Here is a 121,896-nt window from a genome sequence, read left to right on the forward strand (position 1 = left end):
GCAAACACTCCATAAGAACAGCCCGAAGGCTGATGTACCTTTGAATTATACCCTCATCGTGAAGTACACTTGAAGTGATTACTCGAAACCGACTCGGTTTTTTTCCTCAAATCCTAGCCGGTTGGAGGACCTGCCACACAGAAGATGCATCTGAATAAGGCGCAATAGATGACAACGATAAGCCTACTGTTGGTGCAAGGGTGCATTGAAGTGTCTTCCTGCTAGCAAACCACCGTTCTGTTCATTAGATCCAGACGGAAAACGATCGATATACATTGTCAAGGCTGTCTGTCTGGGTACGAGTAGGATTATGTGGTCGGGTGTGGCGTGCTAAATTACGATTCCAGGCTCATCCAGAACAGGGGAAAAAAACAAGTCAACATCATAAAAAACCAACTTCCACCTATCGGAGAACCTCCTCGGGGGGTAACGACGGTTTCGTGACTATCGTGTGCAATGCAGACCTCGCCAAAAAACACGAAGGAACGGCAAGCACAATTTGGTCATGCAAGAAAAAGGCTTGCCCAGGGAAGCACCAGCGTTCGTGCTGGTTGTTGGCAAAAAAGTAAACCCAAACACGGTGCTATTCAGACGCTCCCAAGACCATAAACCTTCAACCTGAACTCTGCTGCCCATTGGGGCGTGGTAGTGGTGTAGTGGCCCATTGGCCGTACATTGGTTTGCAGATAGGTGTACCATATTTTTGACAGCTCCATGTGACGGCCACGGGAAGCTTATTATTAGTGAACGTGGTGCGCATGCTCCGGGATTAGAGGGTATTGCCTATCGATGAGCGGATTATTATCCTGCTAGGTGGACGAAATCCTACGGCGAGGTGAGCAATCTGCGAGAGTCTTCGGAAATATTGGGTTGTTCTCTTTTATGCGTCTTTGTTTTCCACTTCAGGCCCTTGTTGAGGAAGAGATGGGAGTAGTTTGTTTATTATCAAACAGTTTAGTTGAAGGGTGCTATAATAGATTTTTCAAATTGGCTAGTGGATTGAAAGGCTTAGTCATCTAACAGGAAAATCAAACAAATTTACAAAAATTATATACTTTCCCATTAGATATGCTATTAGAAATAAAAGGGAAACTTTCAAGTCAGCAGAAATTTAACTATGAATTAAAAAATCAGCCTCTGATGGCCAGATGGTGTTCTGAAATTAGCATTATGTCATACAAATAACGGCACTTTGCCCTCTCACAAACCTCCTACCTTTTGTGGGTCGGTTATTGCATCTCCTTTTACGCCCAACTGTCCGTTCTGTCGGCCAACACAAACCGATCGCAAGAACAGCTGACCGGTACGCGGGTTTATATTTTCCACATTCTAACGCATAAAAGGCCCCCCTCATTTAAATATAGGGATCCGGTTTGATGAATTCTAAGCGTCCTGCCACCCGATGAATTACCAGCGCCCACCAACGTTCGTGTTCGCAAAAGCGTTTTAAGCACTTTTCCAACGGGCGCATTTGGTAGGGGTTGGTGAAAAACCAAATTCACCCCTCGCACCGGGCCGAGGCAAAGAAGGGGGAGAAAAATCGTTTCTCTTTTCATCCGTTATCCTTTCCGCTTGATGCGTTATCCTTTTTGCTGTCGTATTGGGGTGAGTGTAGGGGAAACGAAAAGTGTTTTTTTGTCTATACTCCCCTTCTCTTTCCGACAGCTGTTGCCTTGTGAATTTTCTCACTTTTCATCTTGCTTTCATGGTTGTTGTTTCTGTTTTTCTCTATTTTCTCTTCCCTATTGCCCTCCTATCTTTCGCCGTATCCTCTCGCGCGTTTGAGAGTAACAACGAAAGTCATTGCAACGCGGTAGGATGCAATTTCGATATTGCACACACGTCCAGGGGTAGGAAAAAGATAGACAGCCTGAGTGAGAGGCAAATAGAATGGAAAATACGAAGAGCATTGAATGACCGCCGTTGGCGTGAAAAAGCAAAACGAGAAAAAGAAAGAGACATAGCGAGAGAGCGTGCATGGCATGCGTTCTCCGGATCTCGGTGAAGATGGTTGCTATACGCATTCAGCGCTCAGTAGAAGATTTTCTTCCGTACTCGCGCGACGCGACGAGGAAAAGCGGCCTTTTTTCCCAGCGCTCGCGAGTGAGAGAGTGTCGAGGCCACTGGCATGGGCCATGGATTTTTCCACGCGATTTTCTTCGTGAATCACGGCGAAGCCCGGCTATCGATCGAGCGGTGTGAGTCGGCATAAGTTCTTTTGCTTGTTTTTGATTTGCCCAACTGCATTCGTGACTAGGTGGGATGCATTTTATCGTGTGCAACGGTGCCGGGTGTTCGTGATAAGGAAGTGCCATGAAAAGGATTCGTTTAGAAAGGCACAGCATGTCCTTCATACTCGGCAAATAGATGGTGGAACTATTGAAGAAGGTAAAGTTCAATATCAACGAGAAAAATTGTAATTGTGAAAATCGGAGCAGATACTTGAAATGGAAATGGTTCTTAGAATAATCACAAATTAATGACCATTAATAAAAAATGATAGAATATTGATTAAGTTTCTCAAACTAGACAAAAGTGAAGGAAAATCATTCTGAAAGTGCAATAACCAAGTTGAATGTATACTGAAAATATGTGCAGTGTTCCACAAAGAAGTGAAATCGTTAACCTTATCGGGCGTGTTCCACAACCCATACGGTAAGGTCACTTTCCGGATGAATAGTTCTTCTTTTCGAAAATGAAAACAAGAAAACTATCACAAATGAAAACCAGAAGAAATCAGTATGTGCCGCTCCCTGTTGTTGAAGAAAACTTTGTGGAATCGGGGAAAAAAATGCCCCACCAACCTTCCGGCACCGGTTGTCCGATTGCGGGATGCACGCGTAGTACGCATGCGACCAAAACCGGGAACCAGGGATAGCAGGCTCCCTTACGATATGACCAGCCCCTCGAACAGTGTTGCATATGCAATCGTGGTTCGGAGACCGAGCTGTTGTATCTGGTTTTCTGTACTGCAGTGGCCAAACCTCTAAAATGTCACTCAAGTGTATCGAAGTGTTATTACTGGAACGTCGGAAACTGTCGAGAACGTTTTCCTCCAACGTTCCGACTTGAGTGGAATAGAAATATTGAAGCAAACAAAAACACTCGAACACTTGAAATTTGTATCGATTCCAGCAGGGAAGCCTAAGCAGATTACAGTGCCTCTCCGCCAGATGGCCTTAACCGACGATTTCGGGGCCGATGGCCGATAGGTGAAATTCGAAGCCAGGATCAACACGAACTGGAGAAGTAGGGACGCTCGGCATGAAAGTGCCAACGTTAGAAGGGTCAGGGTTTTAGTTGCGTAGGATGGAAACCGGTGCATTTGTCGTCGTGCATTCTCTCCCTCGACCGTACTCAGCTGACTGCCGACCGGAGGTGGAAACAAACGATGGAGGTTCCGTTGTTGCCAGTATGCGGGTTTGCTCGTAGAATTGACCGGGCGTTTCCGAAAACCACCCGGATGACAGGCGCACACCATGGAAAACAACTGCCTAATCACGGGAGCAATAGTTAATGTGTTTCATTACAAGGCTCATTTTACTTTAATAGCCCCGGCTGCACCCTGGCCACACACACACACACACACACCCACACCCACCTCATTCGCCTTTCGTCGGAGGGCAATAAAAATACGACCAACCTAATCTGTAAAAGTGCCAAAAGTGTTGTTCTGCTTCAGGCAATAAAAGCTGTTTCCAACGGGGGTGTGGATCAACGCCGGTAATGAAAAGTTGCCGCAATAATTTTCCCTCCGCCCGTTGACCCGACAAGACCATAAAGGCAACGGAAACAGAACGGAGGAGAACAACAAAAAACCACACGCATCCTCAAACGAAATTCCACTAAAATAAATCTCATTTGCAGGTTATATAGCCGGTTTGGTACTCTTGACAAATTTATAGATGAAAGTCCAACGCCTTCCCGGGGTCACAGGATGGAGATAAACTTGGTTTTATCGATAGACGTCCTATGGGCTGAACATTGACCGCCCACGTTGATGGTAAGGTGAAGAGAACCGGACCGGAAGACCTTCGTTCGATAGGATGTAACCTTAATTCAAGATGGGAAACTTTTTAATCCAACCCTGCTATGGAGGATATGGTCGCTCGAAAAACTTCCGGAGTTTACTTAGCGTAAACTATCGGCCACTACTTCTGGGTTACATCCGTCGGAGCTTCCGGTTGCATCATGTTGAGTCAACTGCTTCTCTTTAGTAGGAAAATTTAGATTGCCATGATTTTCTCGTCAGTACTTAGATCAGATTGGGGTATTTTTAAACCATTTAGAGACAGATTCCTCCATTAAAGAGTTGTCTGTTCCGTAGATCCCAACGAACCGCGAGAGAAGGAACCAACATTCATCCGCTACACGACAAATAGTCCTCCCGCTGAGCAGCACTATTCCGCGTTCCACCGCTCTAGCTAACCGTAATTTATGGCGATTATCGGAGAAAACTCGTTGCACCGAAGGAACAAATGTCGAAATGATTGAATTAATTACTCCCGGTGACTGCGACTACGTCGGGATGCTTCCAACCGTTCCGATTCCCCGCTCGTGCGTCAAAGGCCACTCCTTTCGTGCAATCGTGCGCTAACACACTTCCCCAGCCACACCGACACGAACAAGAACTGATCGATACAGGGTGTAATTTGTTTCGCCTTCGCGGTGCATTAGTTTCGCAATGTTTAATGCCTGGCGCGCCGCCACAAGCGCGGCGGTCAGAACGAAACCCCGGCGAGGGGTTAATGTTCCCCGAGGAACTCTGCTGGTTCCTTCCGAGCAGCGGGCGACCGGTGCGCCCCAACCAACCAGTCCCAGGTGGTTTAGCCTGGGAAAACGGTTAGGTCGCATCTGTCCACACGGTGCCATACACAAACCGGGCCCCGGGAGGATAGGGAATGCTTAATTCGTTCGTGTTTTGACTGGTCCTTTTTGCTTCCACTCATTCTTTCCACCTACCCCGTACGGCCTACCGTTGGCGAGAGAGGTTTGGGTTTATTTATTTATTTACCTCTAGGAAAACATCCATTCCGTACAGCGCACGATTTTTCTCTTCACATGTACGTCGTATTCGGTCCATTCAACGTCCACAATTCATCTCAATTAGGCCGAAGAAACCGCTCGGATCGGTATAAAAAGAGATAGTTAATCAATCCGAAAAGTTGCAAGAAACGAGAAAAATTTGTAATCCAAAGTTAGTTAAATGATTTGATAAAACAAAAAGGAAAGGTTTAAGTTTCGTGTGTTTTAAAAATGGTATAAATAGCCAATGTTCAGATAGCGTTTGCGAAACATGATCGATGAACAGCATTGGCCACGCGCGCATCGAATGCTCACAAACGATGGGTGTGATGAATTTTCCACCCTCTCGGGCCTCTTCTCGGGCCGAGTTTTCTGCATCGAAAGGCGGCGTTTCCATGCGGTGTTGTTGTTCGACAAAACTGTGTACAGCGTGCGTGCGCACGGAACGGGTAATTACTTTCACAGAACGCCCGCCGTAACGCATCAGCACCCGGGCAAACGTCCTCCTTCTCTCATCACCGTCTCATCACGGGGCAGCATCGATGCATGCTTGATCGGCGTGTCTCGCACTCGGACAGACCCCGGGGCGAGAGTGGGCACCACCGTCGTAGAAGCACGGGTTGTACATCTTCTACAGCGGACGGCTTCATCTTCACTCGGGGGGAGTGGAAGCGACGATTTGCGGCCGGGGGTGAGGGACTCGAACCACGAAATCTAAACATTGTCTTCTCGCTGCCTTCCGGCCGGCCGCGACCACCAAGGTGGGAAGATACACCTAGCGTGGATGGATGCTTTATTTGTTTAACGATTCATTCTGGCGGTCGAAGATTTCCCCCGAGGGTTTTTTGGTAGGTTTGAGACGACGTGGGCGTAAAAATGGGTTGCAGGAACAGCGTTTTGTGGCGAACACCGGTGGGGACTCAGTTTCACGTATTCATTTAAACTCCGTCGGGAATGCTGTTGCAAAACCGGTAAGCGAACGTACGTGACGCAAATTGTCCAGAATTTCGGTGCAACCGTTTAAAGTGAACCAAAAAGATTCCTTAGCCTCCAACCGGAATCCGGACCCGAAGAACGATCGGAGTGCATATTAATGTGAACCGTGCCCAGTGACACGATCTAAATGGTGCCCTTTAGGAAGAGTTATTAGAGACGACGGTGCACAAATCTCGATCAGCACGCAATCGCCATTCTCAACCCCGCTGCACTCATTCCAGTACAGCACAACATGTCGTTGCTGGAGTCGACGCATTCGAGTCAGCTAACTTGCAGTAAATTTATGGTCATTTTTATGACACATTCATTTGGCTGGCGCATTGAAACGCGCCAGAGAGTTTGAATTTCATTTGCGGCTGTTAACCCTTCCCTCGGTAACCTCCGACTTCGCGCTATGGACGACAGCTGCCGATGTCGCAATGTTGCAGTTTACTAAATAATGCACACGAACAATGTAAGAAAGCGAAATTTGATGAACAAGATACTATTCTTATGCAAATCCTACCGGACCGGGGACTTAAAAACTAGTTTCAGCGCGCTACCTTCATTTGCGTAGGCATAAGCGTCAGACGCTTTCGCCGATCGGCGAGACCATCTCCATTCTTGCCCAGAATATCGCCGTCCTCATGAGTCGTGAAACCCTGAAATGAATCTACCCGTGGGTCCCGTGGGATCGTATTGGTCGGTGCCATGTAACGCATGCGAGAACGCAACGCAGAACCGGACTCCGTAGACGATATAACTGGACCGGCCCACATATTCGGGTGGACCCCGTGGGCACCGGCCTGGGATGCTTGGGGATGCTTTTACCCGTCTGCAAAGGTTTCCCAAACCGAAACCTACGTAGAGATGCCAAGCGTTCAAGTAATACCCAGAAGAGAAAAGAACAGCGAAGACTCTCGCACCTCGGGCTTGGGTTGACCAGCTTTAAGCGGAGCCCAGGTAAGAGACTCGCGGTCACACGTTGGAGTTCGACATTCTGGCTAGACACTCGTGACTCGTGACACTCTGATCGCACCCGGTAACGCGATCGCACCGTTTCACCGACTCTGCTGGTCCCCAAAGTTACCATAGTGCCCCATAACAATTGGAAGTCCGAATCATCCGCAGATCCTATCATCCAATTGAGCCCAATTGAAAACGGTTCTAACGCGGCCAGTGCAACGATTGTGGACTTACGTTTCTCTCAGTTCGCTGCCGGGTGGTCAGCTTGCGGCGCACAATGGTGTAACTCGCTCGAGTATTCCCTCAATTTAAGATCGCGAATCCGCGTTTATGGTGCAATGAAGTGGAGAATTCATTCCAGGCGCCATTCGCCAAATCTGATCCCGTAAATCAACACTCGTGCACTCTCCTCGTCGTCGCAACGTCACCGTTCGGCGTCCTTGCCCGGGCGCAAATCTGGACCATCGCTGATCGATCGCCACACTGATACATTATTTCTGGCCTTTTGCTTACTTCATTCCAGAGAGCTCCACGGCGCACGAAGAGTCAACAGCTCCCCAAGGTTTCCCAGGAAGTGCGGCGATTGCGATCGGAAACAAGGGTGAGACCTTCGCGATCATTGCAGGATCAAACCGCCCGCGCAGTGAAGTGAAATCTGGCGTTTGTTTGTTGTGTTTGTATCGCAGTGTAAGCTGGCCTCTTGCCTCTGGGCTGGTTCACGTGCAAAAGGAAGAAGTGCAAGAATCAGTGAAACCTACATGCAAAAGAAAAGCGCAAGGCGTGCGCCCGCAATGAGGAAAGCGCAACATCAAGTGTGAAAGGAAGAAATTAAAATAATCAAATTGATTATCCCGCGCGCAAAAGTGTTGCACAAGTGCTCGGCCCGGGCCGGTGCTAGTTTTCTGGAGGCCCAGCCGTACCAGATTTCTCGTGAACCGGCAAGTGAAGTTGCGATCATGCTCATCAGTGAATCATCGGCGATGGGGTGCGGCAGCGGCGGGAAGTGAAGTTTTTTTTGGCCTGACCCAAAATTTACCTCATTTAGTGCGCCGGTGCGCATGGTCATGTTTGTGTCCCGGGGCGGCAGTGTGTACATGGGAGTGTTAATGTAGCTAATTTCAAAAAACGCCCAAAGCCGATGAGTCGTCGTAGTTCGCTCGTCTGAGGGTGGCCGGGTGGAAAAAAGGGGTGCTGTTTGGCGCGTCAAATTGCTCGTGGGCAAGCCCTCGGCGGTTAGTGGCCATAGTGGGTTTTAGCGATACGCCGATGCACACTATACGCTGGAGCCGCAGATGGTAGCGTGAGTCAGGGTAGTGTTTCTTACGACACAACGCTCGCGAGCCGGGTGTCAAATCGCCGGCCCATCCATCTACATTGTTATCGGATATCAGACCGTCTGTTTTTTTTTGCTCGTAGTGGACGCTTTTTCCGCGAAACGCAGTCGGCTCATAGGGCGGCTTCAAGGCACGCGCCCGTATCGACGGCGGCCAGAAAGGGCGATCGCTAGCTCGGACTCGGAAGGAAACTCGGGGAAGGTGAGTGTACAAAATTCGATACGGATTGTTTACCTGGCCCGGGCACCTTGATGGTGAAATTTGATGGTTTCGGTTTTACGACCAGTAGGACGGTGGCTCGGAGATGCACACCGGCAAATGAAGGCCGGCAGCTTGGTTCGCTTCTCCCGGCCAGAAACCGGCCACCACTGCGCCAGTCGCCGCCAATTGAGGCCAGTAGTATCGTCTAAAGGAGCTCGTTGAAGAAGAGCCGGTTCGGTGGCGGTGGGTTTTGCCAAAAGATTAAGCTATGCTGATGCTGCTGATGATGATGATGCTGTTGAATGAATTAGTGAAAGAAGTGCAATGTAGGAAAAAACAGTTCGTACACCCTTTTATGTGAAGGTGAAACACCTGAAAACACGTGTAGAGGAAGCGCAAGATGAAGAGTCGGGCTGGGAGAATCGTGGCCGGAGGCGGCGGAGAGAGATTCGGAGGAAAATGAAAAACCGATGAAGGCAATCGAGAGAAAAAGAAACGAACATTTTTCTTGTGGTGCGTATAATAGCCTTTCGGTTCGGCACTAAGTACTAACAGCTATTACTACGGAAGCCGTTCAAGTGCTACCTACCGGTCACTCTTTTCTCCGGTAGGATTTGTATATACACTCCGAAATGCAGACACAAACACACATCATACACGTGTGTTTCATGTGCGATCCCGATCGAACAAGTGAATGGGCTTGTTTTCCCCCCAGGGCCTTCTCTTTTCAGGGGGGGAAAAGGAGAAAGTGATCTTTTATGATCGAATATTGAGGATGATAAACCGATTGGCGGGCGGCAATTCGAGTGCGCAAAAACAGAACGCCGACTCGGAGGCCGATAAAAGGCCGCGAAAGTAACAATTCGCAAAATTGTGGCCTTGTTTTTCGCCTCCAGTGTTTCGCCTTCATGTGGTATGTTTTTTTTTCTTTTTGCATGATTTTATTGCATTCCACGATGCGCAGTGAATTGCACTCGAGACAGCGTGGTTGTGATTAAATAATAATGATTGATTGCTAATAACGGCGTCCGCGGCATGTGCGATACTGGGGATTCACTTTTATTTTACAAACAGTCGGTAATTAGTTTCTGCAACGATACCCAAGGCCAGATGAATTAGGGAAAAAGTGCTCAATCAGTTGGAAAAAGTTTGTGTGGTTATGTGTCTGTGTGTTAAGATTGAAAAAATAAAAATAAAAATGATGGATACGTTTTATCAGATTATCATGGAGAGGTTGCAAACACTCAGCATTACACAAATTATAACTGACGATACCTATTTAAAGGTTCCCTACCATCGGGTGAAATCGAATATCTTCGATGACACACCAGACGTTTGTTCTCACCCGCTCAGCTCAATATTCCCGTATTCTAAACAAACTCCATGCTTTTATTTCTGCCCTTATTCTTCTAACATTCCCATCCGCTCCCTAATGAGAGGCAAGTGTAAACAGTTTTTGTATGCGGACACGAAATGATTTCGGGCCGGAGAAAGCAGGTGTGGCAAGGGATTTGTGGAGGGTCCTAAACCCCGATTCGACAAATTCATCTGCATTTCCCGCTTCGCAACTCATACTTTTGTCCTATTGCTTCGAACCACTCCAATTTGAAAAGTAATTTCGATTGATCATTAGAAAAAATCGGATCAACGATGAATTCAACTTTTCAACTTCTTTTTTGTATCAACTTTTTTTTGTATTTTTGATGTTATATTTTAAAGGTAAATTCATCGGTAATAGTTTTGCATGAAGATTTTATGAGCTGAATTTTATTTTAAATATATTTTGGTTAAAAACAAACATCAATATTTCGAGCATTCTGAAGCCAACAACAAATTACGTTCGTTACCTGGTGCATAATACCCCAACATCTCTTAGGTGCAGCGCGTTTTGCATACTTCATGGCGCTGTTAATGATTTACGGCGTAATGCCACAGACAGCAGCAAGGGTTGCCCGTGCGAAGTTGATAGGCCAGTATTGCAGTATTCTGTTTTACGATACTTTGAATGAGTCAGATATTCATTTTCCGCTAGCTTTGGTGTGGGAGCCTTGTTTGGCGAAGAAGCCAACTGGATCCCCTTATCCTCCAGTTGAAAAGGGCAGACGGCAAAAACAGCCAAAGCTGGGGTTGCATATGTTTGCTGTTGGTTTCGTTTAGGAGGGATCTGAACTGAACTCATCCAAACCCCAGTACAACTCATTCCAAAGGTAATACCGAACGTGGAACGAAACCTTTCCCGTACCCCAATATGTCTGCCATTTTTACGTTAATCTACGATTTACCTCCCAGCAGGTGGGTTGATTTTGGAGACACCTTCGAGCACCGGACATGGGAGGGGAAAAGATTATTCTTCCTTACACCGAACTGTCCCTGTTGGCAATGGCATTGTGCGGGGTGATGATAAATGTTGCCGGGAAAGTTAATTTCTCTCTTAACTGTGGCGTATTTTATGGGGGTTTCTTTTATCAAATGGCCCTTATTTATGCCATTTTTCGTTTTAAAGTACCCGATTATTTCGTCCTTTTTTATACAGATAAATTTGTACGCCACATGCGTACGAAACGCGATTTGGGCGGTCGAGGTTTTTATTATTGATGTTTTCTTCCTACGACGTTTATGGCGAAATCGCAACCACCACAGTCGCCTTTCGTAAAACATACTCCCGATCGAGCGAGGGACAGCCAAATACACCCTGCCCAATTCTGTTCTGCGATTTTGTTTACAATATATTAAGATTTTTACGTACGTCTGTATTGCATAAATACATGCAATGGATGCAGTATGTTTATGCACGTGGGAAGTAACACCAAAATGAAGCGAGAACCATCTTCCATTGCAATCAGCTTCGGGTTTGTTCGAATGCAGTTTTCTTTAAGACGCACTTCCCATGAAGCATTCTTTAATTTCCATTCGAACGCTCGGAAAACAACACTAAGGCCAAAAAGAGGCCATATAGAGGCAAAAGTTGTATCGAAACCCGAGGGATCATAGAGTTTTGTTTGTTTACTTGAACCAAAAGCTGGATTGTGTTAAGCGTGCTCTTTGAACCGGCACAGCATGTTTGTGTGATGCTAAGCTGCCTCAGGGTTTGGATGTGGGAAGTTTGATACAAATGCGCAAAATAAAAAGAACACAAGGGTTAGTATCAACAAATCTACCATCGATCTAAAGCAAACACATTGCAGTATAGATACCAAGAGTTGACCCAAAAACGATCGATGCGGAAAATACTGCTTCATTTCCTTATTCCATTTTCATTTCGATCAAGTCAGTTCCTCTTGTATTTCACTGTACTTCTCTTTCCTACATCAGTTCCTCACTCAAACGTACCTTTTTTACTCTTCTCTACATCATGTTTCGGCCCTCAGAGAATCTCCTCTTAGGGGTTTCAATCGGCAGTTTGTCTACATCTATATCCCGGAGGCACGTGCCCGTTGTGTTTCCTTCTTTCCACATTCGGAACAGCTGTTCCGAAGACGTCACCCAGCGCCGAGACCCTTTTATGCTTTTGTGAGTCATATGTGTTTGCGCAGCATAGCGTCCTCTGGATAAACTCCTGAACGTATGCTTGAACGCGCACACCCGGGGACATTAAACAAATTGGATTACAATACGAATGGCGCACGGGCAGACGGCGCCCAGGAGGGCTAGATTACGCATATTGTCTGCGCCGAGGCTTTGGGGTCAATTTTATGTCTCGTAAGCCGGTTAGAGAACTGCCGCTGATGGCGAGAGAGGGACCCTTTCACGCGACTGGATTAAAGATGTCTAGAAATGGTGACAATAAATTACATACAATGAGGTATATAAATAATAAATGGGGCATATTGCCGTACGGTGAGAACTGGAAAACTAATTCCAGCTCTATTTGGTTTCATAAGGCAATAGAAAAATCTGATACGTTCGAAGGTATACTGGGATATTTTATTAAAACGGTACACTCCAAAGTGAGTGTAAAGTAAAGCGTTTTATAACCTGAAATTAAATGGTTGTCAATTTTAATAATACACGCCAACATTGAATAAACCATCTAGCGTTAAATATAAACCATCTAGGGCAGCCGTAGGCGTTTGTAAAGCATTGAAAACCCCTTAGGGGTGATTTTTAATCCTCTTGCCACTAACCCAAATTTTTGTTGACGAACCAAGTCGATGTCATTCACCCTTTTAAAAAGAAAAACAAATTGTATGCAGAGCATTTCATACGGCGCAAACAGAAAAAAATGGATTGTGAAAAAGAGTTTTCACACAAACTTTACTCTTTCGCACAGGGACTAACCAAGGGACCAAGGGGATGTAGGAAATTTCCACTTGGAGAATGAGGGAGGATTTTGTTTTACCGTCGGGCATTGACTTTTGGTAGATTGAAAGCATGTTCCTTCTCCGGTGCTCGTAATCTCACAGATTGGTGATGGTGGGGCTTTTTGTTCCAACGGTGATCCAGATCAGCTCAGACTGACGTTTATGCTCTCGTCAGCACCTGGAAAAACATACTGAAATGGGTTAGAATGCTCTCAGTGCGTGTGCATGTAGGAGCTACTGTATGTATGTGCAGTGTTTGATCAATCCATTACACGTACCCGTTCCCGGTGAGCTGTGAAAAAGTCAAAACGTTGAGTGAACCGTCGACACCATACGATGAAGCATGGATGGCACAAAGGATTCCCCATTTTTCTCCACCACAAAAGAAATGTATTTCCACGGGAGGGAAATAGTTCACAAAATAATAAAGTCGAATAGAATGAGAAGCAAAAATGCTTTGTGGTCCGCTGCGTAATTGTCACCGTTCACTTATTACTTTCAACATTTTTTTCCTTAGCGGAAAATATGTCGCTGCCAATTCGAATGAAAAAGCGTAGTTCTGTTCCTTCGAGTCCTGTTAACAGACACGTGCTCCCCCTCCCCTCCCCCTTAAACCCCGGTGCAGGAAACGGTGTGTTTGGCACGTGCACTTGCAATGGAATGGGAGATGAAAAGAACGCTTTCCATCCATTTCCAGCTTCTCATCGGAAGCAGCAGCATCACCAGTAAGGATAATTGACGTACAGCGCCGCCGGTTTTTGCGCTTCACCGAAGCAAACAATTGCCTGCTCCAGATGAGAGCTGCAGTGCCGAGTCGGCACTCCGTTCGCGATGCATTAGATGCAGAATGTGCCAATGTGCCCTCTCGTAAGAGCGACCCATCGAGACGCACCAAAAATGGTCACGTCTGGCGGAATGTTCTGAAGGTCCTTGATGGCTGCGAACAAGCGCCTCAGGGCCTGCGATGGAAGGAAATGGGAAAAAGGGTGGCAATGTTGTGTTCGTTCTTTTTCAACAGCCTGCTTCGTTGATGAAAGATAACGGGCGACGCTGCAAAACTGCGTCGAAAATAAGCGTTTTCATATTCGCTTCATACACTCGCTAGTGAAAGGGGAAAAAGAAGGAGACGTTAAAATCGAGGAAAGTGTTTAAATATGAAAAAAGCAGCCCGAGCCGGCAAGTCAGTTTTGTCATCGTTCTTTCCGCAACCGCATCCCGTTGACAAGATCTTCCGACGTCGCGCTGGCTGCTGTGTTAATCAACTAATTTGACAAGCCATGTTGTGTGCGCCGTTCTTTCGGGGACATTTAGCGCCGTTGCGTTGCGTGGTGGATTTTTCTTTTTCCATTTTTATCTTGTGTAAGAACCAGTAGACACATGTGCGATGTTTATCTCATTAAGACGGGCGCACATCGATGCAGCTTGGTTTGTTTTCTACTTCACTCCATTTAAGTTTTACCCAAAATATCGAGGATCTGGTAGTGGTGAAAACGCTTCTCAAAATTTTATGTATCAAACGGTGTTTTTTAAGCAAAACTTCATAAGCCACAAAACGGTAGGTGAGGTTAGGTAGTCGGTTCCGTTCCAACGAGATGCAAAATTGGCCAGAGTCTCACTTCCGGTGCGAGAACCAGGAGGAAGAAGGCCAATGTCGAGGCCAAAAAATGAAACCATGTTTTCACCACGCGTGTCAACGGCCAAACGAGAAGCTAGTTGGGAAAGTTACGGAAACGGCCTGACGAAAACGAAAAGGCAACAATGATGTTAAAAAAAAAAAACTTCACAATATATTGAAAATCCTCCACCGAAGTGAAAACCCCAACCTGCCACCGAGTAGACGGTGACAAACGGGAGGTTAGATGGAGAGGTTATTTATGGAAGTGTCCATAAATCGTTCTCCCCACAAGGAGGGCGGGCGTGTGTGTATGTGTTGGGATCGGCCGAAGAAAGAGGAGGGTTTCCTCTTTCTTCCCTCGAACATGATCGCGTCGAGTGCGTTCCGGACGCCATGCCGATCGGTCACCGGGGGTTATTGGAAACTCATAATCCCCCCTAACCGAACCAGTTCCCGCAAGATTCCAGCCCGTGATGAATGAACTCGAACACGCCGTGAACGAGCTAGATGAATGAATGAAGGAAAATTGTTTCCAGGCGGGTAGGGCGAGGAACAGAGGTGGACGTACGAAATCGATTGAAATTAGTGTGCCCATCTGTGGTCATTGATCTGAAGCCATCGGGTGATGGAAACCCGGGAAAAGGTTCCCCCGAGCGAGCGGGCGACTTTGTGAGAACGAAAGTGCAAGCACTCTTAGCAGATGGATCCACTCTCCATCGGACAGAAACTGCATCCGTCTGCGTTTTGAAGTGACTAAATATAGCCATTTATTTCAGTTCTGAGGGCAGCGTCACCAGAGTTCGGCGGGTCGTGCTGTATCCACCCGAGAAAAACTGTCGCTAGCAGCGTGTGATGCATTCTAACACGGCTCGAGAACACTAAACGCAAGCTAGACGAGTGGTTTTCTGATAGAAAATAAAAAAAAGAAGCAACAACGATACATTTACAAAACCGCCCACCAGCTTCCATGACCCTGAAGACCCCAAGTTCGAAACCCATCATCATTTCCCGTTCCATTAACAATCGCGAGGAATGATGACAGCCAAAATAGAACCGTGGAAAAGTTCTGGGAATGCTGTAATACTGGCTACACGCCATCGTTTTGTATGTTTACCATGTGGTTCTAATTTACAGTGACAAACTTTCCACGGATATGCGGGGCCTGTGCGGGAGGCAAAAGGGTGAAGACCTGGGCAACATAACGTAATGGGCGGAACCCTCCACCTGGCACCTGTCACTTTGCGACACGCGTAGGATGAGGGTTCCAATTTTTTGTAGCGATTGAAAGTGTAGTGTGTTTGGAAATAAATCATTCATCGATATGTTATGCTACGCTTATATGGCACAAAGAATTAATTGTCGTGAAGTCACGTTTGGAAAACATCTATTTATGTAGGAAGAACAAATAACACAAAAGTTCTATGTTGAGATACCAAAAACATGGAAATGTACGATAACCACAACCTTATAATATGTTTAAATAGAATTTTTCGAACACATTAAATAGATGTCATTACAAAAGATGCGTAAATGTTTTGTAGATAGAATCAATTGTAGTAAAAACAAATGAAACACAAGAGTGAACAATACATATGCATAATTCGTTGAAGAATTTTTGTATTAATTGTTAGAAAAAATTGTTTGTCAACACGTTTTCCAAAATTATTATTTAAGGATTTTATGAAAAAGATAGGATGTTGTAATATAAAAAAATATATCCATGCATACAAAACGCCAGACTGCTTTGAAGAACATCTTTAGCAAAGAATCGAAATCGCTTTCATTAGAATTGTTTGTCTACGAAAAAAAAAGAAACACACAACAAAGTCTTTTGAAAGCGTTTCAGACGGGCGATTTCTTTGCTTCCACCGCACACCCACGTAGGAGGAAAAGAAGATCAGTTTCATTTTACGTTCTGGAGCACGCGACAAACGCTCCAGGGCAAGGCGGCTCATCTTCGGAACAAACCGTTTGTTCGCGCGTATGCTCCAAATGCAACACTTTTCTCGCGCTCGGTGCTGCTCGGAGTTGAGCTCCCCGGGAATCGCACATTCTCAAGACGGCACACGACGGGGAGACACATTCGCGGTTCCTGCTCGCGACGTTCTTCTGCTCTCGGGGAGTTTGGCGCCGAAAACGGGTTTGTTCTTCTCACGCCATATTTGCATCTCCAAACCATTTGTCGCTTGTTGCTGTGTGTAGGATGCCATAGCTCTGATAAGTGCGGTCCCCGTGATGATCGGGTTTCTCTCCTTGTCAAACACGACCCCCGCGCGCGACCGGATGCTGGCCCCAACGACATGGGGGGACACACACTAACACACACACACACACTGAATGTGGTCGGGATAGTGTACGCACGCACGCGGTCGCATAGGAGCTGGCAGAACGAAGCGTTCACGTGGACGTGTTGTTCTGCTCCGGGAAAAACGGGCCGGTCGAGAGCGTGGACCAACAGTGTACGCCTTACTCTCGTCCGGTGCGAACCGTCAAAATACCGAAAAATGCAAATTTTGCCGCGTCACGAGTAAGTAATCGATCCGGTTTTATTGCACCAGAGAACTCGAAAGCGTCTGGAAAACACCCAAGCGATAGCTATGAGTCAGAAGTTGTTATTTTGTGGTGAAGTGAAACAGCGTACGAAATTCTAACAACCATTCTAGATATTTCTAATCGCGTTGCAAACAAAGTTTGATAACTAAATACGGCAGTGATGGTTCATACAAGTTCTCTAGAGTGAATGGCGTGTTATCGGACGATGTGTAACCACTGCGAAACTAATTACACCCAACGCTGGGGGAAAATATCCATTAATTTCAATCCTTCCCGAGCATGTCGTCTCTTCGAAGCCGTCGGAGATGCTGCAGGCACTCCCATCCTCGGCGTAATAAGATTTTAAAATTTATTTTTATGTGTTTCTGGATCCCTACGAGTGCATCTTCACGTGCAACCGCGTCGCTTTCAATCGCTCCAGCAAAAACTGGATGGCTCTGGAATGACACAACTTCTGTAAGAACCGTGTATCGACAACAAAAAAAGTAGAACCCTACCATCATCGTGAAGAGAAAAACCACGCAGTGTGTGTTTGGCCAACAGGCATCGGTGAAGAGAGTGTGCGACGCGGGGACAACTCATCGGGTTGCCCTATTGCGCATGCCGACCAAATCTGGAAATGTCAAATTCTAGTATTTACCATCTCCAGCAGCTCGAAGCGAAAGAAACCCGCTCCGGCGTGTCCCTAAGGGCGCCTTCTGATTTTATGGTTCGATTGTTGCCGTTGGCAGAAATTCAATTTTCCCTTCCACCTTCCGGCTACGATCTTCGATCGCTGCCGTTCGGTTCGCCATGTCGCGAGTCTTCCCGGCTCTTGCCGTCGGCTCTCTTACGGTTGACAAGTTGCCCATCATCTGCCGAAGGGTCTGGCAAATGGCGCTAGAGGCGTTGCATCATCGACATCAGCGGAAAAGAATGGAGTGAATTTCAATCGTGATTTCGATCCAATTACTGATATTTGGTTAAGTTTTTGGGATTCGCACAAGATCTCCTATTTTTGGGGAAGAACAAACAATGGAATAACTTTTGTGGTTCACAAGAAGCATGATGTTTTCTGTGCCTCTCCCGCGGTAACAGTTCCGTGATACCACATCTGTAAGGTACTCCGGAATTTTTTATCCACACGCCTCAACTCCACAAAGGTCGTGACAACCCTCCAAACGTCAGCCAGAACTGCGAGCCATCCAATTTGCGCCTCCGACATTCAAATATGGACCACCTTCGTGCGATTGGGCCACCTCACGTTTCACCTGGGATATCAAAAATCTGGCACTCCGCAAGTAATGGCATAAATTGCAAGTTCACGCCAACCACGGCCGAGTAATGTCATCGTTCCGCAGCATAAACTGCTCCCCGTGGGTGGCCATCGCAATCATCTGGCACCATCTTCCGGTGCCTTTGGGCGATACTTTCGAAGCGGAGAAGATTTTGAGTAGCACGTTTGCAATTACTGGGTCCACGGGAAGTGGGTGCCAGGGAGAAGAATACACTTTTAAATGTATTATGGAAAAGAAAAAGATACCCGGATGGACGCCTCACAGGATATTTCATACTTCATATTCGCGTGTAATGGTCTCAAGAATTGAGCTCATGAGATTTATTTGAATGTCTCCCCACCGTCATTCTCACCTCACCCGGAAGAAAATGAATCGGTGAACGATGTTATTTTCATTCCAAACAAAACGTGGACCAGAAAATACACTTCAGAAAGATTCCCCTCACCGACGAGCGATAGCTTCCAGTTACAGAAAACACGAACAACATTGTCCGGATCATCTCCGGTCGGAACTGGGATGCGACACAGTCACCAGAGTGTTTCGCTGGCGGAGGCAACACGCTAGGACCATAAAACCTACGGTTTATTGGTACGCCTACGTCATTTTACGCCTGCCGAGTTCGTCGAGCCGAACGTCTGAGAACTTAATCTGCGCCAAGAGGATGCTGCGAGACACGATGAGACTGGGATTTATTCCATACCGGTCTTACCCAGGCAGCCTTCGTAGCTGGACACTGTGTGATTGCTTGGCATCGATTCTCCATTGAACCGTGCATGCCACCGTTTAACCGTCCCGGGTGTTTATGATATGTGGACTGTTGCGAACAGTTGCAAATGTTACTGCTCGGGCAGCCCGAGGACGATAAAGTTGACACGCAATGCGTCTTTCGCTCAATGTTGGCCTTCTTCTTGGCCATTGTTTTCCATCTCGCCCCTTTCTAGCGGACTCCCTGGACCACATCCACAAGCGGCCCGGAAGCGAGTGAAACGAGAGGATCGAGTAAATTGGCAAACGCAACCGCACAAGCCCGGCCAGTTGGCGCTTTCGCAGACATTACGACCCAAAGGGGGAGGCAAATTTGTAACGCATTTGAATCCCGTCACGGATCGATTCGCACCAAACGAAGCGTTTCGGCTGCTGCGGTAGACGTTGGAGAGGATGTCGACGGAGGCTTCTTTTTCTCTTGCCTCATATTCCTGTTGCTTTTCCATTCTTGCCCAAGCCACAGGCCACAGTTTCAAGCTTAGTAGCAAACCGCATCCGCATACCGCAGCATACCGAGTCGACGACTCCGAGGTGCACCAAACGGTGGCGCAATTGACGCAATTTACAATTTATCATCCAAACCGGTAAACACCGACAAACGAGGAGGAAGCATGAATGGAGGTGCATTCGAAGGGCCGGAGGTGGCCAATTTTTTCAACAACCTTATGCGACGAGATAAGCCTCCTTTGAATTGGGACACGCGCAATCACGCAGACATTCGAAGTGGTATTTCTTCGACCTCGAATGCCTCAAAACTGATTCGTCCATAATCGTAACTTATCCTCTGCCGGTGTTCCTTCTCCCCCACGAAGACTCTCCCGGAGGTGCAGTTAAAAAAAATCAAGGATACACGCCCCGGAACGCTCCCTGGGATTGTGTAAGTCTACGATCTATTGTTTTACAACAGGCGGAGTGTTCAACGCCGGCCCACCTACGATCGGTTAATTTGTTTTACTTGCCCCCTTCGATTAACCCCGATGGGCGCGATGTAACGAAAACCGCCCGCGATGACGACGAACGCCCGATGCAGCGGCTGTCTATTTTCGCTGCATTTGCATATTTATCCCCGATGACCCGTGTCCATCCCAACGGAGACACATGAACACACACGGGTCGGATTCGTCTCGGCATCTAATAGTCGACGCTAGTCAACCCGTTGAAATGGTTTACAATCAGCAATCCCACCTCCCGAGGTCTCGATTTCGCTGAGGCCATTTTCATAAATTTATGTTTCAATAAAGACGCGACGTCGACTTTGGCTCGCTGGGTGGGAAGGCTGCAAAAAAAAAAGGTTTCAAGTTTTAATTGCACAAACAAATGACTGTTACATTTGAACTCGCGCGAAAAGGTGGCCACTAATGGTGTTCCGAGTCGGACGAGTGAACATTTCAAAACGACGAAATCCGCAGAATTATTTGCGCGTTAGGTGTAGCATCTTATTTAATGGATTTAAAGCACACACGCCATCAGTTTGAGTGTTGTTACAGGCTTGTCTTCGATAATCTTAACTTCTTAACCTAAACTATTCGAAGAAAGTATAAACTGTTTTCCTATATCTAGTAGTATTGATTTCCTAGAAAGACTATATCGAATTTAGTAGCGAGCTCTAACATTGTAAAAATATCGAAAGAAACTGTTCCTCGGGCCCCTCCTTGACACTGTCGTTTAGACTGCGTACAGTTGAACAAACATTTACACGCCATCGTACATTTATGAATGACGAAAGATTGTTCGAGAGCTTTAGAACACAGCCAAGGGTTCATGAAGGTTTAATTAACCACGTTTTTGTTATTCGGTAACAATATAAGGATATATTGAACTTTATATTTACTGCTCTAGAACATTTTTCCAAATATGTTTAATGTTTAATCGTAGGTAAATTACTTGCAATAACTAGGGGCAGTAGACTTGATTGGAAAAAGCAGTAAGATTATCGTCTACAGACACCCTCCCAAATAGGCTCGTAACCTTAACCGTCAAATGGATCTCCATGGCGGGCGTTCAAACCAGACATCGTAAACAAAAGCCCAAATTTTCATTATCATCCGACAATGACACACTCATTGCATGGAACATCATTTCGACTTCACGTCTCCGTGCGACATTGGGAAGCTATCTAGAGACTTTCGAGTGCAATGTCGCCCAAAATCGGCCGTGGCATGAACGAAGGTAACGATAGTAGCTGTGTGTATCGTTTAGGGAAACATTTCGGAAACTAGAAAACCGATCGGGCGGCTAGACGCTTATGATGTAGAAGGAGAAAAAGGTCCCCAGTAAGGCGCGAGTGCCTTTGCTTTGAAGAAAACGCAACACACGTTTCGGCGGCAACCAGCCGCTTCTATGTTCATGTACTACTGCCCAATTTCTCCTCGATCGTACCGACCGCTTGGGATTCGACTTAAACAAAACATTGGTGTCAACAGCCGTGGATGTTGTTGATGTCAAATCGGGGCAAGTGAAACAAACACAGCACTTGGCGGCGGCAAGCAAATTGTCAACACAACTTTTCCCTCGCCGGTTTGTACGTTCGCTTCCCAACTCTTCCATTTTCCCCCGCCATGTTTTGGGCAACTGATTTGTATGACATTCACGGTCAACGGGTGGCGCGCGGTGGAATAAATCAATTTCCAATACACAAAACAAACGTCGCGATCGAACCGGCAACAGTTACACTTTCGCTGCGCCGTCAGTCGCCATTAATATTCGGCTTTCCATGAGGGAGGGGTTAACGCTGGTACGGGTTGGCCGAATTGGCCGATGATTTACATCCCTTCCGAAGCCGGCGCGCGGACGGCTTAGGGGGTTTTTAGGTTTAATCGATATCGACTGCAGTCGTGAGTCAAGTGACACGGTTCTTCTTTCACTTCGGGGCCCTTTTTCGGATCCTTAGCCTTCCCCAACTCCCTTTTTTTATTGCTTCCTCCCTCCTCTCCCGGGGAAATGAAACGCTCCAGGGTCCGGCCAGTGACACGGTGCCCCAGAGTAGTGGCCGCAATCACCGCAAGATCGGTGGTTTCGATCGGAAAATCGGGGTGTGGCGGTGGCGATGGATCATAAATCAATGAACCACTTAATTGCCACTAAAAGATGTCAGCGGTGGAGAGAGTGTGTGTGTGCGCCACTCGTGCACGTGTGTCCGAGGCCCGCAAGCGCGATTAGCTGATCATGATTTATGCTCCACACGGTGCGCAGATCGGAGAAACTGTTCCCGAGAAGTGCCACGAAATACACTTGTTTCGTTTCGTCAAACATCGGATCGTTCCGGATGGCTTCGAAATGTTTTTTGGTGTTGAGTGAGAGTTATCTATTTTTAGATTTGTATGTAATCTCTATTTTACATGATTTGGATTCAAATAATCTTGTTCGATAGAAATATCGATGGAAAAATTATTTCATTCCACATTGTTCTTAATTTCGACTGGAAGAAAGTCCAATCCACATATATTAAAACAATGTAGCAATCACTTAACCAAGTCGTAATTTATTGTCATATGGTTCATTTAAGAATTGATGACGCAACTGAGGAAGCTGAGGAACATGAACCTACACGATCCACATAAACGCTAAATATGGCACGGAAACATAAAAATATCAAATGATACATCGATGAGTTCACCTCACTTTGGTGGTTCAACCAAAGACAAATCGGCCGATGGGAGAAGCTGGAGAAGCAGCAACGGGAAACCGTCGAGTAGACATGAAAAATCACACTACACCGACACAAAGTGCAGAACCCCTCCCGAACGGAAAACTGATGCAGTGTGTCGTTACAATGGTCCGTTACTTGAAACTGTCTGAGGATTGTCTTACTTGCGAGGAGGAAAAGAATATGATAGATGCCCCGCCGCGTTCCATGTGAGGATGCTCCACATCAGCCCACCCCACCATTCAATGCTGCTGCGGTTGCTTTTTGGTTTCTTATGTTTATTATTTTTATAATGTACGGGCATCGGGCTCGGTTTATGATGTTCTGATTTGTCTTGTTGCCTCTTTTCTACTCCAAAGGGCTCGCGATTCCATTGGACCCGAGTTGTGCTATATTTTCATTTTTTTTCTCTCTTTTGTTTTATTTTATTCGTGGCATGATTTCCTTGCTTTTTCCAACATCCCCACTCCCCTTTTAATCCGCGCCAATGTAGAACGGGAAAACGCAGAGGTGCACGCTCGTCGCGAGCATAATTCCGAAATGTCACGTTCCATTGCCATCGCGGGTTGCATCGGTGCATTGAATGCATTCTCCCGGCACCATTTGGCGAAACGTTGGGGTAGGTGTTTTTTTTTTCGATGTTTCTCTTTTGTTTCCCGGCGGCCTGGCCTCGCGCCGAAGTTATCAGGGAGCCAAAGGGGAACGAATCAGGTTGATGTGACGGCCAGCAAATACCGCAAGCTCATTTTATGACGGATAAGGGGTGGATGGAGACGGGAGAGGGACAGAGAGAGGAGTTGAAGGTTGGAGTGGATTAGATAAAATGCCAAAAAGAAGAAAAAAAAGGGCACAATATGGGTGAACTGCTCGCGAAACGGTGGATGATCCTAATGGAACAAATTACGGAACGTTGCGTCTGGCACGGATTTCATTCATTTTCATTCCGAAAAGGTGATCGCATAGCGGGGTTCGTTCGGGAGCGTAATCAAACAGCACACAACAGACGATCGTTAGGAGGTTCGGGAGCTCCGTTAACGAAGCATAAATGTAACGATGCACAGAATGTTTAAAAATAAACGCTGTTATCGAATAATCTTAAATTTTATCCAGCTTGTTAATTCTAAGTTTCTTTTTATCTGTTCATATTTACAGAAAAATCAGTTTCACCTAAATGCCGAAACCGAGACCAAGTAACTTCACCAACGGGGACGAATGTGGGTGTGGTCTTACTTAGTCGTTGGCAACATAACGAACGCAACAGTTGACGACTATTAAATGCATCCAACCTGCGGATTGAATCCGCGAGCAAGTGAGTGACATGAGAACCAGTGATAAAAAGGTGATCAATTAGGCATGTGATAGGAGATAAACAGTGATCAAAGGGTGATTTTTGTGGTGTTTGTAAATGACGTTGTGCATGTTGACGAAAATAAGTGTTTGTTTAAAAGCAATTAATTATAACATAACTACGCTGAAACCCCCAATTTGCGTCACCGTGAGCTAGGGTACATCGAGACCATAAGGATTCCGAAAAACTAAAGGTAAGTGAAATGTTTAAACCAGCCACTAAATTACCTCATCGTGATGTCAAATGCCAATGTGTTGTTTTCTGTAGGCCCAAACCTATATCGGGTATATTTATGAATGATAAAATAAAAGCTAAACCATTTAATCCCATGAAAATCCGGGTAGGAAGCGCATAAAATACATGCCAGAGGGAAAAAGTCCACCGTCACTCCACCGTTACATAAACCGTATCGCATTTCGCACTCGTCCCGCCCGCGTGACTTCTGTTCGCGCGAAGTGCGATGTGGGATCGAGCATAATTACTAATGCAAAAAAAGAGTCAAACTTAAAACCCCATCGAAATTAATCTCCGATTCGAGCGCCACGGAGACAGCGCCACGAGGTGAGAGCGCAATATAAATACATCAATCGGTGACCCGATCGTGCGTTTGTATTATAATTTTCCGGATTAGGTTTTCACCATTCGGATCGGATATGTTTTTTTGTCGCGTTTGTGTTGCCGCAGCCTCCATGGAGCCATTAGGGGACATCAAATCCTTGCGGAGAAATGTGTTAAATCATCATCTAGATGATCCGTTTTGCTTTCTGTGACCGATCGCGCGGTCGTAAAAAAGTGTGGCCGATCGGCACCTTTCCAAATCACCACCGGACATCCTGCTGCGTTGCTTTTACAGGAGGGTTTTACAATAAAAAGAAACGTGCCTTTAATATTTTTTCGGAGTTAATATTTTCATAACCAAAAAGAAATTGACATACAAAAATTTGAATGAAGCTTTTGCCAACTGTGAAGCCCTTTTTGGGAACAAGAACATAAACAAACTCACCATCCAATTTTGAAACTCATGAAGACACAAAATACAAGATTGTTTTTGAGGCAATTTGAAATTTACGAGTTTGCGAAGCACAATATAGATTTAAACATCCCCTTTGGTATGGTATCGAACAAAGAATGTCCCAATACTTCAACCTTCTATCTATGTAAGTTTGGAGAAAAGGACTTGACAAAAAAGGAGACAGTTCCACCCGGCAGAGTATGTATGTTAAGCAAACCGATTCGTTGCGCGCCAACTGCCAAACGTCATCTTTACGTAATCCTCGCAGCAAATGAGAGAAAGTAGCCTGAACGTACCCCTGGTACGAGTGTCCGTCCGGCCCGTTTGCGGCACCCTCCGCCTCCAAAATAAATGCAAAAAGATAGCAGAAGAAGGCGACGAAGACGACGAAGAAAAACACACCGATTCACGCGGATCAGCGCGAACGCAGATATAAATTCCGACTTCGGGAGCATATTCGCCAAACCTCATCAAGGTGGATGGTGGGATCGGAAGCAAGGGGGAGGGGCAAGCAAACCGGCCGGGAACGAACTGGACTAAACTGGACCAGAAAATCCGCAATCTCATCCACGGGATCTGCATTTCGCTCCGATCGATGGAGCTTCGATGGAGCTGACCAGACGCTCTTTCACATACTCTCAGGTCTTCGGAAGGGGTTCAGAGGTAGAGGTGACTTTTTTCTCCGCGCGGAAAGAATGGACACGGCGGGGAGGCTGAATGACATCCATTTATCAAAATATTTACGATCGCCGCGACGCCTGAAAGCGAGCATATCTAATGCGCAGACGCGATCGGCCAATGGTGACGCGGGAAGGCAAAAAAGGAAAAGGATCGACACGAACGAGGACCTTTTAAACGATCGACCAAATTGAACTCGCCAGTTCGAGCTGACAATGAAGTTGAAACGGGGTAGGGGAGAGCGGGAGGTAAATGTTGAGGAATTTGCCCACGCACGGCCAAAACTGAATGAATTGAACTCCATCGAAGACTTGCAAAAAAAAAGAGGCACACGAACAGGACCAGAGTGGTCCAGAGGCGAAACATTGCAATCATGCGGACACACGTGGTGAGATAACGACGAGTTTGAAAGAATCGTCCCAATCCAGTCCAGTCCAGTCGGCCGTCGCGAAAGCCGGTTGTCTGGAGCAAGTGGAAATCGAAGGCAGAGTCCGCCTCCCCCGCGGTCTTCCCGTCGTTGAAAGCGAAAGTCCCCCGAGCGGGAACGGAATAGCCTGTCATAACAGTCGGGTGAGGAGAGTGGAGTGAAAAAAAAAACAACCCGAAGGATGTGAGGCAACCAGAATGTGCCCACAGCCACCTGGACCATGCTGGCCCATCGCGGCAGGTACGACGCCAACGATGTCGTGATCCGTGGAAATTAAGCGACGGGTGAGATTTATTCGTCTCGGTGTCCTTTTGGGGTGGGAGGCAAGAAACGTACAAAGCCGAAAATGTTGTTGTCAACTTTCGTTCCTTCATTGCATCGGAAAGGCGATTGTATGCGCTAGTTACAGTTATTGGCATAATGTTAAGAACAGAGAACATACGCGCATGCAAACAAGTATTCAAGATTCTGAGGATGGTCTAATCGGGATTGGAAACAACTTGATCTGGTTAGAAAAGCATCAGAACGATTCGTAATACCGGTCATTTATCGATATAAATTTAAAGTAAAGCATTTATAAATATAAATTTAAAGTAAGGCATGCGTCAGTTTTGGTTTTGATTTTCAGTTCAACCACAAAGGTTTACAATATACCTCGATATTCGCATCGATAATGTGAAATTAGACTGACAATTTGCATTTGTAATCTGCATATTTCATCTTTATGATTTCTTTTTGGTGAATTTTGATAACTGTGTTGTGTTGATTGTTGTTGTGTTTAATGTAGTTTCCTAAAATAAACGATGCATATTGTTACACAAAAATAAATGTTAGTCTACTTTGCATACTCATGTTTTTTTATAAACATTCAAAAACAAGCTGGCAAATCAAATCAACACAACGCACCTACTCTAACCCTCGCCACTGTAATGCGCCTGCTACGGTTGCACTTGACAGAAGAAAACAAAACTCAACAAAAGAAATGCTCCCATGCTTGAAGGGAGAAAGTTTTACGAATGTCCACAGATCCCCAACATGTGCGTCCCATATACGTTGGAAAAAAGGCGAACTATCCAAACCTGACGTTCGTCACGGTGCTGGGAATTCTTCCCCTTTTTCGGTGGGGATCCTACTCCCGAACTCCTTACCAGGGAGGGCCCAGCTTGGGGACATCCGTTGTACTTTTTGATCGAGTTGGGTTACCACCAGGCAGCCCGATCTGCCGTCCACACAGCGGGCTAAAGTGCAGGTGATTATTTGCAATGGGTTCGTTTCCGGCTCCAAATTTGCGGATTGAGTGGCGAAATGGAAAAAAGCCGTGGATTTAGGTTCGTGACCGATGTCATTGTTGGAGTTTTTTTTTGTCCTTTCCTTCCCAATATAGCAGGATATTTAACATGATGACGGCTCGTCAACGACTGCCGTTCAGAGTGCTACGTCTAGCTTCCTTATGGTCTTATTGGACGGCCCGATCGCGACTGGGAGCTGTCTACTCCAGAAATGGTGTGAATTGTGCATAAAAACAAAGCACCACGGAATGTTGTCGTTGTTTGTTGGCTTTACCAATTTTGAATCCACATTAGTGAATCGGAAAAAAAGGACAATCAATGCGTTCTTCCTTATCCCTTGGAAGGATTTATGCACACATCGACCGAAGGAAAAAACGAAACAGACAATGCTTCACTCAAAAGAAGTAAAACCTACGAATGGACGGTCGTATTATTAGCGAAAGTGTCCAGCACGATGGAAGCTCTTATCTTCCTCGCTTTCGGTCGCTTTTCCGCCCCTTTCAATACCATAAAACCGCCCAGAGTAATTGAATTCTCTCAAAAATATTATCATTACATCGGGTGCGCTTATTTCGGTATTATTTATCTCTCCACGCCGAATCGTTCGGGTGCTGGAATGGGATTTTTTGTTATTGCACTGCGATGTTATCCTTTTACGAGCGTGTGCAGGATGGGGTTTTCGGAGCATACTTTCGTTTCGAGGATACTTTCTATCATTAGCCCTTTCCTTTTGCCAGCTTACGAAATGGTTTACTCGTGGGTTTCGTTCGGCTTTACAACATTGTCTTTCTTCTTGATGCTGGCTGGCTGGTTCAGCTTTGTTTTTCTTTTATTTTACGATGCTATTTCCCCCATGTATCGTCTACTTTCTACCGAGCAGAATGACCGGGCGTCCCTTGGGTGACATGGGACTGGTTTATTTTCGCTTAAATGGCCATTTCTTTCTTCGTGTACAACATTAATTTAAATTTTGGCCTATCGGTCTGTGGATCGATGGGTTGAGGGAAGGTTTTAGGAAGCACCCGATTCGAAACGATGGTGACACAAAACATAATGTACCATTTCGGAAGATTGTGTGGAAATTGTGTTCATCTTGGGTGTTTGCTCGGTTGCAAGATCAACACGATCTTAGGAGCCATTTGTTTGGCCCAATTTCTTCAAAAAGGTCGCGAAGACGATGATGATAATCATCATACACGATGTTCAGTTCATTTTTTTCAATCGGAACAAATGCTTTTGTCGATTGTTTACTTCCTCAGCGAAATGATCTATTGTAACGGAATTTTGGGACCGTGGTTTTTGATGATCATTTATGTCCCCAAACGTGCTCGAAGTTCTCTTATTATGTATAGGAGAAAGTAGAGTTTCTTCTACAAAATTCGTTTGGTTTGCTTTGAAAAAGAATTGAAGCATGGTCAGCTAAATTTATTTCCACTTAAGATATGAAGAAGTCCCTCCTGTTCGAAGTGGAACACATCTCTCCATTTATTACATGAAACTATTTCATCAAACATTATCTTAATCAGTGGAAGTCGAAGAATGAACGTTGGTGGAATCTCTGAGGAAAATCTACTCGTCGGTTCCGTTTGTCCCTACTTGAAAAGGCATGGAAGAAATTAATTATTTTTCCATCGCTTCAAGCCGGTCCCCGAGACTTCACACCCCTTGCATCGCCACCCATTAACATTTCCATCGCCGACGGGCGTTTTGACGCAATCGAGCGGCGCTGGCTAACCAGCAGCATCGTGACACGATCACGATCGTGCACGGGAAGAAAGGGGACCTGAAGTGAATGAGCGATTGCGCCAAGCACTCTCGCAGACGCAGCAAGCAAGTACAAGGCGTTAACGAGTTTGTCACCAGATTGTACCAGATCCATGTCGCAGTTACCCATCAAGCGTTGCCATCCTGCGAGCGATGCTTATCAGCTTTCTTGACTAGCGTTTGCCTTCTCCGCCTCGGTTCGGCTCAGCGTTTCTGTCCGTCATCCCGGCCGGCAGTCTTGCCTAACTCTGGAAAGCCAGTGCGTTTTTCTTTCTCCTTGCTTCACATCGAAATTTCTTCGGTTCAGCTTGAGCAATCACTCTCCTTGCGGCGCATCCCATCGGTGGGAAACTGACGCTTTTCGGAAATATCGCGCAATTCCATTTGAGAAGAGTTTGTTTCTTCTTTCGCTTTGCACTTTGCCGTTCCCCACAAACACCGACACGATATTACGCATCTCTCACGGTCACCGAGTTTTGTGTTTCTTGCGCGAGGGTCGAGGATCCGATTCCGATGCAGCCGAAGTTAAAAAAAGAAAACATCCAATTAGTAACCACCGTAAATGCTCCCGCGTATGCTTCTATTTTTCGCCGGATCATAACGAAATCGGTTCAGCCGTGGATCGAGCGGATTGATATCCGAGACAGAGCCTTACCCAATGCAATGCTTAATTTGGATTCGATCGTTGCGAAGGTGACAAAAGCCGCTCGTCCGAACCCGACCGGTGCGAGTTTCATGCACATTCAATCAAATGCATCGAATGCAGCGCATACAGAAGCTGGGATTAGACGTTTGTTGTTGTACGACAAGTGGTCCAGCGTTGATTGGGAAACCTTTTGATTTTTAACTCACTTTAACTCACAGATTAATTGTTTAGATTATGATCGCGTTTGTCAATACATCGTTAGTGCGCGTTGTTGGTGAGAGATTTGATGAAAAATTTGATTCTATTGTATACAACCCGTTTTAATTAAAGGCCCCGTAATCCTTAATATTCATTGCAAAGCACAATTTTAATTTACAGAATATATTAAAACACAACTCTATTTTGCATGTTAAATCTACAGAAACACCCCGTATTTCTTAATGGATTTTGTATCATATTGTTGAGCACTATTGTTTAATTTAACTTATTCATTGCATAGCACAATTTTAATTTACAGTATATATTAAAACACAACTCTATTTTGCATGTTAAATCTACAGAAACCATAATAAACTTCTTAAAATCATAGATAATTAGAAGCAAAAATTTAAAAAATCCATGAGAACTCATTTTAACCATCTGAACCACCCTGTGCCGCTAATCCAAACCGACGCATCGTCCGATCGAATGCAATTTCCCGCATTCCAAACGAGCGCGCGTGGTGTCTGCCCCACCAGTGTGTGCATTCTTCAATCGATTTGCTGCAGTCGGGCGCAAATGCGAGTTCTCCGCGCTCTGAGTGAGTCCTCGCTGCCATGGAAACGTGAGGCGATGGGGGAGCGCGATCGTTCGCATCGTTTACAAACCGCGCTTTGCTGGCGCAGCTTCCGCGAGAGCCGCGATCTTACTCGCGATCGCGGTTCCCAGAGAATGAGTTCCCGATCAAACCCGCGACTGCGCGATCATCAACAAGCTGCCGCGCGTTCGCGTCGAACGCAGTTCACCTGTACCGGTAACAATATTCCAAACAACGTGTTCGTTTTCGAGCGAACGTAAACAGTTTTTTTCCTTCCTCTGGTTTCGAGGCAGCTCTCAAACGCACTGTTGGGGCTTCGCGACGACCGCTCCACCTTGGGATCGCACCATTCGGTCGTGATCCGTTGCGCCGTGCACAACGTCGTGGCGAGCAAGGCCTTTATTTTACCTTCTGCCAACGCTGGTTAAATTGGATCCCGCGGAATTTCCAACACCTAATCGTAGTGAAGAGTGATAAATTGCACAAAATCTAGACAAACTAGTGCTCGCGATGCAATTAAAATAAAACCCCCGTGTGGGGAAAAAGTCCAGACTTCCAATGAAAACAATGTTGGAAAACACGTTTTCTATCGCTCTAACTGGATTCGTCGTCGCGATGTGAGGAGATAATTGTTGTTCAAACTGTGCGTGTGGCCGTGTATTCTGTGTGATTTAATGATCTGCCGTTTGATGGTGAGGTTTGTTTTTGTTTACCTATAAATCGTTTCAAACACAACTCTTACTAAACACGGCGCCGTGTGGTGTTTGGGAAGGATCGATTAAATCACTGATGACACAAGTGGTTCCGGTTCTCGTGGATGGGTGCATAATTTAAAAAAATCTGCTACGAAGCTTCCCCAGTGAAATTGTGCGTAGAGCCTCAGGGAGACGCGTGTAATTTTTGCATCTATTTGCAAATTTATTCACGACGAATATCCGCATACATTGACAGCAGCGATCCAAGGGCGTATTTTCTCGGCCCGCAGTGCTTGTGGTGTGGTTTATGAAATTTAATACGAAACTTTTCGGCAGAAAGAAAGTTCGATAGGTTGTGGCCTGTGATTTACTTCCTATACGAGAGGCACACGGATCAAACGAGAGGAAGAAAAGGTTGGAAAGAAATATACAAATAATATTGCACCGAATCGAATGAAAGTAAAAGCTCCAAACCGGAGCTAATCCACGAGGCGCCTGCGCCCTGAGCCCTCCTCTCCCCGTCACCTGAAACGGGGAGGATTGAGCTGGGGACGAAAATCGAAAACCGGAATATTCAACGACGTTAACGACGAGTTTGTGTCCTCATCCGCTAGAAGGTGTTTGACGGGAGCGGCATAAGGCCGGGCTCGGGACGTCTCAGCTGATGCGCGAGGGGACCCAAAAAAGAGGCACATCCCACCAAAAACCACGCACGACCCGAACGACCGATTTGAGGAAAATCGTTTTTTATCGATAATCGATAGACTTGGGGCGTCGTCCGGAGGCCGCGTTTGGCAGGAACGGCGGTGGTTAAGTAACGAACCCGTCGCCGTATCCCAACCCAACGCGATCGGCTTCGGTGTGGTTTCGTTTCCTCTTATCGTCCGCCGCGTTTTGGTTCCAGCACGGCTCAAAAGGTTCATTGTTTAGACACCGGGCCCCAAAACACGCCACCTCTTTTCCGTGTGTCCCTTACCTTGTATATTTTCCTCTTTCTCATGTAACTCTCGTATAACGCGCACCATTTGTCACCCAGTAATGTAATGTGGCGGTGACTTAATCGATCGATGGAAAATCACACCACCGCGTGCGTGGTGCGGTGGTACCTGGTGGACGCAATTGGGAAAAATAATCACGCAAAGAACAGCGTCGTTGCAGGCGAGTTGAAATTTGCGTTTAGTTCCGCGCGCAAACACTCTACCGGGCCGTTACTGGGAGTTCGTTTCCGGAAACTGAAAAACTGTGTTGTTATGTGGATTTAAAGTTTTCCGTTTTTCGTCATTTCTTGTGTTCGATAGGTTTTAATTTAAGTTTATCCGTTTTTTTCCATCCCTTAATTTAAAAGCAAGTGTCGATCGCTGGTTCGGGTTTACAGTGATTAGTGAAAAGTGATATAATCGAAAGCGAAACCGGACGTCATACAATTTTGTGGATGGGAGTGGAAACCAAAAGGGTGTCAACTATCAGTTAGTAGAAGCAGCAACAGCAGCAAACATCAACATAATACACACCATTGAAGTTCAAGCGCCGATGAGTTTTGCATCTGCAAACAAGTGATCATCATGTGCAGTAAAAACAACTTCAATGTTATAATGGAAAAAATCAATACGGTAGGTTGAAAGAACAATTCTAAACGCAACAATTTAACACCCTTGGAAGATCTCGACAAGGAACAGTAATTTTTTACTAACGAAATGAATACAGCATTGCAAAATCAGATCATTCGCCCAAGGCTGGGAAATTTAACGGGTTCGAAAAACAATCCCGATCCGATAAAGATCCTGATCGACCTTTAAGCGAGCGCGCCCCTTCCAAGCCGACGCTAGATCTTGATCGACATTTTCGTTAACAAAAATTCAACTCGAGTGCAACAGGTTGCGCACGATGCAAATAAGGGGAACCATTACCGTCCAAGTGAGGAACGGAACGGGCTACGACCGGATCAACAATCTCCAATCGTGCCGCATTTTCAACACCATCCCCGGCCCAACCCGAAGGGAGAGACGCATACCCTGAGAGCACGATGGTTTACCCGTCACACAAAGTCGTTCGATTTACCCCACAGTGTGGGCTTTTTTTGTTTTTGAGCCTGCAGCTCAACAAGGCAGTTTCGTTGGAGCGGGAGGGGGGAGTCCCTGCGGTGGAACTGCATTAAAAGTTCACCAAGATTTCTGTCCGCAGAAATCCGTACCATCGCGCGCTCCGGTGCACGAACAAAACGAACGCTTTACCTTCCGTTGAGAATGTGTTGGCATCTCGTTTGACAACCACAACAAAAAAAACACCAATCCACTCAAAAAAAGGCTTGGAGAATTGAACCGTCATACCACCCCGGCAGAGACGACGATTGCACGTTCTTCGAGCCGAGTGGGAGAAATGCCAACTGGAACTGTCGAACCGTTGCCTTGCCTTGCCAAGGAAAAGCCCTCGCCCAACCCAAGCGGTGAGCGACCGCAATTGCACGACGGTTAGAAATAAAACCCCTGGCAAATGTGGATCACAAGCCGAAGAAAAACTATGCCCAAACCGTTGCCAGTGGGCCAGCACCGCCAAACACCTGTCAAGCGCGAGATCGCGAAAGGTTTCGCGAGGGGCTGCGAGAAAGATCGGCGTTGCCACTAGGTTTTCCAACCGAGTTTCTTTTTTAGCGTTCTTTCCAAAGCACTCAAGAGTTGAAGAGATAGAGAGAGAGAGAGAGAGAGAGAGAGAGAGAGAGCGCGAAAAAATTCATGACAAGTTGTGAGCCAGCAGCTGGCTCGAAACTGGACGCCCGAGGAATGCCTTAGAGAGATAAGAATTTCTGATAAACTTGAACCGGATTTGGCGTTACGGTTGAGTAAGATTTCCGCCCAAAGAGCGCAAGACCTTACTCGAGTCACCTGTACTTCTTTTCACGCGCTCAACATGTTTGAAATCGGTCCTACGACGTGACGAATGCAAAAGATCGTACACCATCCGTCTTTTCATTCATTCCCAGTAGACTGTAGTGCTGTTTATGCCCCAAAAAATTCAACCGAAAGCACTTTTCCACCCGGTGGGGGGTGGGTTTGTTTTGAATTTTTCATGCGCCAGCCCCGCAAGCCGAAGCCCCAAAGCTAACGGGGACCCCGACTCCAGCACAACGGAATGAGGAAGAGCCCACCCGGAGTGGCGGAGATATTTTTATCCACGGAATCTGGCCACCGAATTAAACCCGCAGCCGGCACCGTTACTAATTTACGTTACTTATTTGTTTTATCCGCACCGGTGAAAAGCGATACGGCTGGGCGGGAAGGAAAACGTTTGCTTTGTTGGTTGTTGTGTTTGTTTCATTGTATTGTTCTGTTTGGCAATACATTTTCCCGTTTTTTTTCCTCTCGCAAAGAAGTGAGGTTCTTTAACTAGTTTTTCCAACTTGACCCAGCGCTCGCCCCGTGGCTTGAGACTCGACGTGGTCATATTCGGGTCTTCATTAGGCGTAAAGTTTTCACCCCCTTTTGGAGGGAGGTAAAACTCCATTCCGTTGTTGTTGAAGTACGAACCGAAGGGCTCTCCTCCGTGTAAATGGGCACCTAATAAACATATTTTACCGAGCTTGAACCCAGACCGTTTTTGCCAATCATTTTCGGAAGCATCTTGTAAACGATGCCGATTTACATTAACATCCGTGAGTGGCTGGCGGTGCCTTTAAGGCCGGCATTGAGAATTTGCCGCAGACAACGGTACCGCGCAGTTCACCGGTGTGTTCACCTAATAAACCACGGTTTAGCCTAGTTTTGGAATTTGTGTTTTTCCTTTTTCCGATGGCCCGAAAAGTAGGACACCATTGTGCACCTGTCACCTCGGATGGATGACTTTCGTTCGAACCATACGGACCGTAATTAATGACAGTTGACACGAAGGCAGTCGTCACTTCATTAGTCGCGAGCGAAATAGATCATAGATTAATTTGACACGCTCTTCCTGACCGGAGAGGCTTCCTTTGCACGAAGACGCACAACGAATAGCTTACAAACTCCAGCACGAGGAACTGCTGTGCGATCTTCCTGTCAAAAAAAAAAGATGAACTCGATTGGTGAATGCATCAGTCCATGAACTCACCAAGTCCAGATCGCCGAACAGGTGGCAGGAAATTGTTATCGGAACCGATTCCGGTAGCACACACACACAAACACACGCACATTTCGTTTGCGTTCCGTTCGCCTGTTGGGCTTCCGGCAAATCAAAATAATTTTGGTGAACAGCGTGGAATTCGCGCATCGTTGGTTATACCGACCGTGGAGAGGGTTGACATGGTTGATCGATAAAAATTATAGTTATCCACCTTTTTTCGTTGCTTCCTAGTGAGGCGGTATTGGTAGTTTTTGATTGATTTTTTTTCCAGAAGCCATGTAGAAGCTCCGCTTCCTGAGCAAATCGGAAAATTAAAATCCTCTCAACCTTAACGTGCATGGTGAGGCGATAATTTTCCTAACATCGACAACAACTCCACTTAGGAAACACTAGGGGCACTTTCTTGGGGATGATTTTTTTTTTCAAACGATGTTCTTGTTTCAACCATGTTGCTTTCAATGTTTCGATGCTAAACAATGCGGCAGCAAAAACAAAAAGGCAAACCTGGGACCGTGCTGGGGGGTAGGGGGATCACAAATTTTAAAATCGCAACCGACGTGCAACAAGTGGAACCGCACGCAAAATCCATTACCACCACGCATACGCACCGGCCATGAAGAAGAGTAGGACGAGAAGAAAGGGGAGCTTGCCTTGAGCTCCCAACCGTTGTCGTGGGGCAAGCATAAGACGGCGAAAATGGCCTGTTCGTCTGATGTTGGCCGTTTGATTGATGTGCCGGATTGGCGTACTATTTGGCGGATTAATTTGATTAATGCCATTGCAGGCACAAACGTGTCAACAGCGTTTAGATTACTTTCCATAAGTTTGGGTAATTTTTAATTAAAGATTTCAACCCTCCTTTGTCTCGCGCGCATGATGGGGAAAGTTCTCAACTTTCGGAATGTTTTATTAGAAAACTGTTTGAGAAGGAAATTCAAATTCACATCGTCACACGCGGGCAATAGTGTTTGTGGAAAATAACCACCACAACCCAAGGGTATGTCCAATATTATGTACATGTTGCCATACGATTATCCCAATTAGGTGTAACTTAGGAAATTACATTCGCCGCAAATTTGACCCCCCCTTCCACTCCGGTGAGAAATTGAAGAAAAGCTAAAGAGCCGCGGTTCACCTTGTAATGAAAACCGTAACCAGCCTCACATTGCGTTGTGGACGAGTTCCCAACAAGCAATAATCGATCAATTAGGGCGCATTTAGCACCGGATGAGCTCGTTTTGCTGAGGAACAGCGACTTCGTCATCGGTCGGCATTACAGAGGACGATCTTTCTACCGCCGGTGTATTGTTTCCTCTCCGCCTGCGACACGTGCACTTACTTACTTACCGATGGAATATGAAACGTGGTTCACTTGTGTTTTGTACTCACCGACCGCGGTCCGTTCTGGGTTGCGTCGCACCGCGAAGGACGCAAATGATGGCGGCAAAATTGGTCGATGCAATTAGACGTTCTGGCGAAGATGAAACGCGTCGCCGAGATGCGCCGCGGTGCGATGCTTCCTTGAGAATTTCCTTCGCGGAGGAAGTAGTGTTCAATTGCGGCATCGAAATTACATCCTACAATTAGACGAGAAATTCACGGGTGACCGAAGCGGCCGATGGAGTGGAATTAAGACTTCCTTTTCATCCATGGTCCAGGGTCACGCTGATGGAATCAAGCCAATGTTGTAAGAGGCAACCTGTACGAAAATAAATTGAGTACAATTTTTGATTACTTATAAGCAATTAATTTTGTAAACCTAGAAATATCATGCAATTGAAAACTTAAACAGAATATTTAGTGTCGAAAGGCCATCACCACGAAATTAAAATAATTTATTTTTAGAATTTATATTGCAATTAAAGCTCAATTCACCAATATTAATTGCGTTAATATAATAAAGCTCGATCGACGTTCACTCTCATGCAGATCGCAGCGTGAACGTTCACTTTTTCAGGATACCGAGCAAAAAATAATTCTCAGCCCCATGTGTTTACACCTCAAAACTGCAATAGTAACCCTCGATATGATGAACGTATGAATTCTGTAAGCCATTGCAGCAGCTACTATTTAGTAGCCGGAGTAGGTAGATGGAAGAAACCAATTCAAGAAAACCGACTTCCACCCTCAAGGCCTAAGCTATCGATACGTGTACCGCAAAAGCTTCTTCCTGCGTCTCGTTTCGTCCTCGAATAAATATTGTCAAGTACGGAATGCATTATGTGTGCCGTCTCAAGCGGGCGAACCTTGTTCGATGTGTTTTTGGGGTATTATTTACCGGCCATATTGGTTCCCTTCTTTCGAACCGAGAGCCCGACGGAGGTCACATGTTGCACCGGCGGTGCGAAGGTTGGGCAGGAATTTGACAACATTCGCCGGCAGCGCAGCTCAAAAGTCGTCCACCTCGGAGCGCGCGCAACTCGCCTCGGTTGGCAACAAATTGTCGCAAGTTGAGTCCGCAAACTTGCCACCACCGACGGCCAAAAATGCAACCGACAGCAAACTGCAGCAACGAAACCGTGAGCGTACGGAAATGGAAAAGAAAACGACCCACTGAAACGCAACTTTAGAAACTTAACGCACCTGGTGCAGTGCATGGCACTTTTCCACAATTCGATGGCGTCTCTAAGGGCTTGTTGTGGTGCAAATATTTTGCAATTTAAGCAAAATCATCGGCAGAAATAATCCCATAGGACGGTTTTATTAAGGTGGAAATTCGATCTTTGTCAACATGGGACTACTATGTACTTCCTATTAAGTGACACGATCGTGAGAGTGATTTATGTTCAGCTCATGATCACTTTTTACTACAGCTGTGAAAGCTTCATCCAGTTGAACCGATTCCTTGACGTGCACATGAACCAGATGTTCCTCGGAAGTCTGCTCCGAGGTATCAAATAACAAGTATCCCAAAAACCAGTTTCGCTGCTACCGCTTGCCTAATTATCTGCACCCAATCATCAGCAGATTGTTTTGTTTCGGGCAAGTACTTGCTCTTATTTACACTACCACCATCCATCGCTTCCCCTCCCTTCCAGGCTAGTAAGCTTTAATCCTATGCCTTAATAACATTCATAATACCTGCACCATTTCGGGATGATCTATTCGGGAGCTTTCTCTCCGGGACCGTAGCCTTCGCCTTCGCAATGAGAGGTGAACACAACCCGAAGCCCCCTCGAGCAAAACAGTAATGAGCTGCGCGTAGTGAGAAACCCAACAGCACCCGGTGCTGGACCCCATATAGGGAAATGGAACAAAGCCGACTGAGGCCACGCTAAAAAGCCCCCATTTTCCTGGCCCATGTGCGCGGGGGTAAAGTTTTCTAACCGACCGAGGCGCAGTTTTTCTCGCCCGCGAAACGAAGCCTAACACAAAATAGATCGCTACACTACGCAATTTCGGGATGAAGCGGACAATAACAGGGGCACTGGATGGAGGGTGTGTTATTTTTGTTTTCTTCCGAGAAAGATGCTCACGCTCCCTGCTACCCCTCCTATCGGCTAACCTCATGCACCATGCGCCAGGCAACGCCACGTTGACCCAATTCGCTCGATGGTACGATAAAGATCATTATTTATAATAATCCTACCACACGAGAGCCAGCAGAAATGGTGCATCTGAACATCTTCTGGAACCTCCAGCATCCACCGACTCCGAGCTGGTGGAGTTTGGATGTACTTTTTTATCTCTCCCTCACGTGCATGTTTGTGTACACGCACGCGTAAGCTGATGCGGTAATTCCCGAAGGCGATAATGATGCGCAAGGGTGAAGATAATTGCTTACCACGGGTGATAACGAGCTCCCGCCAGTGTCTGGAAGTTACTTCGGGGTTCGCCCTGTTCCTTCAACGTAGCCAGACAGATGTAAGAAATGATCAAGAGTTTATCCGGAAGCAAAAACTGACTTCTGGACTTTGATCTTTACTCCAATGAAATACATTTCAGAATGTACAGTTAAATTTCGGACACATTTTGGAAACGCGGACGATGGTAACAAACAAAAAAACCACTTATTGCGTAATTGAATCAACTCAGTCTTGTAGATGCTTATCGGAGCACCACACCAGCACCGCTCCGCAATTAGCGGTCCATCGTAGCTCATCTTAGCGGGATCCGAAAGACGAGAGCCATGGCACAATGAATAAGCCACCGACGACGCAAGCTCGCCGGAGTTGTCGGAGTGGAACCCTCTAACGCTTCAGCACTCGGTGCTCTATAATTCTGTTGTTCTGTGCAGCACACTGTGGCCATTCAATTGGAAAGGGCAGGTGCGAAGTAGGAAAGTGGTTTGAAGATCGCTCTTTTCCCTCGCTCCCTCTGTGCCGGTGATGATGTCGGGGTTGGCTCGAGATGACTTCATCGACGTGGAGAAATCACTTTTACTACATTGTATGCAAAGTATCAAGCTCTCGTAGCGTCCAGAATAGCCGCACATTCAAGCGAAACCGTGAACAACGTACATGCTTAAAGTTATCCAACGTTAGTTCACGGGGTGGAAAAAATGGTACTGGTATTTCAAATCGACTTCATGCATCGCGTGAGCTGTTCTACACCTCGAGCCGTGCAAACAAGGCAACGATTTATGTCCGCCCGGCGATCCTAGACGATCGATCGGCTTCAACGCCTGCAACAGGCGGATGTCAACAGGTTCAAACCCGAGCCTATAACCTTCCTACGCTTGCGACCTGCCGCAATGTATGCACGTCAACGGGGAGTGTCTACTCAGGGAGAACTACTTCCCCGCCGTTGCCCGACAGGTTGCTGCTAATGGTGGCAACACGGAACGACGGTTTTCCAGATACTTCATCTAAGTATGTCCGGACGTCATAAATCATCGGGACGATAAAGCAAATGTGTCAACCTGGCATGGAATTGCAGAGGAATACGGCACTGCTAGGTGGTAGGTTTCTCACCGAGATGAACCGGGTACCCGATGCATCTAGTGCAAGTGCTCGCGGGATGGAATCTGAAGAGAACCTCTAATTAGCTGCAATGGACCGTTCCACATCCTATAGCACTGAGCGGAATGGTGGCAAACAAACCAATTGAGACATTTATCGCTAGCTTCTACTGCCCACGACGACTGTCTGCATTTGGTAGGGCTGACCATACTAGACTATTCCGCTCCGCAGCCTACATTCGGCTAACAACAACACTTACTGCCCTTTGCGTGGACCGTGGAGTCGCGGCAACGGCCGCTATGCAAACGACGCCGAAGGTGTCGCATTTCTCAAGTGCTGGATGTCGAGTAGACAGTTTCATTCTCACCGAAACGGTTGGGCAGATTAGCCAAGGTTCCATAGGGTCGGTGTGGGATGGTTTCTATCAAACTCACCATCTGGTTTGGAGTTTATATTCACTTCGCTATAAATCATAGAGGGTTTCGAAAGGGACAACTTTATATTCCACAATAGGTGGTAGTGGGTTACAAAAGTTAGAAAACTTGGGACGAATAATCTTGCAACGCCAGGCAAGAAATACCACCCCAGAAACACCCCAACGTAGTAGCACCCGCTCGATTGGTTGGTCATTTTTCCAAACGTCAAACGGTTGCGACATGTAGCTTTTGGCAACTAACCGTGCAACACGTGCAAACGAGTTGCAAGCGCCACTCATTTCCAATCGGTAGGTCATTTTTCTTCTCTCCAAACCATTAGGCAAAGGAGAAATCCAAAACAAGAAAAACACACAGAGATAAACAACTTCCTCCGTTAATTTACCGAATTTGGCAACAGCCTCGGCCGGTGAGGATTTTGGGTTGCTGAAGGCGGGAAGCGGTGCGAGAAAGCGCTCGTTCGCTGTCGGAAGGGAAATGTACTTACGATTGTCACATTAATCAGCCGGCCGGCACTCAAACCAACTTGAAATCTCCCGGATGGGCGGATGATGACACCCGGCGCTCGGTGGCTCACCGTGACAGTTGGTGAAAACTTTGAAGATAGCCCGCATTAACACACCCGAAGCGGCGTGGTCGAAAGTTAGTTCCATGGGAACCCGTCATTAAAATGGCAAAACTTGACCATTACACCGAGTTGGTGTGCTGATGACGGCGATGCTTAGCAGCACATCTTCACCGTGAAAAATGAACTGAACACTAGTGGAATTCGTTGGAATAAAACAAAAACTCGAACAAAAATTAGATGAATTTTTCACCCATTCACAAACACCGCCGCGAGTCCGCGGATGATTTGTTTTTTGTTGTTTTCCATTTGAGGCCCATCACCTAATCACCTTCACCTTCCCGAATGGTTTCCGTTTAATTTCACCGTTTAGTTTCACCTTTTTACTACGCCACCTTCCGTCGACCTTTTGTTCACTTTCTTTCTTTTCCGTTCTCCATCTCTCTTCTTGCAGGTAAGCGCTCGAGCTCCACTAGAAACAACAGCCTACTACGCGCTGTTCAATCTTCAAGATCTTCCACGCTTGGACAGACGTATGGAATATGTGTGTACAACATGTATTCCCTCGGGCCATTTCATGGCCGTGCTAACAAAGATAAAGTATTCCACACCTGATGCTTTCAATGATGCCCTTCGGCAACACTGATTACAGGAGGGTTAAGTAAACGAGCTTTTCCCCAAACATCGATGAAAAGTGCAACAGCGATTAAATGTAATCGAAGACAACACGTCTTTGCGGTGGGTAAGATGAAGGGAGCCTTTCTTTTCCCTATTGTCCGGTGTTGACCCTGTTACATAGATTTTCGTACGGGCGTGATCCTCTAGGCCGTGTTATTATGGTTCCTACTTGTTCACGTATAATTATCCACCATCGCCACACGTAAACAGGTGGCTTACAGCGTGTGCATACTGAATCGAAGTTCGATGGTGTGCAAATAATGATCAATGTTGAACCGGAAAGTCGATTCTTTTTCATTCCAATGGGCGAAAATGTGTAGAAGCATCGTCACACTAGACGGCAGGCAACGGGAAGCATCGCACAATTCGGCACGGTGTTTTACGCATGGAGAAAAACGGGAGAAATGTACAAATCGAAAGGCAAAACATCGAAGGCCACTGTTTGCCCACCTTTACGGGTAAATAGTTGCTGATCAATCACCCGAGTCACCTTTTCTTCAGGCTGTAGACGCACGTATTTGCACGCGTGCCGCATACCTCCAGTAGACGGAGTCTCAGACGGAAGGCAAACAGAAGGGAAGTGAGTTTCAGTCAACTTATTAACTCCGCAGAACCGCTCATGTTTGCCGACACTGTGTAGCGTGCCGTCTTAGCATCGGTTGGACCATTGGGAGTCCAGCAGAGGGTGTCTCTCATCGCTTCAGCATCGTGTAGTATGTACCCCAGTCAGGCACGTTCATTGCATTAACTACCGACTGTACTGCGTGTCGCAAAATTGAGATCCCCAATTTCCAATTTCTAACACCTCCAGGGAACGGGTCAATTCGTCAAACAGCGAGCCGCCGCGCCGAGACTTTCGGGAGCCGGTTTCATGCAGGAACGTGAGCCGGAGGTATTGCTTTTCGGCTAGACTGGACGGCCGATGACGTCCATGGCTTGGTGTGTGTTGTAGGGTTTCGAGAAAGTATTGGCAAACGACGCCGCGCTCTGAACCTTTGGTTCAAACATTGGGCATACCCGGAGGGCGGGTGTCGATTTGCCAATTCCAGGCACGAACACGGACGCGGTCGACTCCCTTCGTCAATGGGGTGGAAAGTCCCAGTGGCGGCGAAATTGGGCCTAGAGTTATGATCACTCATTGGCGTGCGATCTTCATAGGCTGTAGACTTCCGCTAGAAGGCAGTCGGTCGGTAGGTGAAGTTCACGTCGAGGCCCGCCAGGAGCACCAGCAATGTAGGTCAAACAGAAACCACACGCATCGTTGAAAGTTCGCTGCACACAATGCGCCGGTGATGAGGAGGTATCGATCGTCGGTGGTAATAGGGAAAGTACTTCTTGCTAGTATCATGTTTCACTTGGTTCAAGTTATCCAAATACCTAAAAGACAGGAAAATGTATGTTATAAACTATTTCAGGTTGTTTGAACAAAAGTAATTTTAAATTTTACTTACCACTCTCCGCAGCAAGCAGCAATTTCCTCTTTGTTTTGTGAAAGTTTTTGAAAGTCCAATCTGGTCCAGAGCGCGCTTGTGACACCTTTCGTTAATTGACATTTTCATCGACCGCCTTCAAGGGAGCGCCACAAGTGGTTGCGGCCAATCTGTACCGAACTAACAACGAACCACCAATGTTGTGATCGGTACGGTTGCTGGCGGTGGTGTAACACTTCAATCAAACACGGTGTCCCAAATTTCGTACCGGTGATCTGTTCAGACTGGTTAGTCTACTGCTTCCCTGCGTTACGAAAGTGTTACACTTTACCAAAAGGCGCCCGATGTAACTGCAGCTGCTGCATCGAAAAGCTGAAACGATTCAGAAGCAAACCCGCGGCAAAAGAATGTATATCTTATGATGTTGGACCTTGGTCCGCGAATGTCGACCGGCTAATCGAATGCCAGCGGATGGTGCGAAATCAATTTTCGATTAATTTTCAGCCCGTCAGCGGTCGGTTCGAGTTGGGCATCGAAATTAATCGGAAGAATCGCAGACTTGCTCCGTAGACACGTATCACATGAGCGTCGGGACGTGCTCTGCCACCATCAAGTTGGACTCTGATGGGCTGGTGTGAAGGACCTAACTCAATTCTTAATCGATACCGATCGGGTTCCTTTCGATCGGAAGCGCACTAAAAGAAGAAGCCATCGAAGCCAATCCGTTCTGAGAAACGGCATGAGTTAGCAATTGAACAACGGAAAGGTATTGACCGTGGTATTCATTTTTTTGTGGTACTTCCGTTTTGGGACGCTTAAGCAATGGGAAAAACAGTAAAACAATATGATCATCAGTGGCGGCACGTAGCGAACCACAAGGTTCGTGAGATCGCGATTTGCATCATGATCACTCCAAAACCAGAAACCTGACGTTCAACGATACTCTTGTGCCTTCCGGATGGGTTTCATTTAAAGCTTTCGTGTGTCATGCTTGTGTGTATGTTTAAGAGTAGTTTTTAAGATGAATTCTAAAATGCTCTTAAGTAATCCATAAGTGTAGTCATCTCGTCCACCTGGACCATGGCAATTTGATGGCCAATATCGCCCGTGACGTATCTTTTTAGGTTTTTAATGTATTCAAATCAGCCGCTTTAAGAAAGATGCTCGGGCATAGTTTTTTTGCGCCCTTTGTCGACGGCTTTTAAGTCTTGCCAAATCTCAGCTTAAGTGCACTGGAACGACGCGCGACTTGTGTTTCCGTTTTTTGCCTTATTTCCGCACAGCTTTAGTAAAAGATACTTTTAACGAGAGACGCGAGTGTCCCTCTCATGTTTCGCTATGTTTGTTTGGTAGAGGAAACACTTTAAGGGCTAGTCGGACGTTGCGAGAATGAAGGCTTCTTTGACGTACATTGTAGGATGTTTTTCGTGGGTTTATGACGCTTTGCATGCGCAACAACATAATCCTAGACTTAATTGAGTTACCAATCAAGTGCACAACGTTGGACGTAACAACGCAACAAAGCCCTGGGTAAAGCTCTTCCCGAGCGAGCAGGAAAGTTCGGACCGACGGCGTGGCAGGGTGAACTTTCGAAACATACACACATCGGATTTTGCCCTCAGTCGTTGACCTTCCAGCAACCGCCGCGCGGACGAATGTCCCAATGGTGGCGGCTGCTGCATAGGAGTATGGAATTTCTCCGCAGGCCGAGAAAAGGTGAGATCGTGCGGTGGTGATCACTCCGCAAATATTTGGCTCCCGACGGCCGGATTCGGAATCGACCGACCGAGATCGGCGAGACCTACCGCTGGCGGCGGCGGCGTGTGTTCGAATGAAAGCGAAATCAACTCCGATCGTCGCCTCCTCGACGGAACCCCGGATGACTTATCAAGCAAGCTCACGAACAAGTTTGTTCGCCCCTTTCCGATCCACACAGGAAGGCACCTTCCTCTGGGAGGCTGGTGCGTCTTGTTGTTTGGGTCGTTTTTTTTCGGTTTCGGTAGTTTATTTTTAGTTTCGCTCCGCGTCACTCCAAACTCCATGCACTCCCGCACGGACCCGGAATGGACATCGACGGAACCAGTTTTCCGGTATGTAATCCTCCCGCCCGGGGTGTTTCCAGCCACATGGCGTTGTTTGGCGTTGTGCTGTGTTGAACGCATTTAAATGGATGGCTAGTAATATTTTCGCACACGATCATTTGCCATCGTATTGCTTTATCCGTGTTCCGTAACATCAAATAAATTACGCTTTTTATCCGAGAAAAATACCCGAATTGTCGAAGCTTTCTCTTCATCAACAAAAGATATTCTTTAATATAGTTATTGAAGCGTTTAAGCTAAAACTGTTATGAGACCTCAAAGTTAAATTATCCTTTATGTAAATTGTGCATTTTACAGAAAAAAATGCCGGCCAATATTCGAGTCACATTTTTTAACGACATTTTGTATATGATTCAAAGCTCCAACTTACGGAACAAAAAACTTCGTTCACAACCTTTCACCTGAGAAATATTGCCATGTGAAATATCTTACGATTTATCTGAATAACTTTTTTGCACCCATTTCAGTATGCAAACACGCAGACAATCGGTATGATTTTTTTACCGAATCCGATACGATACGGTGTGTTTTTTTTTATAAATCCGACCCGAAGAGGTCAGCTTCCAATCAGCACGATTGGTTTCGGACCTGTTTCGCATTTCACCGTATCGGAAAGCACGGAAGGCCCGGCAGATTAAGATTCCACGCGATATCGTACAGTATCCCTCCTGGTCCAGGTGGTGGAAAAGAAAAGTATCAAAAGTCAACGGGTATACCAACAACGAAAATCTATTTACACGGTCCAGCATTCTCCCACAGCATCCTTCTGCCCGGACGAGTGACGGCGCAACGTCCGAAATCGAAAGTGAAAGGCTCCGGTGCTCGTCATCGACCGAAAAGAAGGTGCACCCAGCTGGTGAACTATAGCAAGTTCAAGCGGCGGGTTAGACCCATCTTGAGTCCACCAAACGGGCGCCTTCAAGAGTCGGTTCGGTTGGCTTTGACTTTCGAGATAAAGGCGTACGTTTTAATCATGTGGGAACACTCTCGAACAGCTGATGAACAACCGAACCGTCGAACACGGTGCGGAACCCTGAGACGCACCGGTTGGTTGGTGATCCGCGGCAAATCGGCTGCGCGATCAGCCCTTTCCGGGTAGATTTCCATCTTCGAAGAAAGACGCGCGATATCCCCAAAATCCGACAGGCTCACCAAAACATTGGATCACGGTTTGATGCCGCGGGCGACCTCTGGGCCCTGGAGGATTTCTCTAATTTAATTAGTGACTTCCAACCCCACTCATGGGGGGGAGACTGAGGCACCCGCCCGGATCTGACATTGCGTACCCTTGCGCCGGGGACTTTCAGCTTACCCATGAGTTGAAAATTTCATTTTTCAAAAGAAAACACAAGAGAACGGGGGATAGATAAAAGGGGGAGGAAATATTAATGAAAGGTTGATCCATTCGCAACGTAACGCCTCTTTTGGGGAGGAAGAAAATGAATCGTGCCTGGATGGATGAAGGTCATTTGAAGCTGATTTGGATGAAGCCACCTCGAGATCCCTGGATGGACTTTCCTTCGCTATCGAATAGCGACCGGTTTGCCGGCCTGGGAACGCCGTTTTCCCTAGCCGCAAGCAAGCCCACTCAATCGTTGCGGTCCGGGGGTTGCAACAGAAAAGCAAAGTACAGTGCGGTGTATCAAGTAAGGCAGGAAAAATCTGGCCACTAATCCGAGCAGTTGATACGCTGCCGTCGCCATGATGGGCCCTTTGTCGTTCGCGCGGGAGGTCACGAGATTTGCAGCAACCATCGCTTTCAATGCTAATCAACGCCTCGTGATAAAGTGACCACCGGATGAGAATGGCAAGCCCGTGAAGTGACAGTTCAGCCGGGCTCCCACCCGAAGAAAGCAAAAGTCGTACGACTTCACCGAACGGGGCGCGCTGGGAAATACATTGGCATCCAACATGGTCTAAATGGGATGGATATCAATTCCACCACCAGCGGGAACCACCTTCCTTGCTCGCATCAACCCCTCCCGGGGGTCCATTAGTGCGCCCATTACCCCACCCGTCAGTGCAACATTGTGAATGATACCTTTGGTCCATTAACCGCTTGTCGCTGGAGAAGTTGGCAAACGGCAGGGAAATGAGAGCCAGGATGGGTATATGAAGTGCAGGCACCCCGGGCCGTTGACTCTGAGCGGAAAAATGGCAAATCAAAAAGGCACGAGGCAACCGGGATCGGTGGACCTGGCCCAAGTGCCCCGTTCCCGGTGATTTGATTGAGTGATACACTTTTCATAATGACCATCCGGCAAGTCCTCAGCTCGCTCGGGTGGTTGTTCGGTAGGAGCCTTTTGTTCGCACAAAGTGTGGCAGGTGAAAGCTCGCCAAAGTTCGTGAAGCCCAACCCGAACGGCGAGAGCGAGAGTTCGAAGGGATACGGTTGTCTGTCTGCATCGTGCAGAGGTTCCGTCCTGGCGCACGACACATGTGTCAAACTTGTGCAACGGTACAAGTAGCAACTTCTCGGGAGGTACCACTTTGGAGATCAATGCACGACGCGACGACCAACGGAAGGAAGGAATTTTCCTCCGGCTACTTTGTACAGCGCGCGAAAGTAAGACCACAATCGAACCGAAGTGCGCCCTCTCTGATGTCTTTTGGGGGAGCACAATTGTGCCCTACAGTGAATTGCCCTTTTAATTGGTCGCGTTTTTACATCCGGTTCGTTATGCGATCGGGGGGAGATTTTGTTGCGGTTCCGATTGAATTTAATGAACCACGCAGAAAAAGGGCGGCAAGGGTGAGTTTTTGCCCAGGGAACTATAAGGGCCTTTGTTAGGATCGGCACGGGGAAAGGTGATCTGATGTAACGAATCTGCTCGAATCCGTCGTCGGAAATCAAGCCATCAAAGTACACAATGAACCGTCGGTCGAGGGCCAGCAATTGATTAATGTATTCATGGCTACTGAGTTCCCTTGTGAAGCCTAGCAACGGATGCTAACAGCAGAAGCTCACGTACCCCTTTTCTGACCATTAAACGATCCTCAGGATCAAGGACTTTGCTCTTTCCAACCGGCGAAGCCTCAGGACATAATTTTATTTTATAAAATAACCCCCATGTTTTCTTGCCTAACTTCAGGTTCTTCCTAATATAGTCAGCATGCCATTAAAATGCCACCCCGCGCCGATAACTCATTATCTAGTCCAAGGCATCCATCCGGCCGGTCTGAGAGGGTCGCTCCACTCAATGCCATCAACATTTTCGCACTGTTATTCAACCGACCTCCACAGGACGTTCGGTATTTTTTCCCCTTCATGCTTCTTCCTTTCCTTTTCCCGTCACAACGGGTGTCGACTGCCTAGAAACCGCTGACACCTGGCTCACCTCAAAGGCTTGTGCACCCATTGCACATCGCTATGGAACGCTAATTTCTTCCGACCCGATCCGATCCGATCCGATAACTTCTTTGACCGGCAATCAGCGTCTTAGATCTTAATGTGCACTTACTTTCAATTTCAAGACATCATTGGCAAGCGTCGGTCTTGTTTGTGTGTCTGTTTAAGGAGAACGAGGGACTGCTTTTTTCATGTGGATGTATGGAAACAGAGTGTCAGAGTGAACATCACAACGCCAGAGGCCATTTCTCACGTCGATGTGTTCCGATATCGTGACAAGTTTTGTGACATTGCTTGCTACTAAGCATGAGATATTTTTCTACTACGGTTTAGCTACCGTGTCCAATATTGTGACCACAGTGAAGCTATAATCTTGAAGCATTTACGACGATTTGTTGTGGGTGGCTTGCATCAACATCACTACGATAGCCAACTGCGTATGATTTCCTGATCATGAATCTGCTCCAAGCGATTGCCGCACCGGCTTGAAACCATACAGGCCGACCTGTCGGACGTTTGCTGACCTTCACCATCGCCGGTACACGCACGACCAGGTGCCGTTAGGGGACACGCTGGATTAGCATGGAAAAGTAATTAAGCACAAATTGACCACCGACCGGAGCTTATGGTATCGATAGTTATTTCATCTGATCACCCTCAACAACTTCACGCCTGACGGACTGATCGATCGCTGCCGATACTGTCGCCCGACTGACGTCCACCAGCAGGAAGTATACCACTTCGGTCGAGCTAATTGTACTCCCGAACGTCGAATATTTATTTCACCTGACGTTCCGCTAAGATATCCAACGGCAACGAAGGAATTTAGATATGGAACCTCAATTATCGTCTGCTTTTAAAACGATCGCTTCAAGATCCTAAGATATTCGCGCAGACTTCTCAAGAAATTGACACGATTAGCCCCACCATATAAGTAAGACCACGAAATATTTTAAGATCCTCTTAAAACTGACGGCGGTGGGACAGGTGAACCCCGTTCGTGCCATCGGTTCTCCAGTGTTCTTGCGGCAAAACATACCGACATAACCCAAAAAAAACCTAGTGAGTGGTTTCGCTCGTGTCAAGGATTGTCTACAGCTGTGTTGGGTTGGAATTTTGGGATCGTTCAAAACTGGATCGATGGGGAACTCGAACTCACCAAACCGGTAAGAAGACTCTGAATCTGCTCGCGGTTTTGTGGTTAGTGTATGTTCTTCTTGCTGCCAGCAGTTTCTCACGTTTTATGAGTTAATTCACTGCTTTAATACGTCATTAAGAGGATTGGGGTCTGCCGTTTTGGACGGCTCTAAACGTTGGCTTCAAAACAAATTCGCAACTTTATCCAGCTGGAAGGCTCTTTTGGCTTGATTGGTTGAAAACATTGACAGTGGCATGTGTCAACGAGGGACAATCCTTGAGCTGATAAGTTTCGTTTTGATAAATTTGCATCAAAAAACAAACATTTTGGTCTCTTTCAACATTCCCCCAACAGGTTGTGTCGCAATGTACTTATACTCGTTTCCACTCCGAGGTTTCTTCTGGGGCGGAATATCAACACTCACCATCATTAGCTCCTAACGGTGTCTTTTGCTGAATCCATGTAAACAAATGCTAACCCCTTCTTAACGGTGGGGCTTAGCACACATTGAGCCGCACACCTTAAGCCGTCGGTGACGAATGGATTATTCCCTCCCACTGTACCCTTCGTGTCATCGAACCACATTTCAAGCCCGGTGATCTTCACGACTTCCAGATGTACCGTCTTCTGGCCGTCGCGCGAAAGAAAAGCGGGCGATCACGCGAAGAAAGGGGTCTCGTTTTGTCACGATTTTGCACGATTTTGTCCCGCCTGAGCGGGTGATCACGAAGCTGGGTGCCGCCGATGCCGATTAGCTAGCGACGGAATGGCGCCTTCGCCTTATGGAAGAATTATGTTTGACTCGGAAAGAGGACGACTTGACACATTACCACCACTGGTGATGGTTTTTGTTTTTTACCGCTAGTGATTAAAAGGGAAACGGGAACTAGGTGAAGTTCAGCACTACGCTAGGGCAGGGGTGTTGCCTCACAAGTTGGTCGCGTATCTTGACGCTTCCTTGGGATTTAGCGGGACCTGGGAGATACACGTTGATGGAGTTACGTTTTTATAGCGGGCCAAATTGCACTCACCACCATATCGGTAACCCGATTAGCGCACGAACGAGTTGGAATTCGAGCTCCACATGCTGCCAACGAGATCATCATCGTTGTGCGTTTTTCACGCACATAACGATTTACGATGGCACCGTGCGTGAACCCTCATTAGCGAGCCGGATCGCTTCGTTATGTGCACGGGCCCGGGTTCCATCAATCGCTACTCCCCACAACTCCACTAACCTGCAAACGAAAGGAGGGAACGAATGAAAATGAAAAACAAAACTATGCGAAATGAGGTCGATCGCGATTTTGGTGGGTTTAATAAAATTATGATTTCACACATGTTTTACCGTAACCCATCCTCGATGTAACGAATCTGCTCGAATCCGTCGTCGGAAATCAAGCCATCAAAGTACACAATGAACCGTCGGTCGAGGGCCAGCAATTGATTAATGTATTCATGGCTACTGAGTTCCCTTGTGAAGCCTAGCAACGGATGCTAACAGCAGAAGCTCACGTACCCCTTTTCTGACCATTAAACGATCCTCAGGATCAAGGACTTTGCTCTTTCCAACCGGCGAAGCCTCAGGACATAATTTTATTTTATAAAATAACCCCCATGTTTTCTTGCCTAACTTCAGGTTCTTCCTAATATAGTCAGCATGCCATTAAAATGCCACCCCGCGCCGATAACTCATTATCTAGTCCAAGGCATCCATCCGGCCGGTCTGAGAGGGTCGCTCCACTCAATGCCATCAACATTTTCGCACTGTTATTCAACCGACCTCCACAGGACGTTCGGTATTTTTTCCCCTTCATGCTTCTTCCTTTCCTTTTCCCGTCACAACGGGTGTCGACTGCCTAGAAACCGCTGACACCTGGCTCACCTCAAAGGCTTGTGCACCCATTGCACATCGCTATGGAACGCTAATTTCTTCCGACCCGATCCGATCCGATCCGATAACTTCTTTGACCGGCAATCAGCGTCTTAGATCTTAATGTGCACTTACTTTCAATTTCAAGACATCATTGGCAAGCGTCGGTCTTGTTTGTGTGTCTGTTTAAGGAGAACGAGGGACTGCTTTTTTCATGTGGATGTATGGAAACAGAGTGTCAGAGTGAACATCACAACGCCAGAGGCCATTTCTCACGTCGATGTGTTCCGATATCGTGACAAGTTTTGTGACATTGCTTGCTACTAAGCATGAGATATTTTTCTACTACGGTTTAGCTACCGTGTCCAATATTGTGACCACAGTGAAGCTATAATCTTGAAGCATTTACGACGATTTGTTGTGGGTGGCTTGCATCAACATCACTACGATAGCCAACTGCGTATGATTTCCTGATCATGAATCTGCTCCAAGCGATTGCCGCACCGGCTTGAAACCATACAGGCCGACCTGTCGGACGTTTGCTGACCTTCACCATCGCCGGTACACGCACGACCAGGTGCCGTTAGGGGACACGCTGGATTAGCATGGAAAAGTAATTAAGCACAAATTGACCACCGACCGGAGCTTATGGTATCGATAGTTATTTCATCTGATCACCCTCAACAACTTCACGCCTGACGGACTGATCGATCGCTGCCGATACTGTCGCCCGACTGACGTCCACCAGCAGGAAGTATACCACTTCGGTCGAGCTAATTGTACTCCCGAACGTCGAATATTTATTTCACCTGACGTTCCGCTAAGATATCCAACGGCAACGAAGGAATTTAGATATGGAACCTCAATTATCGTCTGCTTTTAAAACGATCGCTTCAAGATCCTAAGATATTCGCGCAGACTTCTCAAGAAATTGACACGATTAGCCCCACCATATAAGTAAGACCACGAAATATTTTAAGATCCTCTTAAAACTGACGGCGGTGGGACAGGTGAACCCCGTTCGTGCCATCGGTTCTCCAGTGTTCTTGCGGCAAAACATACCGACATAACCCAAAAAAAACCTAGTGAGTGGTTTCGCTCGTGTCAAGGATTGTCTACAGCTGTGTTGGGTTGGAATTTTGGGATCGTTCAAAACTGGATCGATGGGGAACTCGAACTCACCAAACCGGTAAGAAGACTCTGAATCTGCTCGCGGTTTTGTGGTTAGTGTATGTTCTTCTTGCTGCCAGCAGTTTCTCACGTTTTATGAGTTAATTCACTGCTTTAATACGTCATTAAGAGGATTGGGGTCTGCCGTTTTGGACGGCTCTAAACGTTGGCTTCAAAACAAATTCGCAACTTTATCCAGCTGGAAGGCTCTTTTGGCTTGATTGGTTGAAAACATTGACAGTGGCATGTGTCAACGAGGGACAATCCTTGAGCTGATAAGTTTCGTTTTGATAAATTTGCATCAAAAAACAAACATTTTGGTCTCTTTCAACATTCCCCCAACAGGTTGTGTCGCAATGTACTTATACTCGTTTCCACTCCGAGGTTTCTTCTGGGGCGGAATATCAACACTCACCATCATTAGCTCCTAACGGTGTCTTTTGCTGAATCCATGTAAACAAATGCTAACCCCTTCTTAACGGTGGGGCTTAGCACACATTGAGCCGCACACCTTAAGCCGTCGGTGACGAATGGATTATTCCCTCCCACTGTACCCTTCGTGTCATCGAACCACATTTCAAGCCCGGTGATCTTCACGACTTCCAGATGTACCGTCTTCTGGCCGTCGCGCGAAAGAAAAGCGGGCGATCACGCGAAGAAAGGGGTCTCGTTTTGTCACGATTTTGCACGATTTTGTCCCGCCTGAGCGGGTGATCACGAAGCTGGGTGCCGCCGATGCCGATTAGCTAGCGACGGAATGGCGCCTTCGCCTTATGGAAGAATTATGTTTGACTCGGAAAGAGGACGACTTGACACATTACCACCACTGGTGATGGTTTTTGTTTTTTACCGCTAGTGATTAAAAGGGAAACGGGAACTAGGTGAAGTTCAGCACTACGCTAGGGCAGGGGTGTTGCCTCACAAGTTGGTCGCGTATCTTGACGCTTCCTTGGGATTTAGCGGGACCTGGGAGATACACGTTGATGGAGTTACGTTTTTATAGCGGGCCAAATTGCACTCACCACCATATCGGTAACCCGATTAGCGCACGAACGAGTTGGAATTCGAGCTCCACATGCTGCCAACGAGATCATCATCGTTGTGCGTTTTTCACGCACATAACGATTTACGATGGCACCGTGCGTGAACCCTCATTAGCGAGCCGGATCGCTTCGTTATGTGCACGGGCCCGGGTTCCATCAATCGCTACTCCCCACAACTCCACTAACCTGCAAACGAAAGGAGGGAACGAATGAAAATGAAAAACAAAACTAAGCGAAATGAGGTCGATCGCGATTTTGGTGGGTTTAATAAAATTATGATTTCACACATGTTTTACCGTAACCCATCCTCCACAACGCGATGGGGTGGCTTCTGAATCCACAGCCACAAGCCGTCTCCTATGCAAAATGAGAGTGTAGAGCGGACGGGCCCTAAACCTCGAGTGATGACGATGCTACCGACGATCGATCATTAGCTAACGGTTAGTGGCATCGAATTTTCGAATCGCATCGAATGGCGAATTGTGCAACCGAAGCCAATAATTGCAGGGGGGTAGTTTTCGAGCGGGATGCCGCTGCACGCTGTGTGACATCAATTAGAAGGTAAGCGGGAAACCCCCGAACGTTCGCTCGTCGCACTCCAGACCGACAGATGTAATTCTCAATTAATTTGAAATTTCCTAATCTCGGCCGAGAGTGAGCGGAGGGAAATTTTTACGTGGCACCAATTAGTGGGCGTGGAAACGGTTTTCTCGCAAATCTACGTCGCAGTGAAATTTACCAAACCGAAGAGGGACCGCGCAAGGCATTGCGCAATGCTAATCCAAACGCGTTTCGGTACGACACCTGGTAAGAGGTTGAAGTACAAAAACCAACCAGGAATACATCCAAGTGCAATGACCGCCGCAAGTTGTCTTGTGTTGCGGAAAAAAGGTGCATACCATGCTCGCGAAAATCGAACATCGGTGTGTAATCCAATTTCTTCGCCCCAAACCTTTGTATCGTCTGGCGCTTCGGTGCGATTAGGGAAAATGCACCATTTTTGTTTTTCTTTTTTTCGGGTACCAGAAGTGACGACGATTGTTGCACCGTGAGCGCGATAGTCAAATTGTGATTGTGCGGACAACGACTGCGGTCAGCAATTAGCCACAAGCCCGGAGGCACGATCGATATCGGACCGATCGAACGTGTGAAGTGGAGCCCTGGTGTAGGCTCTCGGGGAACACAGAAAAAGGCCTGTAGCGCGTGCTAAAATTGGAGCAGACAAGGTGCGCCGGTACTGCGAAATACGAGGCTGCAAAGAGTACAGGACTGCTGCTGTTTGGGTTCGAAAACATTATGTCTTTTGCTTTTGTTTCTGGTGTTGTTGTCTACGGAGCAGGGTCTTAAGCAATAGGCTAAGAATTCCATCGCCTCCATCACCTGCCCTGCATCGGGCGGGGGGTTCACACGGAACGACATCTTCGTGAGGCGGAACGGCGCGCCAAGTCGCGCCGATGTCGAAGGTGTGGCTAGTGTTGTTCGGTCCGCGATTTGGTTGTCTGTTCAACAACCTGCCGCCACCGTAGCCTCGCTCAGGGTCAATCGGCAAATTCGTGCTCGCTCTGCGTCGTTGGCGCACTGTAAGCAGCACCCAAAACATGGCCAACCCATTGTCGGTTTATCGATTGCGGTAGTCGAGTCCAAGGGGTGGAAAATAAGGGTAGTTAAAAAAAACACACATACAAGTCCACCAAATGGCGCCATACCGAGACACGGAGCGACTGCACACACCGTTCGGCGCGCGGTACGTCGCGATTCAGTGAAGCTTATGATTCCGCTTCCCGGGAGGTATGTTTTTGTTTTCAAGCCGCCAAAGTGCGCCGCTGAGAAGTAGGAAGGCACTCAGGAGTGTAATTAAAGGTGATCGATTTAGCACCGGCTCGGGGACTGTACTATTGTGTTGAAATGCGATCAGCCTCTAACAACAATCTTCACTTAAGCCCGCAACGGACGCAGGTGTATCGATGCTTAGGACAGGTTGAGATTTTAATTTAATTTCAAACCCATTTGAGCGAACTATTTTGAGCCTGCCATTTAAAACCCATTTATTCCATTTAATATCTTTATTTACTCTTTGATGTGTGGCATTTAAAAAATTGACCTCCGCTATTTTCTGGGTCTTAAAATAAAAGTAAAAAACAAAAAAGAAAGTACGTCATCAAAAAATATTCGCTATCTGGCTTCGTTTCAACGCGAGACAATGGAGTATCGCGAACCTTTCCAACCGCAGCCCGTGAGTCATGAATTAACATAAATCGATAAAATTCCTCACTTTCTTTTTTTTCTGTATCATAAATCATGCTTAACCCCTGATGCCGATGACACTAGCAGTTGGGTAGGTTTCCCGGTCGCTTCAAATTGGGGACATTCGCAAAAATTATATACAACAAAAAATGACACCCTATAGACGTACAATTCCATTTTGACACACTGGAGAAACGAGAATGAATGACTCCAATGAAATAACTTCAAAAGGAGCCAATTAACAGATTGCCACTGGTTCGTTGGATGCAGCTCGCCGAATGATGTCAAGTGTTTCCCGGTCAGTGGACTCGTTACGTAAAAGATTCGAGAATGGAACCTGACGTGCCTTGTTTCATGCTGCCACAAGCTCATCCTTCTGGTGCTTGAATGATGCAATGCGAAATTCAATCCCTTAACCACTGATCTGTTCGCGAGACATGGCGGAACCAGGTTGTGTATGGGAGTCAGTTTCATCACGCGGTGTGACGATACAACGACTAGCTCGATAGAATCTTTACTTGTGTGGACCTTGAAAATGTCCATGTAAGTAGCTTTACTTTTGAGCGCGCCATTAGAAGATTTTTAAAACCCAAACGATCGCTCAAGGATGCCAACAAAGGCACTCCAAATACCATTTTTGGTTAAATTGTGTTTTGTATTTTTTATGGCCCACAAAAACCACTCATGTGTGATCGGATGAGACAGAAGCGGAAAAGATTCCACCAGCACCAGGTGCGTGTGGCCACCGGCGACTTTTGGTCGTGTGGCTTCACTTTTATTAACCTGCTTTCCGATCGATTCCGAGAGTGAATCGATCCGACGCTGAAATTCCCTTCCCACTTCAACCGCCCGGACTTTCCGTTCGTGAATCATCGCAAATCAATTAGAACCGAGAACAGACATCGAGCTACTCAGCTCACGGGACCTCCTCCTCCTCGGTGAATGTAGCTGACCTTGGCGGAAGTTTTGTTCTGTTCGGTGAAGGTGGCGAATGCATCGCGTAGAACTCACTGGAGCGCGTCTCGAGGAGGTCTTCCTTTTTCGTTTCGCTTTTGGTGGACTTGTGATGGAACGTTCGCTGTACGCTATGCCACGCTTTCGAAAGGCAGCAAAAAAAAAACACCTGACCGGGCCACCGAAAGTCGAGAAATACACCCTTGGGAGCCCCGTTGCTGGTGGCTCCAAACCTTACGAAGGGTTTGACCTTCACTCTCGCAAGCACTAATTTCCTCGCGGTAATTTTCCATGCTTGTCTCGGATGTCTGGTTTTGTTCCCCACCCCGGTGGCAAGGCAGAGCGAAGTTAATGCTTCCTAACCCTCTATTGAAAGTGAAAACCACGGGCAGCATTAAAACGGTTCCCATGATGAGCAATAAAAACTCGAGGAGCAATCGAAATGAACGAAATTCGGAAAACTTTAAATAAGGTACCCTAAAACGCTGCTATTAAAACTAAAAACATTGCCCTGCAAACCATTTGGGGGGGGGGGGGGGCACGAGAGTAATTTTCCCTTTTGAGAAAGGGGTAATAACAAAATAACATCGATGACCAACTAGGAAAACAAAACGAAAACGAATAAATGTTTGGCAAAAATAACATTTTTGAGGAAAACTTGAGAAAAAATACAAAGTAACAGAGAACATAAAACAAAATAATAATATGAAAATACACAATATTTTGAATGAAAGTAACCCTGCATTAATGTATCGCTTAAAAGGTGAATCAAACACTGAGATTAAAGACAGATAAACTGCGGAGTGGATGAGAAAAGAAGTGCTGTGGAAACGATTTATTATAGAGCCATTAGCCGCTATACGCACCCTAAGGGCATTCGATCCGTTCCGTCCGGGGGTCTCAATTTTAAGCTCAGCGGATGCGACGCGAGCTAAATATGTATTGGCACTCGCAATGGGCCAGCTTTCCTTTCCACCAGAGCACCGGGGGAATGCATCCAGCTGGACACGGTTGACACCGGGGATGAGGCCTCGTGCGGGCAGCAATTAATCCGCCCATCGCCACGGGCCGATCGCACACTCTCCACAGTCGATAGAAGGGATGGGAAGAAATGTCTTTCTCTTTTTCTCGCCGCTTTCCACGTGGTGGTGAGACAAATCCTGGTGGCGCCTGGCCACCATTGACCGCGGCATCACCTACAGCACTGTTTAGTCTTCATTAAAAGCAAATCATTGAATCGAATGATCCGCATCCCTGCGCCAACGACACCCGGCGGCGATCGTGTCACGCAACCCTTCGAGTGCGTAGCGTGACGTTCAATGTCCCTGCAGTGCGCTGGAGATCAACTCATCAACCCTTAATAGAGGCGGCACCTCGTCGTCGCTAATGGTGGTGAAGCTAGCTCGCTACTATAAACCCTCCCGGAGGGATTATCTGGCTTCCATTGCACCGACCGGGAGCAAGCGCGATCGATTAAATGTCGATTTGCGCAGTTCGAAAAACCACGATGCAATGCACGTGTCGTTGCGATGTATTTTTTTCGGTTTCATTTCCTCGTTTTATTAGTTGCTCGATCGTGGTTGCGCGCATCAGTTGACGCTTCCTTGACGGAGCCGACGCGTAGTGATCGCATGCAAGAAAAGGGATGTTTTCGACCCCGGGCATGGTACAATGTTTACATCGGCTTTCCGATTCATGTTGTGCAACATATCAATGCAGTAGCATAACATGTTAAAACCAGTTTTTGGGCTTCGTGAAAATTTGTTTCAGCATTACTTAGTCCAGATGTATAACAACATTGAATTAAATAATCTTTTAGGCAAACATTAATACGAGGAACATGAATCGTCGTCTGTTACAAAATAGCATACGCACAATGCACTTTTTGCGTCCTCCACTAACGATACCATGACGGCGAGCAATCCCGTGGAGAAGATCGGCTTTGTTTCACAACCACCGCTTGGACATTCCCTACGGGATTCGAATATTTCCACCCAAATGACACTCGACACTCTCTTCTTCCCGGCCCTTCCTACCCTGGCTCTCGGGCGAATAAATCGGTGACGAAGGTGATAGTGATAAATTCCGTCACATTTTCCGCCACCTCCCCCCCCCCCCCCCTTCGCCCGTTAATAGCATAACAACCATACATATATCCTCCGATTGGCGCGAGCCACATTCTCTCCCGAAGGCCCCCGACGTCGTGGCTTGGCGACGGATTTTAAAGCAAGCAACATCGAAGCGAGCTGGGGCCGGGAAAAATGCGTACACAACGCGCGATACGATGTGAAGCAATAAAGTGCTATAAATTATTATCCTCCCGCATGCTACATCTTCCGCTGCCCGTCCTTAATCCCCCCCCCCCCCCCCCCCCTCTCTGGTTATCGTCCCTTCCTTACGGCACTCTCTCGATGGTGAAGAGCTTTAACATAATTTTCTCAATCGTCCCAACGGGACGACGCTGGCGATTGAAGCACACCCGGTGACACACTTTCGGGCTTGCGATCCGCACTTTTCTACCCTTCGCTTCGCGCAGCCACCCGGCCCTGGGTAATCCCTGGCGTCCCTCCGTAGAGTATCTGCCTGTGCGTGCCTAGGAAATGCAGCCGCGCACATTCGCTTACGCGACCGACTGTGCCCACTCGCGAGACGCCGTGTGATCTTGGGCCAAAAAACATGATGAAACTAATAGCCGGCAACAATTACGGCATCGCGACAATTCGCCACACCGACACAGATACACGAAGAGACGAGCCAGCTCTCGTCCTATTAAGAGGAGAAAGAAAAATCAACAAACAAACAATCGAGTAACATGATCACCCAAACAAAAAGTCCTCCACCGGAGGAAGAGGCGGCCTCCGCAAACCACGAGTGTGGACGAGTTTCCCATCGCAAAACGCTAAAAATAGACAACAAAGCGTACGCTTACCTTGCTCTTGACTCAGAGCAGGGCGCATCTCAGGGCCGCTCGTTCAGAGGATCGATCGTGGCCAATTTTAGCGTGTCAATGGCATAATTCAATCAATTTTCTTCGCCTCATAATTTACCGGTGTAGCGAAACTCGCCGCTCTCGGGAGATCGCGCTCTAACTGTGTTTGTGAAATTATTTTCAATCAGTTACCTTCGATGGAGCTTTACGCGTTTCTATTACACAAAACAAAAAAGAATGAAGAAGCAATATCGCCATCAAACGATATAATAACGCCCAGACACATTTGGCCATCTGTCGGATAGGAGGGAAAAAAAACCCACAAACGTTTCTTCCTTATCTCCAACCATTCGTTGTAACAGTTTAAGATAATATCTTTGTTTATTTCTTCGAGCCCGAGTCCGAACGAGCGAGAAACAGGTCTCGCCGGGGATCGAGATTCCGGCAGATGATATTAAATAATCACCTGCCGCCATGCCGTAGAGCGCGTGTCGTTTCGAACACTGAATCATCTTGCCATACTTCACACTAACCGGTTGCATAGGCTTGCGTACAGCTTGTTCTACAGCGGGCGTTTGTCATCATTGGCTTTGGCTTAAAATGACAAATTGAATTCAAATAAGCTTCAAGGGGGCGAAGGTGCGGAAAGGGCAGGAAAGTGATGTGCCACTGGCCTCAAAACAGCCGAGCCAAACTGTCCTCAAATGGGAAGCATTTAAACACTCGCAAGCATTGGTAAAGCATTGATTTCTCTAAGGAACGCTAGAGAAATTACGAAAGATTTCATACGATGATAGGCGACGAACCTTGCGTTATCTTCAATGTTTTGCAATATACTAAATAGTTGTATCTTTCTTTTAATTGCAGGTAAGCATTTTTCTTCGGATTATTTCGTATAACGACATTAAAATGAAAATAAAACAAATTGGTGAGTATTAAAAACAGGCACCGTTCATCGGTAAACTCTTACTTATCTTCGTGCTGCTGTCCATCTGGGGAAGTAAAAGCATCCCTACATCTAAAACAACCCTCGGGCACCGAAAAACGAAAACCCCCGTGAACCAAACACCCCGAGGGCATTTGCGGTTAGGGAAAGTAAAAGTTCACCGAACATCGAAATCTTCCTGCGCACATGCCACCGTTCCACGCATTCTTGCTCGACTGCGGGAGACGCGAGGCAGACGCGTACACGGCAGGGAACGACCGAGATTAGGTAAATTAATTACCTGCCTTAATTAATTGGTGCGTTTACAATTTATGGCATGTCGTTTGAAGCTCCCGGACAGGCGCAGGAAGTGCGGTGCTCGTGCGATAGGCTCGTAAACATTTTCATCTGCAACCGTACGGGAACGGGACGAGTTGTCTTGTGCGTTGTCGTGCGGTAAACCGTTCGCCCCGATGGCGACGCACGATAGCGCAAAGAAGAGTAGATAATTTGTAATGGACTTTCCGGTTCTGCTTTATGATATAAGGTTCGACTTTTCTATCGGTCGTCGGTTTGCTTCCATTTTTTTATGAACAAACGATCACTTGATGCTATGATAGGGCCGATCTAGCATTGCTTTCTTATGTACTTTCATGCCTTTCGAATGTTAATATCAATAAAAAAATTCCCTACGGAAGGATAAGCTGCGATTTACATTCACACAGCCTGCATCTGTCAAGCAAGGAGGGGTAAGAAAAAAGTTCAGCGATCGGATGTACAGATAGATCGTAACAAAATGATGGAAAAAAGTGTGAAGCTCTTGATGCCTGGCCGGGAGTTTTTTTTCTCCATTGCCGCCAAAGGCGTCAAAACGACAATGACGCCGGGTTAAGCATTTGCGCCTTTCTTCGCACACCGCGAGGTGCCGACGAAGGAAAGCGCAAGACGAAACATCATTCATCACTTCCATTTCAAACGCGGCCCGCAATTCCGTATTCCGTTCGCTTGTGCCCAAAGGTTGGTTTTCATTTCTCTTCCATCGGTTTGATGACCGTGGGCTGCATCGGAAAACCGGATGCGGGGATATTGAACAACAAAAAGGGGGGAAGAGGGTAGGAAAAAAACTCCACTCCACCAGCGGAAACTCACACACCAGATCGCTGGAGGTCATCATCGTATCCACCCCTCCCGTTCCCGTCGTGATTGATGAATCTATGCGCAGTGCAAGATTGCTTCATTTCCCATCATCCCGAATGCATTTGCATCTGCAACATGGAGATCTTTTTTTCCTGCCCGTCTAACGTCGTAATAAAAGTTGCCGGTGAGCTGAAGAAAATAAACCACACCAAGCAACGAACCCCCATCCCAGATAAGCGTGCACACTGAAGTGAATGCAATTATCGCTGCGAAGGACGGCTTTCTGTCATGCTGGTGCATTGTCATCATGGCCATTGGATGGAAAGTTCGTTCAACCGATTGATCCCCTGCACCGTGGCGTACGCTAGAGCGCTACGGTACGACACAGACCCGCCTGTCAACGAACGAACGGGGATGCTACACCGATGCTGAGAGGTGTTTTCAATTGACGAACTCATCTCCTCTACAGCACCAAAACAGTTGAAGGTGATCGGAACACAATCCGACACGATCACTGGATAGACAGATTTAGTACCGTGTAAATCACAACTGATTCCGACGATGATTCGAAGGCCGCTTGAGAGCTTTAAGTAAAGTTCGTTTCCAGCTTTGTTCAGGTTAAATATAAAAAATCTTCAAATTTTGTTTGAAAAGTGGGTGTGGCAACTGCAGATAAAAAAATTCAGAAAGTATAAGATTTTCATTCCTAAAAATGTAATAAAACATTTAAAAAATATAACAAGTGTTCCAAAAATCCTTGTGATGTGTACTATTTAGCTATGAAGGTTTCCTTTCAAGATGTTTTCGTTGTTTTTGTTCCGTTTTAAACCGCCCGATTGGTAGCAACAAATGGGGCTTTAATTTCCTCACCCAAAGAACAGTTTAGTGGATGATTATTTTTTACAACGTTACACATTTTTGCAAGCCCCGTTGTAGGCAACTGTAAACAAAAAACTATGACACCGTCAAAAGCGCTTCATGAAGGCCCGTATGGGTTGCTCACGATTTGCACGGTACATGGTGAAAAATGTTTGCACATTTTACGCTCATCTAATTATAACCTACAGTAACACCGGCACTTGCAACGAGCATGAGCGACAGTGTATTGGGGTGCGGAGCCTGCCAAGTGGAGTGTTTCAATGAGGGATTGCGCGAAAACGGTCGGCGGGTAACGAAATGGTGTATTTCTGGTTTTTTTGGCGCATAATATTTCAAACCATTACAGCACACATTACCGAAAACATTCTTCGATTTGAAGCGCCGCCAACATCAATCGGCAAGTGGAATTTTTAGACAGTTTTGCACCCCAAAAGCGATTCCAAAATAGCGAACCGTTACATCACACGGAGTGTGTGCGTTCAAGATTCCAATACTTGCCCCGGAGTGTCCCCGGAGAGAAAGCCTACATGTAAGCCGGCGGTCTAACATAACGGGTTCGCGGTAATAGGTCAGAAATTACCTTCCATCGTTTACCGAGCGGTGCCGGGAGTGCTAACGAGAAAATGCCGAAAACATAAGACAATCCAGAAAACAACGAAAGACATACTCTTTTTAGCTTTCCGCGATGTCCCGCAGGTGGTGAGATGTCGGGTTCGTTTGAAGAAAAGAGCGTTACCAACAAAGAACTTCAACGCACCGCGCGCAAAGCGACGAACCCCACGTCGAACGTTCGACAAATTATCCATCTCCCGAAACGGGGCGCTACCGGTAGGGAGCGAGGGCTTGCAGCTGCAAAAACGGTTGATACAGAAAGTAGTTTAAAAAATTAATGACCAGTCAGTTATGCCAGCGTCATTCTTGTCGGTCAATTGGACGGATCGTCACAACCTCGCTTTGGAACGTTAGCGATGAGAAAGAAAATACTTTCCACGGGACTCCAAAACGTAAAGTTCACCACGTTTGACCACGTCTAGAAGAAGGCCTACCGCACCACACCGGAGTTACGCAAAATGCGTTCAATAAGTTGGATTCCAAATCGCTGGTCGCTGGTCATTGCAGCTTCAGCCATCGTCGGCTGCTCGAGCTAGGGAACGATTATGTTCCCTTACGCGTAACCATGAACCAATAACTTGTAACAGTCATTAGCGCCAGGCTAGTAAACAGCAAACTATGGGTCTTGAGAAAACAACAACTTTAATCAGGTTCGTGATTTATGGACCGTGGAAGGTACGTAAATGTTCGATTAACATGAGAGTGGTCAAAAGCGATCATGTGGGGACAATTGTGCTACGAAAGGATTTTTGAAAGGAGGAAATGAACCGATACCTACTTGAATTGAAGACTTTTGAATTTTGTTTTATTCGTTACAACGTTCTTTAACTTCAAAACATTAACATGTTTTGTTGAAAAATTTAAAAATGATTCGGGAAACCAATTAAACACGTTTTGCCATACTGTTTTTAAACGATGATTAATTTTTCAAACATAAATGAAAACTGAAAGCGATGAAAATCATGATTGCATGAAGCATTGCAAAAACGACATTGTGCCCTGTGTAGCACAACCATCCATAAACATCGGCTTCACTCACGTACATTAATTTAACCACATTCATCTTCATTATACACTCCTTCACTTGGGATTTGCAAATGAATTTATGGTTTAAAATACATAAAGCACATCATATTCCCATCAACACCAAGAGTTGGCTAACATGAGACCAACGAATGCAAAAGAATGCTTAACCGATCCGTTCCATAAATAATACGCTCTTCGTCTCTTTTTCTAACAAAAATTCCTTCGTCTTGTGACAAACGATCGATTGATCGATTTTATTGCTTCTGACCCAGAAAGAACGCGCAGGTTGACGTGCCTGACACGCACCCGAGCCGTTCGATCGTTGTCCGATCCAACGGATCCGGTTGTACGTCCTGTATATCTAACTGCACCAAACGTGGCTCGCTGAAGACACCGCAATTGCAATTGCCCATTCAGAACACGTGCCCCCATTCGGGGCGGACATTTGCATACGCAACAACACCGGACGGACGTTCACCGCCGTAAAACCAAACCAACATTCCATACGGTTGCGCTTTCGATTTTCATTCGGTGTAAAATAGAAATAATAAAAACTACAACGCACTTGAACGGCGAATCAGATCCCGAAAAAGGGTGATCCTAAAACCAACGCAAACGCGGGCCCATCGCTGCGAACAGTGAAAGTAATTATTCTGGTCTCATCGGAGAAAACGGTGGCGATGGGAAAGGCAGTTTGGGAGTGAAACCATTCAGCTGCGACAAAGGAAAAAGGCAATAACTAGGTGACGGTGCCGGTGACTTTCGCCCAATTTCCAGATGCACATGTCCGATCCGAGAGCAGCTTGTCGGAACGGAGCCGTTCTACTTACGAGTTCGTCAAAGGGTGTCTTCATTTGCCGGAAGCTTTTTAGAAGGGAGCCATTGGACGGTGGACAGTTTTTATTTGAGCTACCATTACCAACAGAAAGTTTGGTGGATTATTTTTTAAACCGTAAGAAAAGTAATAAAAACAAGCGGCAGGTATTGTCATGCATGTAGGGATGTATCTTTCATAACAATATCCAAGAGAAATAACGTTTGTTTTGTGGAGGAAACACTCCCGAGAAAGTAATAGACTTCATCCATCTAATATTTCAAATAAACGAACGAAGGACCTCACCTTTGCCATCCGCAACCGACCGATCATAAATAGTGGACCACCCCCCAAGGCGGGTGTTGGGCGTAGTAAGGTTATCAATAAATCAAGTTCATTACTTCGGCGCCCAGTCGTAACCCTGCCGGTTATAAATATTCATTGGGGTTGTTCCCATGCTTTACATCCTTGGTTGCCCGACCAAGACCGGGAGGAAAGTAAAATTGCACCAAACGTGTATGTCAAAGTCCCGAGTGTCCCGCCGTTTTCTGCGACCTCCACAGGGAAGGAAACGCCTCATCCTGCGCTGCACCTCGGTTGTCTCTCCCGTTGTGGACGCAAGCACTTAATTACGTCATATTTACGAGCGGGTCCAGCTGTCACGAGGATCTAATGGAATGATTTATCGCAATTACGGTATTAGGTTCGGCTGTAGTGGATATTACTTTTACCAGCTAAGGCTGGGGAAGGGCTTGGAGGGAACTGCAAACGGTTGAGGGAAGGTGGCAGAAAAGCTAAAAATAACTTCCACACTTGTAAGACAACATGGAGCTTTTTATGATTGTATCATTTGCATCGTTATTGCAATGGAAGTTGCTAGCTAAATAATAATTTGCCAATAGCGGAGCCTTTACCTTTCATCGAACGATTATTTTTCTCCAATTCTATCGAGATGCTTGAGTTATAAGGCACTTGTGAATAATTAAAATGAGAATCCAATCAATTATTTAATATTTTTTTAATATCTCCTCTGCTACCCTTGCTTTTTTCTACCACAGTTACCAAAAATTGGGGCATAAAACCACTGCGATAAGATTAGATTTTAATCTCCCCGCTTTTGCACTAATTAGACCAGCTACCCGTAAAACATTCCGCGTTTCCAAATCACTTGTTAATTTTATTCACCATCGCATCAAAGCGGACCGGGCGGAAGAGCTAACGAACCACACGTTTTTCCCACGCCCGCAAAATCGCGTGGCGCAAAGCGGGTTGCATCTATTATTTGCAAATTTGCAATACACCATTTAGGTTGTTTTTCTTTTCACCTTTCGCTCTTCCTCCGAGCGGCGCGGCGTTGTTGGCTTGCTTCTCGTCTTTTTCAAACAAAAACGCTAGCTGCCAAACGTTTCGATTAGCCTCGCCAGCACGTTCCCACCTTGCCCGGAGCGGATCCGATCACCAACATACCATCACGATGTGTTGGGAGGATGGACACTGGAGAAAAGAAGGCCCGGAAAACAAACAAACAACTCCGACGCCGCAGCAGCTCGGACTGGTGTGTCGATGGGTGGCGCACAACACATTCCAGCTGACCGGACCGTGCGCCAATGTTTAACATTAATTTCACCGTTCGATGCTTAATTGGTCAGCATTGCGCGCTCTCCGGCTCGCTTACACCACCGCGAGCGTCGTTTGCGCTCAAGAAAGTGGGAATCGAACGGCATAAGAGTTCCCAAAAGCGGTGATGGTGTATCAACACCGAGGCGCAGGGTAAGATGGTGAAAGAATCATCACCTGCCTCTATTCGCGATCGATCGGAGGTTTTCTTCCCACCAGATGATATGCTAATGGCTCCTTGCCACACCATTCAACACTCATTGACGGAGGAAAACGCTCAATGGGAGAAAACCAAAGCAAAGCTTTCGGCTCCGTTTCTGTGGCTCATTCTGTTTTCGTGTGAATCGTATTAGTCAATTTCACACCGCTTTTCGAGAGAAGCTCGTGCCAAGAGTTCTTCTGCTCCGGGGAGGAAAGAAAACAAGTCAAAGAAAGCAAATTTGTGCAATTCCTCACGTCAATCAATTGCCATCGATTTCCTTCAGAGCGCGTGAGAATGGATTTCAATCGATTTGAGAATCTCCAATTTACGCCTAACCGCAGCCAAAAAGAAAATGTAAATCATGTTTGTAATCCATTCAATTACCCTCCCGTTATCAAACAACGAACAACATAAGCTTTCGTTTAAAATTCGCCTACTATTCGCAGTTGCGTAAAGAAAACATCCAATTTTCTTCGCGGAAACATTCTTGCACCAAATTCCATATCGACCAAGCGATAGCAAGCGCGCAAGGGAAAACAGATTGTGCAAGGTGCTGCGCGTAATAGACAGAATGATCGGGTACATTTCCCGCATCACATCACCTCAACGCGCGGCCGCGGTGGTCAGTAGGAAATGTCAAAAAAATTAATTTCACACGTCGGGTATTGGAAAAGGTTGCATTTTTATTTTTCCGCTCCACCATCCCGTTGGTTGGCGCTTGTGCCCGCGTAAACGTTGATTACCGTGGTCGGAAATGTCGAGCTCGAGTGATTCAACACACCGGGCTTTGCTGCTCACGATGTTAGATCGAGGAAGGAATTCCATGGGCAAATGCAGCGACGGCGCAACGGGTGGGGAGGGAAAGAAAGTACACCTTTTCCATCAAGTTCGTTTGTACTTGTTTTGTGCTGCTTAAGGTAAATTGAAAAACGAAAAATCAATCAGATACTAACGGTGTGTATTTACATTTATTATACTTTTTGAACTTTAAATATAAAATTATAAACTTTGTCTACCTGTTAAAGGAACATCTTTTTCATATAACATCGAAATAAATGTAGTTTGTAAAATAGTATACAAAAACAAATATATTAAATTACATAAAAAGCTATTGCATTGCACATTCTAAACTAATCGTACTGAAGGTAAGAAAACATAAGCAGAAAGTATCTGTTATTTTCTCCACAACAAACCCCAACAGGATTGAGAACACGCTCAAACAAGAGGAAAATATCACGACTCGGAGAGTAAAGGCCATTTCAGAGTCTCACTTTGTTTAAACATCCATTCGAAAGACGAAATAGATTTCACACCGCGTCTAATTGAATCCGACTCATGATTGAACTGATTTGCGCTCGTTTCGGGTTCGCCGATCCATCCCCGGGGGCAGCGAATACCTTAGGATATCTGGAAGTAGCTCGGGACGGTCCCGTGTACAAAAGAAACACCAAAGCAAAATGACGTGACATTGAGCTAACCTTTTGGAGTTCACACCCTAGAGGCCGGCAGAGGGTGAACCCTTCATTTGCGGCGCCACCAAAACGCATTTACGCAGAACAGAAGTTCAACCGGTTTAAAGTGCGCCCCGGTTATGGTGTTGGTGACTCCCGGGGACTTTTCGCTTCCGGCGTCTCGATACAAGTCTCCTGCAGCCTGCTATTAGCATTCTCAGACACTGGACTGAACCTCCAACTTCTACACCAGTGGAGGAGGGAATGTAAAGCAAAGTGGCCCTCCCTTTACCCATGCCGTTAAACTTCGTCATCGCCGTCGTCGTTATCGCCATGCTCCGGTGCACGTTCGCTACCGACCCGAATGCGGGGTGCACTTGTTAGCGATGCATTTAATTGGCGATTATCGTGATCGAGTGCAAGGCGCGCGCAGAATTAGGAAGCCAACGCGTTGCAACTGCCGTTACCACAAACAACAACACTTAAGCGCAAGAGCCGTTTGTGGTATTGGTGCTTGGTGGTCCTGGTAGTGGTTTTGCGATTTGTCCACCGTTTCACCGTTACCCGACGGCGGCTTAAGCCAGCAACGAACGGATTAATCGATTAGCGCCTGGGGCCAATAATGGCGCTTGCGCTAACTAACACTCGGCTCGGTGATTTGTGGCTAAGTGCAGCTTGGTTTGGTTTTCGCACCACCCCCATAAGGAGGGGGAGGAAAATCCAGTACGGCAAGCGGTTCATTGTTTATGAAAAACGTCAATTCAATCGTCAACTTGATGCGATAACAACAAAAGTGATTAACTATTAATTTAAATTGCTGCCTTTGCCTTTAATGATTTACTTGCAGCATTTTATTAGACTTAAGGAAGAATAACACGATCATAAAAAAGAAAAAAACGAAGATAAAAGAAGCAAAACAAGAAGAAACCACAAGAAGATGTGTTCTACTTCCTAACACAAAATCATCCCACGGTCAAGGTTTTGTAAACATCAACACCCCCGCGCGTACGCACTTGAGAAAATGAATGTACCCACAAAACTTTCTCACCTCCATTTACCCTCACCTTGAGCACAATTTTCCTTCCCACTGACGTAAAAGAGCAATTTTCCAGTGGTCGCACTTGTGCTCTTTCACTTTTGGCCGGAAATTGCACACCTCCACCCCACGGTTCCCACCGCCGGGAGGGCAAGCGGAATCGAGGAAAGCGAAAATGTTTCCGTAAAGGTCAACGAGAACGTCATCAGATTTTAAAGGTTGTTGCGGAGTGTAATGTAGTCTATAGGCATTACGAGTGGAAGGGAGGTTAACGGAAGGGTATGAATATTGTTTCCTTAAAAACCAGAATGAGAAGAAAAATATAAACAAAACAATAGAAACGAGATCTCTTACAATTGGGTAAATCGATTTCAATACAGACCTTTACAGACGGATCGAAAAGAACAGGGAAATTTTTCGCATTCGCATCAAAGCAGCCCATGAATTGACGTCTATTTAATGAAACGCACATGCTCACGACATTCGACCACCAACGTTCATACCTCTCGTGCGAGTTAGAAATGGAAAGTGCTAATTTCTTTTAGGAAAAATCGCACACTCATCGCTGCTCGAGGGAGTGGCCTCGCACGTCTTGTGGTCGAGGAAGTCGCCAGGAACAGACACCCTGAACAGCACGACGACAAGTGTGACGCACGGTACACACGCTCCCCCGGGCCATTACCTCATCAGCATACGACTCAGCCACACACACACACACACACACACGTACACACACGCTACAGTACGCACTGGTCCTCTATCATTATCGGTGAGTCAGGCGCAGTCCCCCGCAGCCAAATTCCTCCTATGGTGTCCTTTTTGTCAACGAGCGACGTCAACCTGTTGCATCGGAGAGGGCGTACACTTTGGCCAAGAAGTAGAGGAGCGTGCAGAAGGCAAGACGCCTGGCCTGTTGGCGAATCTTAAAAGGCATGATTGGATTTATTGGTTTTAATCATAGGTTTGCCGGAAGAAGGTGGCACCGAACCGGACCGTGGACCGGTCGGTTTTCGGATCGTTCCCGTCGTCGCTGGGAGGACAGGTGAAAGTTGGCGTGGCTTAAGGAGGTGTGTGCTTGTGGGAGATAACCGCCGCTGCGAACCGCTCTACGGTTTTTGGTTTATGCTTAATTAAGATTTTCGATTTCGAATTACTCGGTTCCGAAGGACCGGTTATAGCGATTGGAACAAGTTGGTCCTAAACAGGTTGGCTTCGATGGCAATAGAGTGTATCATTCTTGATCTGACGTCTTGGACAAGATTGTCGGTTGTCTCCAAGGGTCGTCATGGGGATCTTTGCATTAAGAAGATAACAGAATAATTGTGTCACAAAGCAATAACAAATTCTCCGGAATCCGCGATTCCTGACAGGAAATGAGAAACTTGAGTTATTCCAGCTTATATACGACAAATATATAACACCCTTTGCTGCGCTAAAGATCATGTTCGAGGCGTGTGAGAACCTACGCTGAAGCTTAATTTAAAAACATTCGTTATCTCCACGGTATCTCCTACCAGATTCCAGCGCTGTTTGTTGAGTCTCCGCATTTCGGTATCTAGATAATGGCACTTGGTCGCAAGCGTACCCTGGCTGGACACAACAAGTACCAACACCAACCGTTCCGGAAGGCAAACGCTAGCTGGCTAATGGCGCACAATTACCCTTCAGAAAGCGCTGCCCAGTTCAACGCTTATCGCCAACGGGATCCCCGCGTACCGGAGTCGCAAACAGGCCAATATTTGTTTTATCAACTTTCCCAACAAGCGGTGGTATCTACGGTGCGGACTTATCATGTCCCGCGACGTCACGTCACGTCGGTCCACCTTGACTTTGGCCCGCCGGGGTCAGGTGCAAAGGCGCACGAGAAAGCTGGTACATTGGCGGGACCCTGTCGACCCTTTTGGAGGGGCCGTTTTTCTCTAACTTTCCCCAACCCAAAACCGAGCGGGGGCACATGCGGTGAAAAGCGACACGTTCGGGAGTTCGGGAAAACTAAACACCAACCGGGAATTAAAAGGTGCAGTGTGCCCCTAACGGTAGCCCTCCGACGAGCGACTCTACGGTGTGTGATTTACGATGTGTTTGAACGATTGTGTTTATATAGGCAACCGGGTCACAGTCCGGATGGATGGACAACACGCTGGACCCTGCACTTTACGCTGCAGCAACCATCGTCAGCGTGTTTCCTCCTAAGCTCCTACGAACCTAACCAGTGCCTAAACCTGTCCACTCGGGAGTACTCCAAGTTGAACGGGTGACATACGACTTCATCACTTCACCGTAATGATCGGCACAATGCTGTGTGTACGTGTTCGGAATGTTTCCTCCAAGTCGTCGCAGCGAAGGTCAGTGGCGATGGCTCCACCACGAGGATGAATGTAGGTCCAACAACTTCTCTTCCGAATGTGTCTGAAGTCGAAGTCGCCTATAGAAAGGTGTGCCACCGTCACGTGTTTGGTGCAACCAGGTGAACTCATTGATCCACCGGCTCAGAGAGAGAGAAGCAGTGAAGGTCCTTCACGTTCGCTCAAAGGACGCCGAGCTGGTTGCCGGGTGCGTCGTGCTGACGTACTGATGAGTGTAACAACCTCCACCTAAGACCTTGCCGTTCGAGTGCCGGAACGTTACTGTCACGTTAGTGACATGATTAATGTGACTACCGCTCATGCGATGTATTAGATTTTTCTTCCAAGATTCCGAAGGATCTCCCGCCACTCGTCGCTTTGATCGGTAAACGGCGATAGGACCCACAACCTAATGGTTTCCTTTTTCAGCCAAGGTATTCAGAACCCCGTCGGCAGTCGGGACCGACTTCGCCCTGTCGATCTGATTTCCGATGCAAAGTGTTCCGTTTTGAATACACTCGCTTTCCGAGACGGTGCAACAAAACGGGCCGATATGTAATCATCGGTTCGATAGCGCCCTTAAGCTACACAAGGGATAGCTTTGTATGCAAAATCACACACTTTAAACGCCTTTGACGGCTACCGAACCGATCATTACACGAGCAAGCGAACACAATGTGTGCTCAGCAGCAGCAACAGCAGCATGTTGTCGATTAGGTTACCGCAAACGGCACGACAATGTACCTAGCAGTGGGCTCCAGTAGCCTCCGACTCCAATTAGAGAGCGCCAGCCAATGTCCATTTACCGTGGTTGGCGTGTGTGTTTTTTTGTCGAAACGCGTCACATTATAAACGATCGAGATGCTAATGGGATTTGAAACGCCAACATGATTTTTGAGGTGGTGAAAAATTAGTTACGTTTTTGGCATGCTCATTAAATGCCGTTGTCAAAGTTGAACCGAGGTTAAATAGGTCAAGAGTATAGTCTGATTGTTTTAAATAAGATTTATAGATGTAGATAGAATAGTTATGTAGAATAAAATAATGGGTTGCTCTAAAACTTCTTTTTGCAGAATCTAGACCAGCAATAAAACAAGATGCAATTTTTGTTTTTTAATTGCATTGTTCATAGTATGTTGTTTCGCGTCTAAATCAATGTTATCGTTTATCATTTCATTCTTAGAAATGGACTGCGATTCTCAAATGTGATCCACAGTACAGCCAACACGAAACAAATCTACTATTGATCTAAGTTTAGATTTTAAGTCGTTTAAACGAAGAAAGGAAACTGACCTTTTCTTCTTGACGCTTAGTTTGATCTCTGAAACCCAACCAGAGAAAAAGAAAATGCTAAACAAAACCAGAGTACGGAGAAATATGTGTATGTTTTTATCGCAAAATTGTTTAAACAGATTTAAATGATAATGAAATAGCACAAACTTCAGGTCAAACGTATATCGAATCTGATTGCAATTGCATATGAGGCATATTTTATTATTTTGTTTAGTTTTTTTGCACAAAAATTGATACAGGCCACCTTATCTTACGAAACTGCACGTTGCCGAAAATCCCGTCCCTAAAAGGAACATCCCCTCGGCCAAACATAATCAATCGCATTCCTCCGATTACGAAGAGTTCCCGCGTGCGTTTTCTTATTTAATCTTCGGTCAATTTATTTAACTCATTTAGGAGGTTACATCACACCTGCCAAACTCACAAGCATACACACACACACACACTGAAATGAACAAGGAGAGCCATTCAGCCACCGGCCCCAGAAGGGCACTTGGGTACCGGACAAGTGGCCAATCTCGTGATGTTTTATTTTTTCCCGTCACTCTTTCCCTTCGCTTGACGACACGGGGTGACGAGGAAAAACAAGAGACGCGGTGATGTGACCGTTTCCGAATCCGTCGGACAATCGCTGACTCATCGCGTACAATGCGGTTATCGATAGGCCAAGTGGCGGAAAGAAAGGCACCTTTCGTTCGATCTCTCGCTCCCTTTTCTTCCTAACCTACTACTAAAAAGTGGCGAAAAAAAGTCCCCAATCTAACCCAATCTCCACCCTTACCTTGAGACCCTTGCGGAAGTGTTTAACCACGGTCGTACGCCCGGCGGATCGCTTTCTTTAGAGTGCTGAAGGTAACTTCTCCTGTGGCCAAAAACAAAATCACGTTACGTTCCGGGGAACGCTGGGTCAACGGTACGCCGTGCGGGACGGTGTGCAAACCGACCAGATGACATCTCGGAGCTTGAGCGGTACTTTGCCATTTCTAATGACGAACCGCCCAAAAGGATTTAAAATCCAAGAAGCCCATGGAAAAAAGAAACAACGCACTTAAAGAATTGAGCAAAACGCGCGAAGAGATTTTAATGTCATTTTTCACATCCTTCCTCTTTTTTTCTCATCGTTGCGAACCGTACCGGCGGGCGTTACAACATGTGTCAGTGTGTTCGTTTGCATCACTCAAATTACTGTCGATTGATTCGCCGGACGGGGCGAAAGTGGTCGGTTCGGTTCGATTTTCGGTTGAAAATGAAATTTAACTAAATGGCCACAAAATTTGAAAAATGTTAGACATAAACGACACAACTGCGCCAAGAAAAGAAAAGAGCGAGGATGGTTATGACGAGGGGGGGCGGTGGGTGGTCAAAAGGTGGCAGCAACCCGATTTCGCCCTCGGGGTGCGCGCTGCACGAACGAAAGAAGGAAGAGAAAATGGCGGCTAAGAAAAGAAAAGCCGAGATTTACCTTCGGTGAAACATCGCACTCCCAAAGTGCGCGCCCCCCAGTGAGCATATACATAATTAATGGGCCATTTGACCGAAGGCTAAGATTCGCACGGACCTTTCCCTTTCGTTGGCCGCTCCCGCTCCCTGTTCCTCCTCCTTCTTCTCCTCCTCCCGGAGTTTGTTTTCTCCCGCGGGCTCGGGACATCACCTCCGCGCTTTGCATTCCTTGAGACGGAAATGGCGGATTTACTTGCCGTTAAAAAGTTTGCCTGTGTGTCTGTGTATGTTTCACTCTTTTTTGTGGGTATTTTTTCTTTCAATATTTTATCTCAACTTTTTTGGCAAACGGCCGGAGACGGTACAAATTGGGCGGTACAAAAAGCCACACAAGCCCAGATGTCTTAGAGAAAGGTGAAGATAGTTTGAAGTAGAAAAAAACACACACAGACACACAAAAGGGAAGAGAAAAGCAATACACCTGGATTATGCAAACACGTCGTGCAAGCGCGCGCACAAATTGTTATCGTTAAGTGTCCACACGCCGGACGCGTCTCTTCGTCAAAAGGAAAAGGTGCAACACGCCTAATGCGGATTTAGCCACTTCATTGGATTACCTTCGTTTTTTTTTTGTTTCATTGCTTTGCTAAAAAGAAATTTTCGTAATGACGCTCAAAGTCGGCGGTATTTTTTTTATCTTTCCAAATTGATTAAATGATTTTTAATCTCTCCGTCCAGGGTATCCCGACGTGCCCGATCAACCTGAGCACGCTGCGGACGCGGTTGCCCGACCTCGGCAACTGGAGTCTGCCCCACATATGCAAGGAAGCGGTCACCAGCAGCAACGGTACGACGCCGGAGGGTGCCTCCGGTAACTACAGCAGCAACATTACCGCCACGGCCGACGCCTTCTACCAGCCGCCGACGCCGGGGTCGCTGCACGCCACCGCCGCACCGGGTGCCGCCGCCGGGACGGCCGTCACCGTACAGCCGACGGCCCAGCAGCACTACCACCAGACCAATCTGCACAAGTTCTACAAGGCGCACAAGAAGATGCCGGCCTTCCGTGGCCGCCGAGGGTGGTGCGGGTGTCTGCAGGTAAGCAACGCTAAGTACTTTTCCCTCCCGAAGCAGGTAGCCCAGTAAAAAAAGTAGCCAGACTTTCCTCCGATGCCCTGTTAACATGTCCCCTCGTAGCCTGAATCGGACCACCTGATTGCCATTCTAATGTCAATCATGTAAATCGCACACGATTAGACGCAACGGCCGATCGTATTTCTTGTTTACACAGACCACATCGTTATCGGCGAATCGATCTCATAAACATGCGGTTGTTCGAGGTATCGGTTTCGATGATCGGTTTCGTTGCGTAACCCAACCGAAGGAATTGTTTTAGCAAAATAAATTGATAATTTATTTCACAACAAACCACGCAACCGGGTTCGTCGCTTGCGGCCCTGCGGAGGGGTAAGTCTTTTGATTCGTTCCAAAGGAAATATGGCTGTCAGTCGAGCAGGGCTGACCACCGTAAGTGTTGCTTCCGCTTGCGTCCGCTGCAAGTAACCGAATCTGATTCGATTAAGCTGCGTGGTTCCCGATTGTCCCTACGCCACGATAAGGGCTTCGACGCGAGTTAATTCGTCGCCCAGCGTAGATTGAATTAAACGCTTTCAATTTGCCGCCGGACACGGGCCGATTTATTCATATTTTATTTCCCGCTCTCACAGCGCGATACACGTGCGCGCACGCGGAATTTATTCCAGAAACCTGAGCCAGTAACACCCGGTCCGAATCGGATCCGATCGCTCCGAATCGGTTCCGTAATCGTGCCTGCGCCAACGCGTCGCCGCACGAGACTCTGCGTGGCTCTGCGATCCGTGGTCCGATTCTGTGGGCAATCATTTATCAGCATAAGCCGAGCATGTGCGCCCCGGCTTCGAGACGATGTACAAGGCGCCAACACACACTTGCCGCGAACGAACGAACGACCACGCTCGGTGAAAAGAGGTTTCGACCCCTGGTGGAACCTTTGGCCACAGGCCAGCAGGAGGACTTCCGCGTGTGCACGAAGCCACTAGCGATGGACCGCCATCCTGGTGCGGGAACTTAACATTAACGAAATCAAATTTTCGACACGGTTGCGTATGGGACGGGTTCGTTCGTGAGCGTGCGGGGAAGAAAGTAGTCACCGTACCGAAGCCATAGAACGAGCCACTTGACCGGTTCCTCTATAAACCTTTCTCACACTCGCACACACATCCCAATCTCGCCCCACGGTTTCACTCTCGATCCATTACTCTAGGCTTCAGAAGGCGATCGATAGAAATAATTTATCATGATATCATGTTCGCGATATGTGTCGCGGTGACTTATCATCAGGCGAGCCAACCCGTGTCGAAGCCGTGGCCGGTGCATGCTTCCTGCCCCGGGGCGGTGGGCACCGTCGTTTGAAGCCGTAAGCCGTCATCTACCTTCCCATACGGCGGTCGGCGTTTCACTCTATACATCGTGCAACGATGCAATATTGCGATATGAAATTAGTAAACAAAAACAGTAAACGAGGAAGTAGAGCTCCCCGAGCAATATAGCACTCAATGTTGCGGTGATTTATCGATGGAGATTTTAACCGCTTTAGTTTAGTTTGAGATCGGTATCGTGCGAGGGAACACATTTTAAACTGAGTTCAAAACAAGAGGGAGAGGGCTTTCTTTGCGACCTGGCACGATATGTAGTTAACCGACGTGAGGATGATAAAATAAATAGATTGTTTATTCGTAATTGATCGCCACGATTGTCGAAGATTGACTCCGCTCCGGAGCGCCAGCATGTATAACAAAGTGAAAAGTAGGATAATATTTTCGCTTTCCATTAAGTCCTTTTGCGAAATCGATCGATCAGACTGATCATTCAATCAGTTTAATATTAAAAGGAGCGTCAATAATAAACGCTTATTTTTCCTTCAAATGATTCGCAAATGAATTATACAAGATGTAATCTAAGGCAAAAATAATCAATATACCAAAAAGGTTCAATATTAATTAGCAGTCCAACATTTCTTCACATTTATTCCCATTGCGAACAATTGTCCCAGACCAACATAACTTTACATGCGAAGGGCAAATGTTGACAAATACGAAGGTCCTGCGTAAATCCTTTTCGAACAAGGAAATTCTTTTTTCTCATTTTGGAACCCCATTGACAATCAAGCTACAAGTTCAATGGTGTCGTCGTCGGGGTAATTTGTAAGGTGATAACCTTTCCGAACATCGACACAATACCGGGGTGGCCCGCTCATCTATCCCTTTGCGTCGCAAGGGTCGCCAAAAAGTGTGCCAAGATCAGCGTCATTTACCAACTGTACGTAAATTATGGACAATCCCGTCAACGAGGACCGTTGCTCATAAATTCCATAATTGGCGAATGCGATCCCATACTGTGCTCCGGGGCGGGAATGGAACGCTGACCACAGCGAAGAAGAAAGAGCAGCCTTGGTGGGCGATCACTTTTCCGCGCAAGGAAGCTTCAATTGGGCATTGCCCATAAAAGGGGATATAAAACCACCGAAGTGCTCTTCCCGACGACGTGCGACATTCGTTGGGGGCATTTTTATCTTACAAATCATCAGACATCTTTCACGGTTGATAATTATGTTCACCCATTACCACGCGGAATCCTTGGCTTTAGAGAGGGTTTATTTTCCGTGCGAAGAATGGTGAAGGTTGGCGAAGTAATAAGGAAGTCGTCGCCCCTGGCACAGCCATATGGTACCACCAACGGTGTTAATGTGCATCACCGTATTCGGTGGCGGGTTCCTCTTTTCCTTAACGTAAGGAACTCAAGGTTTCACCGACTTTTAATCTTGCGCTTTATTTGTTCGCATTCTCATAAATTGTACAACTAACCCAAGCCGCATCGTTCTTAAGCTTCCGACTTGCGAATAGTCTGAGAAGTTCCAAGACGATCTCAATCGAATAAGAAAACCCTCCGATCTACCGATGGATTGTGTAATGAACTACATCCCGATGCGTTGTCACAGGAGTACCGATTATGTACGCGTTTAATTTGCATGCCGCGTGTTAATGGTAATGTGCACTCGGTTGCACTCGGTTGCATTTAGCCGTCGATAGCATTCGAAGTATTGAGCTGAACCGAGTGCACGTTCCATGCAACTTCCAGTGACATAATTGGTCGTGCGTACGCATTTCTCGATCCTCCAGAGCCAAAGCGAACCGAGTGACAACTGTTGGTTCACGAAGCTGCGATAACAGATCGACTGGCCATCGTTTTACGGATGTTATGTACGACTTGGGGTGATTTTATGCGATTCATATGCAAGAAGGAATATTACTACTCGCGGTTGATCAACAGGAAACGTTGTTTCAGCACTAACAACATCTCTGCCTATGTCAGCATGTGCCTGACGTTGTTCTAAAATGTTTCAGTGTGCCATGGAAAGGGTGGATTCAAAAACAAAATTTAAACGTATTTTCGAAGTTATATGGAAAGAAACACGTTTTTAGCATTTATTCATGCTTCTTTCACAACGTTGAATGAGTTGAGTAGTTTTATTTTTAATTTTATCAGTCGCAATTTCGAAAAGTCCCTGCAACTATTCCCTTGGACAAATGTCTGCCCAAATTTCAACATACTATTTGTTGCGAAAAGGGCAATTATGTTAAAACAGCTGTCCTTGGTTAACGGCAGCCAAAATTAAACACCGCCCCCCTTAATGAAAACGAAAAGACAACAGTGTGTCCAACCTTTTTACTATCTGTCGCCGAGCCCCGAAGATATTGATCACCTTCTGGGGTTGAATACTGGTCACCGGACAAACTTTTCTTTCACTTTTGTTAAGCCAATGACGCCACCACAAGAAAAAAAACACGGCCTAACAAACAATGGAACGTCAGAATCGATGTCAGGGCAGTCGAAGAAAACAAAAGTTGTCTTGTGCGAAGATAAACCATCGAACAACATGCTGATGGGGTGGGTTTCGTGGGAAACCCTAACCTGACATAACGATCCGATGCAAGAAGTGAGAAGAACCCAAGGTTCAACGCTGTTTCGCGCTTATCAGACACCGTTTGTACAGGGTTTCTCACGCCCTCTCCGGCGCGACCTCGCGGGTCGAGTTTTATTTTCTCTTCAGTTCGATCACAATTTTGCCCCACATAATTTACTTTAACTTTGACTTTAAACGATCGGATTGAAAGACGGCAAAAGGGCTCGATTCGATTCCGAGAGCCTCGAACGAGCGAAATTGCTGCGCCAAGATCGATTTCCTGCACTTGAACCAGAAAAGGTCGGGCTCGAGGGAAATGAAAAATCACGTCAATAATCAATCATCATACTCTTCGGGTTGTGTGCCAGCAATCATGGCGCATCCCCGCGCTTCCCCAGGGAGGGCAAAGAACCGTTAATCATGCACCGAACCACATTTCCAAGCGGAAAGTCGATTGCCGACCTTTCGCGCCACAGAGCAACATAATTATTGACGGGAGGAAAAACAGATGGGTCCTTTAAAAAAATGCATTGGGTGTTGGGGAAATGGTAAAAGAACACGCCCAACCACACAACCTTCTTTATCTTTACCTACCCTCCATTTCCTTTTTTGTTATCTGACCGAGTGTTATGTGCCTTCTTTCTCCATTCTTTCGATTCGGCCCAATTTCTCACTCCTTTTTTCCACTCCCTGGCCTGGGCGATGCGGTAATGGGGGGTAGTTGAACCAAATTGATGAAAATTGAATCATACTAATCTTCCGCGGCCGGATTTAATAAGATCTAGTTCAAAGACACGCACACAGCCGGTGCGATCGTGATCGATTTTTATGTGCGTTTCCTAGTGTTTCTTTTTCTTCGCAACTTCGACTCCGAGTTATTCAAATCGGCATGATAAAGTAGATCAACCGCGTATTGCAAACAAGAGGAATCAATCGTATTGCACGCCTGGTTGTTTAACGATCGTAACATTTGATTCGCACAAATTGATTTGATCGAAAGGAAGCAAAGCATAAACGGAAGAAATTGTAACGAATTATCAGTACATTTTCACTTCCAACGCACTAATGTGAACCATGAACAAATTGCTACGGAATAAGGTGTTTTGAAAAACAGTGATGCAACCTATGTAAGGTGATAAACTGGGTTTATTACAACACCACAATATTTAATTGTTAATATATACATATAAAAAGTTCCAATTAAATTTTTCCCCTCAAAACTATCGTACAAAAATACATAGTTCAAACCAACATTAACATCCAATAAGGAAAGAACTTAAAGTCGAACTCATCAATACTAAAATTTACATCCACAATAGTAAGTGAATAATGTTATTGGAAAATTTGATACTACTTCTCAGCTCCACGATAAACCCTAAAACTGCAAAAAGATTGTTTTAGCTAATTAATTCAAATACTTAAAATGGCTTTAAAAGCATTCGAGGCCCTAAAACAGCAACGAAATGGCATTCAAGACCCCTTAAAATAGTATATTAAAACAAAAAAGGTTCTAAAATACGCTCCACAAGTGTTTTCTGTTCACTTTTCATGAGAATTCCAACTATTTCGTTTCTGTTGGAAAAGAATCTCCGGAATAAAGATAACTTAAAAAGAAGTCTGTATATGGGCTTAGCTTGAACAAGAACAACAAAAAGTTTGAAGATGATCAACACCAGTAAATCTAAGCGTGCTTCTTACTTTAGAATGGTCTAAGTAGCCATGTGCTGCCCGACACGAGCGGCAGGATGGCATTTCTTTTCGAAATTCTTGGTTTTGTTAAAGAATTACTTATGTTTTTGTTTTTCAAAACTGTTAGTGCTCAACGAAGTGTAGAACTCCAAACACGTTTTAAATGAAACCCTCTTTTCATTTTAAATGAAACCCTCTTTACCCTCCCGTAGGACGATGAACCGCCCGAAATCTGCGTGGTCGAGGGAGTGTTCTCCCTGCAGACACTCACGCCCACCCAACCGATGCCGGCCATCGACGAGCTGGACAGCAAGTTCGCCGAGCTGGTCGAGGAGCTGGATCTCACCGCGCCGAACAAGGCCGCCATGATGAGCCTGCCGCCGCAGAAGAAGTGGCAGATCTACTGTTCGCGCAAAAGTCCCCTGGACGCGGGCCCGAACGGTGCGACGCTGCAGACGGTTCCACCCTCGCCGGAGCACTACATCGAGCGGCTGAAGGACATGGCGGTGCAGCTGAAGGCGTGCGCACCGGACGAGTCACCGACGCACGAGTACGGTCCGAAGATCGAGTCCCAAACGGCGCTATTCGATGCACTCAAAACGGCCCTACGGACGTCGGCGCACAGCTTCGTCATCCGGTTCATCGAGCTGCAGGGTCTACCGGCCCTGCTAGATCTTCTCCAGGCACTGGACATCCGGGTGGCCAACAGTCCGCTGCACACCAGCCTCATCGGGTGCATCAAGGCACTCATGAATAACTCCACCGGCCGCTCGCACGTTCTCGCCCATCCGACCGGGATCGATACGATCGCACGATCGCTGGCGGCCGACAACACCAAGACCAAGATTGCCGCCCTGGAGATCCTCGGCGCCGTCTGCCTGGTGCCGGGTGGGCACAAAAAGGTTCTGACGGCGATGCTGCACTTCCAGGAGTACGCGGCCGAACGGGCCCGCTTCCAGGGCATCGTGAACGATCTCGACCGCTCGACCGGTGCGTACCGGGACGATGTCAACCTGAAGACGGCCATCATGTCGTTCATCAACGCCGTGCTGAACTACGGCCCGGGCCAGGAGAACCTCGAGTTCCGGCTGCACCTGCGCTATGAGTTCCTGATGCTCGGCATTCAGCCGGTGATCGACAAGCTGCGCAAGCACGAGAACGAGACGCTCAACCGCCATCTGGACTTCTTCGAGATGGTGCGCAACGAGGACGAGAAGGAGCTGGCGCGCAAGTTCGACCACGAGCACGTGGACACCAAGAGTGCGTCGGCCATGTTTGATCTGTTGCGCCGCAAGCTCAGTCACTCGCCAGCCTACCCACATCTGCTCTCCTTGCTGCAGCACATGCTGCTGCTGCCACCTCCGACGACCGGTCCGAACGCACAACACTGGCTGCTATTCGATCGGGTCGTGCAACAGCTGGTACTCCAGCACGAGGAACGCCCCGCCAGCGACATCATCGACCCGGATGGCCAGGGAGCGGACAAGCGATCCGAGACGGGTTCGTGCGGTACCTCATCCTCGCTGAAACTACAGGATCCCGACGTTGCGCCACTCTCGATCGACGTGCGGAAGATCGTGAAGCTGCTCGTGAAGGAGGAAGAACTGGTGGCAGCTCGGTCCCGCGCCGAAGACCTCGAGCGGGAGAATGCCGAAATCGTCGCCCGACTGGCCAAGCGCGAGCAGGATCTCGACCAGCGTACGCAGGAAAAGGAAGATCTGGAGACATCGCTCGCTCGGATGCGCGAGCGGCTCGAGAAGGAGAGTGCCAACCACTCGCAGGCCGTCCAGCGGGCGCTGAACGCGGAGATGCGCGCCGAGGACCTGCAGCATCGGTTCGTCAGCGAGCAGCAGGAGCGCATCCGGCTCGAACGGCTCGTCACCGAGGGTAGCATTCCCGACGACCAGAAGGTGGCGGGACTGCAGGGTGCCAACTGTAACGGGCAGGTCTCAGCCGGTGCTCCACCCCCACCTCCGGCCCCGTGCAAGCTTCCACCTCCGCCTCCACCACCGATGATGATGATGCCGGCCGCGCCACCTCCACCGCCTGCTCCGGGCGGTCTTCCCAGCCTGGCGCCGGTAGGCAGCGGACCTCAACCGCCGGTCGCGCCGAAGGAAGCGCCGAAGAAGAACGTCCCACAGCCGGCCAACCCCCTGAAGAGCTTTAACTGGTCCAAGCTGCCCGACAGCAAGCTGCAGGGTACGGTCTGGAGCGAGCTGGACGATACAAAGTGGTACAACAGCATCGAGCTCGAGTCAATCGACAAGCTGTTTTCGGCCTACCAGAAGAATGGCGTTGCGGTAAGTTCCGAGTCAACGAGACGAGCGTCCCGGACATGTGCTAACTTATTTCTTTTGCAGAACGATGGATCCATTGAAGATCTACGCCTGATCGGAAAGAACAAGACCAAAATTCTTTCCGTCATTGATGGTCGGCGAGCGCAGAACTGCACCATCCTGCTAAGCAAGCTCAAAATGTCAGACGAAGAGATATCCAAGTAAGTTCCAGTGATACTAATGGAGTGAGTTCAGGACCAATAACTAACCGGTCTTCCTTTGCAGGGCTATCCTATCGATGGACTCCAACGAGCAACTTCCGATCGACATGGTGGAACAGCTGCTCAAGTTTACCCCGTCGACTGAGGAGCGTGCCCTGCTGGACGAGCACTCCGAGGACATCGACTCGTTGGCCCGTGCCGACCGGTTCCTGTATGAAATTTCCAAGTAAGATCGTTAGGGATAAGGCTTTGGAGCTAGGACTAAGTTGTCCCTTTCTTTATCACTTTTGCGTCCCATAGAATACCTCACTACGAGCAGCGCCTGAAGAGCTTGCACTACAAGAAGCGATTCCAGGTGACGGTGAATGACATCTCACCGCGAATTGCCAGTGTCATGGAGGCGTCCCGCGAGGTAGCACGATCGCGCAAGCTCCGCAAGCTGCTAGAGCTCGTGCTGGCACTCGGCAACTACATGAACCGTGGGGCCCGAGGCAATGCGTCCGGGTTCCGGCTGGCGTCGCTCAACCGGCTCGCGGACACCAAGTCCAGTGCGGCCAAGGGAACCACCCTGCTGCACTATCTGGTGCAGATCGTCGAGAAGAAGTTCAAGGACGTGCTGACGCTCGAGGAGGACTTGCCGCACGTAAAGGAAGCTTCCAAGGTAGCGCTCGGTGAGATGGACAAGGACATTCAGATGCTTCGCGGTGGGCTGACCGACGTCAGCAGGGAGATTGAGTTCCACCGGAGTAGTGGTGCGTCACTGCCCGGTGATCGGTTCCTTCCGGTTATGCGCGAGTTCCACGCCCAGGCGTCGGTACGTTTTGCCGAGCTGGAGGATCAGTTCCAGGATATGAAGACGAGGTAATTTGCTGGAGATGTTTGGGAGTAGTGGCTATAAAGGGTCCTAATTACCGCATCATTCATCCGTCGATAGGTTCGATCGTGCCGTGCGGCTTTTCGGCGAGGATGGCTCGATCGTGCAGCCGGAGGAGTTCTTCGGCATCTTCGACGGGTTCCTTACCGCACTGATGGAGGCGAAGATGGACAACGAAAACTTCCGGCGGCGCCAGGAGGAGGAAGAAAAGCGCGCCAAGCAGGAGGCCGAGGTAAGGGTCACGAATTGCACACTTCCTTTTCGGCAAGTGCACACCTGAATCACCGGTTTCATCGTCCCCTTTTCCTCTCGCAGCTCAAAAAGCGTACCATCGAACGGAAATCCAAAGAGGGTCTGCTCAACTCGGTCGCCGGAAAGCTGGGCCTCAAGTCGAAGCACTCGAATGGCACGAACGGACCGGTGATGACCGCCGATGCCAACAACAAGGGTGAGTTCGACGACCTCATCTCCGCGCTCCGAACGGGTGACGTGTTCGGCGAGGACATGGCCAAATTCAAGCGGTCCCGCAAGACACGCCTCGGACCGAACGGGACCAACAATACGTCGCCACCGCGCAGCCGGAATAGCATCGGACGGGAGGATAGCCGCGAGCGGACCGTCGTGGCCAATCGGCGACAGTAGGAATTCGAGTACTAAATTTCGGAGTACTCTTCCAAGCTGGGCGGACGAACGAGCCGGCGGATGGCCAGTAGATAAATCAAATGTTTTTTTGTCTCTTGTTACGCTCTTTCGAGTCGAATCGTCGTCTTGTATGTATCCGGTTCTTCCGCATTCTTCTGGAGACACCAATCATGATGGGGGAAGGAAGAAACGAGTAAACCTTGTCTAAGCGTTAGGAGCCGTACTCACGCTTTCCTCGTTCGATATGGTAGGCCAAATTAGTGTACGTGTATGATATGCGAGGGATATAAATCATACCAAGTCAAGTCAAGTCTTTCGAGGTACTCTGACCAGCAGCTTCCTCAAAGTTTAGTACTAGTTTAGCGACCTCTAAGTTACCGGTAACATTATTTCCACCTATTCTTTTTTCTTATAAGTTTATTTAAACGACGACCCAGACCGCTCAAACCTGTTAGTCTCTATCTGTTTATCGTCCCTTACTCAAACCCCTTGTGTCCCTGTGAATCTAACCCTTAAGGAACAATTCTCAGCTGAAGCAGTTTGTTTATTTGTGTATAATTTCGTTGTGTATAGTGCTTTAGTTGTAAGAGCCCAGTCTTCGATCCCGTAGTCATCCTAACAGTCGTCTCATCATCGTGTGACCAGCCTGACCGAGGTCTTCCTTACTATCTACTCTCGCTATCGCATTTCTAGTTAGCTGCAATCTCATCCCTTCTCATCCCCGCCTCCAGTCCATAGTCAGTGCGTGTGTAAGTGTGTGTGTGTATATGGGTGATTAGGTGGTAGGTTTCCCAATCCCTTCCGTCTTGGAATGTGCACCCACCATCAATTTATTTATTTCACCTTCGAACTCATCCTGTTTGCATTCCCGATTCCTTATGTTTTCGAGCAAACACAAAACATACCTGGAAGATGCACAACTTATCGTTAAAAGGATGTGAAAATTGCAAAAAGGAAAAATAAAATAAAATCAAATAAAAAATCATAAACGAAGAGAAGAAAGGGAAGCGTAGAAATGCTAGTATGAAAAAAAGGAAGCGATTACGAAAGGAGATCATACATGCAGTAAACCAAATGCACATAACTTTTCGAAACATTTTGGCTCATGGTTAGAGAACGTGTTTTTTTTTTGCTCATTTCGTATGCGAAATATGTGGAAAAGGGCACATTTTGAACGTTACCCAAAAGCAAAACAGAAAATAAAGGAGACGATTTGAAAGTATCAAAAATTGTAAATTTTAATCCTACGTCCCACGTCTCGCAAAGGCACTCCACCGGCACATAGTTCCACAAGAGGAGAGAAAAATAAATCATATCGCACATTTTCACCCCACTTTTCCATCGACAAGCGTTTTCACAATAAAATAATACGTTTGTACCAGCAAAAAAACAAAAAGATACCTTCACCGGAGGAACGTTCGAAATGTTTTTGGTGTAAATCACGCCCGCCAAGCAGGATTTTCGAACAGCTAGTGACCATTGGCCGAAGATCGCCTGGTGGTGATCGGTTTTATGGAACGTTTTATAAAAAAAAAAGTATAACGAAAACACAAACACACACACATAGATAATAAAATTGCACCAATGGTGATGTGCGGAAGCAAACAGTAAATGCGGTAACGTAAAAATATTAGCATATTGTCGTAAAAGAATAATTTAGTATCGTGGATAAGAACGGTAGCACGCGAGAAATGGTAGTTTAGAACGCCCGATACCCACGGTGTGGCTGGAAAGTGGCGGTGTTTGTTAGTACGGGAAGGAAATAATAACTCATTTCTGTTGGTTATCAGTTAGGGTTCCATTTTTAATCAGCCGTGGCGTGGATGTATGAAACCCACCAAAGCCAGTCGGAGTGTAAATATATCTATATAGACTTGTTTGAGCAGACACGAGAAGGTGAAGTGCGTAGGATGGGTTCACAGCATCCTTCTTTTCTCGGCGCGACTTTGGAGGACACAAAAATTTGAGCGACGTAACGTCACCACCTTTTCGCCACCATACCGCCCCGACGCACACGTCTCCAGCGAAACGCTATCGGGCACGTTTACTAAGTCAGAAACTATAGCTCTTTCGATGGCATGATTACGATTCTCTTCGGTTTACGTTTTGGACATGTTTTGAACATTTTTTAATTCATTCTTGACTAGAGCGAGGGAATGAATAAGCTCTAGATCAACTAATCGAAAATGGACGGAGGACAGTCACATGTAGTAGGATGCTCGGAGCCAGTTCCCGATTCCCGCAGTCCACATGTATGTTCCCTTAAGTGAGTGTTTTACGCTTGATAACAGTGAATTACTGGATTTATCAAAGACCAAAAGTTTGTCGGAATTCGCGGGACTGAAGGGAAGGGCGCGAAGCACGTTAGCGAACCTAGCGATCGGTAGTTGATTTTTTCATAGCGATGATCGGTACACGGTGGAACGATCGATGTGTGCGTAAAATGTTTTCTCGGAATCGAAAATTGAATATGAAATATATATATGAAAAAGGAAATAAATGTGACCGTGTTCTTGAGGGTTTCATTTACCGAAAGAAAAGGGGATCGTTCGTTCGGAAACATTTCTTTCCACATGTTTGAGGGAGATTCCTGCGAGGCTGGAGGCTATTTCGTCAACAATCCACAACGACCACGTGGTGTGTGCTTTTTATTTCCTACCTCTAAACCGTGCCCCTTTTCCATTCATCACCGGCGTTTCGTGTTTCGTTTTAGCTTCACACCGGTTCCCTCGATTGTGGCGGCCCTTGCTTCGGTCGTACTTCCCGGTCGCGCTCCCGTGCTTAACTTACTGATTTCCACTTTTGTCGCTCGCTGAATGGCAGCTATTTGGCTTTTTATCGCCGGGTTCCGATACTGTCGCTGGTGCTCCGATTGGGTTTCGTCCGACGGGACATCATCAAAAATGTCCTTCACATTAAGCATCCGTTTGGTGAAGAACATTTGCGGCGTAATGCGTTCCTGCTGCTTCGGACCGAACAGGCTCACCAGACCCCACGGTTCTGCTGCCCGGCCTGCAGAACCAGCTGGCGTCGACGTTTCCTTCCCATTCGCTTCCAACAACCAGACGGCATTGCGTACCTGCATGCGAAATAGTTCCGTCTCCTCGAGATTTACGTTTTTGCTCACGTTTAGCACGGTCTCGAGTGGATTTACGATGTACATCGGGCTGTGGTCGGGTTTTAGTATGGATCCACCGATGTTTAGACTTATTGCACGCTGACTGAAATCGAACGCCGAGTAAAACTCGAAAAACTGCACGAGTAATTGCTCCAGCGTGGACGTGTTCGTACTCTGGAACGATCCGTAGATAGAGGGATTTTTGAGAAACGCCAGCGCCCATCCCGCCTCCCCGCTGTCGCCGAACCTCGTCAACGACAGCGTGTCTTGCTGCTGGGAAGCGGCACTGAGTTGAATGAGCTTGTTGATCGATGGCAGGATGGGAGTTTTGAGCTGCTGTAGAAAGTACATGACCAGCATGGTGAGGGAAAAATTTGTAATCCAATAGCCGGGAGCTTGATTCGTCAGTCCGACCGACTGAGCCCAACGGCGCACGCAGAACGTTAGCGGCCGGACACGCTCATCCAGCTGCCCGAACAGATAGAGCAGCTCGGACATGTACACGCCTGCGGTATTGTTCATCGTGAGATCGATCTCCAGGTCCAGATGCTCGTGGTGATACTTCACGATGGGGACGCGAGCTTTCAGTATCCTCCGTACGCTATTGACCCCCGGAAGGAACAGTTGCAGAACGTCCCCAATGGATTCTAGCTGTCGCTGCACCTGAGTCCTCTCGTTTGGGTTGGTTGCTTTCGTGTGGTACACGAGCCGGGAGTTCCGATCCGGTGGTTCACCCGATCGCGAGTCCAGATCGAGTATCACATCCAAATCACACCCCATCCGACCGTACCCGTTCACGGAGGATCCAAAAGGGTGGGCCAGTGCCTGAGGGAACATTCCCTGAAGCGAAGATTCTAGCTGACGTACCGCTAAAAACCGAAGCCTTTTACCAAGGTCGTTTAGCATCGTTACCCGATGCAACACCTTCACCTGATCGTCGATTGTTTCCGCCGCCGATAGGAGTTCATTCAGATCGGCTTCCTCGATCGATCGCGTCCCGTCGATCGGCGAGAGTGGTCGCTTTGGTTCTTCCTGGACGACTAGCTTCGGTTTTGGGCCGGTACGGAACCACATGAATATGGACCGCGCTCTTACACCGGGTCGTTCTGTGCTGAATACACCGGATTGCATGGCCGCATCGGCCTCCGAGGTGCTGCTGTACTCGAGGAGGATGTAATGACAATCTCCGTCCGAATCGCCCTCCACGCGATAATGGTGCGCGGTTTCAATGTTTCCAAACTGTGAGCAGTAGTGGTACAACTCGTTGTACGATCGTTCGCTGCTCACTTGCACCAGTATGCTTCGCCTTGCCTCTGTACGCCTTGCTGACAGCATCGTATCGAACGTTCGAACATTTGCTACAAGGGAAAACACAAATTGCGGGTGAACTGCGCGAAGATCTTGGTGGTTAGCCATATTTCATTACCACTGCAGTACCGAACTGGCCAGCTTGGTCGAGGGAAGGCTGTTCGCCCGGGTGGCTGAAGTATCCGTCGGAGGAACCCAACCACGGGCGTCCGCCTCGGGCGAACTGTCGTCCGGTAAATGTGAAACATTTTGGCAGTGAATGGATTCGAATCTTACGAAACGAATACTGGATCCACCGGCGCGATGGAAGGCAATCTACACAGAATATTTCACGATTCAATAAACACGATCCTGTTACATGATGTTTATTTCTTGCCAATTCTGTCAAAACTTGTGCAACGAACGTTGTCCGGATGGTAGAGGTTAGGTACGGCAAGAGGTGCACGCAAGAGCAAGATGCCAATACAATACAAACCCGGTGGAAATTCTACAATCTAACATGCATACAAATGTTTACTACAATAAATTACAAAATCACAAGAAAAAGTTGTGAAATGAGATTATTTTCTAACAATTTTAAGTACTTTAAGCAGTGAAAAATAAGCAAAGCAATGAGAAAACGAGTTTTCTTCGTTGTTTACAGTGCCAACAAACGATAGTTTGTGTATACATTTTCACTGGGCAGTATTTACAACCTTTGGCAGTCATACCAGTTGTCAACTTCCATGCCGCATTGTTTATTTCCAATTACATCGAGCTGCGTGTTCTTGCGAAAATCAGATGAAATCAACCTTCTAGTTCCCTGAGTAGTTGATAAAAAACGTCCCAGAATGAGAGAAACTAAGAAACAAAAGGCACCTTCGGGTAAGAAACTCGCCAATGGGACCCAACCAACGGTTAGCAACCCGAAGCAGGAAACGGCCGGTGGCAATGCTGGTGTTTCGAGCAAGATATGGGACGACGAACGTTTCGCCCATCTCATCAACGATCCCCGCTACCGTGGCATGCCAAAATCGAAGAAAAAGGTACAAATCGATAGCCGCTTCAAGGCGATGTTTGAAGATGGTCGGTTCACCGAACGAGCCACGGTGGATCGTTACGGCCGGAAGCTGCGCCAGACTCATAGCGACGAAATGAAGAAATTCTACGAACTGGAGGAAAGCGACGACGAGGATGAGGAGAAGGCACAACGCGAACGGGAACTGGAAGAGCGCGCAATGGAGGGCCGGATGAAGGAGGAGGAAAATGAAAAGGACACAAGTGGGTCAGACTCCGAATCCACCGACGACTTGGAGCTGAATGAGGAGGAGAAAAACTTGGATATACCGACCAAAATAAAAAAGCGGCTGAAGAACCTGGAAATAGATTACGCCCGAGGAGAAGGCGTTCTCTTGACGGAGAGTTCTTCGGATGATGATTCGGACGAGGGTTTTGAAGGGGCGGACGATGACGATGAAGTGTTCATCGAGCACGTGTGGGGCGAATTGGATGCGGACGCGGAACGTACCGAAGACTCGACGAAACGGTTGGCCGTTTGTAACATGGACTGGGATCGGATTCGGGCGGTGGATATTATGGTTCTGTTAAACTCTTTCCTTACGCCGGGATCGACCATCAAGAGTGTTGCGGTAAGACATTTTCATTCATTCACAAATCATTTCAAAGAAATAATAATATTTGCAATGATTTTCTTTTTCAGATCTACCCCTCCGAGTTTGGCAAAGAACGTATGCAAGAAGAGGAAACACGGGGCCCACAAGAACTCACCTCGCGCGTTATGGAGGACTCCGAAGAGGAAGCGGATGGTGACGAAGAGTCCCAAAAAGAACGGTTGCGTGAGTATCAGCTAAATCGGCTGAAATACTACTACGCCGTCGTGGAATGCGATACGGTCGAAACGGCGGACAAAATCTACAAAGAGTGCGACGGTGTGGAGTACGAAAGTACGGCCAACAAAATCGATCTCCGTTTCATCCCGGACGACATGGAGTTCAACGATGAGCCGAAAGATCTCTGTTCCGAGCTGCCGGACATGAGCAAATACGTGCCGCGTATCTTCACCACATCCGCCCTGACGCAGGCAAAGGTCGAGCTGACGTGGGACGAAAACGATCCGGATCGGAAGGAGTTCAACGAAAAGATCCGGGACGGCAAATGGGCTCAGATGCCCGAATCGGAGCTGAAAAAGTATGTCGTTTGTTCGAGCAGCGACGAAGAGGCGGATGAAGAGGAGGGAAAGAAAAACGGAAAGACAAAGAAGCGGCCACTTGTGCTCCTCCGAGCCCCCGAAGCAAGCAGCGGTTCGGATGAAGGGGCGAGTAGTGAATCCGATGGCGAACCGAAAGGACGTCGCAAGGAAGAGATGATAGCGAAATATAAAGCCCTACTGAATGAGGTCAAGGAACAGTCGCGGAGTGACGATAAGGTTGAGATGGAGTTCACTTGGAAGGTGAATGACGATGGGAAAGATAAGGGAGAAGCGGCCGATAGCGAGCAGGAGGACGACGACAGTGACGGGGAGGGCCAGCAGCATCAGCGTGGTCGGACCAAATCGCTCCCGGATGATGTGAATCCTTTCGAAAAGATTTTACAAAAGAAAAAGGAAAAAGCCAAACGCCGAAAGGAACTCAAAAAGCGACGCAAACGTGGCCAACTGGATGGTTCTGACGACGGGGATGCTAATGAAGACGACAGTTCAGACGACGATACACCGTACGGGGTCGATCTGAACGATCCCTTCTTTGCCAGTGCGTTCGATGAAAACGAATTCGACCTTGGCAAGAAAAAGAAGAACAAAAAGAAGGACCGTGAGGCGATACAACAGTCCAAGGAGCAGGAGGAACGGGAAGCCGCAGAGGAAGCGCGCCGTAAGGCCGAGCTGGAGCTGCTGTTGGACGACGGTGAGGACAATCGGGCACACTTTAATCTGCGCGCCATCCAGGAGAGCGAGATCGATCTTAAGTCGGTCTCGAAAGCGAAACGTCGTCGTATACTGAAAAAGAGCAAGCAGGAGATCGAGGAGAAGCGCAACGCCAAGCAGGCGGTGACGGACGATTTCGAGGTCAACGTGGAGGATGACCGTTTTGGGGCCATCTTCTCGAAGGCGGAGTACAACATCGATCCCACGAACCCGGCGTTCAAGAAAACGAAAGGTATGGATCGTTTGATCGAACACAAACTGAAGAAACGCCGGCTGGCGGAAAACGATATGCCAGCGGAAGATGGTGTGATGGTTGCATCACAGCAGGCTCCGGGGAAACAGATGAAAAAGGATGTGGCGACTACGATGCTGGTGAAAAGTATCAAACGAAAAATTGGCAAGGCCACATAGGGTGTATAATGTGTGTTAATAAAAGCAAATGTCATCAAAAACATGTTAATGAAATTGTAGAAATGTGTTATTACCTTCACCTTTTGTATGAGAAATCCTAAATCATACCTTTTTTTCTGCCTTCCTAACTTGTTGAAGATCCCGGGAAAATTGATCACTAGAACCATAGAAACTAAACCAACAAAACACTACAATTTTCTACTAAATTTACTACATTAAATGCACAAAACACTACTATAAAGATTTAAAATGTTCGTGGTACAATTCATTTAGTGCAAAAATTATAATTTAATTCATTTCGTTATTTCACTTCACTTCATTTTTATTCCACTGTCACTTACACTTAAGCAAGACGGTTCCTTCGCTTTTCGGACACGGTTCCACGGAATCGACCATTCCCCGGTAAAGTCCGGCCACATCGGGCGACAAGCGGCAAACACTGCCACCACCACGTTGCTTCTGGTGCTCCTGCCGGTTGATATCCCCGACACAAATCCACCGGCTCTCGGCACTTTCATCGACGGCCCACTTGGAATGATCCTTTAACGTAGCAAACCGTTCCTTCCCGTCGATCGACACTTCCTGCACATTCATCACAGCGTGCGGCCGGCCGGAACATTCACTAGGCAAATTGCCCGCTCCATGCTGCCAGCTTTCCACCAACAGTCCCACATCCAACGTTGGTGCAATCCAATCGGCGTACAGTTCCTTCGCAAAGAGGCGACTTTTGGCGAACGTGACAAACTCCACTCCACCCGCGGAACGGATTGTTTGTTGGCTGTAGAATGGAGGCGATTTTTCTCCCGGTAACATCTTTGCCGCGCGCGTCAACATCGGGAAGCGATCGGTTAGATGCGATGGGATGCGGGCGGAATAAACATTCACCTCGTTGAACAGCAGCTGGTGGCCAACGGTTTCCATCTGCGAGCCGTCGAGCGAAATGCAGAGAAAACTCTGCCCGTACAGCATGCCGGTATGGGGGTAGCTATATCCGGTGCCGATCTGTGGTGGAAACTTGGGAACGGAATGGATCAACCAGTAGCCGGTCTTTCCATCCGTACTGACAACACCTTTGGTATGGCCCCGTTCGCCGTCGACTGGTCCATTGGCAGGTTCGTCGTTGTAGATAATTGTCAAGGTGGTGGGTTCATTCGACAACGGTTGTACGATCGTACTCCCTGGTGCACTTTCCGACTGGTTGACGGTGAAATGGCCACTATTCCATCGTAAAATGTCTTCTCCGTGCTCATCCTTCGATGAGACATAGACATACCGCAATCCATTGGTGGGCGAATCGTGTTCGGAAGGTTCTTTCGGTAGCTTGTAGAGATAGTACCTGAGGGAAGCGAAAACAAAGGACACTAGACTGATTTCTAGGCGGAAGAGAAACAACCAACACTTTTTATACATACCAATCCACTGGCTCACCGTTTTCGATTCGGCATCCTAAACTTTTATCGTTTCCAATCAATTCAACACCAGAAGCTAACGAAAGCAGGAATACACATAGAAAATGCATCTTGCAATGATGCATCTTTACCGACGCCATTCGGCTGAATCCCCGGAACAGCAGGGATCGTAGCGAACGCGGCAGCCGAATGACGTTCGATTATCGAGTGTGATGGTTGATGTTTTGGTTAAGCAATTTGAATACTTTTGACCGTTACTCTAACGATCGGCGTACAAAAAATGGATTCTATTGTTCTGTATTTCATATAATCGATTGTGAGGGGAGAGAAAAGAACATTAAGCGAAACGAGACCCCATGCCTTTGTGGGGTGATGTTTTCGGTTGTCTCATGAAATAAAGCATACCCCAAGCCAATGATACACAAGGTTTAAACATTTCTAATAAATTATTCACTTTATTGTACAATAGGCTTATTTATGCGATCGTTCGTTCATTAGACGTTAAATTAGTTATGGTTTTATTTCCTTTCTATCGCCACAGCACCATTAATGATGATTGTTTCGCGTAAGCGTTCATCATATTCGTTCCCATATGAAGTTGAGACCCGAAGGAAAAAACAGAAACCTTACAGGAAAGTACGACACCACAGGTGGATGAAGAACGGTTCCACGAACCGTCCAATACAACGAACGTATGGGTCAACTGGGAGCTATAAGGCGGCAGGAAAGACATTCGATGCGGATTCTGGACTAACGTAAATAAATGGGTCGCGTAGCGCGTATTTCAATTACGATCTATCTCTCTAGGCGGTTGTTTGTTTTTTGTTTGTTTGTTTGTACACATATTGTAAGACCTTCGAAATGTTCGTACTCTATTCATTTAGTACCACTCCTTCTGGTTCCCATCCTTTTTCTCCCCTTCGTTAACTCACTCGGCAGGATGCAGTGATCGTTTGCCTAACCACAGACCACACATCATCAGCCGATAACCGTTGTTTTCCGAGCACCCTTCAACGTGGCCGCTTGACGATTTAAACCGTTTTGTCCTTCGTTGCACCGGTTCCGGATTCGCTACGCACTACCGGTGGAGCAGGTACCTCGCTGGCCAATCCACCACCACCACCAACAACACCATCCATTCCACTTCCTCCTGCTGCTCCATTAATACTGGCATTTTTCTTACGCTCCTCGACCACCTTCTGCAGGGCATCCGCATTGATGATGGCCGTACCGTCGTCTAGCTGCTGCGAGGAGGGAAAGAGAAGGGAATGCAACGGATGAAAAGATCGTAATCTTGCATGTAGTGTACTAGTATGAAGCAGAAGATAGAGACACACAGAAATAGAGAGACAGAAAAGAAGGGGAGGCGAGGGGGCACAGCCAGTAGCATTTGTAGTTTCGGGTATTAGCCCTACGCTTATCGAACAATTAAGTCAAGCCGGATGATGAAGATGTGATCCAAAGGATCACCCTCTCTCTCTCAAGCAAAAAAGTGAGGATTCCTCTGAACAACAAAAGGCAGAACGCTCCGGGGTCGGTTCTTCACTTCGGAGGTGCCGTAGTTGACGAGGACGAAGGGGAGGACTTCGATGCTGATGGTGGTGGTAGTGGTGGTGGTGGCGTTGTCGATGGTATTGGTGGCAAAGCATCCGCACTGACCTGTCCGGTGGAAATCGCGGGCGGTGGCGGTGGCGCGAGGGCGCTCAGATCAGTTGCCTTGTCGGTCAGCTCGAGCAGCTTTTCCTTCTCCTTCTCTTTCTGCTCCTTTTGCTTCTCTTTGGCTTCCAGGCTCTTGGTGAGCGCCTTCTCGATCTTGTCCTCCGCCTCGAGCACCTCCTCCTTGTCGAGCAGATCGATCAGCTCGTCCACCTGTTTCGCGTTCAGCTTCACGTTCTCCTTGCCGATGGTTTCGATGACCTTTTGGCGGGGGGTGGGAAATAAGTAATTAGATCAGACCAATTGCCGAAGATGTTGTAGAACCGTTTGCTTACCTTCAACACATCCTCCACCTTAATTTGTCCATCCTGATCGTCGTCGATTTTGCCGAGAATTTTGGAAATCTGGTCTAACCGCGAGTCGTCCGTAACGTTCTTAATCTATATTGGCAGAAAAGGAAGAAAATATGTAAAAGTAATGTTTCTGGTAGATAGTGTATTCTACCTGGGTGGGTAGACGTACCTTCTTGATGGCGGACATCAGCTCATCTATCCGCACCAGTTCCTCTTCGGCCGCGGGCGGTACCTGCAGCCCATCGCTCTGTTCTGCCGCGTGCTTACGCTCCTTGAGTTGCTTCTCTTTGCGCTCCAGGTCCGTCAGTACCGTGTCCATTTTGTTGATCATCGAGTTGACCTTCTTGAACAGAAGCTTGGCGGCTCGCGATTCCTTCACCTGCACCTCTTCCTTGTTCTTGGCGGATGTGACAACCTGTGGGGAATGGAACCAAAGGGACACGTTTCGTTTCATCTCACATTCCGGATCCGACTATCCAGACGGCAAGGGAAAGTATACGAACCTCCTGCAGCTCCTGTACGTCCTCCTGATAGTCGGCAATTTCTTCCTTCAGGTCTCGCATTTCCTCCTTCTCTACCAGCAGCGACTTTTTGTTTTTGCCCAGCGTTTCCAGGGCATCGCCGAGCACCTCCAGGTCCACACTGGAGATCTCCTCGGCCGTTTGTGGCGGCTTTGGTAGCGGATCGAGAATGATCTTGGTTGCAGGTGCAGGCGCAAAGATAACCTCCGGTTGCTGCACAGCGCTTCCGGGGGCGGTCGTTTTTGGATCCGTACCGTCCGCCATCAGGATCGGTGCACCGTCGACCAGTTCCTGCTGTTCGCGCTGCTCCTTCTGCTTTTCTTTCTCCTCTTCGCGCTCCTCCAGGATGCGCCGTTGTTCCTCCTTGATAACCTCGATCTTCGTCTTGTTATCGATCTTACCCTCGCGCTCGCCGATCGCCGCCTTCGTGACGGTACCGACCGAGTCGGGCAGCGAGGAAATGGTCGCCTTCAGCTTGTCGCCGGTCGTAATGTGCTCCGGAAGCATCATAGCGCGGGAAAGTAACAGCAGCGACGGTGGAACCTTCTCGTTCAGACTGAGGTTTATCCATTCTTGCAGCTGCGACTTCAGCCGCTCTTCCGACGCACCATAGGCACGCATACCACGTGCCCGGCAGGCCGCTTGTAGCTCGGAGAGGTTCAACGACTCGATACCCTCCTTCTGGATGGTACGATCGTCCGCGGCGAGACTGCGCAGCTTCATGCGTAGCTGAAAGCGCAGCAAATTGGAAGTGCCAATGGGGGAAACCTCCACCACCCGGCATAGGGCCTGCAGCTGTGGGCGTGACAGTGAGTCGAGCGTAATTTCATCCTCAAACAGCTTGGAGAATTTCAGGATCTCCTCGTTGGACGCGGTAAAGTTGTCCGTCGTGCGGACGCGCGTAAAGAACTCGGTAAAATCCTTGGCCGCCTGCGACCGATGCTCCTTGTGTTGCACCGCCATATCGTCCAGCGTCTTCTGGAGGAATTTGGCCATTTCCAGCTTCACCTTGAACGTCTGCTTGAACTTGTCCTCCACGTCGGTGGATGTCTGGAACGTAGAGGGCAGCATGCCCGGGAACAGCTTGATCGCGAGTGGTAACAGCAGCTCCATGAACGGCACGATGATGAACACCGAAAACGGCACCAGCCGGAACAGATCCGAGGTCGTCCGAATAAGGAGCCGATGCTCGCGACGCGTCAACGTTTTACCGTTCAGCACACGCCACAGCAGCTTCCGGCTGATGTTGATGTCGATGAACAGCAAACGGAACCCGTGGTAGTAGTGCAACACTTCTGCCCATATCCGTTGCTTGAGTGTTTTCTTCACCACCGGCGCCGTCGCTACCACTGCCGCCCCTTGGGCCGCAGTCTGTGGCGTGGTGGCGTTGCTCGACGCTGTGCCTCCGGTAACATTTTCGCTACCGCTGGCCGCAGCCACGGTGGTACTGTCGGTGAACCCTTTCGTGACCGGTGCGCCATTAACCGTGCCAGCGGCGCTGCTCACCTTCCCGTTTGCCACCTGCTGTTCTTTCTCCTTCTCCTTTTGCGTCTGCTTTAACGTCTGTACGGTAACCTCGATCTTCGAGGATGGTTGCTCACGAAGCCAGCTCGTGGTGGAAATGCATCGGATCGTCTGTGGCGTTCCGTAGCCGAGGGCATCCAGCAGAACCAACCCACCACCGGGCTGCCGTACACCACCGGCGGCCGGTGTCCATGAGCTGGAGTTGCTTCCGAAGTTGGCGTTCCCCAGGCACACATAATCATACTGTGCGCTCAGGACACCGATCGGTCGCTTCGATCGATAGCTGGCGAATCGTACCCGGACATTGGCTAAAACGAAAAGAATGAGGAAAATTTAGATTCAAATAAAGTTAGGTAAAAGACTAGTTTGAGGTACGATTTATATGCGATGTTATTCCTAATCAACGATTCAACTAGAAAATTTAATTAATTTATATTTTACCATTACACCCCAACTCGCATCCTTTCTTTTCCACGAATTCATTTCAGTTCTTTAATATGCTTTTCACTGATGTACGAGCTGATCGCCCTAAATAACCCGATCGTGATCACTCATTTTTTCGATTGCAATGAAATAAACTTTACAAAACGTATGAAAACGAATAAAATGTACTCTAGTCACGCTCTTACCAAGATGTACCGGGATCGAGAAATGGCCAAGTACGAGCAGTGCCATCATTGTTTACTTTTCTTTCTCGCCACAAATAAAAATCGCGGAACAAAGCGATCTCGCGTGTTCACGGTTGCTACGATCCAGATAGGTCAGGTTTATTCCGATGCAACAGAAACTGGATGGGAGCAAAATCTAAACATCCGCAAAGTAGGCGAAAGTCCCCCTCGTCAACCACCGATGCGCCTATTGATGATTCTCTGTTTTTATTTTGCTCTAACGTGAATTGCCCTCTATCGCACAATGACGATCGAAAGAAAAAGGCAAGGTGCAAACAGAAGGGCCCCTGGATGATGGAGAAAATTGAAATGATTTCTGCACAGTCTTGCAGTCAGATGGGGCAGTCCGTTGGCGGGTGGGAAGCGGGAACTTATCGCCAACAAAAAACAACGCGCAACCACGCGAAGACACTCCGCGACACACACCGTCGCCACGATGCTGTTCGGTCGATACTGTGGGCATTGTGCGGTGCACTTGGCGTTGTTTCCCCCCGTAGACGACGACGACGACGACGACGAGTAGACAGTTGGACGACTTCCGTCCGTTTGTGGCTCGGATGTGTGCGTCTCATCTGTGTCGGACATGTCGATGTAAGTTCTAGCCGTACAGTACATCAGCTTTATTTATATTCCGCTTCAGCGTGTCTCGAAGACCAGGTTTCTCTTGCTCCGCCGGATGGATAGCAAAGGTTTTACCCCGAAGGGATCACGAAACCTGCGATACAATGAATCGACACTCAGGACTAATATGAAAACTTTCAACCTACTGGATGCTTCGGTCTCTGCAGTTGCATAAGATCGCTTTCTCCCTTTCTAGAAGGTATTACAAATTTGTTTACAATCGTTCCATATTCGTTATGAAACTCACCTCAAACCACATTTTCAGCTGTTTGCAATGTGCACAGGTTGAGCTGAGAAGCTGTTGGACTTGGTGTAAAATCTCTCGGTGTTGCTATGACAACAGCGTCGTAGCAATCGCCTTAATTTGGTCATTTATTTTCAAGTTGAACTTTCAAGCACCCTACACATTCCTCCAAAACCTTATGTTCCTAAACTACCTTTCGATTTAGGTGCTTAAATTAACCTTCACAATCCCGACAAACCTTATCAAAGGCTACGTCGCAGCAAATACACTGCCCGATATCTTAGCTGCGATAGCATCGAATCGGTTGCACGACCGGTGGCCATGCAATGCATTTTGATAACGTATTTCCACCCCAACACAGGGTGATGAGTATGAGCGAAGGAAAACAAGTCTACCGCTGGGTTGTTCCCAAATTATATCCCATCTGTGAAGAGTAAAACAAACAGAAAACAGTCACCCATTTCGTCAATGAACATCTCATGCGGGATGCTGAGATTGGTTTGTTTCTCCATTCAGTTCGCAGTTCGCGAATTGCGTCAAGTTACCGACTTGGCATTTTGTTTTTCGATTTGCTGCTCGCTTTCTTTTTGAGACAGACACATTGTCGGCTACCTTTCATTTCGTTTTTTTTGTACTAGTCCGCTTCTCAGCTGTCATTCAAAGCCGCACACCCTTATTTAAAGTGATGTGAAACTTTTCTTTCACGTACAATTCTCTCCTCTTGGAATCATTTTCCTTTTGGTAGGTGAATTGCGCTAAGACGACCGCTTTCTGGGTCAAGAGTTCAACGTTCTTCCTTCCCACGTTTTCGGCCGGTTCCCGGTTTGTGCGGTTGCGATGGGTTGGTAATTTGAGCTCGGGCATTACCCTAAGCGATCGTAATCGTATCCCTAATCAGCGCCGATGATTTAGAACGGAAAGTGAATCTTTTAAAAAATTGATTGAGCCTGTGTTTTGAGAAATAAAAGGAAAATTAAAAAGGGGAAAGCGTGCATCGTGATTCACCACCACCCGTTTGGTCGCGCTCCAATTCTTCTCGAGTGAAAGAAAAGACATATAATCAAACCTTCCCCCAAGCGAAGGTCAGGGATGATGATAACTAAGCATGCCGCGCTGCTCCCCGCTGAGTCGAAACGGCATCAAATCTCGTGCAGTAGGTGAGGTTTTTTCCTTTTTTTTGTTGTAGTTGTTTCGTTCGCGGCCTACTGCTCTACCCCTTCGCATGCCGTTGGGTTGGAAACCGCGGAAAGGCACGCGCTAAAACCGTGCTTAGCAACCTTCTCGCACACTAAATCACCTCCCAACAGCTGATCGTCACAGCGACCTGTCCGGCGTGTGTTGGTGTCCGTGCAAGCATGGCGGATGCTGTGGGATGTGGTTTCGCGGACGGGGAAGCAGACCGGTGCAGCAACGGGCAGTCGGGTTTGTATTCTCCGCACTTGGCTTCGGCTTCGTCGTTGCGAGTTTTCCTTTTTCTCGCCTAGCACCGCAACGCGCAGCTGATTGTGCCCAAGATGTTGAGGATAAAAAACCCACACTTAGCTATCCTCGCGCTAATACCGGGAAGGGGGGAGGAGACCGCAAATAAAAGGTTGTTGCATTTTCGTTGCAAAAAAGAAAGAAAATTATCTTCAGCAACGATCAAGACGGGGACGCTTATCTTAATGGATGTGGGTATGGGTGCTCGAACGAAATTACTCGCGCTTGGCAAATTCGTGTAAGTGGATTTTAATGATTGATGCAAGTGTCTATTTAATTTTGCAAACTGGTTGTTTGGCTCCAAGTCAAAACATGTATTTTTTTAACAGCCTTTATCGATTACCCTTTCATTTTATAGCAAAAAGCCAAGCAAGAAACTAGAATTATGGATAACAAAATGATTCCGGACGAAAATGGTAAGATGATCATTCATATTTACCAAAGAAGAGTTCAGGATTTTTTTTCTAGACATATGCGGATTGGCATACTTTACGACATCAAATTCCATAACTGTACCGTACAGATTATGTGTTCCTGAGAATAAATGCCAACTTCAACATTTCTACAAAACGGCTGACGATGCCGAAGGGCGCAAGGGCAAGGGCGCACTGGGTGTGGTGGTTGCGGTTATCATGCAAACCAGTTAAAACAAAGAGCAAACACCACGCGTAAGCGACGGTCACGGTCAAAGAGACGCGGCTCTTTCAAACCACTATCTTGACTTGTTCCAATAAGGAAAAAACTCGCTGATTTTTCAAGTGATTTTTCTACCCTGCAGCCCATGTGCGGCTCGGTGGTGGTTTGGCGAGTTTCGACGCTTCGAGTTTGACGATCATACGATCGTGGTTTCACTGTACCGGCGGGTGCCACACGGAAAGTGCCGTTGCGGCACAATTTGCACGCAATGTTTCGCGAAGCAAACCGGTTTGGAGTTTTTGTTTTCCTCTTGTAAGAGATTAATTTTCTCTTATGTTATTTTTACCTGGCCGATCCACCGAATGCGATCCATTAGAGCCCGGAGTCCTGACTAATCAACCTAAAAATCGCTCAGCAAAATTACATCATCCTCTTTCGACAGGGGCGAGTTTAAAACCGAAGAATCGCGTCCAAAGCGAAGAAGAGAAGAATCGTTCGATGACTAGTGTACGAATGTGTTTGTGTTTAGCAGCACACGCATGATGAAATATTCACGTTCTGCTTACTAATGCCTCACGATCGTGCTTCCGCCGCCCAACACGTGCGGTTTTGTCGTGCGTCTTCTTCCTCTGGTTATGTTTTCTAGCCGATTTTTCCTCATCATACGATTTGTGCCAGCGTGTACCGAGGACAAAGTTCAACCGCTATGGTGGTTCAACTAGAAGAACCGGTCGGTACTAGCTAGAAATCGAATGCAAGATCAGCATATGAACTTGACCGAGTCTCTGAGCTGCAAGTGGCAGCGGCATCATACGTGGAGGTGAGATTTATTTTGGTCGCGTCATGTGCGGCACAAAAAAAAGGGCCACATCCTCGGCGCCCAAAGTGGTGCGCATTTGTGCGAAATTGTCCCATCTCGCTGAAGTGTGTGCTTTTGCATTACGTAAACACGCAGGGATACGACGATTGTGGGCCGCCAAATGTCGGTCGTCCTGTTATCTCGAGCACTAGCAACACGACAGGGCTTGAGGACCACATGTTTGCGTTTGATAGGGATCTCCATTACACTAACTGAGCTGGCTAAAACGAAAGAGGGAAAAACGACTCCGATTCATGCACCTATCGCACTTGATACTTACGGTGAATGTTCCGGTAGTAGCGGTTCATGCCAATCAGCTGACTATGGTTTCTAAGCAGCAGACTCATCGTTAAGTATGATTGCACGATTTTCAAAACACTTCACCAAATGGTAACCAATGCACTACACTGGGATCACTGCATATGGAACAGGTAACTATAAAATGTACACCGCAAAAGGCGCTTCGGCCGATGGATGATTACAATCAGCAAATAGACTTCTCTGTTGCTGTTGCTGTTGCGGCAAATACAACGTCAGCCGCAATGTAACCTGGGATAGCGAGCTATTACAATGCGAAATTGAACACTGAAGATTTTGCTTCCAAACTAAAACCACTCGGTATTCAAAGGTGCTGACCTTTCTCTTTCAGAAAGGATGCTTCCTTTTCACTGCAATCTGGACGGTGTTTCGAACTAATGACGATAAAATATTGTTCACGGCTGTACGGAGGAAAATTTCCATCTCCCCAAATCCGGCCGAACTTTTCGCGTAGACTGAAGATAGTCGAACGATGATGGGGCTTTTGCGACGGACAGCATACACCAGGTCGTACTATTTTAGACGATAGCAACTTTCACTCAACACAAACTGTCAAATGCGACCTGAACCTCAAGCAAGACCTAGTAAACTTAAATTAACATTGGAACATTGAATGTTTAATTCCTAGCCATAGTAAATTTGGTTACAAGTGCTAGTTTTATGTTCAAGAAGTGGTTTACAGGAAGCATTAAGTAAAATATATGTTCGTCTAAAATGGACTTAACATAGCCTGTATTTCGTTAGGGCATGACATATCACCCGGTAAAAATGATAATTGTTAACAAAGTACGGAGTGAGGTTTAGAAGTTTACTTACATTTTTCATTGTAAAAATAGGAGACATAGATTATTGTGGAAATTATTATCGAGCCTTTCGTTCAACATAAAAGAGCATGTTTAGATATGTAATTTTAAATTTTCAATATAAGTTCGTGCGATTCGATTCCAATAACTACAGTCTATTTTCACTGGACCAAACGTTATCCTGACATTCCTGCACAAACATCAAATGTTTGTTTTGTTTACGTCCTTCCCGGCTCGGCAATCGATTCATTGTGTATAGTGTTTTCCAACAATTAACTATTGTATTTAATACTTTAATATACGTATACAAGCTCAAACAATGGATAATCCACTATTCGGAACCGCTCACATGCTTGATGAAGTGGACAGTAAGTTAAAATCATTCGAAATCAGCGTCCCCAATGTTCCTCCCCGATGTAGATACACATTCCTTTACGATTGTTTTCACGTAGAAAAACTCATGGTACTTCTTCACGACGGGCGAACACTGATCGGATACCTGCGAAGTGTGGATCAGTTTGCCAACCTGGTGCTGCACCGTACGATCGAGCGGATACACGTTGGCAACGAGTATGGCGATATCCAGCGTGGTGTTTTCATCATCCGTGGGGAGAATGTTGTGCTGCTAGGGGAAATCGTAAGTGTAACACATAAAGAGTTATGAAGAAAACTTTGGCTATGTCCCGTTCCTCCCTTTGTCCGCCAGGATCGCGAGAAGGAAAGCAGCCTCCCGTTGAGAGAAATCTCGGTCGATGATATCCTGGATGCACAGCGTCGGGAGCAGGAGGCCCGGCAGGAAAAGCATCGACTGGTTGCCAAGGCGCTGAAAGAGCGAGGACTTAACATGAATTCCGAGATGGCCCAGGACGAGTTTTAGTGATGTTTTACGAAGAAGAAATACATGTCAAACTTTTTTTCTAATTTTTTAAGTACCAACAATGATGTTGATCGTTTCGTTTCCCATTCGGATATCGAAAACTAGAGAAACTGCATTGCAATGCTGCAATTTGATTGTCTGAGATGTGTCATTTTTTATTGAGATATATAAAATTATAATCCTGTTATCCACTGTCCGATGGCATACTGTTGGACACAACTTGTGACGAAAACAAAAGTGTTCACTTAGCTGCGAAGTTTGTCATTTCGTGACTCATATTAAAATGTATCAAAAATTACTGATTTGATACGTACTAAACCTGCAAAAGTTGATCTTAAATTTTACTTTTTCGCCCTAGACTGGTATTATCTTGATAATAAGTAAGTATGCGACAGCTGCAAAATGCTGTCATGTCCAATATATTTTCGTTTTCATGCTATACTATTCCCACGTACGACGCAAAAGAATCAATGGGAAATATGTATAAATTTTGATTGACTGTTCCTCTTGTGGGGAAGGATTTTGTTTCCTTTCTCCGTATGTTGGGAAAAAAACGTTCGGATGAACAATACCTAGATGAACTGCGAAACTAGAGAGCCGTCTCGTCTAGCTCGGAATCACAGCCCGGAAAAACGGCCACCGTCTTCCGAGCCCCTTTGTCCGCGGTGGCTTCGGTAACATCATCTTTCGGTGGATCGTTACCGTTCATGCAGTACAGCAAACTTTCACTCATCTTCGACTCACTGAGCTGTTCGAGTCGCTCCGATGACGATTCGAAATCATCCGACTGGCTGGCAAACGACAGGTCAGCGGGACTTTCTGGCATCACACTGCGACTGAGCAGGTAATCTCTGAAGTGTGCAAAGAAAGGGAAAGAAAAATCCGAGTTATATAAGTCCAGGGAAGGCACCTTGAATCTTGAGACTCTTACCGAAAGGTGCTCGTCAACGAGCTGGACTCATGATCCCCATGCTTCGTGGAACCACCACCCATACCAACACCATTGCCACAACCATCAGCCATGTTACCTGTCGAATGGAGCGGTATCACTGGCGGCAGTCCCACCTCGTCCGCGATCCGGGGCAGGCCGGTGTCGTTGAGGAGCATCTTAAGGTTTGGATCGACGTGCGACGATAACGACGATGACGAAGATGCGGTCGAGATGGTTCCGGACGATGATCCGGCGATCGGCTCCAGATCCACCTCTTCGTCCTCCTCCCGGAGGCTGGAAAAGCTAGCGCAAGTCGTTGAAAGTTGCTGCTGATCGTTTCCATTCATCCCTCCTAGCAGTACGACCGGCTTGCGGGAACGTGGCGTCATGATCGATTCCTTAGAGATTGAGAAAGCATTAAGAACGGAAAATGGATAATGTAATTGAATTTTAAAAAATTAAGGCACAGGTAAATATATTACATTAACCTACAACCTCCGCGGGGGTCCGCGACAGCCGAGCGGTAGCGCCGGTTAGAAAATCGTCCCATGAGCGCCGGGGCTCACCACCTCGACGGCGTGGGTTCGAATCCCAACCGAGACCGGACCCTCCCCTGTACGAGAGGACTGACTATCCACGTACAACAGGGAATAAAGTCTCGTAAGCCCTTAAACGGGCAGGCATGACCAAGAGGTCGTTACGCCAAGAAGAAAGGAAAAACCTACAACCTACCGTATGTAACGCATTATAGAATGCTTTTGAAAATAAGTTTTCTCCGTAAAACATTTTCAAATTTAAAAAACGTTTCACAATATTTTTTTAAAATTTTTTAACATATGTTGTTCTAACACGAGCAGCGCATAAAAAGCAGCCAAAATTCTATTTTTCCTATACAGCGGTTACAAATTTAAAAAAAATATTTACACTTAAGGAAATATTGTTAATACGCCGAAAATTTAGCAGCTTAGAATATCCTGAACGTCATAGATATGTTTTTTAGGGAGAAGTATGTTTTCGTTCCTTTTGCACAAAATTTGGTATAACATATTGGTATATTACTGATTAAACATTTCAAATGCTATACAGTGTGAAGATTATTAACAAGAGTTTGCATAAATGTTTTAGCGCTCATTAACTCACGCACCAGAGGAAAACCATATTCATAGTTGCAGTTCATGCCAAAAGGTATAATTAAATTTACACTCAGAGCAGAAGCGATAAAAGCGGGGAGAAAAAGCGCACAGATAAAAGATAAAAGCAGATGGAAGAGTCCTGGGAAACGATGCGACGAAAAATGAAATGAATGGCACTGAACACCTACCTGCATGGATTTTGGCATCCTTTGTGTACTTTTCGTGATAGGGGACATGGAATTCCGCCCCCCTAGGGCGTTTGCAGGCCCGGGTGTGCTGGACAGATAGGTGGACGCCCAGCTGCCCCCCAATCCACCCACCGTTGTCGGTTCTAGCTGATCTATTTTACCATTCCATCCGCGCTGCCGATCAGCCGGACTTTCGGCGTACAGTTGCACCGTACTGGTTACGGTGGAGGGTAATGAAGGGGAACGCGATGAGGTCGGATAATCGATAAGGGTGCCAATTGATGGCTTCGCTGGGACGAGTTGCTTCGTAGCGGGCGAATTCAACAATAGTTCACTTGATCGACTGTTCTTCTTGCTCGCCTTGCTGTCGTTCCCGAACGGAAACCGTAGATTGCCCATCGACACTCCTTTGATGAGTTTGTTCTTGAAAAAGTTTATATTCATCCGAGCCTTCGTCGGGCCGGATGCGGGTTGTGTTTTCGGTTTCGCCCCATCGACCGTACGTTCCGCGTGTAGACGGTGATTTGTCGCTTGCTCCCGTCGGTGGTGTTTTTGGTACACGATCGCACTGAGATTCGGTTCCGAGCGATACCGAGAGCGTGTGTCACCCAGCGAAGATCCGGTACCGGGTGAGATCGTGTACCGGTCTTCCTCAATGTCGCTTAAACGCAATGTCCGCTCGCAGTCCTCTTCTTCTTCGTCCGCCTCGAAATCGTCCCTAGCTCCACCGGCCAGCAGTAGCTCATCGTTTGAAAAATAATCTTCACCATCATCATCGTCTTCGTCGTTGAATGCTCTCCCTGCACAACCATGACGAATACGGTGCAGTCGATGATCCTCTCGGACGTTATCCTCTTCCTCGCCAATGTCGTCATCTTCCTGCTCGACGAAATCTTCATCATCTTCCGGCGGTGGTGGCTCACCGTCTTCCAGCATCTCGCAGGCAACGATATCACCGCCAAAACGCACCATCGGAGCGGATTTCGGTCGACTCGGTTCGTCGGCTTTCTCCACGCGCGATCGTTTCCTTTCCGATGCTCCCGATTCCGAATCCTTCGTGGGACATCCTTTTGTGCTTGATCGTTCATCTGGCTCACCGGAAGATCGACGTTTTTGATCCCGTTCCGGTTGGTGATCGCTTGTGGTACTGCTGGAAGTGCTAGTGCTACTTCCAGAGCTATACGTTCGGGCCGGTACTACACCACCAGTTGCTTTCTGCTGCGACTGTGGCGTTCCACCGTTGCCCACCGAAGAAAGGGACAATGTTGACGATGAGGATGATGACACCGAGGAGCAGCGTTTCAAGCACGCTGGGCTGCCACTGGACGGAGAAGGAGAGGACGAGATAGGACTCTGGAAAAGAACGCGCTGCTTCGGACCACTGTAGTTGGCTCCGTTAGGCGTCTGTTAGGGGTCAGTCAAAGGGTTAGGCGTTAGCGATGAATTAATGATGGATGGTTTATGTATGAAAGTGGGTTAGTTTATGACGATAGACACACACACACACGCACACTCATGGTACATAGCGGGCAATCGGTGCAGTTAAAAATATATATTAACGAAGACATTCAACATTATCCTCTAGGAGAAAACATGATGACCACTCACCTGAAACGTTACCGGTGTTTGACTGCCACTTCCAGCGCCTCGCTTGGGAGTTCGGGACATCAGTGACTTGTGGAAAATGTGGCGCTTAATCGAATCCCCGATCGACCGTGGATACTTCATCCCGCCGGCACTTCCGGTACCAACCGACCCGGCCGAACCTCCGGCTGCATTTTTCTCCCTCAACATCAGCACCTGCAGTGGCGTACCGTACCCATTCTGGCGGTTGAACTTGCTCACCAGCTTCTTCTTTTTCGACGATTCCGGCAAACTCTGGATGTGCGCGTACAGCTGCGCCAGCGCCGTATCGGTGGAGTTCATGATGTGGGCCTCGGCCGTTTTCTCCCGATCGACGAACGTGTACACGGTGTTCGCTACCGAATCGGACGTGGTCGACTCGTTAAGGATGTGCTCGGGGGACATTGTTTTGCGGCGCTTCTGTTCCACAAAGTACGCCCGTATGTCGGTCGCCAGCTTGGCCGGGATGTGAAACAGGCGCAGGCCGGTTTTAATCATGAACCCAACGATGCCGGACATTTGCTGGGCCGTAGTGTGCAGAGCCTCGGGGCCAAGTTTCCGTGGGCAAATAAGATGAGGCGTGAAGAGGGTGGCCAGATTTTCGGCGGACATCTTGTTCGTGGCCTCGTACTGAATTGTGCGATTTAGTAGCTCGATAATGCAACGAAGCAGCGTGTTGTTTTCCTCGGGAAGCAACAACAACAGTAACTGTAGGGCGTTCAGCAGACGATCTTCTCGTCGGACCAACTGGGCGTCCTTGGAGTGGAACAAATCGGCCACCTGACAGTAGGCGGGGTAGTAGAGCTCCGTTAGGAGCGGTTCGGAGAGATCGGCTAGGAAACTTTTCAGCACACTTGCACAATCGTGTGCCGTGTAGTCGCCCTGGTCTAATGAAAATGGGGTGCTTTGAACAAGCAAGTTCTTTAGCTCATTTTGTCGCGAAACGGAACCGGTTTTACGGAAGATTCCTTCCTGAGAAATATCTGAAAAGAGCCCGTTATGGAAATCTTCATTCTATACTGGAGGAACTTTGCATCACTTACTTTCTTCCATCTCGAGGAACGCTATCAACTGTTTCAGGTCTTCTATGTTCTCCTTCGTCAGAGTCGTTTTCGCCGCTTCCGGCGATACCGCCTTCACCGACGTACATCCTTTGGCTTTCTTGTGGAATCCTTTCCATTTTTTAATCTTCTGCTTATCTAGTCCGGTTGGATCGTTTCTAATGGAGGAATTAAATCAAAACCATCATAAATCGCCACCGTCCATACCATTTCACTCAACATCTCACTTACTCGGTGTCGGTATTGAGGTCCAGTTCGAACGACAGGTGCATCCGGACCAGCGTAACAAACTGCTCCGGATGTTCATTCTGTAGGCGATTCGCAGTCTCTTGATCCAACCGCACCTTTATTGACTCTTCCACATCCGTCATATTCTACACCGCGAGGAAAAGCTTCCTCCGTTCGTGCGGTTTCAATAATCACCCCAAATGGTTGTTTTCTCGCTTCCCTGGCCGATGCAATTTGGGTTACGCTTCACTTTCTATCGGTGCGTAGAACACAAACATGGCACAGACAATCCCGCTGAGAATTAAATCCAACGTTTGCACATTCCTAACTAACGCCCATTGCACCGAGGAGACGTTGGGCCCGGAAGCTTAAGGAATACAAAGGATATCTACACTTCGGTGTTTATGAACGTATCCTAGATTCAGAAAATTGCGGTTTATTTTGTACCTGTAAACTGTCAAAATTTTAATTTTGAAAGCAGGCGGTTTGAAATGTCATTTTCTCTTCGATCGCTGTGGCAATCAACTGGGTATACTTGAACGGTGGTATGGATGACATAGGAAACTCATGATTAATTATTACTAAAATAGATTTGAGTTGTAAACTTAAAATAAGAATTATTTGAGCTCTTAGTTAGGGTTATTTGTTTTAAATCCCTTTGTTTTTAAAATAAGTCTTTTTTTTTCATCTGCATTGATTATTTGTCAACATTTGCCTAGCTGTCACATTCACCAAAACAAGAATCGCAGATCTTTGCAGAAGTTTTCTTTTTCTGCGAATCATCTGTACACTGCTCGCATCATGTTTTTGCTTTAAACAGTGCTTTAATGAACTAATTACCATTACCAGTGTAAAGTATTTAGATAAGGATACAACGTGGTTGTTAAGTGTACAGCAGTTTTTATGCATATCAACCCAGTGAGACAGACAACAGAGCAGTACGTGTTGAGGTGTTCTCCATCGGTGACCAGAGTACCAAATTTCTCCACTGATTAAATACGAAAACATGCGATAAAGCCCACCTTTAAGTCGTGCGTTGTTGTTGAGGCAGTATTCTCAGCATGACCAGCTACGATACACTCGGCGGTAGCGGAGGGGGAGTTCTCCCCGGCATCGGTGGTCTCTGGCATTGGTTCAAACATATGAAACTGTATCGTGTGATCCTGCTGGTGACGTTGTGTTTCCTGGTGGGGCCCTTCATTTTCTACCATCTACTGCAGGACGATGAATCCAACGCACCGCACAACGACATCCACCGGACACGGTCGCAGCTCGATACGTTTGAGGAAGTAAGCCCACTGAAAGCGGCCGATCTGAAGCTGCGAATCGATGAAATGTTGCGCATCAAAGGTACCGTTTCGCTGGAGTTACGCGACCTAGAATCACGGCGCCAGAAGCTCCAGTCAGACATCGGGCTGTACAATCAGAAGATCGATGAGCTGAAGCAAGAGCTCGCGCGCCAGCAGACGGAACTGGATCGATTGAAGATATCGGTTGAGCAGGCGCAGGTTGCCCAGCGGGAAGCGGTGCTCCGGAACACACCAGAGCTGGCACTACCCCGGGCCCTCTTTTCCGATTCGCTGCCTGTGGAACGACGCCCGATTGCGGTGGAACAAAGTCGGGCCTGCAAGATGAGCACCTGTTTTGATCACTCCCGGTGTAGTCTCACGTCTGGCTTTCCGGTGTACCTGTACGATCCCGACACGACCGTCGTTGTTAGCGAAGGGTACGATATCGATGGTTTCCTGAAAACCACCATCAAGCAAACGCTCGGTTATAACGCACATCTAACGACAGACCCGAAAAAGGCATGCGTATTTCTCGTGCTCATTGGGGAAGCCCTTCCCGAGCACGAAGTATTGAAGAACAATCGTTACAATACACCACAGGATAGGGCCGTGCCGGGTGGACCGATCCAGCAGTCCAGCCTAAACGCCACCCGACTAAGGATGCTCCCATTCTGGGGTGGTGATGGGCGGAATCACGTGCTGTTAAATTTTGCCCGTCGAGAAATTGGCACCAGCGCTGGGAATATGCTCCGTGGGACAACGGTGGACACCGGCAGGGCAATGGTCGTGCAATCGAGCTTCGAAGAGAGCCAGTTCCGACCCGGGTTCGATTTGATCTCGCCACCCATCCTCGGACCCCCGGGTGGGGACGTTTGGCAGGAATGTGTCCCGATGCTTCCCGCACGGCGCAAGTACTTGCTAAGCTTCCAGGGGGAACTGAACGGTCAGAATGGGTCGATGGGGGGAGAGATGGGACCGCGACTTCCCGGGACCGACGATACCGAGGCGGACACGGTGGACGAGTTTATCATCGAGCATCTGAAAGATATGTCCTCGGGAAGGACACAAGATCATTTTTTGCTACAGTTCGAGTGCGTCCCGGCGACGGAGCAGCGTAATCCGTCGAATGTTCGCGATTGGTCGCTCTGCGGAACGGACAATTCACGCAAATCGGTGTTGAAGGACTCCACCTTTGCACTGCTGCTGGCCCCGGGGGGCGGAAGCGTCAGTTCCACGCTGCTGCAAGCTCGTCTCTACGAAGCTCTACGTGCTGGAGCGATTCCTCTGATCTTGGGCGGCGATCAGGTGCAGCTACCGTACGCGGACACGATCGACTGGAGGCGTGTTGTGATCGCTCTTCCGAAGGCACGCATCACCGAACTTCATTTTCTGCTGCGAGCCATTCCCGATGCGGACCTACTGACGATGCGACGCCAGGGACGGTTGGTTTGGGAGCGCTACCTCAGCTCGGTGCAATCCACCGTCGACACGATCGTGGCGAGTCTGCGCGATCGCCTCGGAATGCCCCCGAAACCGGTGCCATCGGTGGTAGCGCACAGCGTATTCAACTCCTCGTTCATACCGCTCAAATCAGACCCTGTTATCGATACGGAACCGGAGGAATCGCTCGGACCGATCGAGCCACCGTACCCGAGCCCGGCCTTTCGGCGGAATTACACCGCCGCGTTGATGCAGTCGAGGGAAATGTGGAACGATTGGGCCGACCCGTTCGCACTCTATCCGCAGCTACCGTTCGATCCGGTGCTCCCGTCGGACGCGAAGTTTATCGGCTCCCATATGGGCTTCCGGCCGATCGGCAAGGGAGCGGGTGGAGCGGGTAAGGAGTTTGGCGAATCGCTCGGTGGCAACTATCCCCGGGAGCAGTTCACGATCGTTATTCTCACGTACGAACGGGAGCAGGTGCTGATGGATTCGCTCAGTCGACTGTACGGCCTGCCCTATCTGCACAAGGTGATTGTCGTGTGGAACTCGCCGAAGCCTCCGCTCGAGGACTTGCGGTGGCCAGATATCGGTGTGCCGGTGCACGTCGTTCGGGCGCCCCGGAACTCGCTCAACAATCGCTTCCTGCCGTTCGACGCGATCGAAACGGAGGCGGTCCTGTCGGTCGATGACGATGCACATCTGCGCCACGATGAGATCCTGTTCGGATTTCGTGTTTGGCGCGAGCACCGAGATCGTGTCGTCGGTTTCCCGGGTCGTTTCCACGCGTGGGACGTGAATACGCTGGACTCGTGGAACTACAATTCGAACTACAGCTGCGAGCTGAGCATGGTGCTGACCGGGGCCGCCTTTATTCACAAGTACTACACCTACCTGTACACGTACACGCTACCGCAGGCGATCCGGGACAAGGTGGACGAGTACATGAATTGCGAGGACATTGCGATGAACTTCCTGGTGTCGCACGTAACGCGCAAACCCCCAGTCAAGGTGACCTCCCGGTGGACGTTCCGATGTCCCGGTTGTCCGGTATCGCTCAGCGAGGACGATACGCACTTTCAGGAGCGACACAAGTGCATAAACTTCTTCACCAAGGTAAGAGAGGGTACTTGCAATTTATTAGATCATCTTAAACCTCGCTCGAGTAGGAAATTACGAGTAGAAATCGTAGTACGCACGCTCTCGGTTGGTTTCCAGTATGGTAGGCGAGCAACTGCCCGACGTTGATGGTTTACAATCGTTTAAAAGCTCTTCGTTTGACTTGCTTTTTCGTTTTTTCTGCTCAGTTGAGCTCATGGAATCGACTGACGAAGATTCTGTGCTACTCTCGTCGCTTTTTTGATCCCTGTTCGAATTGATTATTAGATTGGATTTAGTTTCCGCAGGTTTTTCATCCGAATCGGTGATTCTTAACGCTGTCGGTATGATCGTTTCATATGGTGGAATATGTTCTCCCGCTTGTATCGCTTTGGGAATGATGACGAACATTACATCGTTATCTTCGTATGGAAACCGTTTGCCTCCTGATGCGATTCTCTTGAGCCCCCTTTTCACGGTCTGTGTTAGCTTTTGCAACTTCTTCATATTTTGAAGCTCCATGCTGACTTTTGTAAATGATTTTGACAGATAAATGATTTATTGTTTTCGATTGCGTTTTCTCTCAATTAAGTTGTTCTCTAAACGGTTTTTAAGCACACTTGGATGGTTGTTTTATGTATTCTTCTGAACTGATTTTCAAATTAACTGATGTGTTCATGGGATAGAATGAGAAAGCTTGCATTTTTCGAGAAATTCGCCACTTTGTTTTTTTTTTAGTTTTTTGTCTATTCGTTAAAATTGCTATCTAATAATTTTCGTTTGCGATTGCGGATCCTTTAATAACAGTTTTTGTTTCCGTCAAAGTGGAGAATTTAATTTTTTATGTAACTTTGTTCTTTGCAGGTTTTCGGCTACACTCCACTACTCAACACTCAGTACCGGGCAGACTCGATCCTGTTCAAAACGCGAATACCACATGACAAACAGAAATGCTTCAAGTTTATCTAAACGCGTACTGCCGCGTCCAGCAAATCCTCACATTCAATGATTTACTCCGTCCGTCGTCGTACCGATTAAGACCGGAACGTGGCGCATTTGTTCCAGAGAACCACTACGCAATAATTACTTGACCACCCGCAATACTACCCGCTTCGTTGGGTTACTTTTACAAGACATGATTCGTAAAGAATCGCAACAATATTATTGCACTCACTACGAATAGGACAACAGTGTCGGTCTGATACCGTTAACCGTGCACCAATTAGGTTATTTTTATCACTTGACTGTAAAAGATGCCATGTGTAGTAATTTAGGACCAGCTATGGAAACTGTAATCGACATACAAGCGCGACACGTAACCATTTGCCGTTCGATTCATGCATACGTCATGTTACGTTCGCTCCGTTGCGTAGATTGAATGAAGCGGGGTGTCGTTTTCTATTGCAGCGAAAGTCGATGTTCGACCGGCACTGAAACCACAGACACATTGTTGTAAAAGCATTACTTTGTAGCATATAGGCTAGGCGAATGAAAATTAACCAATAATCACGACGTCGTGTAGATCATAATCTTAGCAATTCGATTGTTTTATCGATGTTCCTCTGCCCGATGGCAAGGAAAATGAATCCAAAACGGAAAAAGCAATGTTTAACGATGTAAGATGTTTCGTAAAAGAGCGGCGTAGTGAAAAACAACATTAGTCAACATAAGGCCAAGATCAAGGAGTTCGTTCGCAGACGACTTAGCCACGGTAGGGCGTTTTGGGTTAACTATGTTCCACCAAACCGGCACAACGAGTTTGTTTTGCTACCGGTGCACTTCGAGGCCATTCACCATAGTTCGTCGTTCCAGTGACTGACTACACTCTAATAGTCCTACACACCTTTTGACGTGCAACATAGCCAAGTTTAGTTTAGTTTAATTAAGTTTTAACTCTACATGTATCGTGTAGCCTTAGTGCGTGGTGCAGCTTTAAAGAATCAAGACAATTCTATTCCTGTACTCAATTTATTGTACTCGTGCGCGAAGAGTAATATTAAACGATACCAAGTGATTAAACCATAAAAAACAATTGTTTCATTTTTTTCTACCTGCATGTAGCGAAGAAACGGAAAATGACATATTGGTTGGTTGGAAACTAAAGCTTGCGGAATATTACAGGGATTTTCAGATGATATAATTAACAGCAGTAGCATTATTTCTTACTGCAGCATATGATATTCCAATTGAATCAGTTGATTTTATAACGCGATCATGTTTATTATGACTTTGTCAGTTGCAATTAGAATCATAGTAGGGGTTATCATGAAATCGTCGTTTCGTTTTAGCGGTCGCTAAAGGCGCTCATTCGTCGCTAAGGGTGCTCATTTGTTCATAATAATGAACTTTTAGCGACTGAAATGAACAAATGAGCACCTTTAGCGACCGCTAAAACGAAACGACGATTTCATGATAACCCCTAGTAGTTGATATTATAATCCTGGTACAGCAGCTTGGCCGAAGTATGCAACTAGCCGTTGCTGCATAATAATTCATTCATTCGGGTTCATCCGGGTTCATCCGGTTCATCCGGTTCATCCGAGTTCATCTGGTTCATCCGGGTTCATCCGGTTCATCCGAGTTCATCTGGTTCATCTGGTTCATCCGGGTTCATCTGGTTCATCCGGGTTCATCCGGTTCATCCGAGTTCATCCGGGTTCATCCGAGTTCATCTGGTTCATCCGGTTCATCCGGGTTCATCCGGGTTCATCCGAGTTCATCCGTGTTCATCCGAGTTCATCTGGTTCATCCGGTTCATCCAGATTCATCCGGGTTTATCCAGATTCATCCGGTTCATCTGGGTTCATCCAGTTAATCCGGGTTCATCTGCTTCATCTGGGTTCATCCGGTTCATCCGAATTCATGCGGTTCATCCGGGTTCATTCGAATTTAACCGGTTCATCCGGGTTCATCCGGTTTATCCGGATTCAACTGGATTCAACTGGATAGGAATTGGATTCGGTTCATCCGGATTCATCCGGATCGAATCGATAGAAGCACTAAGGATTCATTGGTGATGAACCGGTTGAATCCGGTTGAATGCGGGGTGCTTCTATCGATTATGGAACCAATGAATGTTTCCGAGCAATATTGTTCTTCTTCTTCTTCTTCTTCGGCGATGAATTGAAGGTATTAAATCCAGCTTCCTGGGCCTTCGCAAGCTAACCTGGAGACATAGACCTCTATTGGTTAAGGACCGGCTACTAAGGCCATATGTCCTGATTTTCTGTGTTATTCTGATTTTCTGTGTGCGTCACATTTTGACTGCGACCAAGCGGCCAGGAGCACTGCTACCCAAACACTCTAGTGCACAGTCAAATTGTGGCTGTTTCACCCGCCGTCACGTAAGCAATATTTCCTTCCGTTTGTCAGATCACACGAACTTGTGGTCCGCTTGATTACTCAAACAGCACGAGATGTGCGGCAGCTAGGATTTATCTGACTTGAGCTCCATGCATGCACGATGCATCGAACAAAGCTGGAGAACAGTGAATCAAAACGGAACTTGTCGAACTAATCGATTTTACTGCGCATTCGCGACCTACTTATGCAGAGATGGAGACCTGTGCTAGTTGCATACTTCACTCAAGTATAAATTGCAGTGGAAAGAAAATCGGAACTGGTCGTGCCTGATTCCGATTTTGAGGAAGGAATGTATCTGTCAAACGCGTTTGGCAGAAAACTTCTGGAAAAATATGACAGATACATTCCTCATCTAATAAGGGTAGTTTCAACTGACAAAGCTCTGATAAACATGATCGCGTTATAAAATCAACTGATTCAATTGGAATATCATATGCTACAGTTAGAAATAATGTTATGATATCATCTGAAAATCCCTGTAACTTCCTCGTTTCCCTAGACATCATAGTTGAAAACGATAGGTTAAAGATATCCTTCTGCTGTATTACAATAATATTACGAAGATAAACCTCAGACTTGAATACAACAGTGTTAAACGATTGAAACGACTCGCGCGCGGCTTGCATTCAAGTGCTTCAGGAACGTTGTGTGAAAATTCGTCAAAGCGGAAGTTAATGCCTCATCCTCTCGCCATCTGGTGTGCTGTGCAGGAGAGAGCCTGCAGGCGAGATTGGGACAGCGTGCGTTTCCTGGTGCGCGCGAAAGAGTCAATTGAAAATCGATCCTGTCAAATGTGCAAACTTTCACCGGATTGATAGTGCACTAGAATAAGCGAGGGAGAGTAAGAGAGAGAGAGAGAGTGAATGAACGAGACAGAAGTTTTGATACGATCTTCCAAAAGGATACTGGCAGGCGGGAGCTTGTTAGGGTTGATGGAGGGTTGGTGGATTGGGAAGAAACGTGCAGTAATTCTCATCATGAGGTCCTCTCTTTTTCTCCTAAACATACTTCTCGTGTTCTTTATAGTCTGCGCACACGGCAGACAAAAGTGACACAGCACGGAGTATTCGCACACGGGGACAAATACTTTGGAGGAGGTTACTTGAATTTGAAAGTAAATTATGGGAAAATTCCTCATTTACTCTTTTACCTAATGCTAGTTTTGTAACGAATTAGAAGAAAGTCCTGGTGTTTTCTTGTGTAAAGCGGCCTGGTGTTTTCCTATTCTCTACCTAGTATCTTCTTCTTCTGCCACCTCGTAGCAAACTTTGCAAAGAGCGATCTTTGCATCGAAATTTTGTGCAATTAAATTGACAATAGGAGTCAGAGAATTTTGCTACAATTGGTAGCATCCAAATTTTAGACGTTAGCCGAAGTTGGCCCCGATCTTCGCGTGTGCCCTTCGTGCTGGGTTCACCGTTGTCCGTCGTGTGCGCATCCCATTACGGTCGCAGGCGGTGGAAAACCTTCCCGGCGGTGCGCTGGAAACTGTGTGCTGGAGAGAGCGGGAAGAAACTTGACTCCGAGAGCGCCACACTGGCACTTGGCAGGCCGATTCCACCAGTCCCGGCCCTCAGCAGGGCGGACGGAGCCCATAGCGCTTGCACATTTCCCTGGCAAGGAGGCGATCGGCCCCTCGTCCAAAATTCCCGCACCGAACCGCGAGATGAGAGCGGCTGAGAGTCGAATTTCGGGGCGACCTGTACATTTTTCACTGGGCGCAGGGACTATCTCCGAACCTCGCTGGCCCTTCGGTGGCTCGGCGATGCTTCACTCACTCGTCACAGCCGTAACGGGACGGGAAGCAGCCGTTTTTGGTCTCGCGTTGCCAGTTTTATTACCACTTGTTCCAGTGGTTACTTTTCTTTTGTGTTCCCGTGAGTGCGTGTGTGAGTGTGCTTGAATTGTATGTGCGTGCAGGGCAATTGTGAAGCGAGAAATATGATTTGAGGTTTGCCAGGATGCGGTTGAAAATATCTAAACCACTGCGGGAAGAAAAATCGAAGTAAGCTGAGAAAAAAAAGGGTGTCCATCGATGGTGGGCTACATCGAAAGGTGAGCTAAGCAGCCCACAAACCCTCACGTCAGTGCTTCCTGTGATACTAACGCAAGATGCGGGCATTGTGGCCATTTTTCCTACTTTTCCTCGCCCATTGCGGGTGGGCGACAAACGATTTCTTTTCATTTCCCGTTGTGAAAACCACCAAAAACATATAGTGTTTGCGCGTGAAAAAAGTGGGTTATGCTGGGGAGAAGGAACGAGAGAAAGCGTGACACGCGAGAGCGAGAGAATGGAGAGGAAAAGTGTAAAGCGAAAGGCAGTGGTGTATACTAACCCCTAGCAGGCCAGTGTGTTGTTTCGAGCGCTGTGAAGGAATTCGGCAGGGCAGGAACCACTTATCCAGGACCACCCGAACCACGACGAGGGGCTGCTGCAACTTCCCATCCATCCCGGCCCTCCCCCGGGTGTGGGTGTAGCAGGTGCACAAACTGCCCTCGAAGCTATCGCGAGCAAGCGGGGAAAATCCCGCAAACCTGCTAACGGAAACCACCGTAACCGCCTGCTTTGCTTCGCTGGAAAAGTTGCGAGCGATGAAAATCGCTAGTAAGCGGTGGACGACCTCCTCGTATCATCGTGAAAAGTGCATACTACCGCAGCGCAGTAGGGCTGTATGGGAAATTACCGAGCGAATTTGGGCAGGCTGTCCCCGGATTGACGCCCTCCAGGCGTCGAGGACGAACGCGGGGGTTTTCTCTCTGCAGTAGAAACCGCGGCCCAGCCGGATGCAAAAACCTTTCCTGCCTTCGATTGTCCAACAGATTGGTCGTGTGTTGCCCTAGTGTGACCGTGGGAAAAAAACACACACATCCCTTGGTTCATCTCCAATAATCAACCTTCGGATGTCCTGTGTTTGAAACAATGGAGCGGAACGCAAAACGGTGCTGCAAAAGTGGGTTGGGAAAGGAGGATCCTTAAAATTGGCCAAGGAATCGGTGGACTTTTTTCTCCATAACATTTTTCAACCCCCCCCTTTCTTCCTCTGCTCTCTGGTGCTGCGAACTCTGCGCACGTTCGTGTGAATGTGTGCTGGCTGTGTGTTTGTGTGTGATTTTTCTTTCCATTGTTGCAATTCCCTGCTACGCTCATCTCCATGCCAGTGGGGCACTCCGAGGTACGAGCGAGAGAAGGGCAAACAAAGACGGAACGATGGGGGACCAAGAGCGGCCAAGTGACAGAGAGCGGGATGCAGGAGCATGAGAGCGAGCAAAGGACTCGATAGATACAAGAGACAACGTGCGAGCGTGTGTGCGAGGAATCCTGGGATTGTGCGCGCGCGGAAGGACCACGGCTGTGTGCCGCTGGAAGGATGGGGCCTACTGCCCACACACATACCGGATGTTCCGCTTGCTCCTAGGCAGGCTGGGCTCCCGCTGGGCCCTCCCGCTCGTCGTTGCAGTTCGGCCGCCAGGAGCTGCTGCACGACTCGACCGCTCATCTCGGGCTGTCGGGGACGGACGGTTCACACAAAGGGGTGGAACGAAGGGACAACTCCGTGGAGTCATTTTCGGCACGAGGCGTGACGGCGGTGGGAACCGGATGCTTGTGCGTAGCGGGTGTGTATGTGTGTGTGTGTGTGCGCGGGTATGTGGAATAATTTTACTTAGTGATGGAATTAGTGTCACGTTAGCCCGCACACTCCACGCTCCCTCTTCGGGCGAAGACGACGTTGAAGGAAGGAACGCGTTAATGGCGCAAGCTGTCCAAGGAATGATGGAAGCTAAAAGTGCCAGGACGACGGCTCAAAGATAGTGCCAGGACGACGGCCCATACCCGGTGTTACCAGTCCTTTGCACGGCTGGTAGCAGTTGCCGTGAGGAAGAGTGTCATAAAAACGGGGGATATAAAGAAGGTTAATAGATTCAAGGTGAGTGAAGATCACTCCCAGACCCGGCCTTCTCTTCCGACATCACTGACTTCCCGAACGCTGGCTCAAAATAAGATGGCCCTCCCGTTGTCCTTTCCTTGTTTTGCTCCCCCGCCCATTATACTTCCCGGTTGGTCACTCTGCATCTCTGCATCGGCTTCACGTTACGGTTTTATCTTCCGTTACCGACACTTT

General features: G+C 47.4%; 8 protein-coding genes across 10 annotated transcripts; 4 read left to right on the top strand and 4 right to left on the bottom strand.

Moving 5' to 3' along the window:
- The first annotated feature begins 75,735 nt into the window (after positions 1 to 75,735).
- On the top strand, positions 75,736 to 86,271 carry LOC131271967 (disheveled-associated activator of morphogenesis 1). 2 transcript variants are annotated; one of them, XM_058273565.1, is made up of 7 exons: positions 75,737 to 76,090; positions 81,896 to 83,983; positions 84,044 to 84,180; positions 84,245 to 84,406; positions 84,481 to 85,041; positions 85,115 to 85,286; positions 85,370 to 86,271. In XM_058273565.1, the coding sequence occupies exons 1-7, from the start codon at positions 76,046 to 76,048 to the stop codon at positions 85,694 to 85,696; spliced, it is 3,492 nt and encodes a 1,163-aa protein (XP_058129548.1). In that variant the 5' UTR covers positions 75,737 to 76,045; the 3' UTR covers positions 85,697 to 86,271. The 2 variants fall into 2 exon arrangements, with proteins under 2 accessions (XP_058129547.1, XP_058129548.1); XM_058273564.1 differs by having other exon boundaries at positions 75,736 to 76,090; positions 81,896 to 84,180.
- A 2,039-nt stretch (positions 86,272 to 88,310) lies between these two features.
- On the bottom strand, positions 88,311 to 90,500 carry LOC131271936 (poly(A) RNA polymerase, mitochondrial). Its single transcript, XM_058273525.1, has 2 exons — positions 90,241 to 90,500; positions 88,311 to 90,172 (listed from the first exon to the last, which is right to left on the bottom strand). The coding sequence occupies exons 1-2, from the start codon at positions 90,368 to 90,370 to the stop codon at positions 88,383 to 88,385; spliced, it is 1,920 nt and encodes a 639-aa protein (XP_058129508.1). The 5' UTR covers positions 90,371 to 90,500; the 3' UTR covers positions 88,311 to 88,382.
- A 415-nt stretch (positions 90,501 to 90,915) lies between these two features.
- On the top strand, positions 90,916 to 93,499 carry LOC131261559 (ESF1 homolog). The gene is made up of 2 exons (XM_058263625.1): positions 90,916 to 91,750; positions 91,822 to 93,499. The coding sequence occupies exons 1-2, from the start codon at positions 90,953 to 90,955 to the stop codon at positions 93,451 to 93,453; spliced, it is 2,430 nt and encodes an 809-aa protein (XP_058119608.1). The 5' UTR covers positions 90,916 to 90,952; the 3' UTR covers positions 93,454 to 93,499.
- A 222-nt stretch (positions 93,500 to 93,721) lies between these two features.
- LOC131272138 (deoxyribonuclease-2-alpha) lies at positions 93,722 to 95,023 on the bottom strand. The gene is made up of 2 exons (XM_058273779.1): positions 94,866 to 95,023; positions 93,722 to 94,789 (listed from the first exon to the last, which is right to left on the bottom strand). The coding sequence occupies exons 1-2, from the start codon at positions 95,000 to 95,002 to the stop codon at positions 93,787 to 93,789; spliced, it is 1,140 nt and encodes a 379-aa protein (XP_058129762.1). The 5' UTR covers positions 95,003 to 95,023; the 3' UTR covers positions 93,722 to 93,786.
- Positions 95,024 to 95,352: 329 nt separating this feature from the next.
- Positions 95,353 to 104,183, bottom strand: LOC131260867 (mitochondrial proton/calcium exchanger protein). 2 transcript variants are annotated; one of them, XM_058262704.1, is made up of 6 exons: positions 103,704 to 104,183; positions 97,375 to 99,224; positions 97,041 to 97,286; positions 96,854 to 96,958; positions 96,522 to 96,779; positions 95,353 to 96,103 (listed from the first exon to the last, which is right to left on the bottom strand). In XM_058262704.1, exons 1-6 carry the CDS (start codon positions 103,768 to 103,770, stop codon positions 95,894 to 95,896), a joined length of 2,736 nt encoding a protein of 911 aa, XP_058118687.1. In that variant the 5' UTR covers positions 103,771 to 104,183; the 3' UTR covers positions 95,353 to 95,893. The 2 variants fall into 2 exon arrangements, with proteins under 2 accessions (XP_058118687.1, XP_058118686.1); XM_058262703.1 differs by having other exon boundaries at positions 95,353 to 96,106.
- Positions 104,184 to 104,771: 588 nt separating this feature from the next.
- Positions 104,772 to 105,483, top strand: LOC131261188 (U6 snRNA-associated Sm-like protein LSm1). Its single transcript, XM_058263141.1, has 3 exons — positions 104,772 to 104,912; positions 104,997 to 105,181; positions 105,251 to 105,483. The coding sequence occupies exons 1-3, from the start codon at positions 104,864 to 104,866 to the stop codon at positions 105,419 to 105,421; spliced, it is 405 nt and encodes a 134-aa protein (XP_058119124.1). The 5' UTR covers positions 104,772 to 104,863; the 3' UTR covers positions 105,422 to 105,483.
- Positions 105,484 to 105,556: 73 nt separating this feature from the next.
- Positions 105,557 to 110,986, bottom strand: LOC131261187 (nuclear pore complex protein DDB_G0274915). The gene is made up of 6 exons (XM_058263140.1): positions 110,589 to 110,986; positions 110,340 to 110,515; positions 109,282 to 110,279; positions 107,674 to 109,077; positions 106,353 to 106,750; positions 105,557 to 106,272 (listed from the first exon to the last, which is right to left on the bottom strand). The coding sequence occupies exons 1-6, from the start codon at positions 110,726 to 110,728 to the stop codon at positions 106,011 to 106,013; spliced, it is 3,378 nt and encodes a 1,125-aa protein (XP_058119123.1). The 5' UTR covers positions 110,729 to 110,986; the 3' UTR covers positions 105,557 to 106,010.
- Positions 110,987 to 111,445: 459 nt separating this feature from the next.
- Positions 111,446 to 116,428, top strand: LOC131271887 (exostosin-3). Its single transcript, XM_058273455.1, has 2 exons — positions 111,446 to 114,430; positions 115,277 to 116,428. Exons 1-2 carry the CDS (start codon positions 111,647 to 111,649, stop codon positions 115,379 to 115,381), a joined length of 2,889 nt encoding a protein of 962 aa, XP_058129438.1. The 5' UTR covers positions 111,446 to 111,646; the 3' UTR covers positions 115,382 to 116,428.
- The last annotated feature ends 5,468 nt before the right edge of the window (positions 116,429 to 121,896 follow it).

Source organism: Anopheles coustani, chromosome 3, assembly GCF_943734705.1.
Source record: "Anopheles coustani chromosome 3, idAnoCousDA_361_x.2, whole genome shotgun sequence".
NCBI lineage: Eukaryota > Metazoa > Arthropoda > Insecta > Diptera > Culicidae > Anopheles > Anopheles coustani.

Bases quoted from the DNA above. Each gene is read 5' to 3' on its own strand.
- LOC131271967 (XM_058273564.1), top strand. From the start codon at position 76,046: ATGCCGGCCTTCCGTGGCCGCCGAGGGTGGTGCGGGTGTCTGCAG. The intron at 85,042-85,114 runs GTAATTTGCTGG...ATCCGTCGATAG, and splicing joins TTCCAGGATATGAAGACGAG to GTTCGATCGTGCCGTGCGGC. The intron at 85,287-85,369 runs GTAAGGGTCACG...TTCCTCTCGCAG, and splicing joins GCGCCAAGCAGGAGGCCGAG to CTCAAAAAGCGTACCATCGA.
- LOC131271936 (XM_058273525.1), bottom strand. From the start codon at position 90,370: ATGTTTCACATTTACCGGACGACAGTTCGCCCGAGGCGGACGCCCGTG. The intron at 90,173-90,240 runs GTAATGAAATAT...TTTCCCTTGTAG, and splicing joins GCCAGTTCGGTACTGCAGTG to CAAATGTTCGAACGTTCGAT.
- LOC131261559 (XM_058263625.1), top strand. From the start codon at position 90,953: ATGAGAGAAACTAAGAAACAAAAGGCACCTTCGGGTAAGAAACTCGCC. The intron at 91,751-91,821 runs GTAAGACATTTT...TTTCTTTTTCAG, and splicing joins CGACCATCAAGAGTGTTGCG to ATCTACCCCTCCGAGTTTGG.
- LOC131272138 (XM_058273779.1), bottom strand. From the start codon at position 95,002: ATGGCGTCGGTAAAGATGCATCATTGCAAGATGCATTTTCTATGTGTA. The intron at 94,790-94,865 runs GTATGTATAAAA...CGCTTCCCTCAG, and splicing joins AACGGTGAGCCAGTGGATTG to GTACTATCTCTACAAGCTAC.
- LOC131260867 (XM_058262703.1), bottom strand. From the start codon at position 103,770: ATGAGTCTGCTGCTTAGAAACCATAGTCAGCTGATTGGCATGAACCGC. The intron at 96,959-97,040 runs GTACGTCTACCC...CTGCCAATATAG, and splicing joins TGATGTCCGCCATCAAGAAG to ATTAAGAACGTTACGGACGA. The intron at 96,780-96,853 runs GTAAGCAAACGG...CCCCGCCAAAAG, and splicing joins AGGTGGAGGATGTGTTGAAG to GTCATCGAAACCATCGGCAA.
- LOC131261188 (XM_058263141.1), top strand. From the start codon at position 104,864: ATGGATAATCCACTATTCGGAACCGCTCACATGCTTGATGAAGTGGAC. The intron at 104,913-104,996 runs GTAAGTTAAAAT...GTTTTCACGTAG, and splicing joins CATGCTTGATGAAGTGGACA to AAAAACTCATGGTACTTCTT. The intron at 105,182-105,250 runs GTAAGTGTAACA...TTTGTCCGCCAG, and splicing joins TTGTGCTGCTAGGGGAAATC to GATCGCGAGAAGGAAAGCAG.
- LOC131261187 (XM_058263140.1), bottom strand. From the start codon at position 110,728: ATGACGGATGTGGAAGAGTCAATAAAGGTGCGGTTGGATCAAGAGACT. The intron at 106,751-107,673 runs GTAGGTGTTCAG...TCAATCTCTAAG, and splicing joins GGATGCCAAAATCCATGCAG to GAATCGATCATGACGCCACG. The intron at 106,273-106,352 runs GTAAGAGTCTCA...TGCACACTTCAG, and splicing joins TCGTTGACGAGCACCTTTCG to AGATTACCTGCTCAGTCGCA.
- LOC131271887 (XM_058273455.1), top strand. From the start codon at position 111,647: ATGACCAGCTACGATACACTCGGCGGTAGCGGAGGGGGAGTTCTCCCC. The intron at 114,431-115,276 runs GTAAGAGAGGGT...TGTTCTTTGCAG, and splicing joins GCATAAACTTCTTCACCAAG to GTTTTCGGCTACACTCCACT.